General features: G+C 44.9%; 1 protein-coding gene across 1 annotated transcript; it reads left to right on the forward strand.

Moving 5' to 3' along the window:
• Nucleotides 1–59,194: 59,194 nt before the first annotated feature.
• Nucleotides 59,195–117,763, forward strand: ZDHHC17 (zDHHC palmitoyltransferase 17). The gene is made up of 17 exons (XM_077265338.1): nucleotides 59,195–59,360; nucleotides 70,284–70,390; nucleotides 71,159–71,281; nucleotides 73,354–73,431; nucleotides 82,922–83,066; nucleotides 83,965–84,029; nucleotides 85,065–85,227; nucleotides 86,887–87,012; nucleotides 94,893–95,035; nucleotides 103,773–103,873; nucleotides 106,522–106,646; nucleotides 107,990–108,052; nucleotides 108,264–108,357; nucleotides 109,067–109,150; nucleotides 112,517–112,674; nucleotides 114,236–114,330; nucleotides 117,074–117,763. Exons 1-17 carry the CDS (start codon nucleotides 59,298–59,300, stop codon nucleotides 117,210–117,212), a joined length of 1,872 nt encoding a protein of 623 aa, XP_077121453.1. The 5' UTR covers nucleotides 59,195–59,297; the 3' UTR covers nucleotides 117,213–117,763.
• Nucleotides 117,764–144,179: the final 26,416 nt, after the last annotated feature.

The raw sequence follows: 144,179 nt of genomic DNA on the forward strand, positions 1-144,179 counted from the left end.
TTTCTGTGCCACAAGTTCTGGTGGTCCTGAATGAGCGAGCTATATGAGTCAGGCAGGTAATGGCTCGGGTAAGTGACTTCCAACTTGAGAATCTGTCGAACCTGCAAGATCCAAGCTGGATAACAGAGGTCATTGTATGAAGTGTAGACACCTGAGGGCGGATTTCAGCATCTGAGTCCTCTCCTACTAGTTCAAAGGTGTCTGGAAAACATTCCTCAACGTACAATAGTTTTGGTCCTGAGAGTCACGTTGTGCTTCCTAGTCGACTTGCCTCAACTGCTCTAGTTGCATGATCTGCGGGATTCTGGTCCATGGGTATGTAATGCCACTGCTTTGGATGAACTGCTCTCCTGATTCGTAGCACTCTGTTATTGACATAAACGTAGAATCGCCTGGTTTCGTTGTGGATATATCCCAAGACTACTTTGCTGTCTGAGTAGAACTTGGCCTGTGTCAGGTCGATATCCATTTCGGATGTGATGAACTCTGCTAACTCAATGGCTAGGACTGCGGCACAAAGCTCTAACCTGGGTATAGTGTGCTCTGGTTGTGGTGCGAGTTTGGCCTTTCCCATAATGAAACCAATGTGGCACTGACATTTGGAGTCTACAGTTTTGAGGTAGGCAACAGCGGCAATTGCTTTGATGGAAGCATCTGCAAATACGTACAGTCTTTGGCTCTGTATCTCCGTAGATTGCACAGGGGCATATGGTCTTGGCACATTCAGGTTGGAGAGTGCCGCTAACGAGTTCTTCCACTCTTCCCACTGGATCATCTTTTCAGGTGGCAGAGGTGCATCCAAGTCAGATGTTTCCCTAGTTAAGTCTCTTAGTAGGGCCTTGCCTTGTATAGTAACAGGAGCTGCGAAACCCAAGGGATCGTACAGACTGTTGATGGTAGACAGGACGCCTCTACGTGTGAAAGGCCTTTCTTCCTGGTTGACCTGAAAGGTGAAAGTGTCTGACTGTAGATTCCAGAGAAGCCCAAGGCTGCGTTGCATTGGTGCGGGGTCTGACCCCAGGTCCAGGTCTCTGAGACCATTACCTAGGTCCTGAGAAGGGAATGCTTCCATGAGTTCTTGGCTGTTTGAGGCTATTTTATGAAGCCTAAGGTTCGAGCAGGCAAGCATGTCCTGGGCTCTCCTGAGAAGACTGATGGCAGTCTCATTTGAAGGCATGGCTTTTAGACAGTCGTCGACATAAAAGTCCTTTTCTATGAATTGTCTGACATCTGCTCCGTATTCTGCTTCTCCTTCCTGAGCTGACCTTTTGAGTCCATAAATGGCAACTGCAGGGGAAGGACTGTTGCCAAAGATGTGCACTCTCATGCGATACTCTGTGACTTCTTTATAGGGATCATTGTCTCTGTACCAGAAGAATCTTAGGAAGTTCCTGTCTCTCTCTCTCGCAAGGAAACAATGGAACATTTGCTGGATGTCAGCGATGAAGGCAATGGAATCCTTACGGAAGCGCATAAGTACTCCCAGCAGTTTGTTATTGAGGTCTGGTCCTGTCAGTAGAACGTCATTCAGGGAGACATCATTGAATTTGGCACTGGAATCGAACACGACTCTGATCTGGCCTGGTTTTTTAGGGTGGTATACTCTGAACATGGGTAGAAACCAGCATTCTTCAGAGTCTTTGAGAGTGGGAGCTAGTTCTGCGTGACAGTTTTCGAAAATCTTTGACATGAAGGAGAAAAGGTGATCTTTCATCTCTGGTTTCTTTTGCAGATTACGCTTGAGAGAGGAGAAACGTTGTAATGCCTGATTTCTGTTGTTCGGTAGACGTGGTCTGTGGGTTTTGAAGGGAAGAGGTGCGACCCAGCTGTTGGTCTCATCTTTAACGAGTCCCTTGTCCATTACCTCTAAGAACAACTTGTCCTCTACCGACATTGCCACTTGGTTGTCCTGCTTAGTTCTCTGGAAGACTGTGCACCCTAACTGATCCTCATAGCTTCCCGACACTATGCTGCTGTCGTGAGTAAAGTCTATTAAATGATTGGGCAGTTGGATGCTGTGTGGCAGTTCCCTGACATGGAACTCATTGTTACAAGGTTGAAACAGAGATGGTCGTCCTTTCTCCAATGTATTTGTCAGCATGCTTGTCACAGAAGATGGGGCGTGCATGCGTCCCAAGCATACGTTGCCAATTATGACCCCTCATAGGTCTAGCTTTTGGGCATAGGGAGCATTGTGGAGTCCATTGATATGACGTCTCACTTTATGAACCTGCAGGATATCTCTCCCCAACAGCAGAATTATCTGGGCCTGATGGTCGAGTTCTGGTATAAGGTGTGCTATTCGCTTTAAGTGAGCGTGATGGATTGCTACATCTGGCGTAGGGATTTCAGATCTGTTGTCTGGGATCTGGTTACATTCGATGATCGTAGGTAGCGGTAGGCAGAATTGTCCGTCTTATGACTCGATTTGGTAGTCAGTAGCTTTCCTGCCTGCCGTTGTCACAGTACCTGCACACGTCTTTAATGAGTAGGGAGTGCTTGGCCCTTTGATGTTGAATAGGTCAAAGAATGTTCATCTTGCCAAGGGTCGATTACTTTGATCATCCAAGATAGCATACAGTCTTAAGGTACCGTCACACTAAGCGACGCTGCAGCGATAGCGACAGCAATGCCGATCGCTGCAGCGTCGCTGTGTGGTCGCTGGAGAGCTGTCACACAGACCGCTCTCCAGCGACCAGCGATGCCGAGGTCCCCGGGTAACCAGGGTAAACATCGGGTTGCTAAGCGCAGGGCCGCGCTTAGTAACCCGATGTTTACCCTGGTTACCAGCGTAAAAGTTAAAAAAACAAACAGTACATGCTCACCTGCGCGTCCCCCAGCCTCTGCATCCTGACGCTGACTGAGCTCCAGCCCTAACAGCAGAGCGGTGACGTCACCGCTGTGCTTTCACTTTCAGTTTAGGGCCGGCGCTTTAGTGTCAGGAAGCAGAGGCTGGGGGACGCGCAGGTGAGTATGTACTGTTTGTTTTTTTAACTTTTACGCTGGTAACCAGGGTAAACATCGGGTTACTAAGCGCGGCCCTGCGCTTAGTAACCCGATGTTTACCCTGGTTACCAGTGTAAAATATCGCTGGTATCGTCGCTTTTGCTGTCAAACAGGGCGATACACGGCGACCTAGCGACCAAATAATGTGCAGACCTTCTAGCAGCGACCAGCAATTTCACAGCGGGATCCAGATCGCTGCTGCGTGTCAAATACAGCGATATCGCCATCCAGGTCGCTGCAACGTCACGGATTGCTGGCGATATCGCCTAGTGTGACGGTACCTTTACAGCCTGGTCTCTATGGCCTTTTGGGTATACTCTGACAAGGCATATTTTTGAACAGGACCTACTGTCTATTGTCCCTTTGCAGACCTCGGTACATTGTGAAGTGATCTCTGGCGTAGCTGTATCAGTGTTCCTTTCCTCCCCGCCATGCTCACTGTCACTCCATGGAGCTGGGCCAGGGTGTAGAGCAGTGTTATGGTCTGTGGTGCCACATTCTGTGCATTTTACACTGACCTTGCAATCCTTGGCGAGATGAGTTGTGGACGAGCAGCACTTGTAGCAGATACCGTTCTCTTTCAGGAAGCTTCTGCGGTCTGGCATAGATTTTCCTCTGAAGGCTCTGCATTTCAGGAGAGGATGAGGCTTTTGATGAAGTGGGCACTGCTTGTCAGGGTCCTGCACCTTTGTCTCTGATTGGGAGCAGCCAGCAGACCTGTAATTAGAACCTGGAGAAGAAACATAAGTCTTGTGTACTGCCACAGATGTTCTGCGTGGATTTGCAGGTGGTGACGGTGTGGCATATGGCATCGCAAAGTCAAAGCTGGGATCGTTTCTAATTCTCGCTTGTTGGTGTATAAAGTCTACAAAAAAGGAGAAGGGAGGAAATGGAACACTGTGTTTGTATTTGTACGTGGAACCATGTGTGAGCCACCTCTCCTGTAGATTGTAGGGCAACTTCTGGACTATAGGGTTAACACCTCTGGCTGTGTTGAGAAATGCAAGTCCCTGTAGGTCGTCCTCGTATTTGGCAACTTGGACTTCCTTTAGTAGGTCGCTTAGCTCTCTAAGTTTCTGGAGACCTTTGTTAGAAATTTTAGGGAAGTCATCGATTCTTTTGAACAAGGCCTTTTCTATTACTTCTGCTGAGCCGTAACACTCATCCAGCCTCTTCCAGATCTCTTTGAGGCCAGTCTCAGGGCGGTTTATATTAATGTCTCTGATCCTTACTGCGTGTTTGACTGACTCTTCTCCCAGGTATTTGACTAACAGGTCTATCTCTTCCCTGTGTTGTAGCCCCGAGTCTCTAATGACATTTTGGAAGGAAGCTTTCCAAGCTCTGTAACCTTCAGCTTGGTCAGTGAATTTCATGAGTCCCTTGGCAATCAGTTCACGTCATGTGAAGAACTTGGCAAATTCTGTTGTGAACCGGTTGTCAGTGGAGTACACTGGTGATGGATCGTCCTGATAGTGATGTGAGGTGCGTTCATACCTGTTAGTGTCCTCAGGGTGGCGCCAGCTGGTGTCGTATTGCTTCGGTCTGACGTACGGTGTGTCAGCAGGGTGATCCACATTGGTTACCTGGTGAGGGGCAAGGTAGTCATTAGCAGAGTTGTTTTGTCTCACGTTTTCGAGTTTGTTTCTGTCCTGGAGCTGAGCCTCGTGATGACTCTCGCTCACTTCGCTGGAGACGTCGTATTCTTGTTTTGGTACTGATTCAGGGTTATAGTTTGGATCAGGAAGTTCATTAACATACTGAGATGTGCGTTGTGGTGAGTCTTGTAGTGGAAACTCCAGACTCGACGTACTGCTTTGGCTATGCAGCTTGGGACTTTGCGCGGCTTCTAGCGATTCCGCTTCAGCGAGGGCTGCGGCAGCTTCCCTTTTTGCTGCTAGGCTTTCTAAGGCGGCATCCACGCGTGCCTTTTCTAACTGCATCCTTCTCTCTTGGTCGGCTCTCTCATGATCTATGCGTGCCTTTTCTAACTGCATCCTTCTCTCTTGGTCGGCTCTCTCTAAGCGTGACCTTCTCTCTTCGTCATCTAGGCGTGCCTTTTCTAATTTAAGTTGCATCTCTTGGTCAGCAAAGCTCGCTCGTATTTTGGCGGCTTCAGCATTTGCGCGGGCAATGGCGACCGCGCTGCTGATGGATGTTGTCTTTGAGGAGACGGAAGTAACAGATCTTGTTCTATGCGATTTGTGAGACATGGTGTCTTGGGAAAGTGCTTGGCTGTGCAGAGATTGCTGTAGCTGTATTTAGTCTCTCTGTAGCCGGTGACTTGAATCCCACTAGATGGATGGCTGCCGTTTCACTGTTCTCTCCTCACTAAATGAGGCAGGCTCATTGTAGCTATCCAGTCAGCTAAACCGCTATACCGGGTCCAATAAGGAGACTGTGGTTGAGTCTGTGCTTTATTAAACGTAGTGGTATATTGATGCGGTGAAACTGTGAACAATGATATACATGGAATCAGTACATGGTATAGAACAAATACATACTACACATGATAAACGTTATGCATTACATTTAGAAGGCTAGTAACTGAACTAGGAGAGCAACTGGTTAAGCTAGGCTAATATAGAGCAGAAATATCTACAGAGAGCATAAAGACATACCGGCAATGCAATCGCAAGGGGGATGAAGTGCAAGCATCTTTCCTGGAGAGCAAACTGGAAGTGAAAGGATAATGGAGGGAAATGTAGGCTGAGCTACCATAATGCATTGCAAGGGAGAATCAGACATAAAAAATACATAACAGAAAAATAGAACAGTCAACATATCTCTGACCGCTAGAGGGAGCCAAAGCACTACAAATAAAGGTATGAATATATCAAGTCCTGTATACTGGCTGAGAAACTGCAAATTATGCAAACAGATAATCGGAGGTAACAAATTAGATGCGTAATAGAGTGCAGGGTTGAGTATGTCACCACGGAACAGACAGTCCAACTGTTGAGGGGAATTAATTAAACAGGGGGTTAATAGAGATAAATCAAACAGTAAACAGTTAAGCGGAATCAAAAGGGTTAATGAGTGTTCTTGTAACTTATCAGTCCAGGAAGGTCCTGACTGGAGGGTCCTAATTCCAACGTGGGTACAGTCACTAGCAGCACTTGAGATCCTGAAGTCTCTCCTCTGTCTCCTGAGAACTGGAGACTCCGGGGTTAAGTCTTTTCTTCCAGTGAAGCTGAAAGCAGGAAGTAACTCAGCCACTTTGCTGCGAGTCTCTGTATATCAGGCTGGCAGGCTTTCTGCAGTAGCAATGCTACACACACACCGAGCAGTTTACTTGTCACACTCAGGGGTCCTGGCTTGTCACTGCGGTCACCAGGGCTACGCGCTCAGGTCACTGTCAGGGGATACGTCTTCTCTGATTAAGGAGGCTTCCAAGTCCACACTCCCACATCCAGCCTCCACTTCGGCTGGTATCTCAGCCTCAGTGCCCTCACGGGGAGCACTCTCTTTCGGGGAGCACGGCGCTGCAGCCTGCTCTCTGTCTGGTGCGCTCTGCTCTCCTGCTCTTTTCTGACCACCCCCCCTCTCTTCCTCTCTGCCCCAGCAGTCACATGGTCCCTTCTGTCCAGGGCAGAAAGTCTTCCCCCGACAACCCAGCTGTCTGACTAAGTGGTTCCAGGTAAGGAGCAGGGAAAGCATCCTCCTTACATTCCCCCTCTCTTGAAGCTCGCCATTCCACGGGCGAGGACTCTTCGTGCTTCTCTTTGTTCTTTTGAGGGGAGTCAGATACCTGCAATTCTCGCATCTCCTTCTGCCTTTCTTCTTGCACATACTGCCAAACTAAATGGTCTAGGAGTTGTTCATCAGTCAGGTTGAGATATGCTTTCTCTGCTTCGTCAACTGCTGTCCTCTTCTTCTTTTTCTTCTTTTTCCTGGCCTTGCCGACAGCAGGTGTTTGCGTAGGGACTTCTTGCTCGGGCTCTTCAGTCTGGGGGCTAAGTACAGGCAATTCTTCTCCATAGCTCCCCCTCTCTTTGACAGAAGCATTCTTGTCAAAACTAGAGTCAGATGAATTAAGATCATGCAGGCCTGGTTCATTTTCAGGAAAGTAAGCCGGTCAACGTTATCGGAGGATAGTCGCATGCGACGGTCTGTTAGTACACCACCTACAGCACTAAAGACGCGTTCCGATAATACACTAGCCGCAGGGCAAGCCAGCACCTCCAATGCATACTTTCTTAGCTCTGGCCATGTATCCAGCTTAGAGACCCAAAACTTGAAAGGGGAAGAGCCGTCTGGGAGTACAGCAAGAGGGCAAGACATGTAGTCTGTCACCATCTGATGGAACCATTGCCCCCTGCTGACTGGAGCCGTCTGTGATGGTGTAGACATTTGTGGCGGGCACACAAAACTGTGCCACAGTTGGGCCATACTGGTCTTGCCTTGGGCAGAGGCACTGCTTCTGCTCCCTCTTTGTGCAGAGCCTCCTCCACTGCCTGGACGCACTGAGCTGCTTTGTAAAGCACTAGCAGCACTTCTCTCAGTTGGACTGGAGAAGATGATGGAATTCACCAGTGTGTCTTGGTACTCCCGCATTTTACGCTCCCGGTTCAACGGTGTGATGAGGCTTTGTACGTTGTCCCGGTAGCGAGGATCGAACACCCAATAATCACACATGTTGAGAATGTGGGCGATGCAGCGGTCGTTTCTCAGGCACTGCAACATGTAATCAACCATGTGCTGCAGACTGCCAACTGGCCAAGAAACGCTGTCCCCTGCTTGAGGCGTGATCTCTGCCCGCTCGTCATCACCCCACCCTCGCTGTACACACTGAGTACTGGACAATTGTGTAACTCCCTCCTCTGGAATGATGTCTTCCTCCTCCATTGACTCCTCCTCATCCTCCTCACAAAGTGTCCCCTGCCTACGCGTTTGTGAGGAACCACGTGGCGCTGACTGTCCAGAAGATGATGGAAATGGTGAATCCTCATCCTCCACCTCTTCCACAACATCATCCCTTAGCGCTTGCAGTGATTTTTCAAGCAGGCAGATAAGGGGGACAGTCATGCTGACTAGTGCATCATCTGCACTCGCCATCCGCGTGGAATAATCGAAGGGACGCAAAACCTGGCAGACGTCCTTCATAGCGGCCCACTCTGTGGTAGTGAAGTCTGAACGGCGCGGAGTGCGACTTCTTTGCGCCTGATGCAGCTGGTACTCCATTACTGCTTGCTGCTGCTCACACAACCGCTCCAACATATGTAACGTGGAATTCCACCTGGTAGGTAGGTCACATATGATGCGATGTTCCGGAAGGCGGAATCGGCGCTGCAGAGCCGCAATGCGCGATTTTGCCGTGCTGGAACGCCGCAAGTGAGCACACTCTAGGCGGACCTTGTGCAGCAGTGCATCAAGATCCGGATAGTCCCTCAAAAGACTCTGCATGACCAAGTTGAGCACATGTGCCAGACATGGGATGTGAGTGAGGTTGCCGAGGCCCAGAGCTGCCACCAGATTTCCTGCCATTATCACACACTACCATGCCTGGCTGGAGATTCGCTGGCACAAACCACACATCGCTCTCCTGCTTGATGGCATTCCAGAGCTCCTGCGCTGTGTGGCTTCGATTCCCCAAAGAAATTAATTTCAAGACGGCCTGTTGACGTTTGGCCACGGCTGTGCTCATGTCGGTCATAACAGGTAAACGTTCACGGGTCCATGTGGAAGTGGACTGTGACGGTTCCTGCAGCGATGATTCTGAGGAACTTGTGTAAGAGGAGGAGTCAATGCGTACAGACTGGATTCCTGCAATCCTTGGAGTGGGCAGGACACGTCCTGCGCCACTCGCACGATCTGTACCCGGCTCAACAACATTAACCCAATGGGCAGTGAGGGAAAGGTATCGCCCCTGTCCATGGTGACTGGTCCACGTATCGGTGGTGAGGTGGACCTTGCTACTGACGGCGTTCAGTAGCGCGTGTTTTATGTGTCCCTCCACATGCTTGTGCAGGGCAGGGATGGCTTGCCTGCTGAAATAAAAGCGGCTGGGCACATTGTACTGTGGGACTGCCAATGACATCAAGTCACGGAAGCTGTCAGTCTCCACCAGCCTGAATGATAGCATTTCCAGTGACAGAAGTTTGGCAATGCCTGCAGTCAGAGCCTGTGCTCGTGGGTGGTTTGCCGAGAAAGGCCACCTTTTCTCCCATGCCTGTACTACCGATGGCTGTAGACTGGGCTGGGAGTGTGAGGATGACTGGGAACGTGGTGCTGCAGGTGGAATTACAGTGGGTCTCTGGACAACAGTGTCAGAGGTTCTTCCATGGCGATCCTGGGAGGAAGCAGAACCAGCTGTGTGTGAGCTGGAGGAAGAGGCAACACGAGCTGAAGAGGTGGTAGCTGCCGCTGTTGGTTGGCCTAGGTCTTCAGTGTTTTTGTAACTCCGCCGAGTGCCTGGTCCGCACATGTTTCCACATGTTGGAGGTATTGAGGTTGCTGACATTATTCCCTCTTTTGATTTTATGATGACACACCTTGCATTTGACATAGCAAATGTCATCTGCAACTGTGTCAAAAAATGACCAGGCACTGCAAGTCTTGGGAGCGCCCTTTTTGGCTTTTGGAAGAGACATGCTCCTAACGGGTGCCAAAGTGGAGGCTACAGGATCCGCAGTCTTCCCCCTCCCTCTCCCTCTTTGGCCCGTTCGGGGAATCTCTTCCTCAGAGCTGCTCCCACCACCTTCCTGTCCCTCACGCCACAATGGGTCAAGGACCTCATCATCTACACTACCCTCTGCCACCAACTGCTCCTCCTGGGTAGTCTCAGCAGCACAGCACGCACCAGAAAGTGGCACCTGAGTGTCATCAGCGGATGCGTTCTGCGGTGTGGTGACCGGAGGCACTGGCCCACCCGCCTCTTCAGACTCAGAGAGAAAAAGCTGTTGGGCATCACTGCACACTGCCTCTTCTTCCATTTCTCCAATGCTGCTTGGCTGGCCCCGTTTCCAAGCCAAGAGATTCAGAGAACAGAAGTAGAGACGGCTCCTGTCATGGGCTCTCTGTCTGCCTGGGCAATTTGGCAGGAGGCGAAGAGACAGATGGGTGCTCTCCAGTGCTCTGTGTCTTGAGAGGATGTGGCACTAATTGAAGTCGATGCGTTAGCTGCCATCCATCTGACAACGGCTTCAATTTGGTCTTCACACAGCAGCGGTGTACGGCGCTCTCCGACAAAGCTGCGCATGAAGGACTGTTCCCTGCTGAAACTGGGTGATGATGATTCACCGGTGCCCGCAGCAGGCACAGAATCCCCACGTCCTCTCCCTGCTCCGCGCCCTCGCCCACGTGCCTTACTCCCTGCCTTCTTCATCTTGGTTGACTGATAAAGATAAGCAGAAAAGTACTAACGGCTTAGTGTGCTTATTCCTGAACAGCTCCTAACAGGTATAAGAAACACTAATTTTCTAAAGTGTGGACTAGACTTTAATATGAGCTAATGTGGCCTACACAACTGTGAAGTGGTGTGTTTGGTGAACTTTATTTTTATTTATTTTTGGGGGGCTGAACTGACAACAGGGCGAGCTGCACTCACACGGAGACTGTGCAGACAGCCGTAAACGGCGCTGCAAGGCCCCAAAAACCTCCTCTACGTTATCCTATGTAGTGTTTTTCCACAATTTAGCTGGATACGGGTGGAAAGCCACTAATAGGAATTATTTGAAAAAATGTGCAGCGGGCTGCACTATTTGCAAAAAAGGGCAATGGAATGGATAGAACTGTATGAGTCAGTGAACCACCCTGAGCTGGATACAACCGGCTGTGGCTGCACACAGACTACAGGGCGAGCTGCACTCACACGGAGACCGTGCAGACAGCTGTAAACGGCGCTGCAAGGCCCCAAAAACCTCCTCTACGTTATCCTATGTAGTGTTTTTCCACAATTTAGCTGGATACGGGTGGAAAGCCACTAATAGGAATTATTTGAAAAAATGTGCAGCAGCCTGCACTATTTGCAAAAAAGGACAATGGAATGGATAGAACTGTATGAGTCAGTGAACCACCCTGAGCTGGATACAACCGGCTATGGCTGCACACAGACTACAGAGTGGGCTGCACTCACTCACACACACACACACACACACAGAGACCTTGCAGATCGCTGTGAAAACAGCGCTGCAAGGCAAAAGCAAGGTGAACACACAGCGGTTGCTAAATTAGCCTGGGAAAAGCACAAAGAAGCAAATCGCTATCTCAACTGGCCCTCAGTCAGAACACAGCGTCCTATGCCTAACTGAATTCACAGCAGAGTGAGCCCAAAATGGCGCCAGCGACTTAAACTGCAGCATGACATCATTTCAGCAGCCAATCACAGCCTTGCCAGTAGTTTCATGCCCACCATGCTGAACAGGATGTGCCCACACTTGTAATCAGTCCTCATTGGCTGAATTTGTGCTGTTTGAATTGAGAACTTCCGATTCCGATTATCCGATATGCGGCAAGTATCGGATCTCGGTATCGGAATTCCGATACCGCAAATATCGGCCGATACCCGATACTTGCGGTATCGGAATGCTCAACACTAGTCACCACAGAACAGAAAGACCAACTGTTGAGGGGAATTTATAAAAAGGAGTAAGATTCTCCTCGCAGGGAGTAAACAGGGGGTTAATAGAGATAAATCAAACAGTAAACAGTTAAGCGGAATCAAAAGGGTTAATGAGTGTTCTTGTAACTTATCAGTCCAGCGGTCCTGACTGGAGGGTCCTAATTCCAATGTGGGTACAGTCACTAGCAGCACTTGAGGTCCTGAAGTCTCTCCTCTGTCTCCTGAGAACTGGAGACTCTGGGGTTAAGTCTTTTCTTCCAGTGAAGCTGAAAGCAGGAAGTAACTCAGCCACTCTGCTCTATCTCTGTATATCAGGCTGGCAGGCTTTCTGCAGTAGCAATGCTGCACACACCCCGAGCAGTTTACTTGTCACACTCAGGGGTCCTGACTTGTCACTGCGGTCACCGGGGCTACGCGCTCAGGTCACTGTCAGGGGATACGTCTTCTCTGATTAAGAAGGCTTCCAAGTCCACACTCTCACATCCAGCCTCCACTACGGCAGGTATCTCGCACGCTGTCCCCTCTATCTGGCGTGCTCTGCTCTCTCGCTCTTTTCTGACCACACCCCCTCTCTTCCTCTCTGCCCCCAGCAGTCACATGGTCCCTTCTGTCCAGGGCAGAAAGTCTTCCCCCCGACAACCCAGCTGTCTGACTAAGTGGTTCCAGGTAAGGAGCAGGGAAAGCAACCTCCTTATAGGAGAAAGGTTTTTTTTTCATCATTAAGCTCCTGACTAATGAGGCTCTTGCATGAGCTACACCTTATGTGGAAAATAATTCTGACCTCCTGAATTACTTAGTTTCCTTCACCACAGCTATGGATCAAGTGGTTGATGACCCAAATCGTAGTGCCACCGCTGAAACCAAGTTGCATAACCTACATCAATTATGCATCCGAAGTGATAAGAGACTCACTGAACTAATAAAGGAAAGTCTGTGAGTACTTGGAAACAACCATAACTACTCTTTTACTCAATCAGCCTTAAAACACCAACAGGAAATGGAAAGTGTGCCTGAACCTATGCAAATTGATGTAATCCGTAAACATCTCTGTGCAGTAGAGAAGGAGAGGTGACATACAGAAAATGTATGCCTCTATTGTGGGGGCTCTGAACATTTTGCCTTTAACTGTCCTAATAAAAAGACTATAGCCTTCACAAATGCCAAAACTGCAAGTGATTTAGACCTTTTTGAATGGCCAGATCCGGTTATGCAGACGATCTCATCTGGAAAAGGGCAAAGCACAATTACCATGATCTCATTTTGTCGTTCCCATACTGGTCATAATTGGGAGCCAAAAAATACAATGCTCTGCGATGTTAGATTCTGGAGCAGTCGGAAATTTTATGGACTTACAATTTACACTTGATAATTACATTGCAAGTAGGACTAAATCCATGCCATTTGATATGGAAACTGTCAATGGATCACCTTTATCTTCTGGACCTGTTACTCACGAGACAATTGAACTTGAAATCTGTATTGAACTGAATCATCATGAAGCTGTTAGTTTCCATCTTATTTCCTCTCCACAATTTCCAGTTATTCTAGGAATTCTTTGGTTTTCAATCCATAACTCGTCTATCAACTGGGCATTGAGGACCTGTCAGTATTCCGGGTTTCCTAAGTCACCTTGTGAATGATTTTGCCCTTTGTTAAGATGGAGTTTGCTGTTTTTGTCTGCCCTACTTCCTGTTTGTTTGTTTAAAACCCAGATCAGGTGTCAGCCTCTTTGCTAGAGTATTCTGATTCTGTTCTCCTTCAGTTCAGCTGCTGGTTCTGAGTGTGTCTCTACCTCTGGCTCTGGACATTTCCTGCATATGTAAGCTACACTCTCTATGTTATCATTAGTCTGCTGACTTGGAACTTAACCATCGGTTCACTCCTTCTGGTAAGAACTGTGTTTTTGGAACTGTGTTTTTGGAACTTTGTTTCGGGACTGTGTGTTGCTATTTAATCCTTCATTTACTCCCCCTGGTGGGAGCTGTTGGAAACAACACCAGTATAATACTTTAAGGTGAACCTGTTTCTGAACTTACCCATGTTTATGCCATATCTGGGATCAACTTGTGAACTAGTTTCTGGACTTACCCGTGTTCAATCACACCTGGAATGAACTTGTGGACTTGTTCTGGACTTCCCTGTGTTTACTTCATACCTGGATTTGACTCTTTCTGTGCCGACAGTGTTTAGATTTGCACCACGTCACCTATCACACTCACCTTGCTGAGGGCTCTGCCTTAAGAACTCCGCCGATTTTTTGTATATATTTCAAGGACTCGTTTCATTTCAGGACACTGTGGGTTATCAGTATATTGTTTTGGGTGTTATTGCTGTTGTACAAATACACGATTTGCACTAAAGAAACCCGTCCCTGTCTGTTCATTGCCCCATGCTATCAGAATCCTTGAGTTCCTACAATAGTATTACAGGACCATTGCCTTTCCCTCTGAGTACTGTAAGAACAATTGCCATGCTAACTTTTCTGTTATCAAACAAATTCAAGTATCCGAGAGTTGCAATCAGAATTGTGATACTGCCAACCTCACTTAACTGCTGGTACTGAGGTTGTGCTTTAAGAAGAAAGCTGCTCAACTGCCTCCTCATTGTTTTTACGGCTGTCCCATTGAATTGCTTCCTGCAGCATCCATTCCATTTGGGTGAATTTACAATCTTTCTGAACCGGAATTGAAAGTACTAAAGGAATACTTAGATGAAAATGTAGAGAAAGGCTTAATTCACCCTTCTTCTTTGCTAGCTGGAGCACTCTTGTATTTTGAAGAAAAGAAGGACTCGACCCTACGGCAATGTATTGATTACAGGGAAATAAATAAGATTACAATTAAAAATCACTACCCAATTCCCTTATTTCCTGAGTGGAAGACACTGTATTCTGCCAATATTTTTACCAAACTTGATCTAAGAGGGGCTTATAATCTCATACGGATTTGCATGTGAGATGAGTAGAAAACCGCCCTTAGAACTACAGTAGATATGGACATTTTTAATAGCTGGTTATACCTTTTGGCCTAAGCAATGCCCCTGCCACCTTTCTGCACTTCATTAATGATGTTTTTTAAGATTTCTTGGATTGATTTGTACTTGTTTATCTCGATTACATACTTATATTTTTAGATACCTTGGAGGACAATTGCAGTCATGTCCAGTTGGTCTTGAAATGTCTACAGGAGAATCGGCTTCATATCAAAGTCGAAGAATGTGAATTTGAACAAACCAGGACTCAATTTCTCAGATATATCATCTCCCCAGAAGGTCTGAGCATGGATCCCAGTAAAATCAGAGCGGTAGTTGACTGGCTCACCCCAATAAATCTAAAAGGCGTCCATCGCTTTATAGATTTGCAAATTTCTACAGAAGATTCATTAAAAACTTTTAAAAAATCATTTTACCAATTACTTCACTCACAAAGAAATCCAAAGTGTTTTCCTGGTCTCCAGAGGCAAAAGTGGTTTTCGACAAACTAAAGACACTTTGAACTTCCGCACCATTACTAGTCCATCCAAATCCTGTTGTCGAAGTAGATGCCTCAGACTCTTCAGTGGGATTTGTTTTATTACGAGTTGGAGACAAAAAGCAGCTTCATCCATGTGCTGGATACTTCTGGGTATGGTGGCACTTGAAGCAATGACTCCAGCAGCAGTCCACTCCTTGTGAATCTCCCCAAAATTTTTGAATGGCCTTGTCTTAACAATCCTTTCAAGACTGCGGTTATCCCGGTTGCTTGTGCACCTTTTTCTACCACACTTTTTCCTTCCACTCAAATTTCCATTAATATGCTTGGATACAGCACCTTGTGAACAGCCAGCTTCTTTAGCAATGACCTTTTGTGGCTTACCCTCCTTGTGGAGAGTGTCAAAGGGAACTTTTTAAACGCTTAGGAAGAGTTTGCAGGTGAGTTTGTTAATTATTCTAATTTACTGAGATAATGGCTTTTGGGTTTTCATTGGCTGTAAGCCATAATCATCAACATTAACAGAAATAAACACTTGAAATAGATCTCTGTTTGTAATGACTCTAACGCTATATAATATATGAGTTTCCCTTTTTGTATTGAAGAACTGAAATAAATTCACTTTTTGATGATATTCTAATTTTGTGAGAAGCACCTGTACAAGGATGGGGGCATATACATGGAATGGAGGAGCATATACAAGGATGAGGGAACATACACAAGGATGTCGGAGCAAATACAGGAATGGAGGAGCAAATACATGAATGGGGGAGCATATACATGAATTGGGAGAGCATATATATAGATTGGGGGGACATATACATGGATATGGGGGCATATACAAAAATGGGGGAGCATATACAAGGATGGGGGAGCATATACATGCATTGGAAGAGCATATACATGGATTTGGGTAGGATATACATGGATTTGGGAGCATATACAGAGAGGGATTGGAGCATATACAGGGATGAGGGGCATATACAAAGATGGGGGTGCATATACAAAGATAGGGGAGCATATACAAGGATGAGGGAGCATATACAAGGATGGGGAGCATATATATAGATTAGGGGGAGCATATACAAGGATGGGTCATATAAAAGCTTGGGGAGCATATACAAGGATGGGGGAGCATATACTGTACATGGATTGGGTAGGATATATATATATAGATTGGGGAGCATATACAAGGATGAGGGGCATATACAAAGATGGGGGAGCATATACAAGGATGCGGGAGTATATATAAGGACGGGGAGCATATACATAGATTTGGGGGAGCATATACATAGATTTGGGGTAGCATATACAATGATGGAGGCATTTGCAAGCTTAGGGAGCATATACAAGAATGGGGAACATATACAAGGATGGGGGAGCATAGAGCATATATAAGGACGGGGGAGCATATACAAGGATGGAGGGGCATATATGTCACGGGGGTGTCAGGTGTGAGAGACAGTCATCCTGGATCCGGCTGTAGAAGGTCTTTGCATTTAGCTCAAGCACCTTCTTGATTTTTTGCATCTCTGTTATGGAGCGATATCCTTCTCCCTCTACGACCCAATAGTTACCTCCACCTTTTGCTGTTAATCACACACCTGGGCTGAAGGTTTAAACATTCAATTGCTACAGCATGGTGCAGGTGTTAGCTCGTTCTTGCCTCAGTCTTGTTGGAGGTTCTAGAAGTCGACTGGTGTCTGTTATGGATCTGCAACTCAGGACTAGGGTAGAAGAGGGAAAAGCTGACCCTGTACTAGTACTAGGCTGAAACCCTACGATGGAGTGGGCGACCTATTCCTTGTGAATAGACCCACCGACGTTTCCTAGGCTAAACTCAAACGAAGACCTACAGGTAGGGGGGAAGGGTGTCCCTGAACGATCTAGGGACTGGGAACAAAAACAGGTAACCTCCTAGTAGAGGCAGCCGCAGAAACGAATGGAAAACCAAACCAAAAACAAAACTGGCAGAACTAGAGATCCCAGAACTGCACAATATCAAACACAAAAAGATAACAAGGCACCAAGCCAGAACACTAGCGGATTAATACTGTTGACCAGCAAGGACTGGGAGGCAGGTGCTGGGTAATAAAGGGTGATGCAATCACCTGACCTAGGACAAACCCAGCACCTGAGGAAAAAGACCAGCAGCCTGAAAACCACAAGATGGCAGATGGTCAAAACAAAATAGATTCTAACAGTACCTCCCCTTTTACGAGGATCCTCCGGATCCTCTTGGCTGAGCCTTTTTCAGAAATCTCCTGTGAAAAGACTTAATCAGCCTTGAGGCTGAGACGTCCTCAGCTTTCACCCAGGAGTTATCCTCAGGACCGAAACCCTTCGAGGACACGAGATACTGCAACCTTCCTCTGTGACACCTGGAATCTAGAATGCGTGAAATCTCAAACTCGCCGTCCTCATCAATTGGAGGAACAATCGGCATCATCTCCTTATCTAGTGTGTCAACTCTCTTCAGTAAAGATACATGAAAAACTGAATTAATTCTCCAGGACGAGGGGATATCCAATCTCACCACTGGCGAGTTGATAACCTGAACCACTTTGAAGGGTCCTACAAACTTGGGCTCCAGTTTTTTTAGAAGGGATCTTCAAATGCAGATTCCTAGAGGACAACCAGACCATGTCCCCAACTGCAAACAACGCCTCCCTTCTTTTCTTGTCAAAATATTTCTTTGACCTCCTATTCGCCTCTTTCAAATTATGGTGTACACTGGTCCAAACCCTTTCCAAATTTCCTGAAAAACTCCCCTCCTCAGGCACCGCCGCCCCAATCTTAGAAAACGGACCAAAAGATGGATGTCTCCCTGTACAGCAAAAAAAAGGAGAACACACAGCCGAGGAAGACGTATGATTATTAAGAGCAAACTCAGCTAGTGGTAGACATTCCGACCACATCTCCTGATTGTCTGCTACAAAACATCTTAAAAATTGTTCGACTTCCTGGTTCTTCCTTTCAGTCTGTCCATTGGACTCTGGATGATAACCTGACGAAAATGACAAATGAACCTTTAATCTGTTGCAAAAAACACGCCAAAATCGAGCCACAAACTGTGGTCCCCTATCGGAAACAATGTCCGTGGGAAGACCAAGGAGCCTGACAATCTCTTTCACAAATACCTTAGCTAGAGTCTTGGTGCAGGGTAATTTATTGAATGGAACCAGATGACAGATCTTGCTAAACCGATCCACCACAACTCAGATGACAGAAAAACCCTCAGAGATCAGCAGATCGGTGATATAATCCATAGCAAGATGCATCCATGGTGAACTAGGAACCTCCAAAGGGCAAAGCAACCCTGCAGCCGGGGCATGTGAGGCCTTTGACCTAGCACAGACGGTACATTGACGCACCCACTTGATGATTTCTCTTTGCCACCCTGGCCACCAGAAACTTTGACCGATCGACTTTCTATTTTCCAAAATCCCTGGATGACCCGCCAAATGAGACTCATGACATTCAGCAAACAAAGCTCTCCTCAAGGCTCCAGGCACAAATAATTTACCATACGGAGTGTTTGTTAGTGCAGCATTCTGTGCTTCTAAGATGCTATTCTCCAACTCAGAAGGCAATGCTGCCACCACCACCCCTCTCTGCAAAATACTTTCCTCCTTCTCAGTATTAACAGCTGGAGAGAAACTACAAGACAAAGCATCCGCTTTGACATTCTTTGTCACAGGGATATAAGTTACAGAGAAATGGAAGCGGGCAAAAAACAGTGCCCACCTAGCTTGACGGGCATTCAAACGTTTCGCAGCATCCAAATATATCAGATTCTTATGATCAGTAAAAACCTGTATCGGATGTCTAGCCCCCTTCAAAAAATGTCGCCAATGCTCAAACGCGAGTTTAATAGCCAGCAATTCTCTGTTCCCAACATCATAGTTGAGCTCAGTCTCCGAAAATTTTTAGAAAAAAAAGCACAGGGATGCACCCCATCCTCTCCCTCCTGGGACAGAACTGCCCCCACCCCTACTGATGAGGCATCCACCTCTACCAGAAACGGCTTAGTCTCATCCGTCTGGATCAAAACAGGAGCAGAGCTAAACCTCTCCTTGAGATGCTCAAAAGCCTTAACAGCCTCAGTAGACCATTGGACAGTATTAGAACCCTTCTTGGTGAGGTCAGTTATAGGTATAGCGATAACAGAAAAAATTCTTTATGAATTTTCTATAATAGTTAGCAAACCCTAAAAATCTTTGAACCGACTTTAAACATTCAGGCCTAGGCCACTCCAAAACTGCCTGAACTTTCACAGGGTCCATCTCAAACCCATCACTGGAGACAAAGTACCCCAAAAAACTAATTTTCTGTACCACATACTCGCACTTCTCCAATTTAGCAAAGAGTGTGTTTTCGCTCAAAATCTGTAGAACTTCACGGACTCTCTGCCAATGCGACTCCAGATCAGGTGAGTAAATCAAAATATCATCCAAATAAACAATAACACTTCTACTGATCAACGGCCTCAGAATGTCATTAATGAAATTTTGAAAAAACGCAGGCGCATTTGTAAGGCCAAAAGGCATCACTAGACACTCAAAATGACCTTCCAGGGTATTAAAGGCTGTCTTCCATTCATCGCCCTCCTTCACCCGCAGCAAATTATATGCCCCACGAAGGTCGATTTTAGAGAACCACTTTGCTCCGGCTAGTTGGCTAAACAAATCCGGAATTAGCGGCAACGGGTAAGGATTGCGTACAGTGATCTTATTAATCTCCCTAAAATCCAAACACGGCCTAAGACCCACATCCTTTTTTTTGACAAAAAAACTAAATCATACAGCCTCAGGGAACTTAGAGGGTCTTATATGACCTGCAGCTAAACTAGTCTGTGGGTATTCCTTTAATGCCTCCCTCTTGGGAATCCTCAGAGTAAATAAACGACTCTTAAGGTACCTTCACACGTAACGATATCGCTAGCGATCCGTGACGTTGCAGCGTCCTGGCTAGCGATATCGTTTAGTTTGACACGCAGCAGCGATCAGGATCCTGCTGTGATGTCGCTGGTCGCTGAATAAAGTTCAGAACTTTATTTGGTCGTCCGATCGCCGTGTATCGTTGTGTTTGACAGCAAAAGCAACAATACCAGCGATATTTTACACTGGTAACCAGGGAAAACATCGGGTTACTAAGTGCAGGGCCGCGCTTAGTAACCCGATGTTTACCCTGGTTACCAGTGTAAAATGTAAAAAAAACAAACAGTACATACTTACATTTGCATCCCCCGCCGTCTGCTTCCCACACTGACTGAGCGCCGCAAAGTGAAAGTGAAAGCACAGCACAGCGGTGACGTCACCGCTGTGCCCTGCTACTGCCGGTGCTCAGTCAGTCAGTCAGTGCAGGAAGCGGACGCCGGGGGACGCGAATGTAAGTATGTACTGTTTTTTTTTTTTTACATTTTACGCTGGTAACCAGGGTAAACATCGGGTTACTAAGCGCGGCCCTGCGCTTAGCAACCCGATGGTTACCCGGGGACCTCGGCATCGTTGGTCGCTGGAGAGCGGTCTGTGTGACAGCTCTCCAGCGATCAAACAGCGACGCTACAGCGATCGGCATCGTTGTCGCTATCGCTGCAGCGTCGTTTCGTGTGAAGGTACCTTTAGGGAGTGTAGCACCTGGAACAAACTCAATAGCACAATCGTAATCTCTATGGGGTGGTAGAGCTTGCGACTCAACTTCCGAAAATACCCTCCAGAAATCCTGAATGGCTTCAGGTAGCTCCTTCTTCACAATAGCAGCAACATGAACATTACAACATTCACCATAACACCCCTGACCCCAGGACCTTATAGTACTAGACGACCAGTCCAGCAAAGGATTGTGCATTTTTAACCAGGGTAAACCCAGGATGACTGGGAAAGGCAAATTAGCAAGGACAAACAAGTCTAAACACTCCTGATGTTCCATATTCACGATAAGTGGAAACCCGGTGACCTTTTGACCGCTGCTGCCGTATGTGTCCCTATTACTGCACCTGATACCCCAATGCTGAGCCGCATGTGTCCCTATTACTGCACCTGATACCCCAATGCTGAGCCGCTGCTGCCGTATGTGTCCCTATTACTGCACCTGATACCCTAATACTGAGCTGCTGCTGCTGTATGTGTCCCTATTACTGCACCTGATACTCCAATACTGAGCTGCTGCTGCCGTATGTGTCCCTATTACTGCACCTGATACCCCAATGCTAAGCCGCATGTGTCCCTATTACTGCACCTGATACCGCAATACTGAGCCACTGCTACTGTATGTGTCCCTATTACTGGACCTGACACCCCAATATTAAGCCGCTGCTGCCGTATGTGTCCCTATTACTACACCTGATTCCCCAATACTGAGCTGCTGCTGCCATATGTGTCCCTATGACTGCACCTGATACCCCAATACTAAGCCGCGGCTGCCCTATGTGACCCTATTACTGCACCTGATACCCCAATACTGAGCCGCTGCTGCCGTATGTGACCCTATTACTGCACCTGATACCCCAATACTGAGCCGCTGCTGCCGTATGTGTCCCTGTTACTACACCTGATACCCCAATACTGAGCCACTACTGCCGTATGTGTCCTTATTACTGCCCCTGACACCCCAATACTGAGCCGCTGCTGCCATATGTGTCCCTATGACTGCACCTGATACCCCAATACTAAGCCGCGGCTGCCCTATGTGACCCTATTACTGCCCCTGATAACCCCAATACTGAGCCGCTGCAGCCATGTGACCCTATTACTGCACCTGATACCCCAATACTGAGCCGCTGCTGCCGTATGTGTCCCTATTACTGCCCCGATACCCTAATACTGAGCCACTGCTGCCGTATGTGTCCCTATTACTGCCACTGATACCCCAATAGAGCCGCTGCTGCCGTATGTGCCCCTTTTACTGCACCTGATACCCAATACTGAGCCGCTGCTGCCGTATGTGTCCCTATTACTGCACCTGCTGTGTGGTTCTCTGTGCCCTCTAAATTCTAAAGCAACTCTCTACAATATAGTAATGCCGGGTGCAAGTGCCCTAGAAAACAGTGCCCATATTTTTCCCCCTAGAAAGTAATATTGCCCTGTTTGCCCCTTTGATAGCCACAGTAACCTGAGTTCCCCTATAACAATAAGTGCCCACTTTACATTTAATAAAGTCCCGAGTCTCCCCCTGTACAGCCCCTATACACAGCATGATGCTCTCTTATACACAGTATAATGCCCCCTCACTGTATAGTACCACCCACACAGTATACTGACTCCTTAGTAGCCCCCAAACTGTTTGATGGCTCCAACAATGTATAATGACCCCCACACTGTAATCTCCATACTGTATGATGGCCCCCTAGATAGCCTCCATATAGAGTAGCATAATGCACCATATTGTCCACAATATAGTATAATGTACTCCCCATTGGCAGACTCTATAGCATACGGCAGCCCCCATAGGCAGTGTGATGCAGTGACCCCTGTTACAGCTAGGTGGCGCTGCATGTGCTCCTCAGGATATGCATGGAGGAATATCTGTAGTTGTAATGGTTGAACTAGCCACACACACCTCCCACCTATGGGAGTGGCTACAAGTATATAATGTGACCATGTGGGTCACATGGGAAAAAAGATGGATGGACCTGAGTGGTCTGTGTGCCAGTTCCTGGAGGGTCTCTGTGTTGGGAGGTCCTGGGAGTAGGACTAGATCCCTGAAGAGCACATGGGGGAGGCCTTGGACCTGGGGGCCTGTGTGTTGGACGGTCCCAGATGGGGATGGAAATCCTGAATAGCGCACAGAGAGGACGCATGTGCAGAGTTCGTGATGGCACTGAGTTTGGGGAAGCTACAGTCCGTCTGAGGATCTGGACTGTCAGGTGGCCTGGTGAGCAAGGCATTGCCCGGGACGGTGATCCCAGTTCGGCAGCTTCCCTGAGAGAGAGTACTGACAGAAGTCAGCGTATGGAGCAGGAGCTCCTGGAAGGTAACCCAGCGTATGGGGTGCTGTGCAGTCACCCATGGTAACTGGACGGAGTAAAGTCCAGCATGATTAGAGACCGCAACCGTAATGTCGTATGTTGGTGCCTGTTGTGCTCCATGGACATTAATGAACTGTATGGCGTGCGGTCACCCATGATAACTGGACACAGAGGTTCGGCGTGCTTAGTGACCGCGTTTCAAAGCCGTATACTATGATGTGAAGATTGATGTAAAGACTGTTTGCTTGTCGTTCATATTTATGTGGCTTATGACTCCATAATAAACCACATGGACTGTTAAAGTGAAAACCCGTGCCTGACTACGTTAATCCGCTGCCAAATGTGTCCCCCAATACACTCAGTAAGTGCAATCTTACAGCAGACACTATGATAAGGCAGCACCCCTATAGGCAGACCCTGTAATAAGGCAGTACCCCCATAGGCAGACTCTGTAGTATAAGGCAGCACCCCTATTGGCAGACCCTGTAATAAAGCAGCCCCCTTAGTCAGACCCTGTAATAAGGCAGCACCCCCATAGGCAGACCCTGTAATAAGGCAGCACCCCCATAGGCAGACCCTGTAATAAGGCAGCACCCTTATAGTCAGACCCTGTAATGAGGCAGCACCCCTATAGGCAGACCCTGTAATAAGGCAGCACCCCCATAGTCAGACCCTGTAATAAGGCAGCACCCCCATAGTCAGACCCTGTAATAAGGCAGCCCCCATAGTCAGACCCTGTAATGAGGCAGCACCCCTATAGGCAGACCCTGTAATAAGGCAACACCCCCATAGTTAGACCCTGTAATAAGGCAGCCCCCATAGTCAGACCCTGTAATAAGGCAGCACCCCTATAGGCAGACCCTGTAATGAGGCAGCACCCCCATAGTCAGACCCTGTAATAAGGCAGCCCCCTTAGTCAGACCCTGTAATAAGGCAGACCCCACTGTTAGACCCTGTATTAAGGCAGCACCCCTATAGTCAGACCCTGTAATAAGGCAGCCCCCACAGTCAGACCCTGTAATAAGGCAGCACCCCCAAAGGCAGACCCTGTAATAAGGCAGCAGCACCCATTAAAAAAATAAATACTCACCTTTCTTCCTGGTTCCTACACTGCTCCCTCTGATCTCCTGACAGCGGGCGCCGGGCAGTGACAGGGGGATGACACTGAGAGGGGGATGATCAGCTAAATGCCGGTACAGCTGATCTTCTGATGATGGCGGGGGGGCCCACTGCTGGCACCGGGCCCCCCCGCCTGCTCAGGGGCCCCATAGCAGCAGAGCAGGAAGATCGATTCTCCCTGCTCTGCCGCAGAAAGTAACTGTACAGTTACAGTAGCGTAGCTCCAGGTGGGCCCCCTTAGAGCACCGGGCCCAGGGCGCCCGCACCCTCTGCCCCCCCGGTAGCTATGCTACTGAGCAGAGGACACCACTAGACCTCGTCCAGGTAAGGAGAAACTTCTTTCTTTTTTGTAAAGCCGCATGGGTGTGCATTATACTGCTATGGGTATGCATTATAATGCTATGGGGGTGCATTATACTACTATGGGGTGCATTATATTACTATGCTGGTGCATTATACTACTATGTGGTGCATTATACTACTGTGAGGGTGCATTATACTACATTCGGGGTGCATTATACTCCTATCGGGGTGCATTATACTATATATGACTATGGGGTGCATTATACTACTATGGGGGTGCATTATACTGCTATATACGACTATGGTGTGTATTATACGGTTATATGACTATGGGGGAGCATTATACTAGTATATATAACTACGGGGGTGCATTATACTACTATGGATGACTATGGGGCAATATGGAGAGACATAGGGGCAGTATGGAGAGACATGGGGCAGTATGGAGAGACATGAGGCAGAATGGGAGGAAATGTGGGGCTCAGAATGGGAGGACACGTGGGGTCCAGAATGTGGGATATTATTACTGTAGGAGCTAATTAAAGGATATTATTTTTGAGGATACTGTTTTCAGTGTGGGAGAGGAGAGGTCCTGTTACTGTGCAGGGTGACACAGTCCCTTTTTTCTTCATCTGGCGTAGTGAAGAGGTTGGGGAAAAATTGAGAAATGTGTTCTAGATAAATGTGTTATTTTCTGCAGAGACGAGTTCTGGCTGGAAGAAGTGATGGCGGTGTGCACTGGATGAAGATGAAGGACTTCAGCTAGAGATGTCACCGGTGAGTCAGTGTGTTAACTGTACAAAAACACTATACATTGTATACCATATACAGAGGTCCTGTGCATAATGTCACTGGTGATCACTGTATTATCTGTGCAGTGACACTATATACAGAGCTCCTGTGTATTGTAACAACCCTGCTGGCATCTCTGCATGGCCTCCAATCCCCCACCTGCATTACACTCAAACTCACTTACTTCTCTGGGCCATGTTGTGACTTCTCTCTGCTGCCAGCTCCATGCTGTGTGCCTTATGTCTGCTGCTTGCTCTGTGCATGCTCTGACTGTGTGCATAGGGGGGCGGTGCCGGCAACTCCTGTTTCTTATTGAGACTGTGTGCACCTTGCTAAGGTGTACCCGGCCAAGTGCCATGAGGCTTCCTGTATTTAAGACATCCCCACCCATTGGTGGGGTCTGTGCAACTTACTCCCTCAGTCAGTTCTTAGCTGCTGAGGTGCCAGGCCCTGTCTCTGTGACTCTTGTGTCCGCCACCCAGGAGGTCATTGTACCCTGGTCTGTCATGTGTTTGCCACCCAGTGGGGCATAGTACCCTGGCCTGTGTCCTTGTATAGACACCCAGTGGGGCGTCGTACCCTGGCTTGTGTCTGTGTCTCTGTGCCTTGTCCCTGTCCAGACTCTGTCTTAGTCTAGTCCTGTTCCTGTGTTCGTTTAAATCCCTGTCTTGGTTTGCTTTCTCTGCTGTGTGTACTCTGTGTCTTGCTTTGCTCTGCTTTCTGCGACCTTGCTTTGCTCCTTGCTCTGCACTCTGTGCTTTTGCTCTCAGCTCTGCACTCTGTGGCTCTGCTCTCAGCTCTGCACTTGGTGTCTTGCTTTTTGCCGCTCTAGGCTCTGCACTCTGTGGTTCTTCTCTGCTCTGCGCTCTGCGGCTCCGCTCCTTGCGGTTCTACCTTGCTCCGCTCCTGCATCTCTGCTCTTGGCTCCGCCTCCTGCGTCTCTGCTCTTGGCTCCACCTCCTGCTCTTCTGCACTTGGCTCCACCTCCTGCTCGTGGCTCCGCCTCCCGCGTTCCCGCACTTGGCTCTGCCTCCTGTGGTTCTGCAGTTGGCTTCGCCTCCTGCTCTTGGCTCTGCCTCCTGCATTTCTGTGCTTGGCTCCTGCTCTTGGCTCCGCCACCTGCGTTTCTGTTCTTGCTCTAGCTCCTGTGCTTCCGCTTTGCATCCGCTCTTGCGGTCTTTCTCTACCTATTCATAAGTCCTCCTGTCTGAACAGGTTCTTACCTGTTTTACATACTTGCCTGCAGACCGGTCCCTACCAGTTCTTCCAGTGTACCAGCCTTGTCCGCCTGTACTACCAGAGAGCCAGCCGTACCTGCCTGCCTACCAGAGAGCCAGCCGTGCCTGCCTGCCAGTGTCTCTGTTGTACCCATCTGCCAGAGTGCCAGCCGTGCCCGCTTTCCTGTCTATGTTCCGTTTCCCCCGGTGGAATCAGCAGCCACAGCCAGACACCACCCTGGAGTGGTACCTTGTAGCTTCCTGCCGCACAAGCCTGACCTCACCTCACCATCAGAGGCTCCAGCGAATACCAAGGAAGCTACTTAGTTACTCCCCTTCCAGGGTAGTCTGGTCTGTGGCACAGTGGGGCCTCACCCCCCATGCCCGCGCCAACCAGTCTGAGCGTGACATGTATAATGTCACTGATGATCACTGTATTACCTGCACTCTGACAGTATATACAGAGCTCCTGTGTATAATGTCACTGGTGATCACTGTATTACCTGTACACTGACATTATATACAGAGCTCCTATATATAATGTCACTAGTGATCCCTGTATTACCTGTACACTGACACTATATACAGAACTCCTGTGTGTAATGTCACTGGTGATCACTGTATTATGTCTACATTGACTCTATATACTGAGCTCCTGTGTATAACATAATTGGTGATCACTGTATTATCTGTACACTGACTCTGTATACAAAGCTCTTGTGTATAATATCACTGGTGATCAAATACACTATATACAGAGCTCCTGTGTATGTCACCGGTGATCAGTGAATTACCTGTACACTGGCACTATACACTGTGTACTATATACAAAGCTCCTGTGTATGATGGCACTTATGGTAAAATTAGTATTGTGTTTTGTTTTGGTTTTTTTATTCATGATCAGTATTGCAGTATTCGGTGACTACGTGATTGTAATATGTGGTTTGGTCATGGTGTGGCAGTATTTGTCCCTTGTATGTGGTATTATTGGTCACTATGGAGTAGTAATATGTGGTCCGGCTGTGGTGTAGCCGTTTTTGTCCCTTTTATGTGGCATTATTGTTGATTTTAAAAAATGTATGTGACACATTCTCTTAAAGAAGCATAAATAAAATATACCTAAAAAGAGTACAGGATATTTTAACAATTGTTTAATAGGTTAGAGTAGAGTAGGGCCCTGTCAGAAGAGGCTACCTTTTTGTGGTAGCGGCCTAAAGAAAATCTTTTAGCCAAAACAAATGCTGCTGGCTGTGTATGTGATCTGGTGTTAGATGGGAACTGATAATTTGTCATTGGTGAGGACGTGGTGCAGATGTGGAATTTTTCTATGAGTGGGCGGTGTGTTGTGAATTCTGCTCTTGGGCTCCCTCCGGTGGTTATAGGTGGTAGCGCTACTGTCTCTGGATCGCAGCATTCATCAGGTGTGTCCACTTTTTGCAATTCTGACTGGGCTATTTAGTCTTGCTTGACCCTTTGGTCAGTGCCAGTTGTCCATTGTTCCTGGAGGATTCACATCCCTGCCTGGTCTCTCCTGCTTTGCTGTTCATTTCAACAAAGATAAGTTCTGGCCTAGATTTTTTGCAGTCCACATGCTGTGGGCCTTATTGTTCAGTTCTTTTCCATATTTTTGTCTTGTCCAGCTTGGTCTGTATAAGGATTTGTTTAGCCAAGCTGGTATCTCTGGAGATGCAGATATACCCTCCATATCTTTAGTTAGATGTGGAGATTTTGTATTTTCTGTGGTGGATATTTTCTAGTGTTTTAATACTGACCGCATAGTACTCTGTCCTATCCTTTCTATTTAGCTAGAAGTGGCCTCCTTTGCTAAATTCTGATTTCAGTCTGTGTATGTTTTTTCCCTCTCCTCTCACAGTCAATATTTGTGGGGGGCTGTCTATCCTTTGGAGATTTTCTCTGAGGCAAGATAGTTTTCCCTTTTCTATCTTTAGGGGTAATTAGTCCTCCGGCTGTGTCGAGATGTCTAGGGAGTGATAGGTACATTCCACGGCTACTTCTAGTTGCGGTGTTAAGTTCAGGGTCTGCGGTCAGTACAGGTACCACCTTCTCAGAGTACGTCTCATGCTGCTCCTAGGCCACCAGATCATAAGAGCGGTGGGACTGTGGAAGGTTTGAGGGTTGGAGGTGGAGCTTGGGAGGAGTCTCAAGGGGGCCCAAAAATATTGTCAATATGGGGCCCCAAAATTCCTGGTGGCAGCCCTACATTCACCCACCCCATCCCCCACATAAAACATCAGGGACAAAAAGCTGACACCATGGACATATGTGGAACATGAAACCAGTTACAGCTAGGGAAAGAAAAAGTAATTCAAACTAATTAAGATGGGAAGAGCTAACCATTCAAGTTCTTTTGAAGATAGGACTCCCTGCAGTGTCCAGATAATCACACAGGAAAAGTCTTCTCTGTGAACCAATTAACAAAAAGACATGTTTTTACCATGGGAGAAGAAGTATGCTCTCCCAGACACAGATTGTAGACACTCCAGCTCCGGGGTCCACATAGGAATATTGAAGTTTGTACAGATCCAATATTTACGACATATTCATTTTCAGCATCATTGAAAGGGACCAAGGTAATGTACTCACTCACATCGCTGTGGAGCTAATAGAATCCCTCCAATTGAATAACGTTCTGATAGATGATGCAAACCAAGTCATATTTGGTCTCTACGTAAAAGTAAAATAACAATAGAAAATATGACTCGATATCTAATGCCTGAGACCTTCAGGAGCGAAGATTTTGTTAATGTTCCGAATCCCATAAAATTCTAACAGACCTAAGACATGCCACAAACTGACGCACCTGAAGTCATCAAGGGAAGGTGTGTGGGCATAACTTAGCAGCTAATAAAAGCAGACACTAAACATGCTAGACCTTACGTTGTCCAGTTGCCATGGGTGACCGCATGCGGCACAGTTCATTAGTTCATGGAACACAATAAGCACCAACAGTCTGTGGAGGTACCTTACGGGAGCCACCTGCTGCTGACTCCTTGTCAGTCCTCTCTCCCTGGGAAAGCTGCCTTACAGGGATCACCAACTTGACTGACAGGCAGACACCAGTCGGTTCCAGACCCACTGAAGGACTTCCACAACACAGTAGCCGTCACCGGCTCTGCAGGTCCTTGGCCTCACCTTGTGCTCTTCAGGGACCTGGTCCACACACAGAACCTCCCAACACAGAGGCCATTCAGGATCACGGCCTCACCAGGTGCTCTTCAGGGATCCGGTCCACACTCTGAGCCTCCCAACACCCAAGTCACTCAGGATCACGGCCTCACCAGGTGCTCTTCAGGGATATGGTCCACACTCTAGACCTCCCAACACTCAGGCCTTTCCTCTCACAGGACCTTCCAGCACAGAACTATTCTGGTCCATACACAGGAACCATGTGACCCACACCCTGGTCACATTATCAAGCTATAACCACTCCCATAGATGGGTCGTGTGTGCGTGGCTAGTTCGACCCGCACAGCTCTCAAATTAGCCCTGCCAGCCTCCCTCTAAAACATAATTACTTGTGGAACTACAGGTCCCAGAACAACCTTACTTCAGGCTTACAGTGCAGAGTATCTTCCTCTCTGACACATACACCGGCCATTCACAATAATGCCGGACTTGTCTCACCACCATAGTTATGCCTGCGACTGCCATGCATTCCTATGACCTCAATATGCCTCCATGCGTATTCTGGAGAGACCATGCAGCGCCCCCTACCTGTAACAGGGGTCACTGCATCACACTCAGTACTCGGTCCCCAGCCACCACTATTTCTCCCAGTGTGCCATCCCCGCATTACACAAGCACGTGTTCCACAACATTAGCCGTGCCCTCAATAATGCAGTTACTGGGAAAGTCCACCTAACCATGGACACGTGGACAAGTGCTCGTGGGCAGGGATGGTACATCTCGCTGACGGCACACTGGGCTAACATTGTGGAAGCCGGGACCCAGTCGGACCTTGGATGGAACACGTCCTCCCGACGCCGAGGATTGCGGGCCCTAGGTCAATCAGGGTTGCCCCCACAGTCTACAGCTCCTGCACCTCACCCTCCTCCTCTTCAGCCTCCATCTCCGAAATTACATCAGTCACAAGCTGGAAGCACTACAGCACTGCCTCAGCCACGCAGCAACAGGTTGAAGCTAATATGCTTAGGTGACAAACCGCACAATGCTGAAGAGTTGTGGACAGCTCTGAAAGAGTAGGCAGATCTGTGGCTGACACCGCTGAACCTACAGCCAGGCATGGTCATGTGTGACAATGGCCGGAACCTGGTGGCGGCTCTGAGGTGAAGCGAGCTCACACACGTACCATGCCTGACCCATGTTCTTAACCTCATGGCTCAGCGGTTTCTCCAAACCTACCCAGAGCTGCCAGATCTGCTTGTCAAAGTATGCCGCCTGTGTGTCCATTTTAGAAAGTCAGCTACAGCTTCCGCCGCCCTTGCAGTTCTTCAGCAGCGTTTGCAGCTTCCGGCTCACCGACTCATGTGTGATGTCCACATCATCACATTCTTTCATTGTCATTTTTATCTTTCACTATTGTGCGGGCACTCTTGCACACAATGCCTATTTTTTGCCACTTTATAATATAGGCATTTTATATAATTTATATATGTGTCCCATGACCTATCCTTGTTGGCTATCCATGTTCAGAGTTTTTTCGGTTCCCTCTATTCCCGAATGGTCTGCCATTCTTTGTCAAGGACATGTATGCTGTTTACATCAAGTAGTCAAATGTGGATTTTGTACTCATCTAAGCTATTACGTCCGTTTTTTCTGTTTGTGCTAGTTTCTTCAAAGGGGTATTGGAGTGAGTCCAAATTTTGGGCAGCCCTGCCACTCACTGCATATGCAATAACAGTATAGCAGACCCACTGTTTAATAATGGGAACAACAAAGCATATCCGGCTGCTGGCTAAGAATAGTGAAGGCCGACTGCTGGCCCTTTAATAGTAAAGGCCGCATGATGGCCCTATAAAAATAGGCTTTGTGACTTTCAGAGTCCTTCCTTCATAAATGAAACAGGATGTGTCTGATGTGTCACACATCACATAGCCAGATAAGGTTGGAAAATGTTAAAATCACATTTCCCAGTGAATGCATTTGTCTTGGTTGAAAATGTAAGGAGGTGGCCGATCCCCCTCAGTTGTGCCCTCTCCTTCTTACTGTGTGGTTTCCTAATGCACTGTCACAGTCCCTATGTTCTATCCTTGCAATGTTATGTTATGGGATCAAACTGTCTGTTATGCCAATGTGGTGTGCTCCTTTAAACTATCCTAAGAACTAGGGCCAGTAATAGTTAACAAGGGGGCTGCGCCAGCAGCAGCAGGCAGTAAGGCCACAGGAAGCTGCTTTTTCCAGTTCTGCCTGCATCTTTGACAGTCAGGTGCAGATGTGTCAGACAGAAGGGGCACTGCCAGGCCCCCCAGATGGGAGAAGTCTGTTAGTCCGGAGCAACAAAGGCCACAAACTAAAGAAGACTACCACATAGGCTCTCTGGACTTTAGAGGGGCCTCAGCTGAAGCGGTCTGAGGTGCCCAGATTCCAGGGGATTTGACGACTGCGAACCTCGGTGGCTGCGGTCATTGTGGGTGCGACTGCAGCTTATGATAGGGAGAGAACAGGAAATCCAGTGTGTGGAATTGTCTCTGCTGTCCATTTCTCATCACCTTCTTTCAATAAAAGTTATGTTTTTCATTGTTGGAATACAGCCGCATTTCTGGGCTATTAATCACCTGGACTGCTGTGGCTTGAGGAGAGGTAATTTCCTTTGGGCGAACAGCCTAGTCCATCCCATATTGTATGTACAAGGGGCCGGGGTGTCTACAGACTATGTTTAGTGGTTGAGCTCGGTCCTGACTACCATACCAAAGCCCGTTAGGCTACGTTCACATTCGAGTCTTTGGACGCAGCGTCGTTGACGCATATCGACGCATGCGTCATGCGCCCCTATCTTTAACATTGGTGGCGCATGGACATGCGTTGGCATGCGTTTTGCGGCGTTTCACGACGCATGCGTCGTTTGACCGCACCTGGGGGGGCGCGGCCGACGCTACATGTTGCATTTTTGTAGCGTCGAAAATTTTTAAAAAAACACATGCGTCGCCCGTGCGTCGTAAATGCGTTTTAATCCCCATTGAAAACAATTGACAACGCAACGGACGCAAGTGCGTGCGTCGTACTGCGTTGTGCGACGCATGCGTCGTTTAATAAAATAACACAAAAAGTGTCTAGACGGTGTCTAGACAGTGAAAAAACATCCCACATATATAAATAAAATGTTTGCATTGTTTCACTTGGCTGCTGCATAGGACAGAGACAGACAAGCTCTCATCTGCATCATCTGCTTTCAAGAGATGTAAGTATAGAATGGATCTGCGCATTTTCTTTGTGTTTGATTTTTAAAAAATTTATAGCAAGTTGTGTATTTGTTTTATGCACTTTATATACTGTGGTTGTGTAATGGACATTGGTGTTTTTTTATTATGGTTCTGATGTATTTCTTGCGTTATATGATGGCGTTTCATTGTCTCCGGCCTTGTTGGTTTTATTGTATGGTGGTCTATCCAGTCTTGACTTTTATTTTCCATTTTTTGGGGGGTGTTTTTTTATTATGGTTCTGATGTATTTCTTGCGTTATATGATGGCGTTTCATTGTCTCCGGCCTTCTTGGTTTTATTGTAAAGTATGGTGGTCTATCCAGGAGTGACTTTTCTTTTCCTTTTTTTTTGGGGGGGGGGGTTTGCCTTTTCTTGTGCCTTTCAGAAACTAAACTAAATTATATTTTTTTAAAAGATCTGTGTTTTTTTGGATTAAGGTACCTTCACACTGAACGATATCGCTAGCGATCCGTGACGTTGCAGCGTCCTGGCTAGCGATATCGTTGAGTTTGACAGGCAGCAGCGATCAGGATCCTGCTGTGCCATCGTTGGTCGGAGCAGAAAGGCCAGAACTTTATTTAGTCGCTGGATCTCCCGTAGACATCGCTGAATCGGCGTGTGACGCTAATTCAGCGATGTCTTCACTGGTAACCAGGGTAAACATCGGGTTACTAAGCGCAGCGCCGCGCTTAGTAACCCGATGTTTACCCTGGTTACCAGCGTAAACATAAAAAAACCCCAAACACTACATACTTACATTCTGGTGTCTGTCCCCCGGCGCTGTGCTTCTCTGCACTGTGTCAGCGCCGGCCGGAAAGCAGGGCACAGCGGTGACGTTTCCGGCTGGCGCTTACACAGTGCAGAGAAGCACAGCGCCGGGGGACCCGACAGACACCGGAATGTAAGTATGTAGTGTTTGGTTTTTTTTACGTTTACGCTGGTAACCAGGGTAAACATCGGGTTACTAAGCGCGGCCCTGCGCTTAGTAACCCGATGTTTACCCTGGTTACCAGGGGACTTCGCATAGTTGGTCGCTGGAGAGCTGTCTGTGTGACAGCTCTCCAGTGTTCACACAGCGACACTGCAGCGATCGGGATCGTTGTCTAGATCGCTGCAGCGTCGCTAAATGTGACGGTACCTTTAGTACATAGGGTCTGTTGTTTATTTGTTTTCTTATCTTTTCTGGGACTGTTCTATTCAGCTTTTGCTGTACTCTGGCATTGTGTCGTCTCTGCCATTGTAGTAAATGTATGGCGGTGTTGTTTGCTCAGTGCTTGCTCAGTTGGCATTGTACTATGAGTGCACTGTTTGTTGTGTTCGTAATGTTTATGTATGGATTTCTTGTTATTTTCCTCTGTGTGACTGTGTATAATTGTGCATTCTGATAATGTAAATATATATATATTTTTTTTCCTTGCAGAATTTTTATCTTTACCATGGCCAGCGAGTCTAGCCACAACACACCGCAGGGGAGTCAGGTGAGTCCATGATCTACTGTTGCTTACTATTCGGTGTCATTTGTAGACGTGTCACTCAATTTTGTTAAAACTATTTTCCAGGCTTCTTCAAGTGAGGAGGAGGAAGTGCGCCAGCAGGAGCAGCGACCTCGGGGCGAAGCTGTGGTGGCAAGATGGCGAGTAAGTATTTTTTACAACACTTTTTTTTTTTTTTTTTATTCCAATTTTTTATTATTATTTGGGTGGGGGGGAGAGAGGGGGGGGGAGAGAGCTATGTTTATTTAGATTGCTAACATTAATGTTTTTCAATTATTATATTATAGGTTTCACAACGGGGCCAAGATGAGGACATAGACATAGATCTCATGATCGCCTCTATCCAGGAACGAGGCCCGTTGTGGGACAGCCGTGACCCCCGTCACGCGGACCAGGTTGTTCTGAGGCGTATGTGGAGGGAGGTTGCCAAAACGCTGTGGGATGGCTTTGACAGCGCTTCATCCGCGGACAAAGATAATTTTGGTAAGTATTGCTGAAATGCTACTCTGACATATCAGGCCAGGATACACCACCGTGTGTGATGCGATCAACTCCTGCAAGTTTGTTGCATCACACACTGTTGTGTTATCATATGAAAATGTTTCTCAAAAAATTTTTTGGGGTTTTTGTTTTTTCAGTCAAAAAATTGAGGACAAGATAGCGTTCCATGAAGGACCGTTTCAATCGTGGCCTGCGGCAGGAGGCGGAACAGGCTCATAGTGGTGCTGCTGCGGCCAGGACATCTACATACAGGCACACCAGACTTCTCCAGTTCCTGAGACCGGTCCTTGGCCACCGACAGTAAGTATTTAGTACCTATTCAAACACATCGGCTATTGCACAACATGCATGTTCACGTACAATATTGTACAGCCACGTAGTATATTGCCCAGCCATTTAGTGTATTGGCCAGTTGCATAGTACAACACATAGAAACATAGTATATTGAACAGCCACGTACAATATTTCATAGTGGCGTTGTATATTGCCCATCATGGTTTTTCAACGTTTTAAAAAAAAAAATGGAAACGGGAGACCTTACAGTCCACGGGAGGTTCCATTCCCAGGGTTAGTCTGATCGCAGGACCTGTGATGACGTCTCGGTCACATGACCGTGACGCCAGGGCAGGTCCGACGATATGGCGGCCGTCACAAACGGCAACCATGGTTGAGTGTAGCATGGTAATTTTTAAAATCAAAATGTTTATATTTTTTAATATTGATGAGGCATAGGCAGCTTAAAAAGCTTGTGACATCAAGGTTTCATGGCGGCAACGGGTACCGCCGGTAACTGTTTATCGTGACAGAGTGGAGTATGCGGGCGACAGCCATTCACTGCGGGGAGTAAGGAACGGCCATTTTATTATGAACTTTGCCCGTCGATGATTGGTCGCATCAGCCATGACAGGCAGCAGGCTAGAACAATCAGCGAATGAATAAACCGTTACTGCAGGACAGACAGACTGACAGACGGAACTGACCCTTTACAATTTTTTAAAATTGTTTTACTGTTGTGTAATGCAATGTTAACTTTTCATTACACAGGAGGTGGCGAATGTGAAATGTTATATTTTGTATACTAATGTTTTCCTTATGTTTTTACAGAACACACAGCAGCACCCTCGAGCCTGTTTGGCCATCTGGAGCGGTCCTTCGTGAATCGCCATCTGATCCGTCACAGCCATCCCACAGCGAGAGCAGGCTTGCACCACCATCTGGAGAACCGGCAGCCGGTCCATCAGGTGTTCCCCTGGCTGAGGCCACTGGCGCTCCTTCCTTCGGTTATTCCCAACAGCGTCAGCGGGCCTCGGACAGGCCGCTAATGCCCGAATTTTTGCATTTGGGCACGGTCTTCCAGAATTGTTTCAAGGCGCTGGGCGATAGAATGGACACTGCTCTGTCCAATATCGACCGGCGCCTTGAGACAATGGAATCCGAGCTCTCGAGGCCGGCAAAACATTTCTTTAGTGCCATTGCGAAGGGCATGGTGGAACATCTTACGCCGGAACTCCAGATTTCGGTGATGCAGGCCTGCAACAATGCCTACGTCACTGCTCTGCAGCAGGCTCGGGTCATGCAGTCAGCGACTACAATGCCCGTTGTACCATCGCTGGCTAGCATGACTCCGACTTCTGCTGCAAAGCAACTCCACAGAGGTCCGGGTGCTGAGGGCCGCCGCCGCCACCAACACCATAGAACCGAGCCGCCAAGTCCTGCTCCAGCCAGGCCTTCAAGGTCCCAAAGATGCTACGCAGAACAACACCCAGAGGGAGAGAGGAGAAAACGCCAAAAAACAAGAACAGCTACGGCGGCTCTGGCTGCTCCAATACCAACACCGAGCTCTCGGCCGGGGTCTAGCCGGAGCAGGAGTAGCCAGAGCCAGTCCACAGTGCCAAGGAGACTGGTCGTGCCTCCTCCCTCCCCTCCTGCGTTGGCAATCTCGCCACCGTCGGCCACAGGGTGGTCAGAGGTAGCCATACCTTCGAGTATTTTGCAGTATGGTTCCTCCTCCTCCACCCACTCCCAAACAGGTGGATATCAGTCTCCCTTAATCGCTGACGTTCCTACCCCTTAGAACCTTTCCCCATTTTTCTTTTTGTGTCCCCCTTATTAAAATTGTTATTTTGCGAACAAAATCTTAGTTTCTTGGTCTAAAATAAAATTTGCACCAACTCAAACCGTGCACTGTATACACAAATCTTTTGTTTTTAACACCACATATCTGCAATGTCTGACACTATTTTATCCATTTTGTTTTAATTTTTTGGGGGCTGTCTCTCATTGTACTATGAGGTGTTACAAACACAAATAGGATTAAAAAATATAATAATTTTCAAACCTACTGTAAGGTTATGGGTCAGGTGAGGTGGTAGCAATGGTCACGTGGACAAGTGTCACCACTATTTGACTCTGGACGTTTTCCAGCATCCTGAGTTCAATAGTGTTAACTCACTAGAGTTGAGCGAACATGATCGTCTCCCTCCTTGGCAAGCAAAACACTTGCAGACTAGTAGCATATAGGCCCCGGCTTCATGGAGTGCGGATTATGATCTGCAGCCGCATGTTCAGAGGCTGTGTGACAGGCAGAACACATGCACAACCAAGGCCTATTTGTTGGCCTCGCCATGCATGTGTAGTGCCTGTCACACAGCCGCGGCACATGCAGCGGCAGCGGCAGAAAACCTGCTTCAGCCATCGCGCTCCATGATGCCAGGTTCCATATGCAACTAGTCTGCAAGATTAATTGCTTGACAAGCTGGGAGCCGATCATGTTCGCTTTTAAAACTATGGAACACACGGCTATGTGAACAAGTCAGAGTCAATTTGGGAACTGGTGCTCACATTACTACATTTTGTGGTACACACATTTGGTTCTAGAACATTGGCTTTGTTTTAACTTTTTTTTATTGACAACAACATTGTAACATAGGGGAGCAGTTTTTTTTCACGGAAAGGCACAATAAAGTACTTTATTTCAAAACACAACACAGTAGAAAATCACGGTACATTACAACATTGAAAGAACATTACATTAGGCTGGTAAAATTTAATGGACTCAATAGTATTTAATTCTTTAAATGACAGTATTTAGATTTTTATTAGTCACAATAAATTTATTTAAAGTTAACAGCAGGATAAAGTACTGTATCAACACTACACCATTTGATCTTGCCATGACACACGGCCAACATCTGAAACAAAATAGGAAGCAAATCGATCCCTCATCTGCCCAATTTCCAAAGTTGTCCTCAGAGGATGATCTTGGTAATCGGGCAATGGGTTTGGTATGGGTTCATCTAGTTCCACGTTGACTCTCTCTTTAGCAATAATATAATCGTGGAGAACCACACAAGCCTTCACCACCTCATCAACTGTCTCAATTTTCAGATTTATAGCGGATCCTAAAATCCGCCATTTGGAGACCAGGATTCCAAAGGCGCACTCCACAGTTCTTCTGGCCCTGGACAGTCTATAGTTAAAAATACTTTTTGTGTGATCCAAGTCCCGACTGGAGTAAGGTTTCAGTAGGTTGGCACACATTTGAAATGCTTCATCCCCAACCACCACAAATGGCATTGCCGGGCCTTCGGTGTTGGGAAGAGGTCGCGGCTGGGGGAAATTAAAAATGTTCTGATATAATCTTCGGCCCATATCAGACTCCTTAAATGACCGTGAATCATTTGCACGGCAAAATGCTCCAATGTCCACGGCGACAAACCTGCAGTCCGCACCTGCAATTGCCATGAGCACGGTGGAAAAATATTTTTTATAATTAAAAAACAGAGATCCACTTCTTGCAGGCTTTGTAATCCTAATGTGCTTCCCTGTTGTGAATTCTGCTCTTGGGCTCCCTCCGGTGGTTGTAAGTGGTAGCGCTGCTGTCTCTGAATCGCAGCATTTATCAGGTGTGTTCACTTTCTGCAACTCTGACTGGGCTATTTAGTCTTGCTTCACCCTTTAGTCAGTGCCAGTTGTCCATTGTTCCTGGAGGATTCACATCTCTGCCTGGTTTCTCCTGCTTTGCAGTTCTTTTCAACAAAGATAAGTTCTGGCCTTGATTTTTTGCTGTCCACATTCTGTGGCCTTATTGTTCAGTTCTTTTCCATGTTTTTTGTCTTGTCCAGCTTGGTCTGTATAAGGATTTGTTTAGCCAAGCTGGTATCTCTGGAGATGCAGATATACCCTCCATATCTTTAGTTAGCTGTGGAGTTTTTGTATTTTCTGTGGTGGATATTTTCTAGTGTTTTAATACTGACCGCATAGTACTCTGTCCTATCCTTTCTATTTAGCTAGAAGTGGCCTCCTTTGCTAAATTCTGTTTTCAGTCTGTGTATGTTTTTTCCCTCTCCTCTCAGTCAATATTTGTGGGGGGCTGCCTATCCTTTGGGAATTTTCTCTGAGGCAAGATAGTTTTCCCTTTTCTATCTTTAGGGGTAATTAGTCCTCCGGCTGTGTCGAGATGTCCAGGGAGTGCTAGGTACATTCCACGGCTACTTCTAGTTGCGGTGTTAAGTTCAGGGTCTGCAGTCAGTACAGGTACCACCTTCTCCAGAGTACGTCTCATGCTGCTCTTAGGCCACCAGATCATAACAGTACAACTGGCCAACAATGAGTTAACCGCATCTCAGAAGAAGGGAAGGAAGGTGCTGAGCCATTTTTTTTTTCTGTAGTCTGTTGTGTTTTTTTTTTTTCTCTTCCCTCTTTACCTTTGGGTGGCTCAGGAGTTCGGCGCTGGTATGGATGTTCAGGGATTGGCATCTCGTGTGGATCAACTTGCTGCTAGAGTACAGGGTATTTCCGATTATATCGTTCAGACTCCGGTTTTAGAGCCTAGAATTCCAACTCCTGATTTGTTTTTTGGGGATAGGTCCAAATTTCTGAACTTTAAAAATAACTGTAAACTGTTTTTTGCTCTGAAACCCTGTTCCTCTGGTGATCCCATCCAGCAGGTTAAAATTGTTATCTCTCTGCTGCGTGGTGACCCCCAGGATTGGGCATTTGCCCTGGAACCTGGGAATCCAGCGTTGCTTAATGTAGACACCTTTTTTCAGGCGCTTGGGTTATTGTATGATGAACCTAATTCAGTGGATCATGCTGAGAAGACCTTGTTGGCCCTGTGTCAGGGTCAAGAAGCGGCAGAATCATATTGCCAAAAGTTTAGAAAATGGTCTGTACTGACTAAATGAAATGAGGATGCCTTGGCGGCAATCTTCAGAAAGGGTCTTTCTGAATCCGTTAAAGATGTTATGGTGGGGTTCCCCACGCCTGCTGGTCTGAGTGATTCTATGTCTCTGGCCATTCAGATTGATCGGCGCTTGCGAGAGCGCAGAGTTGTGCACACTATGGCATTGTCTTCCGAGCGGAGTCCTGAGCCTATGCAGTGTGATAGGATTGTGTCTAGAGCTGAACGACAAGGATTCAGACGTCAGAATAGGTTGTGTTTTTACTGCGGCGATTCTGCTCATGTTATTTCTGATTGCCCTAAGCGTACCAAGAGAATCGCTAGTTCTGTTACCATCAGTACTGTACAACCTAAATTTCTGTTATCTGTGACCCTGATCTGCTCATTATCGTCATTTTCTGTCATGGCATTTGTGGATTCAGGCGCCGCTCTAAACGTAATGGACTTAGAATTTGCCAGACGTTGTGGTTTCCCCTTGCAGCCTTTGCAGAGTCCTATTCCTTTGAGGGGCATTGATGCTACACCGTTGGCTAAAAATAAACCTCAGTTTTGGACACAGCTGACCATGTGCATGGCGCCAGCCCATCAGGAAGATTGTCGTTTTCTGGTGTTGCATAATTTGCATGATGCTATTGTGCTGGGTTTCCCATGGTTACAGGTGCATAATCCGGTATTAGATTGGAAATCTATGTCTGTGACTAGTTGGGGTTGTCAGGGGGTTCATGGTGACGTTCCTTTGATGTCAATTGCCTCCTCCTCCTCTTCTGAAATTCCAGAGTTTTTGTCAGATTTCCAGGATGTATTCAATGAGCCCAAGTCCAGTTCCCTTCCACCGCATAGGGACTGTGATTGTGCTATTGACTTGATTCCAGGCTGTAAGTTCCCTAAGGGCATACTTTTCAATCTGTCTGTGCCAGAACATACCGCCATGCGGAGTTATGTTAAGGAGTCCTTGGAGAAGGGGCATATTCGGCCATCTTCTTCACCATTGGGAGCAGGTTTTTTTTTGTTGCCAAAAAAGATGGCTCCTTGAGACCCTGTATTGATTATCGCCTCTTGAATAAGATCACGGTCAAATTCCAATACCCTTTGCCTTTGCTTTCTGATCTGTTTGCTAGGATTAAGGGGGCTAGTTGGTTTACCAAGATTTACCTTCGAGGGGCATATAATCTTGTTCGTATTAAGCAGGGTGACGAATGGAAAACTGCGTTTAATACGCCCGAAGGCCATTTTGAATACCTTGTGATGCCATTCGGACTCTCTAATGCTTCATCTGTGTTTCAGTCCTGCATGCATGATATATTTCGGAATTATCTTGATAACTTCATGATTGTGTATTTGGATGATATTTTGATTTTTTCAGATGATTGGGAGTCTCATGTGAAACAAGTCAGGATGGTATTTCAGATCCTTCGTGATAATGCCTTTTTTGTGAAGGGGTCTAAGTGCCTCTTTGGAGTACAGAAGATTTCTTTTTTGGGCTTCATTTTTTCTCCCTCATCTATAGAAATGGATCCGGTTAAGGTTCAGGCCATTCATGATTGGATCCAGCCCACATCCGTGAAGAGCCTTCAGAAATTTTTGGGCTTTGCTAATTTTTATCGCCGTTTCATTGCCAACTTCTCCAGTGTGGTTAAACCCCTGACCGATTTGACGAAGAAAGGCGCTGATGTGACGAATTGGTCCTCTGCGGCTCTTTCTGCCTTTCAGGAGCTTAAACGCCGATTTACTTCTGCCCCTGTGTTGCGTCAGCCGGATGTTTCTCTTTCTTTTCAGGTTGAGGTTGACGCTTCTGAGATTGGGGCAGGGGCTGTTTTCTCTCAGAGGAATTCTGATGGTTCCTTGATGAAACCGTGTGCCTTCTTTTCTCGAAAGTTTTCACCTGCGGAACGCAATTATGATGTCGGCAATCGTGAGTTGTTGGCTATGAAGTGGGCATTGAGGAGTGGCGACATTGGCTTGAGGGGGCCAAGCACCGTATTGTGGTCTTGACCGATCATAAGAATCTGATTTATCTCGAGTCTGCCAAACGGCTGAATCCTAGATAGGCCCGATGGTCCCTGTTTTTCTCCCGTTTTGATTTTGTGGTCTCGTATCTTCCGGGTTCTAAGAATGTTAAGGCCGATGCCCTCTCTAGGAGCTTTTTGCCTGATTCTCCAGGGGAACTTGAGCCGGTCGGTATTCTGAAGGAAGGGGTGATTCTTTCTGCCATCTCCCCTGATTTACGACGGGTTCTTCAGGAATTTCAGGCTGATAAACCTGACCGCTGTCCAGTGGGGAAATTGTTTGTTCCTGACAGATGGACTAGTAAAGTGATTTCGAAGGTTCATTGTTCTGTGTTGGCTGGCCATCCTGGGATTTTTGGTACCAGAGATTTGGTTGGTAGGTCCTTTTGGTGGCCTTCTTTGTCACGGGATGTGCGTTCTTTTGTGCAGTCCTGTGGGACTTGTGCGCGGGCCAAGCCTTGCTGTTCCCGCGCTAGTGGGGTGCTTTTGCCTTTGCCAGTCCCTGAGAGGCCTTGGACGCATATTTCTATGGATTTTATTTCGGATCTTCCGGTTTCCCAGAGGATGTCAGTTATCTGGGTGGCTTGTGACCGGTTTTCTAAGATGGTTCATTTGGTACCTTTGCCTAAGTTGCCTTCCTCTTCTGATTTGGTTTCGTTGTTTTTTCAGTATGTGGTTCGTTTGCATGGCATTCCGGAGAATATTGTGTCCGATAGAGGTTCCCAGTTTGTTTCTAGGTTTTGGCGGGCCTTTTGTGCTAGGCTGGGCATTGATTTGTCTTTTTCTTCCGCGTTTCATCCTCAGACAAATGGCCAAACCGAGCGAACTAATCACACTTTGGAAACTTATTTGAGATGCTTTGTGTCTGCTGATCAGGATGATTGGGTGGCTTTCTTGCCATTGGCCGAGTTTGCCCTTAATAATCGGACTAGTTCTGCTACCTTGGTTTCACCCTTCTTTTGTAACTCTGGTTTTCATCCTCATTTTTCTTCGGGGCAGGTTGAGCCTTCTGATTGTCCTGGGGTGGACTCTGTGGTTGACAGGTTGCAGCAAATTTGGGCTCATGTTGTTGACAATTTGGTGTTGTCTCAGGAGGGGGCTCAGCGTTTTGCTAACCGTCGTCGGTGTGTTGGTTCCCGGCTTCGGGTTGGGGATTTGGTCTGGTTGTCTTCCCGTCATGTCCCTATGAAGGTTTCTTCCCCTAAGTTTAAGCCTCGGTTTATTGGCCCTTATTGGATTTCTGAGATTATCAATCCAGTGTCTTTTTGTTTGGCCCTTCCAGCCTCTTTTTCCATCCATAATGTTTTTCATAGATCTTTGTTGCGGAAATATGTGGTGCCCGTTGTTCCTTCTGTTGATCCTCCTGCCCCGGTGTTGATTGATGGGGAGTTGGAGTATGTGGTTGAGAAGATTTTGGATTCTCGTTTTTCGAGGCGGAAGCTTCAGTATCTTGTCAAATGGAAGGGCTATGGCCAGGAGGATAATTCTTGGGTTGTTGCCTCCGATGTTCATGCTGGTGATTTGGTTCGTGCCTTTCATTTGGCTCGTACGGATCGGCCTGGGGGCTCTGGTGAGGGTTCGGTGACCCCTCCTCAAGGGGGGGGGTACTGTTGTGAACTCTGCTCTTGGGCTCCCTCCGGTGGTTGTAAGTGGTAGCGCTGCTGTCTCTGAATCGCAGCATTTATCAGGTGTGTTCACTTTCTGCAACTCTGACTGGGCTATTTAGTCTTGCTTCACCCTTTAGTCAGTGCCAGTTGTCCATTGTTCCTGGAGGATTCACATCTCTGCCTGGTTTCTCCTGCTTTGCAGTTCTTTTCAACAAAGATAAGTTCTGGCCTTGATTTTTTGCTGTCCACATTCTGTGGCCTTATTGTTCAGTTCTTTTCCATGTTTTTTGTCTTGTCCAGCTTGGTCTGTATAAGGATTTGTTTAGCCAAGCTGGTATCTCTGGAGATGCAGATATACCCTCCATATCTTTAGTTAGCTGTGGAGTTTTTGTATTTTCTGTGGTGGATATTTTCTAGTGTTTTAACCCCTTCCCGACCCATGACGCCTATGTGGCGTCATGGAATGATTGCGTCCCTGCAGATCGGGTGAAGGGGTTAACTCCTATTTTACCCGATCTGCAGGGAGAGGGGGAGTGGTACTTCAGCCCCCCCGTGGCTACGATCGCTCTGATTGGCTGTTGAAAGTGAAACTGCCAATCAGAGCGATTTGTAATATTTCACCTAAAAAACTGGTGAAATATTACAATCCAGCCATGGCCGATGCTGCAATACCATCGGCCATGGCTGGAAAACCTGAAGTGACCCCCCCCCACCCCACCGATCGCCCCCCCAGTGCTCCGTTATGGGGTCCGGTCCCCTCCGTCCTGTGATCCGCTCCCCCGTCCTCCTGCCCGCTCCCCCCCTGCTCCGATGTCACCCCCCGGTGCTCCGACGCCCCCCCCGTACCCCGATCTCCCCCCCCTTATACTTACCGAGGCTCCTGGTGTCGGTCCGTCTCCTCGCTGGGCGCCGCCATCTTCCAAAATGGCGGGCGCACGCTCAGTGCGCCCGCTGAATCTGCCGGCCGGCAGATTCATTACAAGTACATTTTGATCGCTGTGGTAGGTTCTATCACAGCGATCAAAATAAAAAAATAATAAATAAACCCCCCCCCCCCCTTTATCACCCCCATAGGTAGGGACAATAATAAAATAAAGAAAATATTTTTTTTTTTTTTTCCACTAGGGTTAGGGTTAGAACTAGGGTTAGAACTAGGGGTAGGGTTAGGGGTAGGGTTAGGGTTAGGGGTAGGGTTATGGCATGTGCACACAGAGCGGATCGGCAGCAGATCCGCAGCGGATCGGCCGCGGATCCGCAGCGGATCGGCCGCAGCGGATTGGCCGCGGATCCGCAGCGGATTGGCCGCGGATCCGCAGCGGATTGGCCGCGGATCCACAGCGGATTGGCCGCGGATCCGCAGCGGATTGGCCGCAGATCCGCAGCGGATTGGCCGCTGCGAATTCGAAGCAGTTTTCCATCAGGTTTACAGTACCATGTACACCTAAGGAAAACCAAATCCGCTGTGCCCATGGTGCGGAAAATTCCGTGCAGAAACGCTGCATTGTATTTTCCGCAGCATGTCAATTCTTTGTGCGGATTCCGCAGCGTTTTACACCTGTTCCTCAATAGGAATCCGCAGGTGAAATCCGCACAAAAAAACACTGGAAATCTGCTGTAAATCCGCAGGTAAAACGCAGTGCCTTTTACCTGCAGATTTTTCAAAAATCGTGCGGAAAAATCTCACACGAATCCGCAACGTGGGCACATAGCCTTAGGGTTAGGGTTGGAATTAGAGTTAGGGTTGGAATTAGGGCTAGGGTTTGAAATAGGGTTAAGATTAGGCTTGTGGTTAGGGTTACGGATAGGGTTAGGGGTGTGTTGGGGTTACAGTTGTGGTTAGGGTTGGGATTAGGGTTACGGTTGGGATTAGGGTTAGGATTAGGGTTGGAATTAGGGTTACGGGTGTGTTGCGGTTAGGGGTGTGTTGGGGTTAGGGTTGTGATTAGGGTTATGGCTACAGTTGGGATTAGGATTAGGGGTGTGTTGGGGTTAGTGTTGAAGTTAGAATTGAGGGGTTTCCACTGTTTAGGCACATCAGGGGTCTCCAAACGCAACATGGCGCCACCATTGATTCCAGCCAATCTTGCGTTCAAAAAGTCAAATGGTGCTCCCGCCCTTCCAAGCCCCGACGTGCGCCCAAACAGTGGTTTACCCCCACATTTGGGGTACCAGCGTACTCAGGACAAACTGGGCAACAACTGTTGGGGTCCAATTTCTCCTGTTACCCTTGCAAAAATAAAAAATTACTTGCTAAAACATAATTTTTGAGGAAAGAATAATTATTTTTTTATTTTCACGGCTCTGCGTTATAAACTTCTGTGAAGCACTTGGGGGTTGAAAGTGCTCACCACACATCTAGATAAGTTCCTTCGGGGGTCTAGTTTCCAAAATGGGGTCACTTGTGGGGTGTTTCTACTGTTTAGGCACATCAGGGGCTCTGCAAATGCAATGTGACGCCCGCAGACCATTCCATCAAAGTCTGCATTTCAAATGTCACTACTTCCCTTCCGAGCCCTGACGTGTGCCCAAACAGTGGTTTACCCCCACATATGGGGTATCAGCGTACTCACAACAAACTGGGCAACAAATATTGAGGTCCAAATTCTCCTGTTACCCTTGTGAAAATAAAAAATTGCTTGCTAAAACATCTTTTTTGAGGAAAGAAAAATGATTTTTTATTTTCACGGCTCTGCGTTGTAAACTTCTGTGAAGCACTTGGGGGTTGAACGTGCTCACCACACATCTAGATAAGTTCCTTGGGGGGTCTAGTTTCCAAAATGGGGTCAATTGTGGGGAGTTCCTACTGTTTAGGCACATCAGGGGCTCTGCAAACGCAACCTGACACCCGCAGAGCATTCCATCAAAGTCTGCATTTCAAAACGTCACTACTTCCCTTCCGAACCCCGACGTGTGCCAAAACAGTGGTTTACCCCCACATATGGGGTATCAGCGTACTCAGGAGAAACTGGACAACAACTTTTGGGGTCCAATTTCTCCTGTTACCCTTGGGAAAATAAAAAATTGTGGGCTAAAAAATCATTTTTGAGAAAAGAAAAATTATTTTTTATTTTCATGGCTCTGCGTTATAAACTTCTGTGAAGCACTTGGGGGTTCAAAGTGCTCACCACACATCTAGATTAGTTCCTTGGGAGGTCTAGTTTCCAAAATGGGGTCGCTTGTGCGGGAGCTCCAATGTTTAGGCACACAGGGGCTCTCCAAACGCGACATGGTGTCCGCTAATGATTGGAGCTAATTTTCCATTCAAAAAGCGAAATGGCGTGCCTTCCCTTCCGAGCCCTGCCGTGTGCCCAAACAGTGGTTTACCCCCACATATGGGGTATCATCGTACTCAGGACAAACTGGACAACAACATTTGGGGTCCAATTTCTCCTATTACCCTTGGGAAAATAAAAAATTCTGGGCTAAAAATCATTTTTGAGGAAAGAAAAATTATTTTTTTATTTTCACGGCTCTGCGTTATAACCCCCAGGTGCTTCACAGAAGTTTATAAGTGCTCACTATGCATCTAGATAAGTTCCTTGGGGGGTCTAGTTTCCAAAATGGGATCACTTGTAGGGGAGCTCCAATGTTTAGGCACACAGGGGCTCTCCAAAAGCGACATGGTGTCCGCTAACGATTGGAGCTAATTTTCCATTCAAAAAGTCAAATGGTACGCCTCCCCTTCCGAGCCTTGCCGTGCACCCAGACAGTGGTTTACCCCCACATATGAGGTATCAGCATACTCAGGAGAAATTGCCCAACAAATTTTAGGATCCATTTTATCCTGTTGCCCATGTGAAAATGAAAGAATTGAGGCTAAAAGAAATTTTGTGTGAAAAAAAAAAGTACTTTTTCATTTTTGCGGATCAATTTGTGAAGCACCTGGGGGTTTAAAGTGCTCACTATGCCTCTAGATGAGTTCCTTGGGGGGTCTAGTTTCCAAAATGGGGTCACTTGTGGAGGAGCTCCAATGTTTAGGCACACAGGGGCTTTCCAAACGCGACATGGTGTCCGCTAACGATGGAGATAATTTTTCATTCAAAAAGTCAAATGGCGCTCCTTCCCTTCCGAGCCTTACCATGTGCCCAAACAGTGGTTTACCCCCACATGTGAGGTATTGGTGTACTCAGGAGAAATTGCCCAACAAATTTTAGGATCCATTTTATCCTGTTGCCCATGTGAAAATGAAAAAATTGAGGCTAAAATAATTTTTTTGTGAAAAAAAAGTACTTTTTCATTTTTACGGATCAATTTGTGAAGCACCTGGGGGTTTAAAGTGCTCACTATGCTTCTAGATAAGTTCCTTGGGGGGTCTAGTTTCCAAAATGTGGTCACTTGTGGGGGAGCTCCAATGTTTAGGCACACGGGGGCTCTCCAAACGCGACATGGTGTCCGCTAAAGATTGGAGCCAATTTTTCATTCAAAAAGTCAAATGGCGCTCCTTCCCTTCCGAGCCCTGCCGTGCGCCCAAACAGTGGTTTACCCCCACATATGAGGTATCAGCGTACTCAGGACAAATTGGACAACAACGTCCGTGGTCCAGTTTCTCCTTTTACCCTTGGGAAAATAAAAAATTGTTGCTAAAAGATCATTTTTGTGACTAAAAAGTTAAATGTTCATTTTTTACTTCCATGTTGCTTCTGCTGCTGTGAAACACCTGAAGGGTTAATAAACTTCTTGAATGTGGTTTTGAGCACCTTGAGGGGTGCAATTTTTAGAATGGTGTCACTTTTGGGTATTTTCAGCCATATAGAACCCTCAAACTGACTTCAAATGTGAGGTGGTCCCTAAAAAAAATGGTTTTGTAAATTTTGTTGTAAAAATGAGAAATCACTGGTCAAATTTTAACCCTTATAACTTCCTAGCAAAAAAAAAAATTGTTTCCAAAATTGTGCTGATGTAAAGTAGACATGTGGGAAATGTTATTTATTAACTATTTTGTGTCACATAACTCTCTGGTTTAACAGAATAAAAATTCAAAATGTGAAAATTGCAAAATTTTCAAACTTTTTGCCAAATTTCAGTTTTTTTTCACAAATAAACTCAGAAATTATCGACCTAAATTTACCACTAACATGAAGCCCAATATGTCACGAAAAAACAATCTCAGAATCGCTAGGATCCGTTGAAGCGTTCCTGAGGTATTACCTCATAAAGGGACACTGGTCAGAATTGCAAAAAACGGCAAGGTCATGAAGGGGTTAATACTGACCGCATAGTACTCTGTTCTATCCTTTCTATTTAGCTAGAAGTGGCCTCCTTTGCTAAATTCTGTTTTCAGTCTGTGTATGTTTTTTCCCTCTCCTCTCACAGTCAATATTTGTGGGGGGCTGCCTATCCTTTGGGAATTTTCTCTGAGGCAAGATAGTTTTCCCTTTTCTATCTTTAGGGGTAATTAGTCCTCCGGCTGTGTCGAGATGTCCAGGGAGTGCTAGGTACATTCCACGGCTACTTCTAGTTGCGGTGTTAAGTTCAGGGTCTGCGGTCAGTACAGGTACCACCTTCTCCAGGGTACGTCTCATGCTGCTCTTAGGCCACCAGATCATAACACTTCCCATCCACAGCTCCAATACAGTTAGGGAAAGAACACAGTTGTTCAAATTTTTGGGCGTTGGCCTCCCATAATTCAGTTGTAGGGAGGGGTAAAAATTCTTCACGGAGATTGTCCCACAAAGCGCGGAATGTGTCGGCAATAATTCCCGAAAGTGTGGAGACTCCAATCCTGAATTGGAAATGCAGGGATCTCAAGGTCTCTCCGGTAGCCATGAAACTGCCAAACAGATAAATTTAACCCCTTCCCGACATCGGACGTACTATACCGTCCGATGTCGGGTCCCCTGCTTTGATGTGCGCTCCGGCGGTGAGCGCACATCAAAGTCGCGACATGTCAGCTGTTTTTTACAGCTGACATGTGCGCGCAATAGCGGCGGGTGAAATCGCGATCACCCGCCGCTATTAACTAGTTAAATGCTGCTGTCAAACGCAGACAGCGGCATTTAACTACCGCATCCGGCCGGGCGGCCAGATATGACGTCATCGCCGACCCCTGTCACATGATCGGGGTCGGCGATGTGTCACGAAGGTAACCATAGAGGTCCTTGAGACCTCTATGGTTACTGATCGCCGGTGGCTGTGAGCGCCCCCCTGTGGTCGGCGCTCACAGCACACCTGCATTTTAGCTACATAACAGCGATCTGATGATCGCTGTTATGTAGCAGAGCCGATCCGGCTGTGCCTGCTTCTAGCCTCCCTTGGAGGCTATTGAAGCATGGCAAAAGTGAAAAAAAAAAGTTTTTAAAAATGTGAAAAAAATAAAAAAAACATAAAAGTTTAAATCACCCCCCTTTCGCCCCAATCAAAATAAATTAATAAAAAAAAAATCAAATCTACACATATTTGGTATCGCCGCGTTCAGAATCGCCCGATCTATCAATAAAAAAAAGCATTAACCTGATCGCAAAACGGCGTAACGAGAAAAAAAATCAAAACGCCAGAATTACGTTTTTTTGGTCGCCGCGACATTGCATTAAAATGTAATAAAGGGCGATCAAAAGAACGTATCTGCACCAAAATGCTATCATTAAAAATGCCAGCTCGGCACGCAAAAAATAAGCCCTCACCTGACCCCAGATCACGAAAAATGGAGACGCTACGGGTATCAGAAAATGGCGCAATTTTATTTATTTATTTTTTGGCAAAGTTTGGAATTTTTTTTCACCACTTAGGTGAAAAATAACCTAGACATGTGAGGTGTCTATGAACTCGTACTGACCTGGAGAATCATAATGGCAGGTCAGTTTTAGCATTTAGTGAACCTAGCAAAATAGGCAAGCAAAAAACAAGTGTGGGATTGCACTTTTTTTGCAATTTCACCGCACTTGGAATTTTTTTCCCGTTTTCTAGTACACGCCATGGTAAAACCAATGGTGTCATTCAAAAGTACAACTCAAAATATAAGCCCTCACATGGCCAAATTGACGGAAAAATAAAAAAGTTATGGCTCTGGGAAGGAGGGTAGTGAAAAACGAAAACGGAAAAACGAAAAATCCCACGGTCATGAAGGGGTTAAAAATTAAATTAAGTACATTGAAATATAAAAATAGAATAAAACCAAAAAAAAAAAAAAAAAAGGAAACATTGCTGAACATATGACAGGCCTTTACATTGCAAGATAACGTACCGTAGAGTCACCAGCAGCCGTTCCTCAGCAGAAATTGATCTCCGGAGCTGTGTGTCCTGCCTGCTAATGGATCCTTCCACAAGACAGATATCGGAAGCCGTCTCGAGACATCCTGGTAAATTCAAAATATTTTTCCAGGTTGTCATTTAGCTCGCCAAACAAGCAATGGTAGGCTCCACGGCTCTCCCGGACTTCCACTATAGGGTGTAACCAAAAGCGCCGATGAAGACTCTTTCTCCGTTTCTCTCTTTTCCTTTGCTCGTAATAGGCAATAGCATAAGCATTAGACAAGGCAAACTCCAACTCCATATTCATGTAGATACTCTCCATGGAACGCTCTATCATGATGCTGTAAACACAAGCAAAATGGGAGGAATTCATCTCTACAAGGGTCTATATACACAAATTCCATTGCACCCACCCTCCTCTATCCATTGGTGGTCCTTATCTCTTGTCTAGACACAAAAACGGTAATTAGTTCTTACCGGTAAATGTATTTCCAGGAATCCACCTGACAGCACCATTGGAGGACGTCCTTCTTACCCTCAGTGGGACAGGAACCACAAGCAGTTAAAAGGACCCTCCCCACTCCACCCACCAGTGATTTTCTAAGTACCACATCTGGATGGATGCAAAAAAGAGTTTATTTACAATTACACACCAATGTTACATCACATTAGTCAGTAGTATAAGCTTGCAGTGGGAGGGAACTAGTAGTGCTGTCAGGTGGATTCCTGGAAATACAATTACCGGTAAGAACTAATTACCGTTTTCCAGTCCACCACCTGACAGCACCATTGGAGAATACCAAAGGATGTTTAACTAGGGTGGGACTACTGCATGTAAGACTTTTCTACCAAAGGCTAATTGGTCTGATACGACATCTAATTTATAGTGTCTAGCAAAGGTAGAAAGACTAGTCCAAGTCGCCGCCCTACAGATTTGCTCAGCTGAGGCACCCCCCTTTTCTGCCCATGATGTAGAAATAGCTCGTGTTGAGTGGGCCCTAAGAGTATCCGGGGGATCTTTCCCTTGGTCTGTATATGCTAGGCTAATCATGTTTTTAATCCACCTAGCAATAGTTGATTTTGCTGCTTTACAACCCCTATTTGGACCACCGTATTGTATAAATAAGTTAGTGTCCTGTCTCCAGCTTTCTGTCGCCCCTAGGTATTTTAGAACAGTCTCCCTAACGTCAAGGTTATGGTAGACCCCCTCTTTTGCGTTTTTAGGGTGTTGGCAGAAAGAAGGAAGGATTATCTCCTGATTTATATTGGTAGAGGATACTTCCTTGGGGAGGAAAGCTGGGTTAGGTTTGAAGACTACTCTGTCGTCAAAGATTTGAAGATATGGATTCTGGATAGAAAGAGCCTGCATCTCCCCCAGCCTTTTAGCCAATGTGATGGCAATTAGGAAGGCAGTCTTAAAGGAGAGATTGGCTATGTCCATATCTTCCGACAGTAAGTAAGGGGTTTTACACAAAGTGTTAAGGACCAGGTTTAGGTCCCAAGGAGGAGTTGATTTCCTCACAAGTGGCCTCATTCTCTGCATGGCCCTGGAAAATCTCGCTATCCAGGGATGGGAGGCTAGTGATGTATCAAAAAAGACACTAAGTGCTGCAATCTGTACTTTTAGAGTACTAGGCCGAAGGCCCTTGTCAAATCCGAGTTGCAGGAAATCGAGGATTCTTGGGATATCTGGTTTTGAAGTATCCACAGGACCTTCTCCCAGAAAGGAACAATACCGCTTCCAGATCTTGTTATAAATCGCCGAAGTCACCGGCTTTCTGCTTGCCTGGAGTGTGGTAATGACATCTTCTGACAGGCCTCTGGATCTTAGGGTTTGCCGTTCAGGATCCAAGCAGATAGGTGAAGAGTCTGGATTCTTGTGGAACACCGCACCTTGAAGTAGAAGGTCCTGCCTGTTCGGTAGTAAGACTGGTTCCTCTGTTGACATCTTGGATAGTAGAGAAAACCAGCTTCTTTTCGGCCAAAAAGGAACCACCAGGATTACGGCTGCTCTCTCGTCTCGTATCTTCCCGAGTGTCTTTGGTATCAGAGGAAGAGGCGGAAATGCGTACAGGAGACCTTCTCCCCAATATTGAGACAAGGCGTCTACTGCAGTAGCTCCGTCTAGAGGACTGAGCGAAAAGAATGCTCTGGCCTTTGTGTTTGACCTGGTGGCAAAGAGGTCCACCTGAGGTGTCCCCCATTTCTGGCATAGACTGCTGAATACTTCTGGGTTCAGTTCCCATTCTCCGGGATGTACCGACTTTCGGCTCAAGAAATCTGCTACCTGATTCTTGGCGCCTTCCAGGTGAACTGCCGAGATGGATCTGACAGATCTTTCTGCCCACCTGAAAATCTGGTCTGCTAAGTGTTGCAGTGGTGGATGTTTCGGACCTCCCTGGTCTCTCAGAAATGCCACTGCTGTGACATTGTCGGACAGTATTCTCACGTGTCTGTCTCGGACCAATGACTGGGCCTGACACAACACATTCCAGATCGCATACAGTTCCCTGAAATTTGACGATCTTGCGGCAATCTGAGGAGTGCATTCTCCCTGGTAGTATGTTCTTCCTATATGACCGCCCCATCCGTATTGACTGGCGTCTGTGGTAACCGTAACACAGGGATCGAGTATCCATGGAACTCCCTCTCTCAGGTTTCCCGGTGTGGTCCACCAGGTTAGGGATCTCTTTACAGACTGAGACACAACCATCTTCCTGTCTAGGGAACTCTGTTTCTTGTTCCAGGATCCTAGGACTTCTCTTTGCAACTCCCGCGAGTGGAATTGGCTCCATTTCACACAGGGTATGCATGCTGTCATGAAGCCGAGTATCCTCATTGCCTCTCTTATGGAGGGGGTACTTCTTCTGAACTGATGAATGTGCCTGATCAAGGCCTCTTGCATGTCTTCTGGTAAAAAAGATGTTCTTAGATTGGAATCCAACATCACCCCCAAAAATTTTATTCTGGAATTTGGGACCAGGCAGGACTTCTTCCAGTTCACAATCCACCCCAGCTCCTGTAGGATGGAAAGAGTGAAAGTGCAGTCTATTTTGAGGAGTTTCTGTGATTTCGCCATTATCAGGAAGTCGTCCAGATATGGGACTATGGTCACATTCTGGTTTCTTAGATAGGCCACAACGTCCGACATCAACTTGGTAAAAATTCTGGGCGCTGAAGCAAGCCCGAAGGGGAGACATCTGAACTGGAAGTGATGTACTATCCCCTTGTTCATTATGGCAAATCTCAGGAATTTTTGGTAGGAGACGTGTATCGGGACATGATAGTAGGCGTTGCTTAGGTCTAGGGTACACATTACCATGTCCTTGTCTATCAGAGGCGTCGTGGACTTTATAGATTCCATCCGGAATCTTTTGTACCGGACCCATTTGTTTAGTGGTTTTAAATTTATAATCGTCCGGGAGTCCCCGGATGGTTTCTTTATTGAAAACAAATGGGAATAATGGCCTTTGCCTCTTTCTGAGATGGGAACTGACACAATCGCCTCTAAATCCAACAGCTCCTGGATGTTTGTCCACATGGAGGAGTCGGAGAGCGGGCAGGGTCGGGTTACTACAAATCTTTCTGGGGGACTGCTGGAGAACTCTAATTTGTATTATTGCGCGATCACCTGTAGAATCCAAGGATTCTGGGACACCTTCTGCCAACCCCCTAGAAATTTTTGTAACCGACCTCCCACATTGATGTCATTTATTTGACTTTGGTGTACCTGCACTTGGGAAGATGGAGTTTCTACCCTTTCCACCCTTGGGATAAGACCACCTCCCAGTCTTCCCTTTCCCCCTGTAGTCTGTCCTCTGACTGGGTCGGGACCTACGAAAGGGCTGATACTTTTTGGTATTCTCCTCAGGGATTCCCTTCTTTTTATCTGAGGCTTTTTCTAGGATATCGTCTAGAATAGGCCCAAATACTTTATTCCCTGAGAATGGGATTCCACACAATTTGTTTTTTGACTGGAGATCCCCCGACCAGGTTTTTAGCCATATGGCTCTTCTGGCCGCGTTAGACAAAGATTCGCTTCTAGCCGCGAAACGTACAGATTCGGCAGAAGCGTCCGCCATAAAGCCTGTTGCGAGTTTGAGCAACGGCAGGGATTTAAGGATAACCTCTCTGGAAGTTTTGGCTTTGAGATGATCCTCTAAATCGTCAATCCATAAATGCATTGACAGGGCTACGGATGTTGCCGCTATATTGACCCGTATTATTGCTGTGGAGGACTCCCAAGTTCTCCTTAGCAAACCGTCCGCTTTACGATCCATAGGATCTTTTAATGCGGAAGAGTCCTCAAATGGGATTGAGGTCTTCTTCGCCACTTTTGCTAGTGGAACATCGATCTTGGGAACTTCATCCCACACTTTAATGTCCTCTGGATTGTAGGGTAGACGAAGTCTAAAATCCCTGGGAATCACCAGTTTCTTCTCCGCTTCCTGCCACTCTTCCAGGATCATGGAACGGATGTGGTTGTTGACGGGGAAGACTTTAGTCACCTGGGCATGTAATCCGCCAAACATCTCGTCCTGGATCGAGGTCTCCTCTGGCGTATCCTGTAGCTGCATGGTGTTACGCACAGCATAAAGAAGTTCATCTGTGTCTGCTGCCGAGAAGAGATATCTCTTCCCTCTGCCCAAAGATCCGTCTCTTTCTTCCTGGTCAGAATCCTCCGAAACTTCACCCTCGGAAGAGGGGCTAGACTCCCTTGGCCTCTTCCGTGAAGTCTGCGGTTCTGACTGAGTTGCCTGGGAAAGATTCAAGCTTGAGATAGAAGCCTGAACCTCTTGTCGAATCATGGTCCTCATACTGGATAGTAGCGTTGTCGGTTCATCACCCACAATTTTGGATGTGCACGATTTGCACAATGGTTTCCGCCAATTTTCCGGAAACTTAGTGGCACATATCGGGCATTTATTTTTCCCCGATTTTTTTCCTTTCGGCTGTGGGGATGGGAGGCTCAGCCTAGGATAAATAGAGATGTGTGTGGGGTACGTAAGTAGGGAAGCAGGGGGAGGGGTGAGCTTTGTGGTATGGCTTTTACATAGCCCACTCACGTGCCCCTGAAGCTGGTCAGTCCCCTCAGGTCTGGCAGTCTCCTCCATAGTGCAGAAAACAATCTGAACCTATAGCCGAGTGCTCCTTTGTCAGGATGGCAGGCGGCATACAGACCCCCCTAGTGAGTTTATATAGGTTTTACCTCGTTGATCCTGCCCTCCTTACCGCCGCTGCGGTGACCGCGCTGTGCCCCTCACCAAGGCCGGCGCTGCTGCCGGCGCCATCCTCCACGCTGGCCGCGACCGGAAGTGACGCGGCCGTCACGACCGGAAGGGACGCGGTCGCTGGACCCGGAAGCGGCCGCCTGGAAGCGGCCGCCAGAGAAGCTGCGGCCGCATGCTGGAGCCGGCCGCTGCTGGAAGCGGCCGCCGCACTCACCCCCCGGCAGACAGGCACCCGGACCGAGAGCCCCCACGAGGAGGAAGCGGACCCGACCCCAGGAGCAGCACTGGGGAGGCTGAGGGACCCCCCATAGCAGGTATCAGCCGCAGATATCTTGCGGCGGGGAAGGGAAAGGCTGGGCCCCCCGATCCCCACCATCTGCACAGCACCGTCGGAGGACATGCTTGCCGTTCCTATCCGCAGTGGGACAGGAAAAACACTGGTGGGTGGAGTGGGGAGGGTCCTTTTAACTGCTTGTGGTTCCTGTCCCACTGAGGGTAAGGACGTCCTCCAATGGTGCTGTCAGGTGGTGGACTGGAAATTTGGCTTTTGTTTCCCAGCAATTGGGTAAAGAATGTCACAACGCATGTGTCCAAAAACGCAGCGTTTTTGAAAAACGCAATAAAAACGCACACATAACGCTGCGTTTTTTGACGCATGCGTTGAACGCATGCGTCAAAAAAATGTTGCGTTTGGCGTGCGTTTTCATTGCGTCATGCGTTGCGTCGACGACGCTGCGTCCAAAGACGCGAATGTGAACGTAGCCTTACAAAAGTAATGCTAAAGTTCAAAAACCTCTACGTGTGAACATAGCCCAAGGTGTGGAGGAGCATTTTTGTTTTAGGCTATTTTGCCTTATATACAAGTCATTACCCTGGAAAGGATGTTCCTTAACATATTTCCCAGGAAAATCTATTTTGGTTTTGTTTGTTTTATTGTGAGTCTGTAAAAGTGGTGTAAGGCTACTTTCACACTAGCGTCGTGCACTGCACGTCGCAATGCGTCGTCGTGGAGAAAAAACGCATCCTGCAAAGTTGTCTGCAGGATGCGTTTTTTCCCCATAGACTAACATTACCGACGCATTGCGACACGTCGCAACCGTCGTGCAACGGTTGCGTCGTGTTTTGGCGCACCGCCGCCACAAAAAAAGTTACATGTAACGTTTTTGTGTGCGTTGGGACCGCCATTTTCGACCGTGCATGCGCGGCAAACTTAAGACTGCTTCCGCTGGCAACGTCGGGCATTTTCTTCACAGTATGTGTCAGTACGTCGGGCCGACGCTAGTGTGAAAGTAGCCTAAGACTGACAACATTGTTCACAGCAGTGACCTGGGAGTCAGAAATGCTTCCAGGTGTCTTCCCCATGCTGTTCCTATGTCATTTGAGCACTGTACCCATCGATTTCCACAATTTCTAGTCCCTCTGCAGACCGCCGGAAAAATACTCGAGTTTCCCATAGACTTACATTGGGCTCGTTGCTTGGGTCGAGCACCCGAGTATTCCAATTTGCTCGACCGAAGCAAAGAGAACCCGAGCATTTTAGTGCTCCTGTCAGTTTGCGTAAAGCAGGGTCAGCGGCTCCTGTGGCAAATCTGGGTACAGCAAGAGTAATGGCTCCTGTGATCAGGCTGTGTATCTCAGGGTTAGAGGCTTCTGCCCTCAGCCTGAGTACAGCAGGGTTAGGGGCTTCTGCAGTCAGCCTAAGTACAAAAGTGTAAGGGTTCCTGCAGTCAGCCTAAGTACAAAAGTGTTAGGGGTTGCTGCAGTCAGCCAGGGTACAGCAGGGATAGGGGCCCCTGCGGTCAGTCCGGGTACAGCAGGGATAGGGCCCCTGCGGTCAGTCCGGGTACGGCAGGGATAGGGGCCCCTGCGGTCAGTCCGGGTACGGCAGGGATAGGGGCCCCTGCGGTCAGTCCGGGTACGGCAGGGATAGGGGCCCCTGCGGTCAGTCCGGGTACGGCAGGGCTAGGGGCCCCTGCGGTCAGTCCGGGTACGGCAGGGATAGGGGCCCCTGCGGTCAGTCCGGGTACGGCAGGGATAGGGGCCCCTGCGGTCAGTCCGGGTACGGCAGGGATAGGGGCCCCTGCGGTCAGTCCGGGTACGGCAGGGCTAGGGGCCCCTGCGGTCAGTCCGGGTACGGCAGGGCTAGGGGCCCCTGCGGTCAGTCCGGGTACGGCAGGGATAGGGGCCCCTGCGGTCAGTCCGGGTACGGCAGGGATAGGGGCCCCTGCGGTCAGTCCGGGTACGGCAGGGCTAGGGGCCCCTGCGGTCAGTCCGGGTACGGCAGGGATAGGGGCCCCTGCGGTCAGTCCGGGTACGGCAGGGCTAGGGGCCCCTGCGGTCAGTCCGGGTACGGCAGGGATAGGGGCCCCTGCGGTCAGTCCGGGTACGGCAGGGCTAGGGGCCCCTGCGGTCAGTCCGGGTACGGCAGGGATAGGGGCCCCTGCGGTCAGTCCGGGTACGGCAGGGCTAGGGGCCCCTGCGGTCAGTCCGGGTACGGCAGGGATAGGGGCCCCTGCGGTCAGTCCGGGTACGGCAGGGCTAGGGGCCCCTGCGGTCAGTCCGGGTACGGCAGGGCTAGGGGCCCCTGCGGTCAGTCCGGGTACGGCAGGGATAGGGGCCCCTGCGGTCAGTCCGGGTACGGCAGGGCTAGGGGCCCCTGCGGTCAGTCCGGGTACGGCAGGGATAGGGGCCCCTGCGGTCAGTCCGGGTACGGCAGGGATAGGGGCCCCTGCGGTCAGTCCGGGTACGGCAGGGCTAGGGGCCCCTGCGGTCAGTCCGGGTACGGCAGGGATAGGGGCCCCTGCGGTCAGTCCGGGTACGGCAGGGCTAGGGGCCCCTGCGGTCAGTCCGGGTACGGCAGGGCTAGGGGCCCCTGCGGTCAGTCCGGGTACGGCAGGGATAGGGGCCCCTGCGGTCAGTCCGGGTACGGCAGGGCTAGGGGCCCCTGCGGTCAGTCCGGGTACGGCAGGGATAGGGGCCCCTGCGGTCAGTCCGGGTACGGCAGGGATAGGGGCCCCTGCGGTCAGTCCGGGTACGGCAGGGCTAGGGGCCCCTGCGGTCAGTCCGGGTACGGCAGGGATAGGGGCCCCTGCGGTCAGTCCGGGTACAGCAGGCTAGGAGCCGGTGACAGCCTTCCTGCACGGCAGCAGTGCGTGTGGTGCTGAACTCCGTCCTTTGTATTGTGTGTCAGGACAACAGCCTCTCCCTCCCGGCTGCTCATTACCCAGCATGCAGCGGGGGATTTAACACCAAGATGGCGGACACTATGGAGGAATATGAGAAAGACGCTGGCTGCGTCCCGATCCTGCACCCAGAGGTGAGTGCGTCCTGTGACTGCGGTGTGGGCGGCCGGTGCTGGGGGTACGGGGCGAGCTGTGGGCGCTGGCACGGGGGACAGGCTGGGGAGGGTGCCGCTGTACCGAGGATGCTCGGGAGAAGATCGCGGCCTGTGCTCCTTAGGACCCGGTGACGGGCTGGCCGGGCTGTGCTGGCTGTGTACCCGGCCTGGCGCAGGCTTATCGCCATGGCCAACGGCTGCTTAGAGGAGAGGCCCACCCTCACAGGAGCGCTGGTGGCCGGCGTGGCTTGTGGGACAATGTGCGCCACCCTGCCCCATCCCCAGGGAATGCCTCCTCAGCATTGTCCTCTCCGGGCTTAGGGAGCCATTTATAAATACCCCGCGCAGCCAATCAGAGGCCAGCTCTCATCAGTCACATGGAAAATGAAAGCTGCCATCTGATTGGTAACTAGGGCTGCCACACACGTACAGCGCAGACTCCTGGGCCCGTGTTGACGGCCTTCCAGCTCCAGTCACTGTTTACATCCAGCCAGTGGTGGTAACAGCTGATGTTTGGGGGTGCTGGGTGTCAGACCCCCCCAGTCTCAGGTTGATCACCTGTCAGTATCCAGTAGTGGACAACCCCTTTAAGAGCCAGGTGGTAGTCTGCTCTTTAGCACCATGAGACGCCTGCTGTGATCTGCATATTGGCCTTGGTGGTACCCCTGGGTGCCCGAGGAGGCAGGGTGGGCAGAGCGCCGTGCTGCCCCTGGGATGTATGAGACGAGGAGGCGTGTAATAACGGGGTGTGTTGTTACTGCTGTCGGCGGGGGCAGCTCCTGGTACGGGCTCGAGGGGCGGCCATCACTGGCTCATCTGGAGCCATCGTATTGTGTATGACATAATGGCTTAAAGGGGGTGTCATTGATTAAAAAAAAAAAAAATCTTAAATGCAGGGTATATGCTAAAATCGAACTTTTATTAAACGATGACCCAAAATTAGTATTAAACAGAAAACTATACCAAAACTAATTTATACAAAATCTTTATTACAAAACTAGGATAAATAAACCGACACACCTTATTAAAAAACCCTTCTATATGAGACTGGGTTTACAAACTGGCCTGTATGTTCAAAAGCAAAGAAGGTGGAACACCTACCTCACATATGGTACCTACACGTCCCTAGGGTACCCCCTACCTATCTGCGGAGGTTGGCACCCTCTTGGACGCAATGTGGCGCCCCCGCTCCTCGACGGCTGACCCTAGGTGCCCTGTGGGTCCCTAATAAATAAATTTGTTCATGGACACCACATACTCGCCCACACCTGGGGCCCAACCTAATATAAACAAAACAGATGCCAGATGATATTACACCAAAAGTGCCACAATGACAAAAAACAATTTGCTGCCTCAAAAGGCTAAGTTTGATAACATGTGGCACACATGACCGTCTATTCTAAACCTCCTTCACTGGCTATTATACCCTTATGCGCCCCTGCCCAGATTACCCTGCCTAACAGCGGAGGTTGGCACCCTCTTGAACGCAAAGTGGCGCCCCCCCTCCTTGCTTTTGAACATACAGGCCAGTTTGTAAACCCAGTCTCATATAGAAGGGTTTTTTAATAAGGTGTGTCGGTTTATTTATCCTAGTTTTGTAATAAAGATTTTGTATAAATTAGTTTTGGTATAGTTTTCTATATGCTAAAATCGCCATCGCTCTGGTGGTCCCGCTATGGTTTCAGACGTGCCCAGACATAGGAGAGTACTCACTACTATGTGCTTCCATTCCACCTAGCACCACATTGAGGAGGAAAGGGGGCTCAGACCCTCGCCCTTGTGATCAGTGGACGCTTATCACATGTCCTCCACAGATAGATCTTCAGGACTCCTAGGGGCCGATAATGGTGGGAAGCCATTTCAGTAAGTGCCCTCACAGAGGGGCATCTGATACTGCACTCCCATTGGTCGGCTCTGATCTCGCCATCTTCCGCCTTGCATGCTCCCATGAGTTGTCCTGGGCCACAGTCTACAGTACGCTGTTTTCTTACAGTCATCCATGCAGCATTCTCGGCTTCCTCAATGACGGACTGGGGCGCTATTTCTCTGCCACTGAATGGCCAAAAGGGATATTGATCTCCGAACATCCTAAAAGGGGGTTTTCAAAAATCCTCGCTAAGGATTAACAATGTCACTCGCCCTCTGCTGCTCCATCATGCCTTTCTCCCACTGCCCATTCTAACAGGTTGCAGCGGTGACATTGTGAACCCTGTAGCCAATCACCATGATGGGAAGTGCAATGTTGCTAAGCTCTGTGATTGGCTGCAGTGGTCACACATTCTGTAGTCATGACGTCACTGCTGCAGCATGTCAACAAAGACCTGGGGCTTGGTGCACAAGCATTGCTGGAGCAGTTTTGGGTGAGAAGAGCTCAGGTTGCTATTTTTAACCCATGGCAAGCCTGTGTACATAACATTAACTCATGGAAAAGCCATTTAATTTAGTTCTCAATAGTTAAAATGTTGGGCATGTAACATCTTTGTACTAGGCACATTCTGTACCCACGGTGTAGTAGACTTACTATGGGGGCTGTCTTTTTCATGTGTAAAATAGTGCACAGAAAAAACAATCTGTTTTCACTGATCCATTGTGAAGATTTAATAGAAAAATGATTTATGCCTTTGATTTATTTTTACTGCAATACATTGTGTCATCCAGATGTCAAAAAACTGACCCAGATTATATGAGAACTTGAAAATGGATGTGCAGGGCACAATATGAAAACTCATCCATTGTTTTCTGGATAAAATCCAGAGAACATAGGAATATGGTGGTAGGAAGGATTAAAGGGACCTTTACCTGTGGCGATAATTGCCTGAATGATGGTGTACGGTCATTGCCCACTGTTATCATGTCTAGCGATAATTGCTCTTTCATCTAATCTCATATGCTGACCTAAAGCCATCACTTGTCATTAGCACGGCCCCTGGTGCCTACAGGCATCTGCCAGTCACTTGAGATGGAAACCGTATGAGACGGGGGTGGGGGGGAACGAAAGACAGCACAAATGATCATTCGGACCGAAACCCACACGAATACTGCCACACCTACAGTGGGGAATATAAGTATTTGATACACTGCTGATATTGCAAATTTTCTCACAAAGAATGGAGAGGTCTGTAATTTTTGTCATACGTACACTACAACTGTGAGAGAATCTAAAAATATAAATCACAAGATCACATTGTATGATTTTTACATAATTAATTTGCATTTTATTGCATGAAATAAGTAATGCAATAGAAAAACAGAACTTAACATTTGGTACAGAAACCTTTATTTGCAAATACAGAGGTCAGACATTTTGCTCACTCTCCATACAGATCTTCTCCAGATCTTTCAGGTTTTGGGGCTGTCGCTGGGCAACATTGAGTTTCAGCTCCCTCCAATGGTTTTCTATTGGGTTCAGGTCTGGAGACTGGCTAGGCCACTAAAGGACTTTGAAATGTTTCTTATGTAGCCAGTCCTTAGTTGCCCTGGCTGTGTGTTTTAGGTCATTGTCATTCTGGAAGACCCGGCCACGACCCATCTTTAGTGCTCATACTGACGGAAGAAGGTTGTTGACCAAAATCTCACGATACATGACCCCATCTATGCTCCATTCAATACGGTGCAGTCATTCTGTCCACTATGCAAAAAAGCACCACCAATGTCTGATGTTTCCACCACCATGCTTCACGGTTATGATGGTGTTCTTGGGGTTCTAATAATCCTTCTTCTTCCTACAAACACAGCAAGTGGAGTTGATATCAACACGTTCTATTTTGGTCTCATCTGACCACATGACCTTCTCCCATGCCTCCTCTGGATCATCCAGATGGTCATTGGTGAACTTCAAACGGGCCTGGACATGTGGTGGCATGAGCAGGGGGATCTTGTGTGCACTGCAGAATTTTATTCCATGACAGCATAGCGTATTGATACTGTAGGCCCAGCTCTCTTCTCGTCATTGACTAAGTCCTCCCATGTAGTTCTGGTTTGATTCCTGACCTTTCGCAGAATCATCCTTAACCCACAAGGTGAGACCTTACATGGAGCCCCAGACCTAGGATGCTTGACGGTTATCTTGTGTTTCTCCCATTTTCTAATAATTGTGCCAACAGTTGTTGCCTTCTCACCAAGCTGCTTGCCTTTTATCCTGTAGCCCATCCCAGCCTTGTGCTGGTCTATAATTTTGTCCCTGATGTCCTTAGACAGCTGTTTGGTTTTGGCCATGGTGGAGAGGTTAGAGTGTGATTGAGTGTGTGGACAGGTGTCTTTTATACAAGTAACAAGTTCAAACCGTTGCAATTAATACAGGTAATGAGTGCAGAGTAAGAGGGATTCCTAAAGGAAAACTAACAGGTCTGTGAGAAACAGAAATCTTGCTGTTTGGTAGGTGATCAAATACTTATTTCAAGCAATAAAATGCAATTTAATTATTTAAAAATCATACACTGTGATTTTCTGTTTTTTATTTTTAGATTCTGTCTCTTGGGGCCCGCTCCCATTTGCGATTTAGATTGGACGAATGCAATCTGATTAAACATCGCATTGCATTTGTACAAATTTAATCCTTTGGTTCTGTTCTCAATTGTGTTCTTTTTTACTGCTCGATTGGATCTTGATTGTACAGGAAAAAAATTGCAGCACGTGATGATCGCATGCTGAATTTGGATCGCACGCACCCATACAAGTCTGTGTGTGTGAAACATGGCAGTGCGATTCCTGCCGGCAGCAGTGGAGATGGAGACATTCCCACCTTTGTCTCCTGTGCTGTGATTCTCTCGTGCGAGAAGATCGGAGCACTGACACTCGCTCGCAGCAGAGCAGGAGCCGGGGTCATTAGCATCTGCACCGCATGTGATTCGCAAGTGGGACCCTGGCCTCACAGCTGAAGTGGACCTACCATACAAATTACACACCTCTCCATTCTTTGTAGGTGCGAAAACTTAACAAATCGTCAGTGTATCAAATACTTATATTCCCCACTGTAAATACAAGTAAACCAGTGCCAGTAGACGATCTTCTGCAACAAAGTACATTACATTGCTAGTGAATGGGGTAATAAAACGCCTGAACAGATTCTAGTCCTGTCCGATGCTGAAGTGTCGTACACTTTCACTGCAGATTTATGCATTGCTATACATTGCAGATTTTAATGAGGATTTAGTCCTGAGTAAGTTACTGGCTGTGTGATCTCACCTTTATGCCCGTGTGTTGGCCGTAGTGGGTAAACTGCCTATGAATTGCACACGACCTGATCAGCATTTAATAGCCTGTTTAGTCCAGCTAAACCACACTTCAGTGTGCACAGAACGATTGTTAATATGATCGTTCTGTGCATTTAGAATGTCACTGTTCTCGGCATCACATGTCCTGTTTACACTTCAGAATGTGCTGCAGAGAGCCATGATTTTTTTTTTTTTTTTTTTTTTTAGTCTGCTGCAGCCTTTCAGTACACTGTCAAAGTGGATGTCCCTTCTGATGGAGCAGAGAAGGTTGCTGCTGATCAGTGGCACTGAGTGGCTGCAGTGGTCATGCAACAACAATTTCACGACATTGCTGCAATTCTGCTCCGGGCAGTGAGACTGTGCTTTTTTAAATTTTATCTGGGGCAGTTTAGCAGTAGATGTCCTGTAGTGGACAACCCCCTTTAAATACAGCAGCTGGTCATACATTTGGGATTCCCGATAGCCATTTTCTCTAACCTTTTGTTCAGGAATGGCTTGTGAAAGTTGCTAGTGTCAGGACGGCGAGGTTCTGCTCCGTCCTGGTCAGGTCAGGGTTAAGTTTATCCGCCTCTCTTTGGTTCTTGGGCGACTATTTAATTCTGGTAGGTCCTGGGTCCAGTGTCGGTGATACTTCTGTTTCCTCGGCTAGAGTTTGCTGACCCATGTTACTCGTCTGTAATCCCTGTTCCTGTGTGTGTGTGTGTGTGTGTGTGTGTGTGTGTGTGTTTCGCTGTGTATGACCCGGTTTGTCCCTTGACTATTGTGTGTCTTCCTGCTCGGTACTGCTTTGTCCTTCCTGGTATTCTGACCCCTTGGCTCGTCCCTGTTTACTCGTCTGTCTTTTCCCTTGGTTACCTTGTACTTGTCTGGCTTCTGACCCTTGGCTTTGCTTTGACTTCGTTATTCGTTTTGCGCATTTTTCTCCACACCCCGGTTGGCTCTACGTCCGCCCGCGGGGTATCTCTGCCCCCTTTGGTCACGTGACCAGCCTAACTAAGGTCCTGTCCGCTCTACACACCTTGGTCTTCTTGCTCCGTGTGTATCGGCTCACATTCCCGGCTGGCGCCCCTGGCCTAAACCCCGGTGACACTATCCCCGTGTCACTACAGCTAACTTGGATATCACAGAAATAATTCTTTTTCTATAGGGTCAACAGATTCTACAGCACTTTACAAATCAGAGGTGACATTACCGACACATTCTGACTTTACAGAGTTAACTATCAATTACTAAGAGGAGAGAGGGCGCTGCTCGCCTGAGCTTACAATCTAAAAGGAAAGTTAAAATTGGCAAATCGGTAAGTGATCTCTGCCTAGGACCGCTCTCACACGTCTGAGTCGGCGATGTCTGAGTCGGCCATGGGTCTCCTGACACATCAGCCCCACAGGCATATATGGAAGAAGGCTGCTAGGTTTGGGGCAGGAGGGCGTCACATTCTGTGCTGGGACCATGCATGTCGGAGGGATGAAACCGGCCTCATTCTGTAGCTGGCTCTGATGGGATGCAGATCTGTCATTTGGCATGGACAACGTCCGCCCTCGGCAGCAACCGGAAACCATGTATAATAATGTCCATGCAGTAACTTCATTATCTTGTGCGGCGTTTACTTGTATTAAATGCCTCTTTCACATACATTGCCTGCTGACAACCATTGCCTTAGGCTATTTTCACACATCAGTTTTTTGCTGTCAGGCACAATCCAGCGAAAAGGGATCCTGCAAAATTTACCGCCTGATCCGTTTTTTTTTCTCATAGACTTGTATAAGCGCCGGATTGCGATGGATGGCCTCACATTTCAACCATTTTTTTGCCGGATCCGTCTAAAATTTGTTTTCCGGCGGCCGGAGAAAACGTACAGAGGAATGTTTTATTGTGTCTGGAAAAAAAACGTCCTGAGATGGATCCGGCGAAAAAGGTATGAAACGTGAGGTGAAATGACCGAATCCGCTTTTTTTACACAAATCATGCATTTTCCATTTCTTCCCTCTTACCGGAGCAGAAAGTCCAAACTTTATTCCCAGGTTAAAAAAACAAAAAAAACCAAACTGATCCATTGCATCAGTTTTTCACAAATTGCGCCGGATCTGTTTTTTTCAAAGTTAGCCGGATTATGCCTGACGGCAAAAAACTGATGTGTGAAAGTAGCCTTACCAATTCCCTGCCGCTCCGCCAACCTCCGCTCTCATTGCTGGCGCAGAATAGGACCGAGACAGAGAAGCCGTGGTCATGGGGTTAACTAGCGTCATAGCCGTCATCTTTAGTGTGCTTACCCTGCAGATCCATGGACAGTAAGGGGTCTTACAGTAAAAATCAGCGGGATTAAGATTTTCTATGTAAATATACACCAGGTTATGGGGTTCTAGAGATTTTGCCAGTAAGTGGCAACCCCTATGTGGTCACCTAAAGTCAGTTGTTAGTTTAGCCTGTATAAATTCTGTAGAAGACTGTGGATTTAGCTGCCTAAAATACCATATATTTAGGTAATATAAACTAGCAAAACAAGAGGAAGATCCAGCTCAACGATGCAGTGAAAAATCCATAACTTTATTCCACTACCAAAATAGCGTGTAAGGATAAAACATCAGCACGTTTAAAAACCAAGATCAACGCGTTTCTGGTGGCTAAGCACCCTTAATCATGATACCTGGTACATGTCAGGTCTCTTGCTTATATACTGATATCCGGTCGACACACCGGTGTTATAATTAGTTAAGTTGGTTGATTCAACAAAGTATGTACACATAAGCATGAGAACAAGACAAAAAAAGTTCTAAAATCAAGACAAATACTCCAACTAAATAGGAAAATGCAAAATACAAAAATGACAAAAGTGACAAAAAAGAAGCAAAATAAAATAGAACCATATCAAATAAATAGATAAATAAATATTTGACTGCATGCAAAATTCAAATAATTTGCATAAATAAGACTACAGGGAATTCTAATATGACAATCATAGTTAGGCAGCCCCGACAGGACAAAAAATATTGAAAATTAAATTATAAACTATAATATACCCCTGCAGCAATGTGTCAACATTAATTTCTGATGGGAGTTAATTTTGGTTGAAAAAAGAGAACTATTTAAAGTGGAACACGAGCTTTTGTAAATGTCGGCAAGTGCTTTCCTTGTTCATGGGTGTAGTATACATGTGAGACTCCTAATCAGCGAAGCTACAAGCTTCTTTGGTCATCTTTAAATAAATATATATATGACTGCATGCAGAATTTAAGTAATTTGGATAAATACAACTACAAAGAGTTCTAATATAACAATAATAATAAGAGAGCCCCAAAAGGACCAAAAATGTTGAGAATTTAAATTGTGAGCTGTAATATACCCCTGCAGCAATATGCCGACATTGTTATCTGATGGAAATTGAATTTGGTTGAATAAAGAGAGAACTATCTAAAATAGGACACAAACTTTTTTAAAAGCTGCCTAAAATACCATATATTTAGGTAATATAAACTAGCGACCACAGCCATTCATAGGGTCACGTCTGGGTCTGCACAATGAATAGCATGGCCCTACAATACGGCTCTTAATGAGAAAAAAATTAATTGGTTGTCGCTGATATCCATCAAATCTAACTGACCCAGATTCATAGGGATATCTGAGGTTAATACGGTTAATTGTAAGCTTAATACTTGCTTTATGTATTTTCTTCCCCAATTAAATCAGATTTTGTGTGCAAACCTTTCATCTGTTTCCCTGGTTCATAAATTACAATTTTCCTCCATAGATGCATAGGTGGAGAAAAGACATAGGTCCATAAAGTTCAACTTTCGTAAAGGGGGGGGGGGGGGGGGGTATAAGGGACTTTATACAGAAAATAAAAATGTACCTAAGCATTAACAGGATGGTACAGTAATTGCAACTTACCTGCCTGTTGTGCTGGGCGCCGTTCGTCCCCAGCACGTAGCGGTCAGTCTCTGCTGACGTGACGGGGCAGGACTTCTGATGCCATTCTGACTGACAGCTGTTTCCCCCGTTAGGCAGCGGAGATCCGGATGTCAATCAAAATGATGGTGGAGGTCCTGCTCCATTGACAAAGAGGACTGGAAGAATCAGGAACTCCAGTCAGGGACTGGAATAAGATTCCTGATGTAAAGAATGCCATAGTTTTTCATGAATAAGACATTGTGCCATTCCTTATAAGCTTCACTCATTTTGGCAGAGCTAGGAGAAACTGCCTTGAAAACTCCAAAAGTAGTAACATTTTGTCTAAATTGCCTTGATGAATGGGGGCAGCATGTTTCATATCTGAGGGCATATTTGGGATTGCATTAAGCGGTTGCTTTCGACATCTAGAACATCAGTCCTAGGAATATTTCACTTTATCATAGGGGTTTCCTCTTCTGCATACCAAAGCTTTACGGTAATCTCTTATACCAGACCTTTGATTCATAGTAAGGGAGTGACATATTTTTATCCAATTCATAAAACTACAACTCAAGTATACAGAAGGGAAATAATGTTTTTGTGTATTTTATTTTTTAGTTTGTGTTTGTGAACTTCAACAGCAAAAAAAAAAACCTGCTTAAAGGGAAATTGTTGCCAAGTTAATGCTTCCTAATCTGAGGGCAGCGGAAAATAGGAATAGAGACCTTGATTACAGCTCTGGGTTACTTGCTATAGTTTGGTAAAATTAATGTTTTGTCTACTGCGGCTCTGCTAGTTTTCTCAATTGTGAGATCTGGGTAGTCCCGCCCATATTATTGATTGACAGTTTTCTGCCTACACAGTGCATAAACAAGCTTTGTCCCAAAGGTAGATACATAGACCTCCGTAACAATCAGAAAACACTACCCAAGATGCCAAATCTCAGGGCAAAGAAGGCACATATGCTATACCTATATTTAAAATACTCATTCTTTATTGTAAATCTATATAAAGTTAAAGATAAGCAGAGATTTCCCAGATGTAGCAAACCAATAACATGCAAGCTTTTACATATGAGTATACATTAGATGACAAGTCAGATGGACAAATATGAGTTTTACAAAAGAAGACGATCCCTAAAGATGAGAAAGGTACAGAACTATGTGTACATTTAAATGAAAGGGCAAGAGCCCCTGTGACAGTTCCGCTATCTCTAGTTGATTGTTATCCATGAATCAGATTAAGGTGAGTAACCAGATCTGTGTGAGGGGCCTTGTCTCTCTAAAGTGCCATTTGATTGTACTTCCAGCCATGAAATGAGGAATCTGCATGCACCAGGGCTACCACCCTGACAACGCCTTTTCGCTATTTCCAAGGGGGCCCTTGGGGCTACATTTGGGAAATATCCCTGCTTATTTTTAACTTTATTGTAAATCTACATATAAAGTAATATTTTAAATATATGTATAGTATATGTGCCTTCTTTGTCCTAAGATTTGGTAACTTGGGTAGTATTTCTACACAGTGCATAGGCAGAAAACAGCCTATCAGTGGTGTTCGGGGATAGCCAGAGCTCATGAATATTGAACACTACATGGCAGAACTTAACATTTGAAAGTAGAAGCAGAGATGCAGCAGATAAATTACCGTAACTGAAACTACCGCAAGAAGCCCAGTAAATCACAGAGCTGGAATTCGGGTCTCTGCCCTGAATATTGCTGTCTGGTGGAACACCATAAACTTGATGACAGATTTCCATTTTATAGTTTTCGAATACTCTAAAATTAGTAACTATCTCTTCCAGGAAATCAAGACTCAGGGCCACTACAATCATGGTTACAGCACTGAATCCATGGGACGTAAAAGCCACATGGATGACTATAGTACGTGGGATATCGTCAAAGCCACACAGTAAGTAAGAGAGAAAGCTTGCTCACTTTTCAAGGTTTTCATTGGTTTCAAGTCCAATCTTGGGCACAGCTTCCAGTGATCTCATGGGTTTTTACTGGATCCCTCACTTATCCTAGTCTATTTAATTGGCTTCTAGTGGGTCTATAAGCCTACTCACTGGAACTTAGCAGTGAAGTCAGCATGGTGAAATTCTACATGGTCTGTTTAGCTCTCTATCTGCTTCTCCGCATTCGGCTACAGAGTTAAAGGGACTGTCAGCACAGAATGACTGCTCTAACTACAAGCGTTCGGCGCTTCATGGTGCGGCCAAACATTTCTATACACCTCCCCACCTGCTTGTTTTCCCTCTATCTCCACCCTTTTCTTTGATTGACAGCTCTGGCTTCATAGGTCCAGAGAGGGGTGGAGATGGGTGAAAAACAAGCAGGCAGGAAGGTGTATATAAATGATTGACCCCCTCCGTGAAGCACTGAGAGCCTGTACTTGGTTCGACCAGTCATTCTCTTGAGTAGGAGTACAGCTGCATACCTGTGAATGGGGCTGCATTCACTGTTTCTGCAGCTAACAGCTGATCTGTGGGGGTGTCAGGGGTCCTAAGGATAAGTCATCAATATTGGAAGCCTGGAAAACCCCTTTACATGCAATTAAGACCAAAAGGCACAAAACATTACATGATCCTGTACATGGTGCATTTCAATGCTTTCCGATACTATTAGTATTTGTCTGATTTTATTATTTTTTTCTTTCTTTCTTCTGTCTTCTCCTCAGATATGGAATATATGAGCGTTGCAGAGAGCTGGTGGACGCGGGCTATGATGTGCGACAACCTGACAAAGAGAATGTTACTCTGCTTCATTGGGCTGCCATCAACAATAGGATAGATCTGGTGAAGTGAGTAGAGCTTCGTAAACACAGAATCCTTGTCACATGGATTCTCGGCAAGGAAAGTTGTCATGTCATAAATACAGGGGAAGCCTACTATCAACAGGCTTCAGAATCACCAGAATATATTCTTCCAGTCTGTGTACCGGGTGTATACTGGTTCTGCAGAATGCACCATCAATGCATGTGATCATATAGAAGAAGACAATAAACATGGCAGAGCGCAGCATGATAAGCACCAGGTGGTTGGATTGGGATGTTGCAATGGAAGCTGGGGGATTAGCCTCTCACACGGAAGGGATGTGCACCCCTACACAACTCCGGTAGCGGACTTCTCTGTGCACTCCTGCTCTGTTGCTCCGGGACCACTCCTGTGCTTCCTGGTCTGGTCACGTGGGCCCAGGGTCCAGTCACGTGATGCCACTTCACAGGATGTGACGTCACTTCAGGTCCTGTTGCCTGGAGATGACCTCTATGGCCCCAAGCTGCTCCAGCCACAATCCCTCAAGGGAATGTAAACTTTTTGTTTTTACAAAAATTGTGCTCAATTTAAGGAGCACTATGGCTATAGAGCACACTGAAATAGCTTAGTGGTAAATAAACCTTTTATTGAACCACTACGCGTTTCAGCAGCGGACTGCTGCCTTCCTCAGGTGGATTCCATTAAATTGCTCCTTTAAATTGACCTCATTTAAAAAAAACAAACAACAAAAAAAAACATAGAATAAGGATAAGCAATGAGGTGTATGTTATATTCAATTTTATCTACTTCCATTTAAATCTGTATACGGTAACTGTGTGTTTTTACGTAATTGTTAGCTGGTTTCTAGGATAGCTCAACTCTGATGAACTGCTCTGCAAGGGAGCTTGTAATTAGTTGGCAGTGCAGAACAAAGATGTCTCTGTTGCCTGCCGCTGAGATCTCAGTGATGTGAAATTTCACATGCTGCTCTGTCGATGCATATGGTAGAGGATTATCTTCTGCTATATGCATCAACAGCGAAGCATTTGCAGTTTGTCAGTGCTCATCCGTTAGCCACAGGCAACAAACAGAGCTCAGCTTTGTGCTGCCTAGATCATTGTGAGAGATTGCAGAAGAGTTGTTGAACACTGCTAGAAATTAACTAAATGTAAAAACACACAGCTATACTTAGCAATATAGCAGGAGATAAAATTAGCCATTAGAATTATATAGGAACATAGTGTATTCAGAGGGTAAAATACACAGAACTATGCTGGTAAGAAGGTAGCGGAGAGAGACTTCACTGCACATGATCAACCAGGGGCATTGTTACTACAGCAGGATGATTCCAATGGCAACTAGAGGATAAATAGAGCCTAGAGGGACATCTTATGGAAAGTGATGTGTACAACAGGGCTGAGTTATATTGGCACAACTGAATAAATGTTTATTTTATTCATTTTACTCACTTATGTAGCATCATTATAGAGATCACCATCGCTGCCCCCATTGGGGCTCACAATCTAAATTCCCTATCGGTATGTCTTTGGAGTGTTGGAGGAAACCGGAATATCTGCAGGAAACCCATTTACTCATGGGGAGACCATACAAATTTCTTGGTGGGCTTTTAACCCAGGACCCAAGTGCCGGAAGGCTACTATGTGAACCACCGAGCCATCATACATTACCGTAATACAAGACCATAATGTGATTTTTGGAGAATAGCCCTTTAACATTTAAAATGCTTCCTTTTTCTTCATTCCTGATTGATTTTATACTGTATACTGTTTTGGGATGAGTTTGGATATGCAATCCATTTTTTTTTATTATTGAGCACATAAAAACATCAATTTTCACAGTCAAAGCTTGTAGTAAGTGTACCTAAACGTCTTAATGAGGCTGATATATCAGGAAAACCCATCCTCAAAAAGCCCATGATCACATGTTATCATTGCTGAAAAGCTGCACTTTTCTCCTGGCGTGAGCCTGTATTACACTGCCCATGTGAAACTAGTTACTCAAGTCTGTCTTCTCCAGCAAATGGAACCATATACCAATATTGGACATAAGGAAGTGGCTTGTCTTGTATGGATAATCCATCATGTTTCTTTATTTGCAGGTTCTACATATCTAAAGGTGCTATTGTGGACCAACTTGGAGGTGATCTAAACTCCACTCCCCTTCATTGGGCAACCAGGTAAGGTTCCAGTGAAGGCTAGAGCTACATCATGGCTCTGCCTATGCAACAATAAGATGCTAAATTCCAAGTAGTGATGGTGAATGTGGCTGTGTGACGACAGAGAAGTAAGAAATAAGTCAGCAGAAACTGAAATTTGCTGGCTTGCAGCACAACCAGTCTTACTGTCAATAGTTATCATCTTTTTTTTGGCATCCCCCCCCCTTTTTGGCATGCAACAATAAAAAAAAAAAAACAACAACAAAAAAAACAAACAAAAAACAAAACTGGTCTCTAGGGGTTTGTTTTCTTGCCAAGATAGGCATATGATGTCTGCAGCCGATCACTGTGCCACCAACTTGTCACCATTGAGAGCAGTGATTGAGAGCAGCAGTCACCTTTTTGTATGACCTGGGCAGGATGGAGAGGCAAGAGCTGCCCATCCTGCCCTATGGTCACACGAGTGCTGCCACCAATCACGGGCCTTGGCAGTGACCGTTGTTTGTCTGCAGATGCTACATGCCCCATCCCGCTGGATGAGAAGAGAAGGGGTGGAAACTGTCTTTGAGGTACCATAACACTTCTCACTGAAATGATTATGTAGACAGTTGCTATACTTGGAGCTGGTGTTCCTGTTTGTAATGAACGCTCCATTCTCCAGTGTCTCTCTTACTCTGTGACTTTATGGTGACTCCCTGAGTGTTACTGTTACATCTGGAGCAGCCGGTAGGCACCGTCTGCCTTGTGAGCCACTGTTTGTGGAAGCATGCCAATGGCTCTGCAGGAAGCCACCCTCCAGATGACTACATTGTTTCTCCATACTGATGTCACAGACCTTCTCTGCAGGGTCTATCCGTACAGAAGCACAAGGAGGCTCCAGACAGTGGGGGCTTTAGTGTTACGCCTTATTGGTGTAGTGAGGTTACCTGTGTATTATATTCTGTACAGCAATGCACCTCTTGGGATGTAGGGTTAATGGCTGTCCTGTCTATTTTATGTTCCTGTTATACAAAAAAATGGCAGCCACTGCAAAACCGAAAGGGCCTAAAGGAAACCTAATTGTCCGTGTTGTCCACCATTAAGTTTCTATTTATACAGGACCTGTCACCAAGTCAAGTGTCCGGTAATTGCTCTCATTTTATTCCCACTGCTCCTGGTGTGTTTTTTTTTTTAAACTTTTAATTCTGCCATACAGTTCCATTCCAGTTTAATTCTCTAGGGCCGTGTTTTTAGGCTGCTCTGCATTATTACGTAGTAAGCTATTCTCGCTTGGTAAAGGCCATCACTAAGGCTATGTGCACACGTCTGTAATTGCCGCAAAAATTTCCACTGCAATTCCGCAACTGTGCCGCGGGCAAAACACATGAATAATTGGCATGCGTTTTCCCGCTAAACACTAGCGTTTTACAAGCGTAATTAGCTTGCAGAATTCCTAGTGATCTGTAGCATCGCTTGGAAAACTGATTGACAGGTTGGTCACACTTGTCAAACATAGTGTTTGACAAGTGTGACCAACTTTTTACTATTGATGCTGCCTATGCAGCATCAATAGTAAAAAGATCTAATGTTAAAAATAATAATAAAAAAATTATGAATCGTGATGTTCTCACCTTCCGGTGTCCCTCGCAGCGTTCCCGCTCCTCACGATGTTCCTGTTCCCAGTAATGCCTAGCGGCAATGACCCCGGATGACGTAGCGGTCTCGCGAGACCCACGTCATTGCCGCAAAGCATCACTGGGAACAGGAGCATCGCGAGGAGCAGGGGGACGCTGGAAGGTGAGAAAATCACGATTTATTATTTTAATTCTCTTTTTTTTTTTTTTTTTTTTTTTTTTTAACAATTATGTTTCCCAGGGCCTGGAGGAGAGTCTCCTCTCCTCCACCCTGGGTACCAACCGCACATGATCCGCTTACTTCCTGCATAGTGGGCATAGCCACATGCGGAAAGTAAGTGGATCAATGCATTTCTATGTGTGCGGAATCCCCGCGATTCCGCACAAAGAATGAACATGCTGCGTTTTTTTCCGGAATGCGATTCTGCCGCGGAAAAAAAGGCAACATGGGCACAAAAATTGCGGATTGCATTCTAATAGGATGCTTAATGTATGCGTTTTTTTCGCAGTTTTATTGCGTTTTTATAGCGAAAAAAACGCAAAAAATACTGAACGTGTGCACACAGCCTAAATAATAAGGCCCGGATTTCTGAAACCGTATGGCAGATAAAAAAACAAAAACAGAATGCCCAGTGGGGCAGCGGGAATAAAGTAAGATCAAAAAGTGCCCTCTCTTGACCTGGCAACGGGTCTTCTTCAACTGTTATATGGCAATATCTACATTCGGGTGGAATGCAGCTTTATAAAAAAGATGTGCATATCAAGGAGAGTGGTACTTCTCTCTTCCTTAAAGGGTTCTTAGCATTTAAAGTGTTCATTTATCCAAAGGATCAGCAATCACTTGTGGATTGCCTGAGGTCTGCCCCCTAGGATACACATTGTACCCGAGACCGGCACTCTGAAGTTTTGTTGGAATGGAGTGGCGACTGCACGTGATCCATTCATTCTGACACAGAAAAAAGCTGAGCACCACTGCAAGGAGTGTATAAACTGAAATAGTGCTAGTTTTAAAGGGAATCTGTCACTAGGTTTTTGCTTCCTTATCTGAGAACTGCATGATGAAGGAAAAGAGACCCCCGAATCCAATGCTGTGTCACTTAGTTTACTGGGTGCAGCAGTTCGGACACAATCGGATATTTAGATTTAGCAATGAAGCAGAGCTAAGAAGGCTAACACCGCCCACATGTACAATGACTATAGACCCTGAGCTGCTTATGACAGGAGAGGACTGAGTCGGACCAGGAGGCACTCTGCTGTGTCTAAGCAATGATGAGCTGCTGGTGCTAAAACAATCACTGCAAATAAACAGCACTGGAGCTTTATAAGAGAAGCAGCTCGGAAATCTGTGTTTTAACCACTACAGCATGCTATCTTCAAATTACATAGTAAAAATGTGCTGACAGATTCCCTTCAAGGAACTTTAGGATAGTTTTATAAGAAGCCCTGCTACAGGAAAGTCTATGGATGCAATAACCCCCAAGTTGGAGAAAGCGGCACAAGATCCCTCACTGCATGAAAACTAGATTCCTTTGTAAATCGAATGTCACGGCACTGTTGCCTCATATCTTGGGGCAAGGGGCTTCTTTGTTCCTAAAGCTAGGGGCGCCCTAGCTATCTCTGCTCACCGGATTACTTCTAATGGTGAAGATCCCGGGATCACGTACATTGCTGAGCTCCTACATCAGCTTTTATCTGTCCCTCCTCTATGCACAAACCAGACTAACAAGTGACCGACGTACAGGGATAAGTGAAAATAACAATAATGTGCACTGTAGTGCACCGGTAGCCAGTGATGAGGCAGTGACCCACAAAGTTCAAACATAAAAGTCTCTTTAGTGTGTTGTCTTCACACAGAAAAGGTTCCAAGCCACACAAATGCATATAACTTCAGTGTTCAATTCACACCAGTTCATAACAGCATCCTTTATATTGCAGTCACTACACACGCTAGTTCTCCTCTGACTAGTTCCGTGGGTGTCCTGCACCGCTGTATCACAGTCTCTACTCACAGCCGTACACAAACCTTGACATCCTCCTGTCTGCATGTGACACTCCAGTCCTTCCTTCGGGCACAGGACAGTCTATCTCCAGTTCACCTCCGGGCACAAGACCTGTCCACATCCGTGACCATTCATTGTGGACAGCAGCACTACTGTGTATGCTGTGGTCTGCCAGGCCTCACTCTGTCCCTGACACACCTGAGACTCCTCAGACTCACCTCTAAAGCCTTTAACAATTGTAATTACAGCTACACCTGTGACTACAACACCCCCTCATGGCCTCACCACGCCTCTGTGCGCATCCTGGGGAGAACTAACAGCGCCCCCTAGCTAACAGGGGTCACTGCCTCACAGCACTCAAAAACAGAGTGGAACACCTGGAAGTTAAGGAAGGAAAAAACAAATGGAAGATGAAGATATGCTCATAGACAAATCACAAAGCAACAGTCTTTAGAACAACTCTCAATATGCCTCCTCAAACATCCAACACCTTCTACTGCAGAACCAAGCAGTATGAAACTAACACTGGCAATCCCTGATTGTCAGAGGCGAGTATATATAGCAGAGGGTAATGGTCAACAGTGAACAGCTGAGACCATCAAAGCAGGAAAGCTACAGAAGCTCTCAACTGAACAGATTAACCCATGCACAGCTAGCAGAAACCTGTACTGTTTATTATGGTGAAGTGCTTCTAATCGGTGCAGGAGTATGTGAAATCAGACACCACGGTCTTCTGGCCCCTCTCTGTTGTGAAGACTGTCAACAACGAGTCTTCTTTTTTTCACAATAACATGACCCTAATGTGTATATTTGGATAGTTCATTGGCCTGAGTCAGATCTCATTCCTCCTTTCATTACACAGGTCTACAAAAAAATATTTTTTGTAGTCATCCCAGATGACTTTTGTACTTTTCTGAATCCTCTTTTTGTCCTGATTTAACAAATGTATATAATTTTTCTGTAGCACGTATAGTTTCCATGGAGCACCATTATTATTATAAGGTATAGGAAATATACTGGCGACATTAAGAAAACAGTAAACTATAGATCAGAAAAAAATGCTTCACCTTACAAAACAGTCTTTATTGAACCATAATAATTTCACTTGCAAAATATGAGCAGAAATTAAAAGTCCTTGACATTAGACTGCCGTTGATACGATTTTTCAGGGTTGTCGCTATATAACCTCTAACAGTAATCTGCCATCATTGAGTCATTCCAAAAACCCTGGTAGCGGTGTTCCATTACTTTAAAGGGAACCTGTCACCCCCAAAATCGAAGGTGAGCTAAGCCCACCGGCATCAGGGGCTTATCTACAGTATTCTGGAATGCTGTAGATAAGCCCCCGATGTATCCTGAAACATGAGAAAGAGGTTAGATTATACTCACCCAGAGGCGGTCCCGGGACAATGGGCATTGCGGTTCGGTCCGGGGCCTCCCATTTTCTTACGATGACATCCTCTTCTTGTCTTCACACTGCGATCCGGCGTACTTTGTCTGCCCTGTTGAGGGCAGAGCAAAGTACTGCAGTGCGCAGGCGCCGGGAAAGGTCAGAGTCCCAGCACCTGCGCACTGCAGTACTTTGCTCTGTCCTCAACAGGGCAGACAAAGTACGCCTGTGACGGAGCCGTAGCATGAAGACAAGAAGAGGACAACATTGTAAGAAGATGGGAGGCCCCGGACCGCGACGCCCATCAGATTGGACCGCCCGCCCAGGTGAGTATAATCTAACCTCTTTTTCTCATCTTTCAGGTTACATCAGGGGCTTATCTACAGCATTCCAGAATGCTGTAGATAAGCCCCTGATGCCGGTGGACTTAGCTCACCTTCCATTTTGGGGGTGACAGGTTCCCTTTAATGTCCTGGTGAAACCGCTCGCCTTGTTCATCTCGTACATCCAAGATTTTGAGGGAAGAAATCTAAATGTGAATGTAAAAAGTGCATAATCAGAGACATGTGACATCTAAGACTCTGGTATGCATTTAGCAGTTCCTCAACACCTTCAACATATTCTGTAGATTTTTGTTTTCCTAAGAAGTTTTCACAGATCCACTTGAAGCTTTTCCAAGATCTCAATTCCTTATCATTTAGAGTTCCTTCAAACACAACATCTCTCATAAGCTCTCTGATCTGACAACCAACAAATACCCCTTCCTTCAGTTTTACTGGTGAAATGCTGAAGAATTTCTTTGAAATGTACTGAAACCCTTGTGGATTTGTCTTTGCCATGGCTTTCACAAAGTTTTTAATCATTCCCAACTTTCTATGTAGTGGAGGAAGAAAGATTTTTGTTGGAGCAACTAAAGGATTATGCTGAACACTGTCTCTACCTGGAGCATAGATGTTTCTCTGTCCCCAATCAGGATGAACATAATGCTCTACTGTATTTCTACTGTCCCATAAACACAAAAAGCAACAATATTTTGTGAAACCTCCTTGCATTCCCATTAGCAGACCAATCACTTTAAAATCTCCACAGATATTCCAGTGATGATGTTTATATTGTATAGCATCCAAAACAACTGACAGATTTTCATAACTTTCCTTTAGATGGTAGGAGTGAGCAATAGGGATTGATGGGTTCATATTTCCATTGTGAAGAAACACTGCTTTCAAACTTCTCTGGGATGAGTCAATAAAGCGAGAATCTGCAACAAAACACTCTTGATTCAGTTCTTCAAAGAGGCCATTCACATTGTTACAGTACATCATTGGTCCATCAACTGTGAAAAATTGTGTTAAGTGTTACTTCTATTTCGGTAATAACACACTTTGACATCATCATGAAGATTCTTCAACCTAGATTCAAGAAGTTTCAGCTTTATCTTTTGACAATGAAAGGTCTCTGATGAGATCATTTTAATTCATGTTGAGGAAAGCGTTCTGGCTGCTCGGTTGCTCCATCAGGTACATATTCATCTTGACTTGAGGTCTCCATGTCTTCGCCAGTAGCTCCAGCTCCATAGTCTTCATATTCTACTTTATATTCATCCAATACAGACAATGGTGATACAGGAACTGGCAAGGTACCATCATGTGGAACTGGCCTAATCGCAGATTCAAGTTCAGGGTAATTAATCTTATGTTTGTTCTTTGTAGAAAAGCCCTTCAGTTTGCAAAACAAAAGTAGCAGTCTTCGCTATGATTTTTGGGTTCTCTCCATATCATGGGAACAGGAAATTGCGTAGTCACTTTCCTTATATTCAACCAGTCACAAAGACCATTTGAACAACTTGAGGATATCACATGAGGGGCCCGGCTTTTATCTTGATCACCAAGTGGACACTTAAAGTCTTTTTAATATCATGAGTGATTGAACGTACTTGGCCTTTTGGTGTAAAGAACCACACACATAGCAGAATCTGTTCAGATGATTGATACACTGTCGGGGCATTTTTCTCCTTTAAATCAGATCAAACAGTAGAGTAAGTTCAGTTCAATGGTGGTGACTAGGGTTGAGCGAAACGGATCGGACAAATTCAAAAGTCGCCGACTTTTGGCAAAGTCGGGTTTCATGAAACCCGACCCGATCCCAGTGTGGGATCGGCCATGCGGTACGCGATCTTCGCGCCAAAGTCGCGTTTCGTATGACACGTTTAGCGCCATTTTTTCAGCCAATGAAGGAGCGCGGGCAGAGTGATGACATAGGTCTTAGGGGCGTGCCTATCGCCATCTTATCGCTTGTGTGCTGTAGCGATCTGCAATGTGTAATACCAGCTTTTCTGTGCAGGGACGGAGGAGAGAGAGAGATATTTCCCATTGACTTGCATTGTGTTTCGTGTTCCGGTCGATCCCCGACCTTTCGTGTGAATCGGCCGATTTCACTCAACTTTTGAGATAGTCGGGTTTCGCGAAACCCGACTCGACCCTAAAAAAGTAAAAGTCGCTCAACCCTAGTGGTGACAAGCTTAAAAAAAAAAAAAAAAAAAAAAAAAAAAGGCGACCGACTATATGTAGATATTTCCCCAGAGATAATAGAGGCAGCTTGTATTTAGAACTGATTTTACTGGAGGTAATCTGGTAGATAACTATATACAGTTGCGAGGTAAACCGGTCAGCCTATTCCTTACAGATGAACATTTGCAGACAGGCAGTTTCTCAGTGTGATATTGACTGCTTTCAGGTTGTCTCTCTCTCCCTCTCCCTCTCCCTCTCCCTCTCCCTCTCCCTCTCCCTCTCCCTCTCCCTCTCCCTCTCCCTCTCCCTCTCCCTCTCCCTCTCCCTCTCCCTCTCCCTCTCCCTCTCCCTCTCCCTCTCCCTCTCCCCCTCCCCCTCCCCCTCCCCCTCCCCCTCCCCCTCCCCCTCTCCCCAGTGGCAGAGTTATTTTCTTCCCTCTTAGGCAACTTGCCCTCCCAGAAATGCAGTGAAAATTCTCTCACAATGGAGTTTGTCCGCTGCCTTCTCTTCTATCTCCCTGTGGCAGGGTTTAGATCCCTGTAGAGACCTGTCTCCTGTCAGTCTCACATACCATTCCTTGCTGCCATCGCCATCCTTCTATCTCAGAAACTTTGTGATAGAACAAAAATAAGCATATTTTTTTCAGCACATCAAACTCCATAAAACAGACATATATTACCTTTGCTGATGTTTTTTTTTTTGTTTTGACCAGTAGTGATAAGCGAGTATACTTGTTGCTCGGGTGATCTCCGTGTATTTGTAACTGCTCAGATTTAGTTTTCCTTGCCTCAGCTGCATGATTAACAGCTGATAGACAGCTTGAATACATGTGAGGATTCCCTAGCAACCAGGCAACCCCCACATGTACTCAGGCTGGCTAGCAGCCGTAAATCATGCAGCTGAGGCAAGGAAAACGAAATCTCCGTGCAGTTACAAATACTCTGAGGACACCCGAGCAACAAGTATACATACTCATCACTATTGACCAGTGTTATCAATGTTAGACCTCATCTATAAAATGAAGGGAGAACTTTTCTAAATGAAAGCAACCTTTGCCAAAATAGTTTGATTGTAGGCAATGGATATCACTGTGGCTATTTCTACTTTACATCTTCTCTGCCCAATTGAATTGAATTTAAAGGGGTTGTCCAAAGAACAAAATACATTGTAGGGATTCACGCTATCATGTAGACACTAGAGTTAACACATGCACCTGATTGTTGTCAAAAACAGAGTGAGGTTTATTAAACTCCATAGCTTTGCACAACTGTTTAAATGAAAACGGCCTTTTTGCAGCAGTAAAGTCAAAACTAAAATCAGTAATTTTTCAATGAAGGCAAAGCAATAATGGGGTCTCACATAGACAGCAATTTGGGTCCTTCTTTAGACTCGGTGTGCTCACATTCACTGGTACCTCACACTCCTCAGCTCCGCTACCTTACAGACATATGGCTTGGTTGTAGTCATAGCTAGCCAGGTGCTCCTTATCAGAACCTCTAGCTCTAGGATTCACCCAGAACCTGGCTTTCCTACAGCATTTTAATTAATACATATTGGGATAATAAGTTCCACAAATCAGTGTGTTAAAAAAAAAAAAAAAGTTCCTGTGCTGAATAATCTTATAAATGTGCCCCTGCTGTGTCCTGTGGAATGGCCATATCTCACCCTGTAGGGGCTTGGTCTGATCATATCATATCTCCTGTGCAGGAGAGGAAGAAGAGAGTATACAGACATCACAACAGAAGCCATTGCCCTTGAGGAATTTTCTAAGGAAATCTGTTTAAAGGAAGGCAGCAAAATGTTTTTTGTCTTGTAAAAAGAAACCTCTATGATCCCCTGCTGTCCTGTCTGTATACTCTTTTGCTTGATCCCCTGCCCAGGAGCTATGGTGTGATCAGACCATGTTCCTGCACAGTTATACACAGCCATTACACAGTAGGAAGAATTGAAGTCTCTGCATTTATTTTTCCTTCTGTTTTTCTATATCCTGTTTTTTTTCAGGCAGGGACATCTCTCCATGGTTGTCCAGTTGACGAAATATGGCGCTGACCCCTCACTTATAGATGGAGAAGGCTGCAGCTGTATTCACCTAGCTGCCCAGTTTGGGCATACCTCAATTGTGGCATATCTTATAGCAAAAGGACAGGTAGAGTTTATTTATCTAGGTCTTGAATTACCGTACATATTGTTTTTGCAAATATAATTAGAGCCATAGTAACAAATGCATATGATGAATTCCTAACGCCATATATGTTTTGCAAGTAGCTGATATAATAAATGTGTAATAATATTGTATTTGTGATTATGGTAAATCTATTTTTTATGGTTTATTTACAAATCTAGATTAAATTTGAATACTTTGAACAAAATACCTATGTGAATATGGTCTGCAAATGGCTATACATTCTAACCCAATATCCCATCCGCTGTACTGTGAGGGGATACTGGTGTTAATTCCTCTAGAATAAATTAGTTCATTATTGCGGTTTCTTCATCTCCTCCTCCCCCCCCAATGTCAACAATGATGTTACGTCTCTTGGCCAGCAGATGGCGAACGCATCCTTTTAGAGAAGGCATAAAAGGCCTCTCCATGTTTATTATTGCAATGACTGTACTGTGAACTAGAAATTCATTGTCTTAGGGGGAAAAAGGGGGCTATTTCAATTTGGTCTTGCAATTACAAAAGTGTAATCTAATGTAAAGGAACACTAAATTTGAGATGCTCTAAAAGGTTTATTTTAAAGCTAATCAAGAAAATGAGTTTTGAAGGTTAGATCACAATCTGAAGAATTTAAAGGGTCCAGGCAATGTTCTACTTTCTATATGATGTCTGAATTGTTGGGTTATTGGCTGGACTCGATGGACTGGAGTCTGCTCCCAGATTCAGTACAGTAGCACCGCTTTCCCTATGCACAGTAGTACGGGGATACCGTCAGTGGTGTGAGGCCATCTCCTGAATCCATCAGATATGTTGTAGTTGATTGGAAATGCCAGATTCGGAATTGTTTACGCCCCTCTAACTTGTAATCACCTTTTTGCTCCAGGATGTAGATATGATGGATCAGAATGGCATGACTCCATTAATGTGGGCAGCTTATAGGACACACAGGTAACTTCTCTTATTTCTGTTCCTTTAAAATATTAGAGGTAAGCCATTCACATGTCACAGCTGATTCTTTCTGTGAGGTAAAACGGGCAAAAGTTTTGCCTCACTAAAAGAATTCTCAGTGATCCCCCCTCTTTCTTTTTTGTAGTAGAAGCAAAATGTTGGCTCTAATCTGGAGATTCCTAATTGTCGCATAAAAGACTCGCCTTTAAAATACATTTTTAGGAACTGAAACTTCTCTCTGGTCATTTAGGCCCGACGCATAATTGATTATGAGTTTTGTGCCACAAATGTCCATCCACTCGGTGTCTCCCTCTGTTTGGAGTTGGCCCTCTATGACGTCTAAGAATGCTGACCAAAGAGCAGTCACAGACTGCAGTGGCCATTTTGTAAGTCTGTAGAACTAGAACAGCAGAACAAGTAGCCAAACCCTTCATAATGAGGGCACCAGGTTCTTTGACCATACATTCGAATTGTATAGTCATATTTTAATTTGGACTGAAGGACCACTTTAAATGATGAGCTACCATACCAGACAGTTTGACAAGAATGATACTGGGAAGAAAAAATACATTCACTGGTAGGTAGTGGTTTTAAAATAATAAAATTAGCAGTTCCAGCTTCTCTGCCGCTTCCCGTCAGTCTTTGTGCCTTAGCAGTGACTTCCCTTCTACAAAACATTGACCAGTTCTTCCAGTTGCTAGGCTACTGGTTTTTGACAGGGTCGATGGCCCAAAACCTCTAAGGCCAGTGATTGGCTGCAGCGGTTATGTGTAGACTTATGAGAAGTCACTGCTGAAGCAGAATGGCTGGTGGAGAAGCGGCAGGAGCATTACAGGTTAGTACTGCGTATTTGTTATCTTAAAATATTCTCTACCCTGCCATGACCAGTTTTGTCTTCTAAGACAGAGGATGTGCACATTAGAAAGTCTGGAAGCAAAGCTTCCACCTTGTCTCATTTACATATCAAAATGTGGTGTTTTGTGTTTTTTTTTTACAAACTGCTGTCACGCTTAATTTTTTTTTCTGCCTCTATAGTGTGGACCCCACGAGATTGCTCCTTACGTTTAATGTGTCCATTAATCTTGGAGACAAGTACCATAAGAACACTGCACTACACTGGGCGGTTTTGGCGGGAAATACAACAGTTATTAGTTTGCTCCTTGAAACTGGTGGCAATGTTGATGCGCAGAATATCAAGGTAAAATTACTTGTTTGTTAAGTGGAAAATGTAATAATTCATCTCTATGGCCTTTTAAATTTTCCAATACAGAAAAAGGTCTAAGGGGTCTTGGAAGAGACTGTATGTAGACAATACAGTACATAAATTTGTTTTGAACATAAGTTTATAACTTTTTTTTTTTTTTGTTAACTAGTACAGAGATTGAGTTGTAATGTAGCTGTCACTGGGGACATTATTGCATTGGAAGAAATGCTGGTGATATTATTGTAAGGGGGGAAACAGAGTATTGTTTATTGTGGGGGGGATACTGGTGATGTATAGGTGAATAAATACTAATGATATTATTGTGGAAGGAAATATTGGTTATATTGTAGGGGCGGAAGAAATGCTGGTGAGATTGTTGTAGGGGGCGGAAGAAATGCTGGTGAGATTGTTGTAGGGGGCGGAAGAAATGCTGGTGAGATTGTTGTAGGGGGTGGAAGAAATGCTGCTGAGATTATTGTAGGGGGGAATAAGAAATGCTGGTGAGATTATTGTAAGGGGGAAGAAATACTGGTGAGATTATTGTAGGGGGAATGCTGGTGAGATTATTTGAAAATATGGCATGACATATTTTATTACCTTTGTTAGGCTAGTTTCACATTTGCGTTTTAAAACGCAGCATTTTTAACGCAAACGCATGTGGTGAAAAAACACGGCTTTTCATTTCTCCTGCCTAAACCTGACATGATATGAGACATGGTTTACACACAGTAAACCATGTCATATCCCCCTTTTTTTGCATATTCCACACTACTAATGTTAGTAGTGTGTATGTGCAAAATTTCGGCGCTGTAGCTATTAAATTTAAGGGTTAAATCGCGGAATAGCAAGGTGACATTAACCCTTCATTACCCCATATCCCACCACTACATGTGAGTGGGAAGAGAGTGGCCAAGTGCCAGAATAGGCGCATCTTCCAGATGTGCCTTTTCTCGGGTGGCTGGGGGCAGATGTTTGTAGTCAGGGGGGGCCAATAACCATGGACCCTCTCTAGGCTATTAATATCTGCCCTCAGTCACTGGCTTTACCACTCTGGCGGAGAAAATTGCGCAGGAGCCCACGCCAATTTTTTCCGCGATTTAACCCTTAAATTTAATAGCTACAGCGCCGAAATTTTGCACATACACACTAACATTAGTAGTGTGGAATATGCAAAAAAAAGGGATATGAGATGGTTTACTGTATGTAACCATGTCTCATATCCTGTCGGGTTTAGGCAGGAGAAATGAAAAGCCAGCAATTGGATTACCGGCTTTAGGGTTAGGGTTAGGGTTTGGATCCCTTTACCACCTTGATGGTGGGGGGTGGCTTATCAGTGTGTATTCTTGTTTTTTTTTTCTATTGAAACGCTTGCGTTTACATAGACAGCAATACGTTTTTTTGCCGCAAAAAAAGCCTCTAGAAATTACTACATGTTGCATTTCTGCAACAAAACGCAATCATAGAAACGACGCCTGCATCGTCAAACGCGGCAAAACGCATACCAAAAAAACACATGCGTTTTTAATGTTAAATATAGGAAAAGAAACGCATGCGTTTTTTTGCGCTAAAATGCAGCGGCAAAAAACGCAAATGTGAAACCAGCCTTAATATATGTAAAATAATGTTTTGTTTACATTACATGCATTACAACAGGGAGAATCGCCGCTTGATTTAGCAAAACAGAGAAAAAATGTCTGGATGATTAACCATTTGCAAGAAGCAAGACAAGCCAAAGGCTATGATAATCCCTCCTTCCTGAGAAAGCTAAAGGCAGACAAGGTAAGTTCCTGACAAATTCCTTGGCCTTTTCTTTCTTGTTTAGAGTTCGCAATTGCAGAAGATTTGGATTTGTGAAACATTTTTACTTGAGATGGAATTACCTATTTATATCTAAACATATTACCGTAGTTTAAGTTATATAAAGTCTCACATGTAGGTGTAGTCGGCACTCAACGGTGTCGGATTTATTTTCCGCTCCTCCAGAGGTGATGTACCACCCTGCCCTTCTTCACACGTTGTAGTGAGTGGTTACACGCATGGTGGCAATCTGCTGCAGAAGTTCATATGTGCCACATATGTCTAATATGTCTGCAGGCACAGAACTAAAGTGGCAAAAAGATCTCCTCCATCCAGATGCCTGTAAATAGTTGTGGAATGGAGTTGACCAATCTTGTGATTCGGTGCAGGCGGTGGTTTGATGTGTTACAGCTGACGTCTCACCTCTTTAGTAGAAAAAAGTCCCCCTTTCTTTAACCCCTTACAGACAAGTGACGTATAGTTAAGTCATTTACCCGCTCCCTGACTCTGATGTGGGGTCTGGAACTGAGATTATGATTGTGATATTCAGCCGCACATGAAGTGGAGCTCCACCTGCGCCTGTTAAATGCTGCTGTTAATCTGACAGCAGCATTTACAGTATGCCGGCAGGGGGTTCACCAATCCATGCGCCCATCGGCATGCCCGTGAATCAATCATCTGGCACCAGTGTGTTGCCATGTTGGCCAGGGTCTGTCATGACAGTACTCCTGTGAACGGCAGCCCTCTGACTGGTATAAAAATTGAAGAATCCGGCATTATATTCTGAGAGTTTTATTGAATAATTAGAATAGTGTATAACACCTCTGGCTGGTGTTATTAGAAGACTGATTTTTGCTGTCAAAATGCAGTACTATGGTATTGCTGTACACAGCACAAGCGATTGGATCATCGCAGGTTAAAGTCTCCAGAAGGGACTAACAAATACAGTGAAAAAAAAAAACCAAAAAAAAAAAACAACCCTGTTTTTAAAAATATCTTTAAAGAAATAAAAATAAATTCAAATCACCCCTGTTGCCGCATTACAAATACAGAAAAAAATATACAGATGTGGTATTATTGCGTTCATAAGTCTGATCTGTAAAAGTATAAAATTAACCTGATTGATAAACAGCGTAATGAGAAAAGTAATCTAAATTCTGGAATTACGGTTTATCATCTGCCGCAACAAAACATCGTATCTACCGTAAAAATATACCCTCACACTGCCCCATTGACAACATTGAAAACTTTATGGGTCCAGTTTTGTTGCGGCAGCTGATAAACCGGAACTTAGATTGTTTTTCTCATTACGCTGTTTATCAAACAGTTTAATTAATTTTATATTTTGAAAGACCTAGATATTTCCGTGACTTCCACCTCATAATAAAAATGCCCCAATAAATACCTGGTGTTCTCCTTTTAATTCTTTCTGACATGGTTTTTCCAATTCTTAGTCCTCTTTTCATGTGTGCTTAAGGGGAACCTGTCACCCTCCCCCCCCCAACTAAAAGAGGAACCTTGTGCAGCACTAATGCCGCATTCTGTGAAGGTGGCTCTTTTTTTGGGGGTCCCTTCCAATGCTGCAATATCACTTTTTATAATTTGCCCGCCATGCCTTTAGTCTGTCCGGGGGGCACATCATTTCCCCCCAGACACAAACGCCTCCCAGCCATCACTTAGCCCCTCTGTGCGCCAGGCGCCACCGCCTCTGCCTTCATTAATGTCCCCGTTGCCTGCGCTTTTTTTTTTTTTTCGGACATGCGCAGTTTGCGCTGCCCTTCGACTCACATTACATGATGGGAACTTACAGCGCAGGTGCCGGGGATGTAAATGAAGGCAGAGGAGGCGGTGCCCAGAGGGGCTGAGTGATGGCTGGGAGGCGTTTGTGTCTGGGGGGGAAAAGACAGACTACAGGTATGAGGGGCAAATTATAAAAATTGATATTGCAGCGTTGGAAGGGTCCCTAAAAAAGAGCCACCTTCACAGAATGCAGCATTAGTGCTGCACAAGGTGGCTCTTTTCGTTAAAAACGCCTGGGGGTGGTGACAGGTTCCCTTTAAAGGCTGCCATCTTCTCTGCACAGAGACCTGGTCTATCTAAGGCTACTTTCACACATCAGGTTTTCGCTATCTGGCTAAATTTCAAAAAACCGGATCCGGCGAATGTTGCTGCCGGATCATTTTTTACCCCATAAACTTGTATTAGTGCCGGATTGCGACAGATGATGACATTGCGTTTCGTCCGGTTTTCGCCGGATCCGGCAAATCTGCTGTTTCCAGTTTCTGGAAAAAACGTCCATAGCAACGTTTTTTGTCTCCGGCGAAAAAGCTGGAAGCGCCGGATCTGGCGCTTTCGGCTGTTTGCTAGAATGGGAGCCAGAAGGCGCCGGATCCTGAAAATGATGGATTCTGGCACCGGATTCCGTTTTTTTAAACTGAGCATGCTCCAAATTTTTTTTAATCCAATAATCTAGATAAGCTAGCCGGATCCGTCGAAAAAAAAAACGGATCCATCGCATCAGTTTGCAGTGACGCATGCGGCGCAAAACGCGGAGCGCTGTCATTCAAAACACGTCCACTCATTTTGGTGTTTAGTCCCAAAATGGAGGATGGAAGAAGAAAAGGGTTGGACAAGGAAATGACATCATTTTTTTTTTTTTTTCCCCCCCACTGCAGTAAACTTTATTTCTGTCAAACACAGACAATCTGCAGACAAAACTGCATCAAAAAACGCACTAAAAAACGCACTAAAAAACGCACCAAAAAACGCACCAAAAACGCACCAAAACGCACCAAAAAACGCACCTGCGTTTTCTGCAGAGACCTGCAGTTTCAGTCAGGAAAAAAAAAGGATGGAAATCCTGAACGTGTGAACATAGCCTTTCACAGTCTGCGCCGGGTCCGGTTTTTCCAACATTCGCCGGGTTGTGCCTGATGCAAAAAACCTGATGTGTGAAAGTAGCCTAAATGTAGGAGACAGTGTGTCTCAGATCAAACGATTTCCACTGTTAGGCTATGTGCACACGTTGCAGATTATTTGCGGTTTTTTAGCGTTTTTGTGCTATAAAAACGCTATAAAACCGCAAATCTGCATACATGAAGCATCCTATCATTTTTAATGAAATCCGCAATTTCTGTGCGCATCATGTGCGTTTTTCCGTATGAAAAACGCATTGCGGAAAAATAATGAACATGCTCATTAATTTTGCGGTTTTTTTTCGCGGTTTTCCCACTGTCTAATGCATTGGGAAATGTCCGGGAAAAACCGCGTCAAAAACGCGCAAAAAAAAGCGCTAAAAAACGCATGCGGTTTTCATGCGGAAATCCGGCAGAAATGTCCGGATTTTCACAGGAATTTTCTGCATCAATTCCTGAACGTGTGTAGGGGGCCTTAGGGTATGTGTCCATATTCAGGATTGCATCAGGATTTTATGCAGGTAAAATCTGCACCTGAGGTCACTGGCAGGTCACCTGCGTTGTTCTTGCGTTGTTTCAGCACTCCGCATCTCCGTTTCTGCCGCCTGCTTGTTTTACCGCATAGTGGAGACGGGATTTCATGAAATCCCCTGCACTATGCTGGAACATCTGGACGCTGCGTGTTTGACGCTGAGGCTCTGCGCAGGGTCAAACACGCAGCGTTTCCTGACCGTGGACACATACCCATAGTAGTCGGACACTCCCCCTACATTTACATGGATGAGGCCTGAGCGGGGAAAGTGTCAGACTTCCCAAGCACACTCTGTAGAAGAAGCTCCATAAGGAGGGGTCTGTGAATTTGAGGAAGCCTGTGAAAAGGGTAACTTTACTATGCGTTTTTGTGATTTCATTTTATTTTTTGTTAGGAAGAAGGTTGTTTTAAGGGCATTTGTTTTCGTTGGAAACTGGTATATCCTTTGCTAGTGGGATGTTTTAGAGCAGGAGATGATCAGATTGCTATACACTTTTTGAAGTCTTTCAGTAAAACATTGCTGAAATCTCTAGTGTTTACATGCAAATTTATTCATATAGGATTTGCAATTCAGTGGGCAGTCCTAGACCATGATTCACAGTCTTCCCTGTATAACCCTGCGTGCAGAGATGGCTTTCAGTAACTGATTAGGACCGCCCACTGGACTCTTATACTTTTATTCACACACCTGAGATTTCAATGGATAATATACAAGTAAGGCTGCCGTCACACTAGCAGTATTTGGTCAGTATTTTACATCAGTATTTGTAAGCCAAAACCAGGAGTGGGTGATAAATGCAGAAGTGGTGATATGTTTCTATTATACTTTTCCTCTAATTGTTCCACTCCTGGTTTTGGCTTACAAATACTGATGTAAAATACTGACCATATAATGATAGTGTGACGCCGGCCTTATAGTGTATCTTTTCCAACAAACCTACACGTGTGGTCAAAATTGTTGGTACCCCTCGTTTAATGACAGAAAAACCCACAACGGTCACAGAAATAACTTGAATCTCACAAAAGTAATAATAAAAGATCTATGAAAATGAACAAATGAAAGTCAGACACTGCTTTTCAGCCATGCTTCCACAGAATAAAAAAAAAAATAAAACGCCTGAAATAGGCCTGGACAGAAATGATGGTACCCTTAGCTTAATATTTTGTTGCACAACCTTTTTGAGGCAATCACTGCAATCAAACAATTCTTGTAGCTATCAATGAGACTTCTGCTCCTCTTGACAGGTATTTTGTCCCACTCCTCAAGAGCAAACTGCTCCAGTTGTCTCGTGTTTGAAGGTTGCCTTTTCCAGACGGCATGTTTCTGCTCTTTCCAAAGATGCTCAATAGGATTTAGGTCAGGGCTCATAGAAGGCCATTTCAGAATAGTCCAATGTTTTCCTCTTAGCCATTCTTGGGTGTTTTTAGCTGTGTGTTTTGGGTCATTATCCTGTTGCAAGACCCATGAAATGCGACTGAGACCAAGCTTTCTGACACTGGGCAGCACGTTTCTATCTAGAATCCCTTGATAGTCTTGAGATTTCATTGTACCCTGCACAGATTCTAGACACACTGTGCCAGATGTAGCAAAGCAGCCCCAGAACATAACACAGCTTCCTTCATGTTTCACAGTAGGGACAGTGTTCTTTTCTTGATATGCTTCATTTTTCCATCTGTGAACATAGAGCTGATGTGCCTTGCCAAAAAGTTCCATTTTTGTCTCATCTGTCCATAGGACATTCTCCCAGAAGCTTTGTAGCTTGTCAACATGGAGTTTAGCAAATTCCAGTCTGGCTTTTAATGATTTTTTTTTTCAATAATGGTGTCCTCCTTGTTAGTCTCTAATGAATTCCCCTTCGGCTCATACAACGACGGATGGTGCGATCTGACACTGATGTTCCTTGAGCTTGAAGTTCACCTTTAATCTATTTAGAACTTTTTCTCAGCTCTTTTGTTACCATTCGTATTATCCATCTTTTTGATTTGTCATAAATTTTCCTCCTGCTGCCACGTCCAGGGAAGTTTCCTAAAGTCCCATGGATCTTAAATTTCTGAATAATATGTGCAACTGTAGTCACAGGAACATCAAGCTGCTTGGAGATGGTCTTATAACTTTTACCTTTAACATGTTTGTCTTTAATTTTCTTTCTAATCTCCTGAGAGAACTCTTTCCTTTGCTTCTTCTGGTCCATGTTGAGTGTGATACACACCATGTCACCAAACAGCACAGTGAGGATCTGTAGCCCTATATACAGGCCCACTCACTGATTCCAAGATTGTAGACACCTGTGATGCTAGTTAGTGGACACGCCGTGATTTAACATGTCCCTTTTGTCACATTTTTTTCAGGAGTACCATCATTTCTGTCCAGGCTGATTTCATGAGTTGTTTTTTTTTTAAATTCTGTGGAAGCATGGTTGAAAAGCAGTGTCTGACTTTCATTTGTTCATTGTCATAGATCTTTTATTATTACTTTTGTCAGATTCAAGTTATTTCTGTGACCATTGTGGGTTTTTCTGTCCTTAAACGAAGGGTACTAACAATTTTGACCGTGTGTGTGTGTATATATCATTCTGCTCAGCTTTTCCTGCTCTATACCAGGCTGTCCACAGATCAGACTGCAAGTGCAACGTGACCTGGCTTCCTTTGAGGGCTGTAATTGTGTTCTTCAACAAAAACTAATTGACACAGTGCTCAGCTCCTTCCCCTTCATTTTAAAGAGAATTTGTCATGTCAAAAATCGCTATTAACATGCAGATATAGGATTAATCTGCAGGTTAATAGTGTACGTACTAAACCTGGCTACTGGTAGAAACGTAAAGGGGAACCGGTCACCCCCAAACCCCCCCTTCCCCCCGGCAGTTTTAACTAAAAGCCACCTTGTGCAGCACTAATGCTGCATTCTGTGAAGGTGGCTCTTCTTTTTGTGGTCCCTTCCAACGCTGCAATATTACTTTTTTTTTATAATTTGCGCGCCATACCTTTAGTCTGTCCGGGGGGCACATCTTTTTCACCGGACACAACCGCCTCCCAGCCATCACTCAGCCCCTCCGGGCGCCGGGTGCCGCCTCCTCTACCTTCAGTAACGTACCCGGCGCCTGCGCTGTGCTTTCCTTTTTCCGGCATGTGCCATTTGCCCTAAAAAGCAAAGCACAGCGCAGGTGCCGGGTACGTTACTGAAGGCAGAGGTGCCGGCGCATGGAGCGGCTGAGTGATGGCTGGGAGGCGGTTGTGTCCGGAGGAAAAGATGTGCCCCCCCCGGACAGACTAAAGGTATGGCACGCAAGTTATAAGAAGTAGTAATATTGCAGCGTTGGAAGGGACCACAAAAAGAAGAGCCACCTTGACAGAATGCAGCATTAGTGCTGCACAAGGTGGCTCTTTCAGTTAAAACCGCCAGGGGGGTGACAGGTTCCCTTTAACTTAATTCCTCCGACTTCAGCCACAGTTCAGTACATGGTGAGCGGTGGCTGTAACCACACTCCAGCACTGACTGACAGCTGGCTCAGTAGTGCGTCACTGCAAAGCTGGATGTCAGTGTCGGAGTGTGATCAGTCACTGCTCACTATGTGAGGGGCACACCTCTCTGACTGAAAGCCTGAGGCTGCCGGGAAGAGTAAAGTTAATTTCCTCCTGGTAGCCGGGATTTCAGTACGGTGGCTGAATGGCTTTAGAACACTATTAACCCATATCTGCTGGTTTATAGCATTTTTTTTTTTTACATGACTGGATCCCTTTTAATGATATTTGTATTGTCTCGACACTGTATCCCCACAGATGAATATTTCCACATATTACTATGGCATGTCACAGGTTTGCTAAAATGATAGGCACCCATTCAAAGGGATTTTCTAGGCTTTTACTACATTTTTTTTTTTTTTTGGCCTAGTAGGGAATATTCTTAAATACAACAAGCATTACTTCTACCAATTGAATTTGCCACTACTCCAGCACTTTCAGTGATGTTCCCCTGTTCATCACTGATTTGGCGTCTGCAGCCAATTACTGGTCTTAGTGGTAACATTTGCATGTACAGCACATGACCACTAAGACCAGTGATTGGCTGCAGCAGTCACTTTACTGATAAACTTCAGAAGTCCTTAATGCAGGCCTGGCTGGGATCACTGAGGGGTAAGCATTGCTTATTTATTTTAGAACATTTCCTTCTCTTGTCTCTCATTAATGACGCCTTTCGCGGAAATATGTGTTGGGATTTATTTGTTTTAGCCATTTGCGCACATTCTAGTTTTGTTTGGAGTCAGCGATACGCCTAGCTGGATCCCGGATTATTACAAGGTTATCTATAATTTATTATCTTAGCTTCCAACCATCACATCACAAACAAGTATATTTTAGTTTCTAGATATGTTGAATAAATTATTGACCGGTTTGATCTGCTGTTTTATTTTTTGCAGGAATTTCGTCAAAAAGTGATGCTAGGCACGCCATTCCTGGTGATTTGGTTGGTTGGATTTATTGCTGATCTTGATATTGATTCCTGGTTAATTAAAGGACTCATGTACGGTGGAGTTTGGGCAATGGTACAGTTTCTATCAAAGTAAGTAGGCGTGTTTTACGGTGAAATCTGAGATTGGTCATATTTACAATGGGTTAGGTATGTGAAAATGAGCCCCCTTTTTTGGCAGATGGAGTCTGGCCAGTTGCCTATGCGCAAAGACCCTGATACATCAAAACCTTGCTGAAGGGGTATGCTTAAGTCAGAGGCACCTGATTTAGTAAGAGACTCCAAACTCCATGTACGGCACAGCTACTGAATTACACTATGTTCCAAATTATTATGCAAATGACATTTTTCTCTGATTTTCCTAAATGGTCGGTGCAAATGACAGTCAGTCTAATAAAAGTCATCACCCGTTAGCGTATACATTGAATTTTATTGAAGAAACCTCCCAATGATAACAGTATAATCTCTAAAATGAATAAAAACTCAAAATGCACTGTTCCAAATTATTAGGCACAGTAGAATTTCTAAACATTTGATATGTTTTAAAGAACTGAAAATGCTCATTTGTGGAAATTGTGGCATTAGGAGGTCACATTCACTGAGCAAAAAAGCTATTTAACTCCAAAACATCCCAACAGGCCAAGTTACATGTTAACATAGGACCCCTTCTTTGATGTCACCTTCATAATTCTTGCATCCATTGAACTTGTGAGTTTTTGTAGAGTTTCTGCTTGTATTTGTTTGCATGAAGTCAGAATAGCCTCCCAGAGCTGCTGTTTTGATGTGAACTGCCTCCCACCCTCATAGATCTTTTGCTTGATGATAATCCAAAGGTTCTCTATAGGGTTGAGGTCAGGGGAAGATGGTGGCCACACCATGAATTTATCTCCTTTTATGCCCATAGCAGCCAATGACTCAGATGTATTCTTTGCAGCATGACAGCATGAGATAGTGTATTGTCATGCATGAAGATGCTTCTGCTCCTGAAGGCACGGTTCTGCTTTTTATACCATGGAAGAAAGTTGTCAGTCAGAAACTCTATACAATTTGCAGAGGTCATTTTCACACCTTCAGGAACCTTAAAGGGCCCTACCAGCTGTTCTGGACCAAAACATGACTCCTCAACCTCCTTGCTGATGTCGCAGCCTTGTTGGGACATGGTGGCTATCCACCAACCATCCACTACTCCATCCATCTGGACCATCCGGGGTTGCTTGACACTCATCAGTAAACAAGACTGCTTGAAAAATAGTCTTCATGTATGTCTGGGCCCACTGCAACCATTTCTGCTTGTGATCACTGTTTAGGGGTGGCCGAATAGTAGGTTTATGCACCAAAGCAAGCCTTTGAAGGATCCTACACCTTGAGGTTTGAGGGACTCCAGAGGCACCAGCAACTTCAAATAACTTTTTGCTGCTTTGTAATGGTATTTTGGCAGCTGCTCTCTTAATTCAATGAATTTGTCTGGCAGAAACCTTCCTCAATATGCCTTTATCTGCATGAACTCTGTTTCAGTCATAAATCTCTTCATAGTATGATGATCACTCCTAAGTTTTCGTGAAATATCTAATGTTTTCAAACCTTGTCCAAGGCATTGCACTATTTAACACTTTTCAGCAGCAGAGAGATCCTTTTTATTTCCCATATTGCTTGAAACCAGTTGCCTGCTTAATAATGTGGAACATAATATTTAAGTAGTTTTCCTTTAATTAGAATCACCTGGAAAACTAAATATCACATGTGTTTAAGATTGATTTCAGTGATCCATTGAGCCCTGAGACACAATACCATTCATGAGTTTATTTGAAAAACAAAACGATTAAATCTTTATGACACTTAAATCCAATTTGCATAATAATTTGGAACACAGTGTAGACAAGACGGCGTTTCGCACAAACATTCTGGCTTAAATAGTTTGACGCAGACCCTAAATGTTATATAATCTTACAAGAAAATTGTCTGCAGGACAAGTGGCCAGTTTCTGGTTTGCTATTCCCCTGATAATTTTTTTTTAAAATTTTTGTTTGCTTTTTGTATCTGACATAGGAGTCCAGAGATATGAGGCTTTATATTTAGTACTGATTGTTATGATCTTTTACTGAGGGGTTGTTGTTCCGAGTAATTACGCAGAGCAGCCTGAAGACTCTCCCCCTGAGGATCCTGTGAACAGTGCCTCACAGTAAAAACAACAAAATTAGCTGCTAGCATATAGGTCCACCTCTCCAGAACCATATGGTGGATTTAACCAAAGAAAAAAAAGCGAAATAATCAGGAGATCCGTGTGAATACAATAAAAGCCAAAACTGGCCATTATTCAACCTCTCTCAACCAAATTCACATTGTTTTTAAAGTCAATGGCCCGAGTCATAGAGACCGGCAATGTTCACACCTACCTTGATGACAGGACGTGCTGGAGTCAGATGCTCCCGATTCATTAAAAGGCACACGTCTCTTAATGAATCAGGCTCCTCTGACAAGTGTCATGTGCCTCTCCCCTAATCTTACTCCAGTCAAAGACTGGAGTAAGATTTGTGGCCTCAAAATGCCGCGGCTTGTCAGGAACTAGAAACGCACAACTTCGCTTATGGCCCTGTTACCATTTGATCAATTTTGCCTCTAATATGTATATACTAGACGGTGGCCCGATTCGAACGCATCGGGTATTCTAGAATATGTATGTATGTATGTATATAGCAGCCACATAGTATATAGCACAGGCCACGTAGTATATAGGAGGCATGTAGTATATAGCAGACAAATAGTACGTGGCCTGTGCTATATACTATGTGGCTGCTATATACATACATACATATTCTAGAATACCTGATGCGTTAATACAGGCCACGCAGTATATAACACAGGCCACGCAGTATATAACACAGGCCACGCAGTATATAACACAGGCCACGCAGTATATAACACAGGCCACGCAGTATATAACACAGGCCACGCAGTATATAACACAAGCTACGCAGTATATAACACAAGCTACGCAGTATATAACACAAGCTACGCAGTATATCGCACAGCCCCCGCAGTATATCGCACAGCCCCTGCAGTATATCGCACAGCCCCCGCAGTATATCGCACAGCCCCCGCAGTATATCGCACAGCCCCCGCAGTATATCGCACAGCCCTCGCAGTATATCACACTGCCCATGTAGTATATAGCACAGCCCACGCAGTATTTAGCAGTGTGGGCACCATATCCCTGTTAAAAAAATAAATAAATAATTAAAATAAAAAATAGTTATATACTCACCCACTGGGATCCACCGAAGCTCTGGCAATGCGCGCGCGGCTGCCGCCATCTTCCGTTCCCAGAGATGCATTGCGAAATTACCCAGAAGACCGCTAAGTCTTCTGGGTAATTTCGCAATGCATCTCTGGGAACGGAAGATGGCGGCAGCCGCGTGCGGCTCGGCGGACTATGGAGGGTGAGAATAGCAGGTTTTTTGGGTTTTTTTAATTATTTTTAACATTACGTTTTTTTACTATTGATGCTGCATAGGCAGCATCAATAGTAAAAAGTTGGGAACACACAGGGTTAATAGCAGCGGTAACGGAGTGCGTTACCTGTGGCATAACGCGGTCTGCTACCACTGCCATTAACCCTGTGTGAGCGCTGACTGGAGGGGAGTATGGACCGAGCACTGACTGCGGGGAGTAAGGAGCGGCCATTTTGGCGCCGGACTGTGCCCGTCGCTGATTGGTTGTGGCCGTTTTGCCACGACCAATCAGCGACTTGGATTTCCATGACAGACCGAGGCCGCGACCAATGAATATCCGTGACAGACAGACAGACAGAAGGAAGTTCCCGTTAGACAATTATATAGTAGATGGTGCATTGGCAGCGTATAAATCATGTGTGCCATACTACTCTGACCATTAGTAAAATATAAGTTTTGCTTATATATACAATTATGCATCACTATGTTCCCAAAGCATACATTATTTTTGTACTTGAATACTCTGTATACAGGGAAATGGCCGAAAAGGATTCAGCCGTTTATGCCCCAAGGTTCTGTATTTTCCTAGCTGTTTCTGCTCTCCACTTTAATGGGCTAAATATGTCCTAACTATAGAAAAAGCCATGGAGCGCACATCCAAAACATATACAATGATCCATCGCAGCTAAGCAAAAATGGCCAAAACTGAACATGAGGTTCTTAGAAGAACTCTGATCAGACAGTATGAAACCCACTGCCACGTCACAGTGAACCTTAGAGGGACCCTGACCATGCGCTGACCTCCGCTAGAGTGATGCCGCAGCAGCAGGGAGACTGACCCAGACAACCCACAGCACCCGTGCTACAAGGCAGAGTTCCCATGATTCTAGGTTCCACCACCACTCATGTTCAGGTTATGTCAATTTTAGCTTTTCTGCAAAAGATCATTGTATAAGTTTTGGCTGTGCAGACCCACTGTTTCCACAGCTAGTTTATATTGCATGGTCTGTCCCTTTTTTTTTTTTTTTAATACTTGGACCAGCACCTCATTTGGCCCAGTTGTTTTTAAATTAGCGGGAGACTGCAAGAGGGGTGCAACCGATTTTTGCTCTCTGCTTTTAATCTGAGACCATGTGGAAGTTGAGTTTTTGAACTTGGTGTTGGTGCTGTGAGGCGGCCATTGTTGCATTGGTGCTGTGCCTGTGGAGTGATGTAACCCGGAGCTGTGGGCGCATGCCTTGCGCTATGGGTAGTGAGAAACCTAGCTCCCCCTGCTGCTGGTGTGGTGTAGCCTCGGCGGTGGTTTGCACATAGTTCTTTGCCTTTAAAGTTAGGGACCCACTATGGTTCGCCATGACGTGGCAGTGTGCTCCATACTGTCTGATCAGAATGTTAAAATGTAGACCCTCATATTCAGTTTTGTACATTTTTGCCTAGCTGCTATAAATCCTTTTATAAGTTTTTGTATGTGCTCTCCATTTGTCTTTCTACAGTAATGGCATGGGCTAAATGTATTTGTAAAGCAGAGCTTTCTCAAGGACATCCCTTATTTAGCACTTATCATAGCTAAACCTAGGTCTTTAAAGAAGCTCTCCTCCCATCAAAATGTATATCGTCTTAATATATTACAGTCATCATATTATACAGCACGGTGTTCTTACAATTGCTCATTTTGCCTTTCTACCTAGATAATGCTTTTGTTTTCCATTAGGTCTATGACCTCATGTGATTAAAAACTGACTAGCTGAATCCTTCTAAGCTCTGTATAGATACAGGACATCTTTTTCCTGTATGAGTCAAGAGTCGCTGCAAAAGTCCCTGACGGGGAGGGAGCAGCTGGGTCTGGATTTGGAGGGGAATATTAAATGTAGAAACAGATACTTCCTGTTTCCACATACTAGGTAGAGAAAAGAGAAGAATTAACTGGGTAGAAAGGCAAATTGAGCAATTGTAAGTACGCAGTGCTATGTAATATGATTACTGCAATATATTAAGAGGATGAAAACTTTGATGAGCGCTTCAAGTAAACCTAGCAGTGCACGGGTATAGGGAAAATGGCGTGCTCACTGCTATGCTGACGTTGTAGTACATTCAATAAAACGCCGCCAGATTCAGCGCGTGCGCGTACAGTGATCTCCACGCCTTTTTTGTTGAAGACACGGTGTATGTGAATTTGCAGACCGAAATGAACCAATAAAATTGCTCACCACCTGGGTGCACAACGGGCTCAATAGCTAGTATTTTATAAAGATATAAAGCAAAAAACAAGTCCTCATACAGCTGTGTAGAAAACTACAAAAGTCATGGCTCTTGGAAGAATGGGAGGAAAAAAATTGTCCAACACTTATTATTTCCATGTATGCCTAATTTTGCTTAGCCCTTTCACTGGACAATCTTCACACAAATTTAAGAAAAACAAAAAAGGTAAGTATATCCATATTTTTATTTTTATTCTTTTTTTTTTTTTACAGAAATATGGATCCCAGGGCCTGAAGGAGAGTCTCCTCTCCTCCAGACCCGGGTACCATCTACACATGGGGCTCACTTTACGCACAGTGGGCATAGCCACATATGTAAAGTGAGCGTTTCAATGCAATCCTATGGCTGCAGAATCTCTGTGATTCTTTAGAAATAATGAAGATGCTGCGGATTTTACCGCTATGTGATTCCGCAGCGGGAAAATCTGCAGCATGGGCACAGCAGCTGCGGAATCCCATAGGATTGTATGGGTATGCGGTTTTTAAGCGTTTTTATGTGTTTCCGCTGTGGCAAAAAGCGTGGCAGAAATGCATAAAAAACGCAACGTGGGCACACTGCCTAAGGCTGCAGTCAAACTAGCGTATAGCATCAGATGCGATATGCTAAAGACCCCCGGCTCCAAGTCAGCGCTCTCTCTCCGATCCTCTCGCATGAGACGATTACAGAACAACTGCAGTGGAGACGGGGAAAGTAATTTCTCCATCTGCTCCGTTGCCTGTCTCGGTGTATACGGACTGCTCAGGGATGCCATCCGAGTGCAGTCTGATGCTTTGCACGCCCCCATAGACTTGTATGGGTGTGTGTGACCCGAGCATCGGAGCCACCCATAGCATGAATCCGCATGAGAAAATAATTGCAGATGTGCCCTGCCCCATAGCATCACACTGGGCCGAGTGCTGTCCTACAAGGCATCACATCGCACTCAGCCGTGTTATGTGAGCGAGACCTAAAGGAGACCTCCACCTCATGACAAACTATCATTCTCAAATTATGGCTCCAAAACGGGGTGAGATTTGTCCAGGCCGGTCAGAAATGTGTGTAATTAATATCAATGTGGCAAACTGCCAGTAAGCCAAGATGGCAAAAAAATGTTTAGCCTGGTACATTGTGTTCTCATAAGTGTTTAGTGAAGGTTCACTTGCTGTAATCATAACTTCATATCTGCTGTGTGTCCAAAGATGAAGACATTGCTGGAATGTGTACGTGTATGCAGATTACGCAACGTGGTCAATGTCTGCCTACATTCCTGTATTACCCATAGGTGGAGCTGGTATTAGGTCATCGTATATATATGGCAACATGTAGCTTTTTTGATTTGAGGGAAGACCTACAAATTTAAAGGGCTACTTAAATTTTTTACAGATTTGCTGCAAAAAAAGGAAAAATAATAAAAAAAATACTTTTTTAGCATTGTGTTTTCCTAGGTAAACACTGCTGTTCTGGTGTGCCTTTTTTAAAGGGAACCTGTCACCCCCAAAATGGAAGGTGAGCTAAGCCCACCAGCATCAGGGGCTTATCTACAGCATTCTGTAATGCTGGAGATAAGCCTCCGATGTATCTTAAAAGATGAGAAAAAGAGGTTAGATTATACTCACCCAGGGGCGGTCCCGGTCCGGTTCTGGTCTGGTGGGTGTCACTGTCCGGTCCGGGGCCTCCTATCTTCATCAGATTACGTCCTCTTCTGGTCTTCACGCTGCGGCTCCGGCGCAGGCATACTTTATCTGCCCTGTTGAGGGTAGAGCAAAGTACTGCAGGCTCCGGGAAAGGTCAGAGAGGCCCAGCACCTGAGCACTGCAGTATTTGCTCTGCCCTCAACATGGCAGACAGAGTACGCCGGAGCCGCAGCGTGAAGACAAGAGGAGGACGTCATCTGATGAAGATAGGAGGCGCCGGAGCGGACCGCGACGCCCATCGGACCAGAACAGGATCGCAGCGGGACCGCCCCTGGGTGAGTATAATCTAACCTGTTTTTCTCATCTTTCATGATACATCGGGGCTTATCTGCAGCATTCCAGAATGCTGTAGATAAGCCCCTGATGCCAGTGGGCTTAGCTCACCTTCCATTTTGGGGGTGACAGGTTCCCTTTAAGCTTAGAGTGGCTTATATTGGAAAATATTCCAAACGTGTGCTACCTGAACTCTCAGAAATGGTGGAAACTTCTGTGTGTATAGTATGAAATCTTGCCTTCGCTTGGATGCCTAAGGCTACGTTCACATTTGCGTTGTGCGCCGCTGCGTCGGCGACGCAACGCACAACGCAAACAAAAACGCAACAAAACGCACGCTAAAACGCTGCGTTTTGCAACGCATGCGTCCTTTTTCGCCGAAAGTTGGACGCCAAAAAAATGCAACTTGCTGCGTTCTCTGCGCCCAACACTTGCGGCCAAAAAAACGCATGCGTCGCAAAACGCAGCACAACGCATGTCCATGCGCCCCCATGTTAAATATAGGGGCGCATGCGACGACGCTGCGGCGCCGAACGCTAGTGTGAACGTAGACTTAGGCCACATGCACACCTTCAGTATTTGGTCAGTATTTTACCTCAGTACGTGTAAGCCCAAACCAGGAGTGGGTGATAAATACAGAAGTGGTGATGTGTTTCTATTATGCTTCTGATTGTTCCACTCCTGGTTTTGGCTTACAAAATACTGACCAAATACTGACCAAATACTGACCAAATACTGAATGTGTGACCATGGCCTTATAGTGCACCTCCGCTCTGTTCACATCATGTTTCTGAGCCATGCTTGCTCAGAAAGCTGCAGCACATCAATCATTTCCATTGGGTCCATTTTCACTGGACATATACCAAAAAAGTGACCTTTTAGCATCTGCGGGGGTGGCATGTGTTTTTTTTTTTTCTTCTGTATAAAAGCAATGTAGGCTATGTAAAGAGATGCATCATGTATACCGGTATGTAATATGTGTGTGTATGATCACATGTACTCCCAAATTTAACATCTATAATTTTGCCTTCCTTTCTAATCTGATGACCGTAGTTGCACAGATTTTTTTGCTTGTCGTAGATTGTTGGGAAAGGGCTTTTTTTCCCCTGAATTATTGTGTACATGATCGAATATAGATTTACTTTTATTAATATTATTATTTTTTCTTTTTTGCAGGTCTTTCTTTGATCACTCAATGCATAGCGCTCTACCACTTGGGATATATCTGGCAACCAAGTTTTGGATGTATGTCACCTGGTTCTTCTGGTTTTGGAATGATATCCTTTCTCATAGTCCAGTAGCAGTGGCTTGTTTGGCAGACTGAATGCCTCTAAACGTCTACTTTTCTGCCCCTCTTTTGTTGAGCTTCATTGTATAGCAAATAGTGCTACATGCCGGATCTAATGACCAGTGATGAGCGAATATACTCATTACTCGAGATTTCTCGAGCACGCTTGGGGGTCCTCCGAGTATTTGTTAGTGCTCAGAGATTTAGTTTTCATCGCCGCAGCTGAATGATTTACGGCTGTTAGCCAGGCTGAGTACATGTGGGGGTTGCCTGGTTGCTAGGGAATCCCCACATGTAATCAAGCTGGCTAACAGATGTAAATCATTCAGCTGCGGCGAAGAAAACTAAATCTCCAAGCATTAAAAAATACTCGGAGGACACCCGAGCGTGCTCGAGAAATCTCGAGTAACAAGTATATCGACTCATCACTACTGACATTTATGTAGACTAGACAAAGTTTAGTGCAATAGAATAGTATGCTTATCCATATTACTCATAAATTGTCATTAATTTGGTGGTTGGAGCAATTTTTTTGTCTTTTATACCCATCATTCATAATACATTTTTTCCATAGTGCAGATGTTTTCCAGATAAAGTCAGGCAGGATCGATCTCGCACGGCCCCTGTGTCTGCGATGATGACATGTTGTTCCTGCAGCCATCTCCAATCCCTCCTGTTTCCTCCGCTGTGTGTTCCTCTGATTTCATGTCATCTGCTGACTCATGGCATTCAGCGGTTAAAGTCTACTTGCTTTCCTTCATTTCTCTTACATCTGGCTGAAGACCATGAAGGCAGCACATAGTTAAATGATGACGTCTGTCTAGACATGTGTTGTGGGTGAATCATAGGTGACTTGTTTGCCTGGACCTCCTCTGCATTCATTTCCTTTAGCTACATATGGGTAGCTTTAATTCTGCTTCCGTTCTTAGGAGCTTAGTGAGAGGTAACCATGGTCTAACTGCTCATTGAGGAAAAGAATGGAACGTTGGACGTCATGGTTTTTACGCCATGCTGCTCCATGTATAGGGTGTTAATTGCCAAACTGTTAAATCGGATATTAACGGGGTAGTCTCACTATTTTTTTGGAAGAGCTGCAAATGTTTTAGACTAAAAAAAAACGTGTCAGATGTACTTCCCTGATAAATTTAAGGTGGTCTTTTATGTCGCCTTACAGCATTCACTGTCCCTTTTCTTTTTCTTCCCTTTTTTTGTTATTTATTCCTGATGGGACGCCTACCATATTTTATAACTGAACAGGTTACTAACAAGCTGTAAAGAATTTGCCCCCACATGGGATTTATTTTTCAAGTGGCTCTGGTTCTTTGCTCACACTTTTAGTGTGGAACCAGTTTCCCAACTATTTATTGATCTATTTATTTTTTTTATTCTGAATTATTTATTCTAAAGAAAAAAGAAAACTTGAGTTTTAACCCCATAAGGACATTGTCATGGCACAGTAGCAAGATGGTTTTATTTGGGTTGAAATTTTTTTTAAATACTTTTTTTTTTTTTTTTCCATCCCCCTTTTTTTAGTTATACTAGAGACCTAAACATGCAATCATATGATCGCTTATATAATATACTGCAGTGGCATTAATAATAATAATTTAGTTTCTATTTCTGCAGCACTTTACATGAATTGCCAGTACTCACTGTAAGGCAAGTATTGTGCCCCCTTTAGAAAGTATGAATAACTTTTAAAGGGGATATGTGTCACCTGCCACAATAAATAAATGTATTACTCCCTTAATCCGAGTCACTGAGTCCTCTCCTTCCCTGCACATAGAGCAGGGCCAGCACAGGCAGCACACTGCAGTGGCGCCATCGTACTTGGACGCTGACCTCTTGTAGAACGGTGGCAGTGTCAGGCCAGGGAGCCTATGGATCCAAATGTGTCCGTATCATGTTGATGTTAATACAGAGCTCATAGAGGCAATCACTTGAGGATCCAGGGTACCCAGCCTGATGTCCGGGGTATGTGCACTGTCCAGATCTTTGGTGCTAGAGATGCTACTTTTGTGTTTTCTTTTTTTTTTTTTTTAAATGTTGTGCCCCTTAGAGGCGGTTGCCTTGGGCACAAAATTCTAACCCCACACTATGCCACTGATTGCAATGTATTATCTGTCCGTGTTAAATCCGAAGGCAGCCTTTTAGGCACACACACACATTGCTGACCTGGGGCCGTCATATGGATGCTTCTACCTGCACTGTATTTTTCTAGCACTTGATACATACTATGTAAATGCATGGCCTCAACGAGTTAAGTAAAATATTACAAAATTTGCATTTTCCAAAGTCAAACCAACATAATGCTAGAATCTTGGCAGTGTAGTTGTTTGGCATGTAACAATTCATAGGGGTAGCTTGTTCTGCAGAAATGTATGGAATTTACGCTTTCATCCCATGATTGTCGTCTGACCACGAGTCTTGAATTTTCTCATCGCTGTTTTGTCTGCTTTTCAGATCTCATGATTGATTCGCTGCTATTCAGAAAGTGTAGTCTGTTCATCTCACCCCTGACCCACACCAGGGCTTCAGTGTATGCGGTTTCTAGATTATCGGTCTCTCCATCCGTAAAAACAAATGAATGTTTTAGTTGTGCCTGTCACTTTGGTGCTTTTCCTTAATTTGAAGCACATCTGAACTTTCTCTTCATCCATCTTCCATTTTTGGCGAACAGTGTTGCACTGTTTTACAATTTTGGGAAATCCTGGAAATCTGATCCAGGCATTATCAAGGCCACGGAGGAACAAAAGAAAAAGGTAAATTGAAATGTAGCTTGGTCTTGCATGAATGAGCCCCTGACTGCAAATATGGAACTATTCCAAGTTCTTTTAAACCCTTCTCCACATCTGGTTGTCATTTACAGCTGCCAAGTGAAAGCTGTTCTTACTTGTTTGATGACTGAGTGGTTGCAGTATGGGACTGCAAATTTTACTACATATGATATCAAGCAGACCGAACTGTCCAGTACCTAAAAATAACAAAAAAACGCACTTTTATTCATGCAGGGAGATTATCATAAAAAATCCTACCCACATAAACTCCCTCTCTGGCATTTTAAGGCTTTAGTGCTTGCAGTCATTGCATTTTTTTGACTAATTGATCCCATGAAATGCGTAAGCAGCTGATTACCTGTACAATGTTGGATCAATCTTTTGCAGAAATGTACATTACATCATTGCCAGTGCTGGCTTGAGAGGATAATTATATAAGACCACAGTTAGAAATAAAAAACATATCTTCTCAAGAAATTGGTTGTGTTTCTTGATGACTGCTAAATGCCTCAGATTCATCTTGTTAAAGGCGCTGTCTGGCCTTTGGCTACACTATGAGGATTTACTGGCACCAGGAGTGGGCAGACGTGACAAAAAGTATGCAGTTTGCATACTTCCGGCCACATTCCTACTAGACTTCTCCAGCTTTGCTCAGTTCACTTGTTTATCAAGGGCAGACACGTCTAGTCGGCACATGACCGTATGTATGCAAATGACATGCGTGCAGTCGCTTACCCACCGCTCCCGGCACTGGAGAATACACATAGCATGCAGTGCACAGGATGTGAGGATTCACAAGGATTCAGTGACTGCAGACTTGTAGCCTAAGGCTGGTGAACCCCTTTTAGCACTAGGGTTATTGGGCATATTATGGCTTTATACAATATAAGACCTTTATCAAGCAGTAATAAGACACCCATAGACTTCTATGGTGGTTTATAGTACATATGTCTGTACATCTGATTTCATGAAGGGGTTATCCAGTGTCAAAATGAATCCAACAGGAAAAAAATAATGGCAGACTCCTGGATGCTGTATTGTATAGCTTTAATAAACCCTTAATACAGCATTATGAGGAGGACTATGTGGCGGCACACTGTGCCTATGGCTCCATGCACCTGAAGCCTCTCACCACAAATAGGCTATTGTAGTAAACATTTCTCCTACTAAGTGAGGTTCTTTCATACAAGAGCAGAGTCCTTCTTCCATTATTAAAAGTAAGATGGAACTTTTACTGAATAATTTTAGGTATTTTTGTTGATTTAAGGTGTTTTATTTTGTAGTGAAATGGTGCTTGCATTAAATGTTTGGTATTTTCTCATTATTAGACAATTGTTGAGCTTGCTGAAACCGGCAGCCTGGATCTGAGCATATTCTGCAGTACCTGTTTGGTGAGTATGTGAGAAAAGAAAGTCTCAGCCTCGCTAGAAAAAAGCATTAGAGAATGGAAACGAGTCACATTTAGGGGAAGTACACAATAATGGGATAAGTGCCATCCCTATAAGAAGTCTTGTTTACAGCCTCCTGTAGTTAGAAAAATCGGAAGATTTCCATTTATTGAAAAGCTTCTAAAAGTGATGCTTTCTGTCATCCTATTCACAGATCAGAAAACCAGTCAGGTCTAAACACTGCGGGATCTGCAATCGTTGCATAGCAAAGTTTGACCACCACTGTCCTTGGGTTGGCAACTGTGTAGGTATGTTGTAGAATACAGTACACTTATATATTACTGGATGGTGGCCCGATTCTAACGCATCGGGTGTTCTAGAATATGTATGGAGTTTATTTACGAAGATTTAAGAATAATGCAATGAATACACAGGATTTTCCGGGTAAAATATATACATTATCATTAAATTTTATTGCTCATAGAACTTAATACAACTGAATGAAATTATTAAACAGATCATCAAAATATGTAAACCATTACATGAATATCTAACTGTGTTTAAATAAATCATCGGACGAAAGAAGTACATCGACACTATAATATATTTGTGCGTGGCACTGTGACTGACAGAACTTGTTCAGTAAATGTGACTGAACTACGTGTCACTGACAGAACTTGTTCAGTAAACGTGACTGAACTATGTGTCACTGACAGAACTTATTCAGTAAGCATGACTGAACTACATGGCACTGTGACTGACAGAACTGTGCCTGTTGCTGATTGGTCACTGGCAGCTGGTGCAACCAATCAGCGACGTGGGATTTCCGTTACAGACCGAATTAGACAATTATATAGTAGATGTTGTAGACATTGGTTGTTCGGCTGAAAAAATGTTCTTTATTTCAGAAAACCATTCTCGCTGTGTATTGACTAGTTTAATGCAATCAAAACTTTTGAAAAGTAACCGCTGTGTCCATAGGATAGTGATCTAACATCTTGGTGTGAACCTGTTTAGGTGCAGGAAACCATCGCTATTTCATGGGGTACCTCTTCTTCTTACTGTGCATGATCTGTTGGATGATTTATGGCTGCATTTCCTGTAAGTATACATTTCTGTTTTTAATTAAATTATTTGGGCTAACAAAGTGGTTGACACCTTTTATCATTTTAGTTGATTATGGTTTGAGACTGATGATGATTTTTTTTATTTTTAACAATACAGTGCCTACAAGTAGTATTCAACCCCCTGCAGATTTAGCAGGTTTACACATTTGGAATTAACTTGGCATTGTGACATTTGGACTGTAGATCAGCCTGGAAGTGTGAAATGCACTGCAGCAAAAAAGAATGTTATTTCTTTGTTTATTTTTTTTTTTAAATTGTGAAAAGTCTTTTCAGAGGGTCATTTATTATTCAACCCTTCAACCCACCAGAATTCTGTTTGGTTCCCCTAAAGTATTAAGAAGTAGTTCAGGCACAAAGAACAATGAGCTTCACATGTTTGGATTAATTATCTCTTTTTCCAGCCTTTTCTGACTAATTAAGACCCTCCCCAAACTTGTGAACAGCACTCAAACATGGTCAACATGGGAAAGACAAAGGAGCATTCCAAGGCCATCAGAGACAAGATCGTGGAGGGTCACAAGGCTGGCAAGGGGTACAAAACCCTTTCCAAGGAGTTGGGCCTACCTGTCTCCACTGTTGGGAGCATCATCCGGAAGTGGAAGGCTTATGGAACTACTGTTAGCCTTCCACGGCCTGGACAGCCTTTGAAAGTTTCCTCCCGTGCCGAGGCCAGGCTTGTCCGAAGAGTCAAGGCTAACCCAAGGACAACAAGGAAGGAGCTCCGGGAAGATCTCATGGCAGTGGGGACATTGGTTTCAGTCAATACCATAAGTAACGTACTCCACCGCAATGGTCTCCGTTCCAGACGAGCCCGTAAGGTACCTTTACTTTCAAAGCGTCATGTCAAGGCTCGTCTACAGTTTGCTCATGATCACTTGGAGGACTCTGAGACTGACTGGTTCAAGGTTCTCTGGTCTGATGAGACCAAGATCGAGATCTTTGGTGCCAACCACACACGTGACGTTTGGAGACTGGATGGCACTGCATACGACCCCAAGAATACCATCCCTACAGTCAAGCATGGTGGTGGCAGCATCATGCTGTGGGGCTGTTTCTCAGCCAAGGGGCCTGGCCATCTTTTCTGCATCCATGGGAAGATGGATAGCACGGCCTACCTGGAGATTTTGGCCAAGAACCTCCGCTCCTCCATCAAGGATCTTAAGATGGGTCGTCATTTCATCTTCCAACAAGACAATGACCCAAAGCACACAGCCAAGAAAACCAAGGCCTGGTTCAAGAGGCAAAAAATCAAGGTGTTGCAGTGGCCTAGTCAGTCTCCTAACCTTAACCCAATTGAAAACTTGTGGAAGGAGCTCAAGATTAAAGTCCACATGAGACACCCAAAGAACCTAGATAACTTGGAGAAGATCTGCATGGAGGAGTGGGCCAAGATAACTCCAGAGACCTGTGCCGGCCTGATCAGGTCTTATAAAAGACGATTATTAGCTGTAATTGCAAACAAAGGTTATTCCACAAAATATTAAACCTAGGGGTTGAATAATAATTGACCCACACTTTTATGTTTAAAATTTATAAAAATTTAACTGAGCAACAAAACTTTTTGGTTTGTAAGATTTATGCATCTGTTAATAAATCCTGCTCTTGTTTGAAGTTTGAAGGCTCTAACTTATTTGCATCTTATTAAACCTGCTAAATCTGCAGGGGGTTGAATATTACTTTTAGGCACTGTATAATTCAAATATTTTTTTACTGCAGTTTACCATTTACACTCATTCAGACCACAGTATATTTTCTAATATGCACAAAAAAAAGCCCTCAGTGTGCCCGATCAGATTTTTAGCTGTTTGTTCCATGTATCAGTTTTTGCCTGCTACCAGACATGCATGACAATCGGACAACACTAAGATCTCATCAGAGTGCAGTTTGCGTTTTTAACACACACAGACTTGCATTGGAGAATTGGCTATGAGAATAAAAGCAAAAAGGAATGTGTTTTTTTTTTCTCTTTGCAAACTGCTTGGTTTGCGAAAACTCAGGTATGTGAACAGCCACATAATTGTGTGTTCTATCCGTGGTTTTCACTGATGGAACACACAGTACTGTGCATACGTTTTAAGCAGATGTGGAAACCATGCTACAAAGCACGAGTGCTTTAAAAAAATAGAAGTGTTAATAGTTTATTTTTTATCAGTTAGCAAAATGAATAGCCAAAAAAAATTCTAAATCAGATCAATATTTGGTGCGACTACTCTTTGCTTTTATAGCAACATAAGAGTCCTTTCTTCTAGGTACACTTCCTGGGAGGTTGTTCCAAACATCTTGGAGAACCAACCACAGATCTTGTGGATATAAGTTTCTGCAGTTCCTTCTGTCTCTTCATGTAATCCCACACAGACTTGATGATGTTGAGATCAGGACTCTGTTGAGGTGATATCATCACTTCCAGGACTTCTTGTTATTCTTTATTCTTAATTACATTGACTGTATGTTTGGAGTCATAAATTCGATTCCAATCCGATGCCTCCCTGATGGTATTTCACTTTGCGTATTGTTAATTGAGAAAAATAAAGTAACACTTTTTTTTTTTCTTAAACATTATTACTTTGCAGCATTTTTTCCTCACTTTCTTTTTGCACAATACTGAGTGGACATCTAAATGAGGCATTATTGTGAAATATGTGTAGACTTGAATTTTTGGGCCAGGGTTAGAGGTTAGCAGACAAAGATGCAAGTAATTACCGACCTAAGCTGGATATTTGGGTATGGCAATACCTAGTATCTCTCAACCAGGACCAAGATTTCTCAGTGACTTCTAGGAGTACCAGATGGAATGCAGTAGTACTGCCATTTTCTGCTTAAATTACACCCCCACTGCTCCCTGAGCACTATGTATGTAAACCATTGAGAAAGAAGTGGTACATTTTGTTTTTCTCTATTGTCAGTTATGTCGTAACTGACCACTAGTTATCAGATCTGCTGCTGCGGCCCCACAGTTCCTACTGCTGCCAATATATTCATACAAAGTCACATTAAAATAAAGGCCCTGACTACCGTAGCAACGTGAAACACAGTAAGACATTAAGAAGAGATCTCCTTCATTTGCCAAAATAAAGGGTCATTGAAAACTGCCCCACTCGATTCTATAGCTCTGAACATCTGTGTTTTGGAATGCAAAGAACATGTGTACTCCTTCCTCCCTCCCCCAAATCAAAATTGAAAAGGCAAGGCACTTGGGTGACACACAACAGATTGGTGGAAATCCATTGTATAACCACTGATATCTTAAGAAATATTCTAATGATGTGCTAAAAGATACATAAAACTGGAGCTTGCACGTTTGTTCCAGCAAAGTGCCATATTGACGATTTTGCTTTTCTAGATTGGGGAATACACTGTGACACTACATACAGTAAAGATGGATTCTGGACATATGTAACCCAGATTGCCACCTGTTCACCCTGGATGTTCTGGATGTTCCTCAACAGTGTGTTTCACTTAATGTGGGTCGCTGTGTTATTGATGTGTCAGATGTACCAGGTAAGGATATTCACATTAGTTATTGGTCCTGATTTTGCAGAGCAAACGCAGTATAATGATGATTCAATAGAACGTATAAGCTGCTACCATCTACCTCTGTCACCACTTATTCCCAGATATAATCTTTGCGTTCTAAATTTGCTTTCCTCAAGACATCCCTCAGCAGACCATTTACAGACCTCGTTGATAATACAGGAAGAAAAAATCAAGAAAAATAGATTGCCATGTATAGCAAACTTTGGAATCAAAAGTTTTAAGGGTACAGGCACATGGGTCAGGCTGTGGATTTCCTGTTACAATCCCAGCTTTGATTTATGAAATCTCATCCACAAGCTGCTGAGAGAACTTTCAGTGTAAATTGAGTGGCGCTAAAGATTTGACATTCATTGCATATCAATCTGTACTGTGCGTTTTACCCTGAAGTTTCATAGTAAATCTGCGTTTTTATCTGCCAGCTTCCCCTTTTTGGTACAGATTTTGTGGAGCAGTAGAAATAGCCAATGTGGATGTTCCCTAATGCTTTTTATGTTTCCTGGTCAGATATGTGAGATGACTGCTTAAAGGGGTGTCCAGTCCTGGTGTTCGTCTGCATGCACTCCTTGTCTGCAGACTGTAGCGCGTAGTGAGTTCGCTGTCAGGATTCTCCAGAGCAAGCGCCGGGAGCAGACAGGCACATTGCTGCAAGAATGCTCAGTACCAATATACAGAGCGAGGCTAGATACGTCTGTGTCCGAACATATGCAAATCGCATACTTGGGGTAACATAACTGCCCATTCCCAACACCAGAGAACCTTGACAGCACGCACTGTGCGGGCTGTGAGGATTCACAAGTCTGCAGCCACATAGTGACTGCAGAGTTAAGCCTCAAGCCTGGTCAACCCCTTTAACTCTGAGAAATGTGTTGGATGTGGAAGCAGTTTGTTCTTTCTAGTTTGCAATTTCCATTTATTTTTGTAGAGTAAAGTAGTGTTCTAGCCAGTCAAAATGGGACCAATTTATATTATTTTAATATTTTTAGATTAACAAGTCATTTCCTATGTTATTACATCTATCCTTTGGATACAGATGAATACTGACACCTGCTTTTAATTATAATCTGTTAATAATGTGTGTCCATGATCCTTTCTCTATGGACATAATGCAATCTTTACATAAGATTTGCTGAATTAGGTAACTACATATAAATATTTTGTTTTATTAAATATAGAATGTAATAGTTTAATTCAATGAACTGTTGTAAAATGCATTATATAAAAAGTCTAGTTCTAAAACAAGAAATGAATGTGTTGTACTCTGATCCTATAGCTGTGCATTCTGACCTAATAATACTCCTCCCGCTCACCTTCTTGTTTCTTACTTCTTCTTTCTCCTGTAAACATTGACCAAACCTACTCACTTCTCCCTTTTATTTTCTCAGCCTCTGTTTCCTCCTGTTTGTAGTTGCAAATAAATCTGAAGTTCAACTAACCAACGATTGAGTGCCTATTAGATTATACATTCAAAATAGTATTTTCTGCAGTGTATAATAACAAGACATTAATGTGTAACTGCTGTTCACAGATATCATGTTTGGGAATTACTACAAATGAGCGAATGAATGCAAGAAGGTACAAACACTTCAAAGTCACGACCACTTCAATTGAAAGCCCTTTCAAGTAAGCAGCGGTTTCCTCCTTTCTTCCAGGTTGTCCTACATTCAGGCAGCTCTGAAAGTCCAGAATATGAGAAATATTTCTATTGTGGGTGTTTCAAACCATCAGATTTATAGGATCTTGTATATACTGGGATCTCGTGCTATTTGCTAACAAAATACAAGAACTCCTGAAAGATGCCAAAAAAGAATTTTGGGAACGGAATTCACCTAAAGTCATTTTTATACAGGTTGCGTTTAAAAAGCAAAAAGATCTGAATAAAATGGCGAAAATATTCATTCGATAAATAAGGAAGTGAAGACTGAACTGTAGAGAAGAGATTGTTGTCAACATATAACAGACAGTAGGATCCAAGAAGAATTGTTCCTCCTTGCGGAGAGTGACATGATAAGCATGTCGAGGGGAGGAGACTTAAAGCTGCAATGCTCCTCTGGGAAATATGCAAATTGTCTCTTCAGAGAGGAAGAGGACTAGAACTCTAGCGCCACCTATTGGAAGTAGGTGGCACTAGAGTTCTAGTCCTCTTCCTCTCTGAAGAGACAACAGACAGTAGGGAAACTCTTACGAACTCTCATTTGAAGATAATCTAAACAAGCTGCCGATCACCCGACGTACGGGGAAAATGTTAATTCAATCATTGTTCTCAGCAGCACATTGCATATCATCCTATGAATACAGGAATCGTGCTGCCAAGAAAAATGGAAGCCTGTACAGATCATTTAGTGCGTATCTTAAAGAAGCACTCCCATCATAGATTTTTTTACTCCTGTGTATTGCTATCATATTATATAGCACTCTGTACATAAACTTACTCATTTTGCCTTTCTACCCAGCTAATTATTTTTTTCCCTGCTCTATGTAGAAACAGGAAGTCTCTTGTCCCTGCTTGAATCATTCCCCACTTCAACTTTAGACCCAGCTGCTCTCTCCTCACCCCCGCCAGGGACTTTTGCAGCGACTTATAACTCCTACAGGGAAAATAGATTTCCTGTTTCTACATAGAGCGAGCTTAGAAGGATTACACTAGCAGAGATATCTGACTCAAATACACAGAGGGCAAAAATGTATAGCTGTATAGCTTGGACAAAGTCGCAGGCCAACCTTGATATTTATTAAAAAAATTGTCTGCAATTGAGGCAGTTTTTTCCTGTCAAGAAGCAGAAGTTCTAAATCCCCCTGCCCCCACATAAAACCTTAATATTTGGTGGGGTCACACCTCACAACTTAGCAGCCCTTACAAGTTTTTCTCCTACTAATGCCCCTAGATTGCCCTTTCATTTCCCCCATAAAGTATGATGCCAACAAAAGTGTCCCCAAACACCGTGTGATCCCCACACAGCCCTGCACTTAGTAAATTGGGCCCCACAGAGTCCACCATAAAGAATAATTAATGGGCCTCACAAAGCCCTTCATACAGAATAACAAGCCCCTCGTAAAAACAAAAAAAACTTGCCTCTCCTTATTCCCCCTCTGCTCTGGTTTTGGCTGCGAGTGCGCTGAAGCTCTTCACTGCTCAGCACTGAGTGTGTGAAATAGCTGAAACATCCAATGTAGAGGGAGAATGATGGGGGAGGGAGCGGACGGCTTTCCATCGATATAGTTGAAAGTGCGATGCTGGGTGGTGGGGCGATGACAGTGTCAGGGGTCCGATTTGGCCTTCAGACCAAAGTTTGACATGTATGAGCTGCTGTCCTCTTTTTAATCATGTGATGTCAAAGACCTAATAAAACAGAGAAGAATTAACTGGGTAGATGGGGAAAAAGGAGCAATTTTGAGTACACCGAGCTATGTAAGGCTACGTTCACATTTGCGGCCAGCGCCGCAGCGTCGGGCGCCGCAGCGGCGCCGCATGCGTCATGCGCCCCTATATTTAACATGGGGGCGCATGGACATGCGGCGCACTTGCGTTTTGCGCCGCATGCGTCGCTGCGGCGCCCGCGTCGGGGCGCAGAGGACGCAGCAAGTTGAATTTTTGCTGCGTCCAAATTCAATGAAAAAAACGATGCATGCGGCGCAAAACGCAGCGTTGTGCATGCGTTTTGCTGCGTTTTTGTTTGCGTTGTGCGCTGCGGCGCCGACGCTGCGGCGCACAACGCAAATGTGAACGTAGCCTTATATGGTGATTGCAATATATTAAGAGGATAAAAATTTTGATTTGAGTGTTTCTTTAATGAGCAATCTACCTGTGTAAGCAGGCTATTAAACAACTCATATTTATTGAGCAGTGGTTGTTTAGAGCAGGTTAGGTTGATCGGACCTTAAGGCAGAGAATTATAATTTTCCAATATATAAAGTAAAAAAAAAATACAATAGAGTACAAAGATTCCCAGAAGCCTGGCCCAGGGTCCACAACTGTACTCATCTTGGCGTCACTGGGGTCTAGTGCTCAGACATGCATGCCAGCATACTGGGTGACAAGTACCGGCTGAGGGAGGTTGTAGGACCCTAGTCCAGATGCTACGCTGCGCGACTATGGACACCAGACCAGGGTCTTGTTCATCTCTGCTCAACACTAGTAAGAATATAATTTTAGACTCAAAGTCTAACCAAATAAATGGGAAATCCAAGGAAGATCTAGATCTGTAATGCTTAGATAGTTGTGAGTAGTATGTTAGATTTTACAATTTTTAACCCTTGGACCGTTGTCTTATTTTACTTGCTTCCTGTCTTGGTGAATGAGTGATTTGTTGCAGTGCATATCATTGTGCCTCTGATTAAAGTTTTTTTTTTCCCCATCACATTACAGCCATGGATGTATCCGAAATATCATAGACTTCTTTGAATTCCGATGCTGTGGTCTGTTCCGCCCTGTAACAGTGGACTGGACAAGGCAATACACAATAGAGTATGAACAAACATCAGGCTCAGGTTATCAGCTGGTGTAGTCTCCGCAGAAGATCCAATAAGAGTGGTACCTGAAGATGATGTCTCTTGCGAAAACTTGCCCCTTGAACTATAGCATGCTGTTTGTAGGGCTATTGATAAATCTTACAGTACCTTCTCTGTCAGCATTTTATCAACCACAGTGACCATGGACAGGACCGTCTGCCCGCACTGATGTAGAGAAAGAAGATATTGGGGTGTGGGGGGGGGGGGGATTTTAACAGATCCATGCGTTGGAAATATTTTGAAGAGCCGTGAATCTGCAATCTGTATTTCTGTTCTGTGTATTTTTTTAACGATTATTTATTTTGCACCATTCACAACCAAGCATGGCATCTCTCTTGCGACAAGCTTCAGTCTTGGTCTGCTTGCACAGAATCTATTCATTGCCCCCTTTCTTTCTGAATACACCCAGTGGAGTGAGACTTTCTAGTACACCATCAAGATTTCCTAATGTGGCCTGGCTTGATCTACAATACTGTGGCATTTAATTCCTGTAATGTGATCCTCTAGTTGTGCTCTATCATAGTGTAATTGAAAATGTGAATCTTGATGCTGGCCTGAAGAATCCTACTTTTTTTTTTTTTTTTTTTTTTTGGGGGGGGGGGGGGAGGGGCCATTAAGCTTTTGCGATTAACTTGATGAAGATGTTACATACACACAAATATTGATGATGAATGTATGTTTCCTACATTGTCTGACTTTCCGCTGCCCTTTCAATCTGGAGATCTGATGCAAAGTTTCCCTTTCTGAAGTCCAGCAGTTGCATGCAAGTAGTCTTCTATAGCAATCTATGGAAACTTTAGTAAATCGCCAAATTGCAATATTAAGAACTTGTTCAGAGCGGACTGGGTCCCATATTCCCGCCCTGGACAAAGCTCTTTTCACACTGACTAGATGGCACTGGATACGGATGTGGAGCCAAAGAAAATATGGTAGTTGGTTTTTCTTTTTTGTTCCCATTTTCTGTGCAATTTAGAGTATTCTCTTGTGTGTTAGTCTCTGGGGGTTAGAAATGGTTAACAGCACATATATATTACTGGATGCAATGTCATATTGTCACTTTATAGAAGTTCAGCTCCATACGTATCCACTGGTTAGCGGCAGGATTCTTACCGTTCTTAGCGAAGTCACCTGTAACATAGACGATAAAACAATACTGTGATGACAAGTGTACCTGTGAGCTTCAGGAGCCCCCAAACGGTTAGGAAACCTCTCTGTATAGTGGTGGTCTCTCATTCCGATGTAAGCCTGCTACGCTACTGCTTTGTAACTTTATATTTGTTCCTTTTTTTTTTTTGTAAATTAATTCCGGTCAGATATTATAAGGGACTATATGGAAAATGTTGATCTACATGAATTTGTTGTAAGCCATTAATATTTCAAGTCATTCCGCATTTTTTTTTTTTTTTTGGGGGGGGGAGGGGGCGGTTTAAATAGTAGAACAGTGAAAAAGCATGTTATATAGTTGAAATTTATATGCAGTTTAGGTTAAAAATTATCAAAAAAAAAAATATTCACCAATTAGAATTGCTCCTCCCTTTTGAAGTCAGTGGTAGAAGGGCTGTAAATATGCAAGGAATAGGGTGAAAGACACAGCTCGGCGCTGGTCATTTGCAGTGTGTGTATGGGAATTTATTTATTTGCGAAAAAAATATATTTACACAATGTAGACGGCCTTGTTCTTTTGATCTTGTCAGATCTGAAGTCTAAACACATTTCTGTTCTCATTAAGGGCTCCTTCACACGTCTGTAATTGGTCAGTATTTTGCATCAGTATTTGTATGCCAAAACTAGGAATTGACCTTACACTAAGAAATTTAAAGGCAATGTGCACACTTGTAGTATTTGGTGAGCTTTTTACCTCCGTATTTGTAAGCCAAAACCAGCAGTGGGTGATAAATACAGAAGAGGTGACGTGTTTCTATTATACTTTTTCTTCTGATCCGTTACTTGTTTTGGCTTACAAATAGGAAGGTAAAAAAATCACCAAAATATTCGCACGTGCACATGGTCTTGTGGCTCTTTCAGATGTAATTGATCATCTGTCCAACCTCAGACCACAATGCCCAGACTGGCCACGTGTCTCCCGACCCAGAGTGTGGCTGCTTTATTCCTATAAGTGGCCAGTCTGAGCACTGTAATCCGAGATTGGACAGATTGATCAATGACGTCTGGAAGAGCCCGAATTGAAGGATTGACACCTGTTCTGCGTTTTTGGAGGCTAGCCTAGTTTTGGCAAAGATATACTAATCAAAAATACTGAGGTGTGAATAAATCCTAGCAGATATTATCTAGAATCTACATCTGTTAATTACCGTATTTGGGGACAAAAAAACTGCTCACAAAGCCCCATAAAGCTCTAGCCTATGTACAGGTTTTAGTATTGTGAACACAACAATACTGGGGGAGATTGATGAAGAACGCTCCAAAATTCTGGTTCATATTAAAAAATTGCGCTTTAGTAAATATTTGTAGTGTGCGAGTCCAGACGAGTTTGGAACGTGCATATTGGCCTAAATGAAGCTGACCGATACGTGATGTAATAAGACAAAAGTATCGAACATGTTTTCCAAAATATTAGTAAATGTGTCCCATTGTGTTTAAATGAAATGCGCCTCTATTTTTCTCATCACAAAAAACAATTTACAGGAGGTACAGAAAATGCAGTGTGCGGTAGGTATTTATGTTTTTCTATAGAAAGATGGATATAGACTAAAACTACACTTATTTTTATGTAGGCAGAGGTATATTTGCAGAGATTAATTATCTTCCCCTGTGCCTGATTTGGGTATTGATTCACAGTCACCAATTAGGGGGGGGGGGGCGGAATCCATTCTGTACGCCTTTTTTTTCTTTTTGGAAGATACAATCTCTATTGCTTGGGAATACTGAGCTGACTGACTTCTCTCTGTGGCTTCTTGGCAATTAGAGCTCAATTTCTACTTCTAGTTTGTGATCGAATTTCATCGACTTCTGCATACGTTTTTTTTTATTGTTTTGTTAATGTAAGGAAAACATTATCTCTTACATGCATTCTTTAAAAAACAAAACACAGACGGCGAACTTGATGGCAAAAGTAAGACCTGCGGCACACCCAGTTTAGATCACTCAATCTATGATCAAACCTCTATTAAAGTTCAGTTTATCGTTGAAAATGTAATTGACCTTTACAAATGCAAATGTTTCTTATGGATTTTAGAATAGAAGATAAAGTTATTAAGTTATGGGGTACATTTTTTTTCTGCGTTTTATTAACACTAGCTAGCCCATACCACTAGCCTGCAAGGCTGATATACAGTGATAAATATATTACATTGCATTAAAAAACAGACCTAAAGGGTTCTTCCTTTTTCTTATTAATTTTAATTAAATTTAAAAAAAGCCACCACATTTATATATTGGCCGAGCCTGGCATTACAGCTCCAGTCCATTTAATTGAACGGGTCTCACACTCAGTACTACACACCACATGTGGATGAGAGTGACACTTTCTTGGGAGAAAACAAAAAGTATAATAAAGGTAGGATTGGTTTTCGTTCATGCCCTCCTTAACTGTAGGATATACTCCATTAGAACTATGCACAAACATCAAGTTTGTAAGTGTAAATAGATAATTTATAACATAAATCACTTTCTTGATATCTCCTAGGATATATATTATTTATGCTGCTGTCTTTTTTTTTTTTTTTTTTTTAAGTCTTTCCAAAAAGTGTCAGAGAATAAAGAAATAAAGAAGGTTCTTCATGTTCCCTATAAATGTAAATAAATACTCTGGGGAATTAATGAACTGAGTTTTGCCCATGATCCCGACAATCCACTACTCTTAAGCAGGGCTGTGGAGTCGGAAAGCCAAACCTCCGACTCCGTAATTTCCATGACACCGACTCCACAGCTCCTGTACCAGTCCTCTATTATTTCATTTGTGTCATGCACCACTCTTTCCCATGTTACCTGAACATCTGAAATCCTTTTGATTTAATTTTTCAGTTTGAGTTTTTCCACAAATATTTCTTAAAAATGAATTTCACAAAAACCTGTATTCATATACATGAAGCCTCCTTGTCCTACTGTCTTAGAACATTGCGCAGTGGCTAACTAAATGTCCGTTTTTGAGAGAGGAATACGTATTTTATTTTCAGACACAATTCTGTGTCTAGTATTCGTTACGTTATGTCATATAATGAAAGGGGTATCCAGCTTGGTTGTCTGGAAGTAAATAATTGTACTGCTGACTATTGAATTCAGTATTGTAATAAGATTAGTCTGGGGTTACACGGTGCCACCAGTGCTCAGTGACTCCACCGAAAACATCTCTGCAGCTTGTTTGCAACTTGCTGTTGCACAACTATTTTTGAGCTGCACCTAAAAAAAGTGGCCAGATTGCAGATAAGTCATGTTAGGATTGCGTCAGTCACAAATGTGTTGGATCTTCTTTGTCGCAAATCGCAATTTGACGCCATAGCTAATCAGTAGTTGTGATATCGCAATGCTGGGATTTCAGTGTTGCGTAACATGGCCGTGTAGCCCTAGCTTGATGGGATAGAGATTCTTGATTGATTTTGGTGGCGTATTGTGGAGACGTGCAGTTAATGTTGGTCTGAAGACCCTGATCCATCAGCTTCTATTAGCTCTGTTCCACTTTTCTCAGAGGCAGTGAGGTCCACCATCTATAGTCAGTGGCAGACCATGTGGCCTCAGAAAAAAAGGCAAGTGGAGGTGAAGGGCCATGGCGTTTTCCTAATGTTGCTTCTTCCCAATAATGGTTACAGTATTGTAGCCCTCTCAAATTCACCAACCGGACATTGCTAGTGTATCTGTTATTAATATCGGAAGTCAGGAGAGGGGTCTTTAAGGATGTATTCACATACATCAGATTTGTTGAAAACTCTTCTGCAACTCTCATTCCTCTGAATGGATGGACCTCCATCATGTACATACTGCACACGACACTATCTACATGTATCAATTTTTTATTTTTTTTTATGAAAGATATCGATTTCGTGTGAACATGTCTCAACGGTATAGTCACATGTGACGGTTGAGGTGGGGTTTCACAGGTTCAACACGTTTACCTGTATGTAAAAAAAAAAAGTAAAATAAAGTGAATCATTATACACTACGTGCTAATATACCCTATAGAACACCCTATTTTAATTATTCTGGTGGTCCGTTTATATGTTGACTAAAAGGTCTTCAAATGTAATCAAATCTATTAATTTCTAAAAGAAATCATGTCTCTGAATGTATTGTAAAGTAATATGTTGTCTAATTGGGCATAATGAAGACAAATGTCCACTGTGGGTACACTGCTCCTATAGAACTAACTCTACTGGTGCCTCTAATGTCACCTCCTGTTTTCTGGTGGAACTTGCTGTAGTTTTCCTGAACCTTTGGTACTCTGGAAGGGAAGAGATTATGATACTTGTTAGCCATTGCTTGGTGACTGTGTGAGCTGAGACTAGGACAACTTTCATGAACACATAGCCTGATCTTGAGATGACTATGTTGGCCATTGTTGGAAACGTTGAACATCTTGAAGTGTTGGTCCATAACCTCAACATCGTCTGAGGCTTTTCTTGATCAAGTTTGTCTGCACTATTGTTTTGTTTTCCTCTTTCTATTGTAAGTCTTTCTTTTGCGCACAAGTCTTTTGTTAATACCCAATATTGTAAGAAGTTATGCAGTAGACTGTGTAGCTCTATGCACTGATAATCTACCATTACGCTGATTGGCTGCCTGGATTGATGCAGTAATTAGTACAAAAAAGCATGTTTGGTTAAAGGGCAAGGGTATCCGTGGAAACTCATATCTAGAGATGAGGTTTTATATAGTCAAACCTAACTCTGTTGGGGAACTGTGTCCTTGTTTATGCCTCTAAATTGCTTTTTGTTTCCTCTACATGTTTTTCCATTTGCGAGCCAACTACAAAAATACTGCAATACATTTTTTTAAAGCTAATGAACTGTATGTATATTTCATTTTGTATTTATTTAACTGTGCCAAGTATTATTTTACTACTGTCTGTCTTGTTGTACTACATTGTGAGCAACAAATTGTACATTTCATAATTTAGCTCTCCTTACATAAGTTCATTTCATCAATTTTTTTTGTAAGTTATTAATCAAATAAATATTGAAAGTTCGGTTTAGTGTTCTCTTCTTGTGGATAACTGGAAAATTAGGTTTTTTTTTTAAATCTTGTTTGACTCTAATATGTGCCCACATTCAGGAAAGTGTGCAGAATATTCCTGAGCAAATCCGGACTACTTTCGCAGGAAATCTGCACGCGGATTTTTCACGCTTTTCTAGCTTTTTTTGTGTGGATTTTTTTAGTTTTTTTTCTGGAGCTTCCCAATGCAACAATATAGCGGGAAATCCGCAAAAAAATCTGCAAAATTAATGAACATGCTGCGTTTTTTTTCTGCGATGCGTTTTTATTGCGGAAAAAAACGCCACATGTGTGCAAATATTGCGGAATAGATTAAAAATGATAGGATGCTTAATGTGAGCATTTTTTAAGCATTTTTGCAGCGGAAAACCCACGAAAAAACTTGAAAAATCTGCAACATATGCATATAGCCTAACTCACTTTTCCTTATACAATTTTGAACATTGAATGACTTTTGTACTTGTATCAGCTGCATTATGAAGATTTAAAGCGGTTCAGAAGGGAAGTGTTTTATTAAGAAATATAATACATGAACAAGATGGTACAATATGAAATTATCTGGGTGGGATATCCAAAACATTTATCTGGGAGAGCAAACTTCTAGTATGTATAGTCGGAAAATCAACCACAAATTAATTTTTAAAGTGGTTGTCCGGTCTTAAACAACAAGTCTGCAGTCACTCTTCCGACTTGACTGTTTTCGGGCTCACTCAATATACAGGTGCTTCTCATAAAATTAGAATATTATCAAAAAGTTAATTTGTCAGTTCAATACAAAAAGTGAATCTCATATAGAGTCATTACAAACAGAGTGATCTATTTCAAGTGTTTATTTCTGTTAATGTTGATGATTATGGCTTACAGCCAATGAAAACCCAAAAGTCATTATCTCAGTAAATTAGAATAATTAACAATAAACACATGAAATTGTTTCCTAAGCGTTTTAAAAAGGTTATTTAGTCCAGGGGTGTCAAACTGCATTCCTCGAGGGCCTCAAACCATGCGTGTTTTCAAGATTTCCTTCTCATTGCACAAGGTGCTGGAATCATTCTTGTGCAGGTGATTAAATGATCACCTGTGCAATACAAGGAAATCCTGAAAACATGACCTGTTTGCAGCCCTTGAGGAATGCAGTTTGACACCCCTGATTTAGTCTGTTTCAGTAGGCTCCACAATCATGGGGAAGACTGCTGACTTGACAGATGTCCAGAAGGCAGTCATTGACACACCCCACAAGGAGGGTAAACCATAAAAGGTCATTGCTAAAGAAGCTGGCTGTTCAGAGTGCTGTATCCAAGCATATTAGTGGAAAGTTGAGTGGAAGGAAAAAGTGTGGTCGAAACCGGGGATAACTGCAGCCTTGAAAGGATTGTTAAGAAAAGGCCATTCAAAAGTTTGGAAGAGACTCACAAGGAGTGGGCTGCTGCTGGAGTCATTGCTTCAAGAGCCACCACACACAGACGTATCCAGGACATGGGCTACAAGTGTTGCATTCCTTGTCTCAAGCCACTCATGACCAATAGACAACGCAAGTCTTACCTGGGCCAAGAAGAAAAAAAACTGGACTGTTGCTCAGTGGTCGAAGGTGTTTTCAGATTAAAATAAATTTTGCATTTCATTTGGAAATCAAGGTCCCAGAGTCTGGAGGAAGAGTGGAGAGGCCACAATCCAAGCTGCTTGAGGTCTAGTGTGAAGTTCCACAATTAGTGATGGTTTGGGGAGCCATGTCATCTACTGGTGTAGGTCCACTGTGTTTTATCAAGACCAAAGTCAGCGCAGCCGTCTGCCAGCAATTTCTAGAGCACTTCATGCTTCCCTCTGCTGACAAGCTTTTTGGAGATGGAAGTTTAATTCTCTAGCAGGACTTGGCACCTGTCCACACTGCCAAAAGTACCAGTACCTGGTTTAAAAACAACAGTACCACTGTGCTTGATTGGCCAGCGGCTGTTAGAGGCACATGTCAGCTGTTCAAAACAGCTGACGTGATGAAAAAAGATGTGGGCTCAGCGCTAGAGCATACATCAAAGGGAGGAAGTTTGACTTTGGCGTACTATTACGCCCGATGTCGGAAAGGGGTTAAGCTAAATGCATCAAATAATTATTTAAAAAGAAAAACAAAACACGAAACCCCAAATCACTGTCTTGCATGGTAGTGCACGATAACGTGTTTTAGACAGATTTTGTGTCTTGTCTGACAATGAAACAAAAAATGTGGTGCACATTTTTCCACAAAGTAAGCCAACTGAACAGGGATGTAAACAGACTGGACAGTCTTAATATTATAGCAATTAGCAATACCTGCTGCATTTTAAGACTGTCTAGTCTAAATGAATACTGTCTATGAATTAGACAGTATTGATAAATCTGCCCCATTTGTTAGTGTTCACAGTTTTTATGCGCTACAGCACTCGAGTGCCCGTTCTGTAACCTTACTTGGTAGCAGAGCTACTGTTTTACTAAACATCTTCACTTTTTAATAATACCACTCACAGTTGATATTGGATTTTTTAAAGGCAAGAAATTTCATGAATGGACTTATTACACAAAATTTTGTGAACGCTTTAGAATGAGCCATTCCGTCACACGTTTGAAGGTAGACAGCATGGCTAGGTGCTTCATATTATACACTTGTGATACAGTGACTGAAAATATTGAATTCAATGATTGAAATGTGTGACCCAATGCTTTTGTACATATGTCTACACCCCCCCCCCCCTGTGGCCACTCATGAACTTAAGGCCCCCACCCATACAGATTAGGACAGCCACTTTCCCCCCCCACTCCTCCATACTCAGGAGCTCTCACTTTGGCAAGTCACTCCAGGGTTCTTTTTTTAGAACTTCTCTGGCAGCAGCTTGTATCCCAAAATTGCAAATGGGTCGCCCCTTTAAAACCAGCTATGCCCATTCCCCCCTCCCTTCCAAAAGTTCATCTGTCAGAAAGCCTCCATAACGAATAATGGTTATGGAGGCCTTTAGATGCTTACAATCAATAAAAAATAAAGATACATCTTAATGTGGCAGCGGTGTACATAGTCTCTAGTGCTCATAACTACAAGCTGCCCTGCTTTCTATGACAAAACCAAATTGTGGAGCCTCTTTTTGGAGAACCTAATGTTGAGCTGTTCCTTTATTTTTTCTATAAATGTAGGAATACATTGACATCTGGGTGTTACTGTTAATCTTGTCAAAAAGCCATCCTCAACTGGTAAAGGTACCGTCACACTCAGCGACGCTGCGGCGATCTAGACAACGAGCCGACCTAAACTAGATCGCTGGAGCGTCGCTGTTTAGGTCGCTGTAGAGACGTCAAACACAGCAACTCCAGAACGATGCTGGAGCGATCCAGTGACGTAACGGCGACTCACTTCTCGTTCTCGCTGGTTGTTAGCTCCATGTCAAACAGCCGGAGTGTACCGACTGGCTAGAAGGAGACGCTGCGACGCCCCCTATGCTCGTTGCTGGCGTCGTTGCTTTTGATGTCAAACATGACGATACACGCCGACCTGGCGACGAAATAAAGTTCTGGACTTCTAGCTCTGACCAGCGATGGCACAGCGGGATCCAGATCGCTGCTGCGTGTCAAACACAACGAGATCGCTATCCAGGACGCTGCAACGTCACGGATTGTTGTCGTTCTCTTTGCAAAGTTGCTGAGTGTGACGGTACCTTTACACATTGGTTAATTTATTCATACAGTTCTATCAGGAATGGAACAAAACATAGCTCTAAAATGCCCCACAGGAATGGAACAGTGGTTATGTATCATATAGGGCAGTGCTAGAAAAGCAGAGCACATTCCCCTCACTTCCCATCCCAGCATGCTGGCGCTGAACTGAAGCTCTTCTCCATTATGCCTGTATGCAGTTTGACCGACAGGAGTTGAGGAACAGAGACAAGCGCCTAGCTCCAGTCCCTGTAATCCATCTCAAGGTTGCATATTAGAAACGGATTACACTTATCAGACAGTAGATGGCAAGTTAGACATGGAAAGACATCAAGAGTCCTCAACTCTGGAGTGACTATTGGGGATAAATTAATTAATTTGGGGTTAAGTATTTATTTATTTATTTTAAATATTGTAAGTCATTGTAGTGAGCCAAATGTGCAGATACACTTTAGAAAGCTGCCGAAAACTCGATTGGCTAATTGCCATCTCTTCTGGTATCCCCATGCACATGAGCACTAAAGCTTATTGGTCTCTATGGAAAAAGAAGGATAAACTGCTGCATTAGACTTCTGGCTGTTGCTTTTCTACTTGGAGAAAAAAAAAGATTAGACATTTTAATTCAGTAGCCTGCTCTCCTGAATTATCAACCAACAGGGGAGAGAAAGGAGACCCTGGTCCATCATTTGGACATTTAATCCTGTTGAAACCAGGAGGTTCAACCAACTTTAATGTCTATGGGGCCTTAATGGGGTTGTCCATATTGGACAGGTTTCCATCTATCTATAATATAGGTGATAAGTTGTTGACCATTTAGGCTCTGTGCACACGATGTGGATTTTGCTGCGGATCTGCGGCAGTTTCCCATGAGTTTACAGTACAATGTAAACCTATGGGAAACCGAAAACGCTGTGCCCATGCTGCGGAAAAAAACGCACGGAAACGCAGCGGTTTACATTCCGCAGCATGTCAATTCTTTGTGTGGAATCCGCAGCAGTTTTACACCTGCTCCATAATAGAAAACCACAGGTGGAGTCCGGACAAAAACCGCGGTAAATACGCGATAAATCTGCAGGGAAAACGCAGTGTTTTTGCCCTTCGGATTTATCAAATGCGCTGCGGAAAAATCCACAGTGGACCATTCTACGTGTGCACATACCCTAAAGGTCGTATTGCTCAGACCCCCACCAATCCCAAGAATGGAGTTCTGAAGTGTCCTGGAAAATGAAGTGGTAGCCTTGTTATATTCGGCTATCTCTGGCAGTCTCAGACAATTAATGGGTAGGTTACACACGTGTACAGCTATTGCTTAATTTTTTAACATTGTTTTAACTAGATATCCACATATTCAAGCCCTTTCTGCTTCCTGCCGACTTGAACTAAAAATATTGTTAATAAACACCACTTCTAACATCACATCCTGGGCAGACTTAAATTCCTTAGGCTCTCCGATATTTATTGTAACCCCAATGCCCTCATTAACCCCTTTCTGACCTCGGACGGGATAGTACGTCCGAGGTCAGAAGCCCCGCTTTGATGCGGGCTCCGGCGGTGAGCCCGCATCAAAGCCGGGACATGTCAGCTGTTTCGCGATCTGCCCGCGCCTATTAACTAGTTAAGTGCCGCTGTCAAATTACCACTTCCGTCCGGAAATGATCGCATCGCCGACCCCCGTCACATGATTGGACGTCGGCGATGCTTCAGAATAGTAACCATAGAGGTCCTTGAGACCTCTGTGGTTACTGATCCCCGGTAGCTGTGAGCGCCACCCTGTGGTCGGCGCTCACAGCACACCTGTAATTCTGCTACATAGCAGCGAACATCAGATCGCTGTTATGTAGCAGAGGCGATCGTGTTGTGCCAGCTTCTAGCCTCCTATGGAGGACAGTGCCACAGTTTCCAGGTATCATGTAGCATAGTCCACCACTGTGAGTATGTACTTTTTGCCAGAGCTGCTAGGGATTGCAAGTGGCCCTTTGATATCCACAGCCACTCACTGGAAAGGCTCATCGATCACAGGCAGTGGTATCAATGGAGCTTTCTGTATATTCCCAGACTTTCCAACTCTCTGACAAACTACACATGATCGACAGTAATTGGCAATATCTGTTCCCATCTTGGGCCAATAGAAGTTGTGTCAGGCGAGCTTTAGTCTTTTGTATTCCAAGGTGTCCGGCTAAAGGAATTTCATGGGCAATTCTTAGTAATTGTTCCCTAAATGGATAAGGGAGGATCAGTTGCCTTTCGTAGTCCCAAGATTCTGTAGTATCCGTTGAGATAGTCTCTTTATAGTCTACCCTGGTCCCAGTATACTCTCTCTTTGCCAGAAGCAGCAGGGGGTTGGTCTGAACTCTTCCAGACTGACATCTGTCCGCAGGGCCTCCTGGAAGCTCTGACTGTCAGCCTGCAGGCCCTGGCCTAGTGTGAGTGCCAGGCCCTGGTCTGAAGCTGAGTCTTCAGTGTCTGTTATCAGGGACCTTGTTGGGTCTGCCATGTGATTAGGCTCCAGGGCCACAGTATGGGCCTCCTGTTCTGGCAGTTCTGTCTGAGACTCAGCCTCTAATCTCTGGGCCGGAGTCTGAGCCGCAGCCTGGCTCCGGGTCACAGCTGCCACATATTTACAGTCCTGTGCATTGGGACATTTTCCCTCCTCGCACGGGATCTCAGGTGGGTCACTTGCTTCCACCTTCTCTGTAGCATTTACTTGCAGGGGAGAAACACAGTGGGACACCATCCTCCCCAGGTCGTGCCTAGCAACACATTGGTGGGAATAGCCTATGATACTCCCACTTCTCTCAGTCCTTTCCCTGCTCCCCAGCCCAGGTACACGGGCCATGGGCACGGCAGGGCTGACCCCTCCAATCCCGGTTATAGACATAGTCTTTCCTGGTATGATATCGGCAGGGGTTATCATGGCTGGACGCACCAGGATCACCTCTGCCCCAGTGTCCCCGAGACCAATGGTGACTTTATTGCCAACAGTGACAGATTGACAGTTCTCATTAGCCCTTGCATCAGAGCTGGCCACAAAGAGGACAGACAGTGGGGACAGACGGCTTTGTGGTTGTAGCGGGCGTTTCTCCCTTTCAGGGCAGACAGCGCTAACATGTCCCACTTTGTTGTAGGAGAAGCACCGGCGTGCATCGCCTAGAGAATGTCTATTCCCCGGGATCCCATAGAAGGTGGGCTTGGACAGTACTGGTGATCGGCCGGCAGAGGGAGAAGGATCCCAGTTTGGCTTACCTCCCCTCCAGCTGAATCCCGATGGCTTCCGCACCTCAGGCATCCTGTTAGCCACATAGCAGTCCTCAATCTTTGCAGCCTGATCCGCAGTTTGTGGTTCCTGATTACACACAAATTGAATTGTTGTACATCCGCGGGGCACATGGGAAGAAATTGATCCTTGACCATAAGATCCGTTAAGTCCTCAAAACTGTTAACAGAAAGTCCCCTGATCCATTGGTGGAATATAGTCCTCAAGGTGCTCACATCCGCATAACGGTCAGTTGATCCACGTTGTAGGCTCCGGAACTTTCGCCAATACACTTCTGGTGTTAGGTTGTATTTCCTGATCAGGGCCCCTTCATGGCCTCATAGTTCCCATATAGCTCTGGTGGGAGGCCAGCAAAAACTTCCAGGGCTTTGCCTCTCAACCTGGGGGTTAGATACTGCACCCACTGCTCACGGGGTAGATGGTATTGCCTGCAAGTTTTTTCAAACCCCTCAAGGAAAGTATCCAAGTCCGTATCCTTCTCCATCACAGGGAAGTTTTCCAGACTTGGTCTCCTTTGATTTATGTCCTGGGAGGGGGTTAGCTGAGGACTGATACCCCTCTATTTGAGCCATCTGAAGCTGGAAAGCTTTGTCCTCCCGGCGTTCTACAGCCTCTCTCTCAACCTGTCAGTACTGTAGAATAAGCTGCATGCGCAGATTGGGATCACTTGTTCCCAGCCGTTGTAAGTCCATTTGTAAAGTACAGTCTATAGGCTCCTCAGCACTGACCTTTCCATCAGGTATCTCCGATGCAAGAGCTGGCATTGCTGGGTCTCTCTGAGGTGAACTCTCTCCTTGCCCAGATGTTCCAGCACTTTGCTCTATGTCGTGCTCGACCAAGGCGCGTATTAGCAGCTCCCTGGATCTGTCGGTCGTCTCTATTTCTCTCTGCTCACAGAGGCCGGTCAGAGCCTCTTTGCTCTGCTTCTTGTACTGGGCTGCCATATCTGTGAACAGCCTTTGCCAAATAAAAGATAGAAAAGAAAAACGGGGAAGGGAAACTGTTTGCAAGTATGTCTAAGTAAGCACTGAGTTGAACCTTGTAGAACTGGTGCACTCCTCGCAAGGATACCAATTCTTTAGTATAGGGAATAATTGCTTAAACCATGCACTAATGCTCTAATAGAAATAATTCTATCCCACCGCTCTGCCACCAGTTGTCACGGATCCCCACTCTGTGGTGTCACTAATTCGTCACGTATCCGGTCTCAGCACGTGACTTGGGGTTGTGCCTGCAAGGGTAAATCTATCTCCCCTCTCTCAGTCCAGCATTCAACCTCTGTCCAGCGCTATAATGGAAGCATAAATCATACACCCGCACATGTGGCCACCATTCATTGAACACACGGGCGTTGAGTCCCGGAAATAGTACTAATACTGTCTACCACTCATACGGATCACACGCCTTAGGCTATGGATTTGTTAGAGCATTCAAGGTTCAACTTATTAAAGTTTATACTTTAATACATAAAGGTTCAGTGCTTACAGTAAGAAAAAGGTATAAAAATATGATCATAAAAGGACATACAACTTATGCAAATCAGTATAACAAACAGGAGAAAACTTACAGAAATCATCTACCGTAACTTGGTAGTCTGTTTTCTGTTCCCTGGGGGGAGGGAATATGGCGTTGGTGGAACACATCAGCTTCTCAGGCTGCCCTCACATGTGAACACGATTCTAGGTATACAGGTCTAATTTATAGCTTTGGTCTGGAGGTCAGATTTCTAGACCAGCCCCTCAGGTTAATATCATAATTGCTTGTTTTTGATTGGACCACGGCCACGCTAACAATGAATATATTATATTCTCTTGACATCCTTTGTGTAAATGTTCTCACAGAGATACTATCAGGCCATAATTGACATCTCTCTGCCATGAGCTAGGAGGTGTCAAGTGTTAAGGCCCCGTCTCACTTAGCGACGCTAAAGCGATCCCGACAACGATACGACCTGTCAGGGATCGTTGCTGCGTCGCTATGTGGTCGCTGGTGAGATGTCAAACAGTGAGATCTTCCCAACGATCGCTACTGCGATCTCACTGTTTGACATCTCACCAGCGACCTGTAGAACGATGTCACATGGGAGCTATTATGACGATTCAGTGTCTGAGTCGTCAACGAGGTCGTTGGTAAGGTGTCAAACACAGCGATGTGTGCTACCCAGCGGGACCTCAACAATCAAAAAACGGTCCAGGCCATTCCGACACGACCAGCGATCTCGCAGCAGGGGCCTGATTGCTGGTACGTGTCACACAAAGCGAGATCGCTACTGAGGTCGCTGTTGCATCACAAAACTTGTGACTCAGCAGCGATCTCGCTAGCGATCTCGGTATGTGAGACGGGGCCTTTAGCCTTTCTTCTTGGTCCTAGCTAGACCCCCTGGTGAGATTTGGAGACAGAAGTCTGCTTGTCTCAGGAAAATACATATTAACACCTGGGTGAGACATGCAGCCTTAAGGACAGATGTGGCTATATATATATATATATATATATATATATATATATATATATGCATACACATACACACAGTGCAGACCAAAAGTTTGGACACACCTCATTTAAAGATTTTTCTGTATTTTCATGACTATGAAAATTGTACATTCACACTGCAGGCATCAAAACTATGAATTAACACATGTGGAATTATATACTTAACAAAAAGTGTGAATCAACTGAAATTATGTCTTATATTCTAGGTTCTTCAAAGTAGCCACCTTTTGCTTTGATGACTGCTTTGCACACTCTTGGCATTCTCTTGATGAGCTTCAAGAGATACTCACCGGGAATGGTTTTCAATTCACAGGTGTGCCCTGTCAGGTTCAATAAGTGGAATTTCTTGCCTTATAAATGGGGTTGGGACCATCAGTTGTGTTGTGCAGAAATCTGGTGGATACACAGCTGATAGTCCTACTGAATAGAGTGTTAGAATTTGTATTATGGCAAGAAAAAAGCAGCTAAGTAAAGAAAAACGAGTGGCCATCATTACTTTAAGAAATGAAGGTCAGTAAGTCCAAAAAATTGGGAAAACTTTGAAAGTGTCCCCAAGTGCAGTGGCAAAAACCAACAAGCACTACAAAGAAACTGGCTCACATGAGGACCGCCCCAGAAAAGGAAGACCAAGAATCACCTCTGCTTCTGAGGATAAGTTTATCCGAGTCACCAGCCTCAGAAATCGCAGGTTAACAGCAGCTCAGATTAGAGACCAGGTCAATGCCACACAGAGTTCTAGCAGCAGACACATCTCTACAACTGTTAAGAGGAGACTTTGTGCAGCAGGCCTTCATGGTAAAATAGCTGCTAGGAAACCACTGCTAAGGACAAGTAACAAGCAGAAGAGACTTGTTCGGGCTAAAGAGCACAAGGAATGGACATTAGACCAGTGGAAATCTGTGCTTTGGTCTGATGAGTCCAAATTTGAAATCTTTGGTTCCAACCACCGTGTCTTTGTGTGACGCAGAAAAGGTGAACGGATGGACTCTACATGCCTGGTTATCACCGTGAAGCTGGTGACACTGTTGGGGATTTATTCAAAATTGAAGGCATACTGAACCATCATGGCTACCACAGCATCTTGCAGCGGCATGCTATTCCACCCGGTTTGCGTTTAGTTGGACCATCATTTATTTTTCAACAGGACAATGGCCCCAAACACACCTCCAGGCTGTGTAAGGGCTATTTGACCAGGAAGGAGAGTGATGGGGTGCTAGGCCAGATGACCTGGCCTCCACAGTCACCAGACCTGAACCCAATCGAGATGGTTTGGGATGAGCTGGACCGCAGAGTGAAGGCAAAAGGGGCCAACAAGTGCTAACAATCTCTGGGAACTCCTTCAAGGTTGTTGGAAGACCATTCCCGGTAGCTACCTCTTGAAGCTCATCAAGAGTATGCCATTTAAGTGTGCAAAGCAGTCATCAAAACAAATGGTGGCTACTTTGAAGAACCATGAAAATACAGAAAAATCTTTAAATGAGAAGGTGGGTCCAAACACTTGGTCTGTACTGTATATGTATGTATGTATACATACATACACATTTCACCACATAGATCATCTGTAATGACTATACATAGTTAATAAATTAACTTTTTGATGATATTCTAATATTGTGAGAAGCACCTGCATGTCTTCAGAGGGATAAAAAAAGGTTTTCCACCCTTCACATCATCTCAAGATGCAGAAGAATCATCTGAATCCATTTAACCAAATCATCATCTGAACTGGAGCAAATGTTTTTCTTAAAACACAAATCAGACTTGACTCCACTAGCCGCTTGAAATCTTTAAACATGGAAAGATTTAGCAGCAAGTGTCAAATGCATTCTGATAGCACAATTTAGAATATGGTGAGGCTAGTTTAGTCTTACAAACAGCATATTCTTTAATTTTCATTTTTCCAGTGGCCTTCCTAGGTCTATCCTGCAATCTCATATAAACAGACAAGGCGGATAAGATCCTTCATAAAAAGGACATATGACGATCTCGGACCACTCACTCCATCTTCGAGACAGAAGGGGTTGAGGGATCCAGATTAGCTTCTCCGCCATGCTTTCAGTCCTGGAACGCACCTAAAAAGCCTGGCTCTACTTTATATTCTTAGCGATCACTGGGTTGATTGCTATCTGTACCACCTCCTCTCCATTAGTGGTGGCGTGAGCGATCTGCAAAGGTGACCTCAAGTATCGCCATGTTCAGTCTGCTTCCTGACGCTCAGCATCCGGTGATACTTCTGGTCTTTGCGGCCCCCTTATCACATTAGCGTGCCACATCCTGTGACCTCACCTGGCAAGTTATTCCTGTTTGATAAATTCCTCGGCTTCCTCCATTTCATGAAAAAACAACAGAGCAACTGCTCTCTACCAGCAGTGACCACAGCCACAAATATGGAGGAAACTGGTATTAGATCTACAGGTACAGTTATATGAAAAAGTTTGGGCACCCCTATTAATCTTAAGCTTAATGTTTTATAAGAATTGTTTTTTTTGCAACAGCTATTTCAGTTTCATATATCTAATAACTGTTGGACACAGTAATGTTTCTGCCTTGAAATGAGGTTTATTGTACTAACAGAAAATGTGCAATCTGCATTCAAGTATGGGCACCTCACCAGAAAAGTGACACTAATATTTAGTAGATCCTCCTTTTGCAAAAAGAACATCCTCTAGTCGCTTCCTGTAGCTTTTAATGAGTTCCTGGATCCTGGATGAAGGTATGTTTGACCATTCCTCTTTACAAAACAATTCCAGTTCAGTTAAGTTTGATGGTCGCCGAGCATGGACAGCCCTCTTCAAATGATCCCACAGATGTTCAATGATATTCAGGTCTGGGGACTGGGATGGCCATTCCAGAACAGTGTAATTGTTCCTCTGCATGAGTAGATTTGGAGCGGTGTTTTGGATCATTGTCTTGCTGAAAGATCAATCCCCTGCGTAACTTCAACTTTGTCACTGATTCATGAACATTATTGTCAAGAATCTGCTGATACTGAGAGGAATCCATGTGTCCCTCAACTTTAACAAGATTCCCGGTGCCGGCATTGGCCACACAGCCCCAAAGCATGATGGAACCTCCACCAAATTTTACTGTGGGTAGCAAGTGTTTTTCTTGGAATGCTGTGTTTTTTTGCCGCCATGCATAACACCTTTTTGTATGACCAAACAACTCAATCTTGGTTTCATCAGTCCACAGGACCTTCTTCCAAAAAGAAATTGGCTTCTCCAAATGTGCTTTTGCATACCTCAGCCGACTCTGTTTGTGGCGTGCTTGCAGAAACGGCTTCTTTCGCATCACTCTCCCATACAGCTTCTCCTTGTGCAAACTGCGTTGTATAGTTGACCGATGCACAGTGACACCATCTGCAGCAAGTTGATGCTGCAGCTCTCTGGAGGTGGTCTGAGGATTGTCCTTGACTGATCTCACCATTCTTCTTCTCTGCCTTTCTGATGTTTTTCTTGGCCTGCCATTTCTGGCCTTAACAAGAACTGTACCTGTGTTCTTCCATTTCCTTACTATGTTCCTCACAGTGGAAATTGACAGGTTGAATCTTTGAGACAGCTTTTTGTATCCTTCCCCTAAACAACTATGTTGAATAATCTTTGTTTTCAGATCATTTGATAGTTGTTTTGAGGAGCCCATGATGCCACTCTTCAGAGGAGATTCAAACAGGAGAACAACTTGCAAGTGGCCACTTTAAGTAGCTTTTCTCATGATTGCATACACCTGGCTATGAAGTTCAAAGCTCAATGAGGTTACAAAAACAAAAAAAGTGCTTTAGTAAGTCAGTAAAAAGTAGGTAGGAGTATTTAAAACAAGAAAATGATAAGGGTGCCCATACTTATGCACCTGTCAAATTTTGTTTAAATGCAGATTGCACATTTTCTGTTCGTACAATAAACCTCATTTCAAGGCAGAAACATTACTGTGTCCAACAGTTATTAGATATATGAAACTGAAATAGCTGTTGCATAAAAAAACAATTTTTATGAAACATTAAGCTTAAGATTAATACGGGTGCCCAAACTTTTTCATATAACTGTAATTGTGTTTCCAGAAGTCCGTCCTGACAGCACCATGGACGTCATCCGTCTCATCCTTACAGGGACGGGAAAGAGACAAGAGGATAAAAGGCCCCCCAACTAACCTCCCTCAGTGCTTTTCCCAAGTACCACACCAGGATTGATGTAACTCAATTTTCTTAAATTCCCATACAATGTGAAGACACAATAGCAACATCAACTTTAACAGAGAGGGAAATAACTATGCTGTCAGAATGGACTCCTGGAAACAATTACCGGTAGGTCTAATACCAGTTTCCCAGGACATCATTCCTAACAGCACCATGGAGAATACCCAAAGTACCTCCTTCAGGTGGGACTACTGCCTGAAGAACTTTTCTTCCAAAAGCAGTCTGATGATTTAAGGTACCGTCACACTCAGCGACGCTGCGGCGATATAGACAACGAGCCGACCTAAACTAGATCGCTGGAGCGTCGCTGTTTAGGTCGCTGTAGTGACGTCAAACACAGCAACTCCAGAATGATGCAGGAGCGATCCAGTGACGTAACGGCGACTCACTTCTCGTTCTCGCTGGTTGTTAGCTCCATGTCAAACAGCCGGAGTGTACCGACTGGCTAGAAGGAGACGCTGCGACGCCCCCTATGCTCGTTGCTGGCGTCGTTGCTTTTGATGTCAAACATGACGATACACGCCGACCTGGCGACGAAATAAAGTTCTGGACTTCTAGCTCCGACCAGCGATGGCACAGCGGGATCCAGATCGCTGCTGCGTGTCAAACACAACGAGATCGCTATCCAGGACGCTGCAACGTCACGGATTGTTGTCGTTCTCTTTGCAAAGTTGCTGAGTGTGACGGTACCTTTAACAACATGTCAAACTTATAATGCTTACAAAACATCTTCACTCTGGGTCACATTGCGGCCCTACAGATCTGCACGACTGATGCCACTGCCCTCTCAGCCCAGGAGGTGGAGACTACTCTAGTCGAATGACCCTTCAACTTTTCTGGAGGGGAAATCCCTTCTGAACTGTACGCTAGGGATATTGCTGAAATAATCCACCTTGCTATAGTGGGCTTGGAAGTTTTCTTCTCCCTAATTTTGCCCCCGTACTGAACAAACAGAATAGATTACTGCCTCCAACTGCGAATGGCTTCTAAGTACATGATGAACACCTGTCTAACATCCAGAGCATGGAACAGAGATTTGTTCAGATTTACTGGATGTTCACAAAAGGAGGGTAGCACTATCTCCTGGTTTAAGTTCTGGACAGACACTACCTTTGGCAGAAAAGTCAGGTCTAATTTAAGGACTATACAGTCGTCCAGAATCTGGAGATTATGGTTCCTGGATACACAGGGCCTGAATCTCCCCTACTCTTTTCTTTTAGCGGAGGTAATGGCCACAAAGAATGCTGGTTTGAAAGGGAGTCTGGATATACTTCTATGTGTTCTATGGGCACGTAAGGAGTCTTACAAGGGGCGTTAAGGACAAAGTTTAAATCCCAAGGGGTCATGAATCGCCTTATAGTAGGTCTTAATCTCCGCACCGCTTTGACATCTAACCCATGGGTGTCTAGATTTATTAATGATCGAGGAAGACACTCATGGCCAAGATCTGGACTTTAAGTGTGCTTGGTCTAAGACCTTTGTTTAACTCTGCCTGAAGGAAATCCAAAATCTTTGGGATATTCAGCTGGCCCAAGTCTATATTGGAACTGCCACATTCCAAACAGAACCTCTTCCAAATTTTTTTTATAAATTGCCAAGGTCACTGGCTTCCAACTCGCCTGGATCATAGTTATGACTTGGTCAGATAGGCCCCGGGCCCTTAAGATGTTCCTTTCAGGATCCAAGCTGACAGATGGAGTCTTTCCAGGTCATGGTGGAATACTGGAGCCTGATGTATTAAGTCTTCTCTCCAGGGAAGCAGCATAGGTTATTCCAGGGCCATGGACTATACAAGAGGGAACCAACTTCTTCTTGGCCAGAATGGAGCGATTACAAGAACCTTTGCCCAATCCTCCTGAATCTTCCTGAGCAGTCTTGGAGCGAGTGCTACTGGGGGGAAAAGGTGTAGGACAGCTTCCAGTTCCACCTCTGGCTTAACGTGTTGATCCTTTCTGGATTTTCTGTGGGGTTCAGGGAGTAAAATCTGAGGACCTTTGCATTTTTCCTTGTTGTAAACAATTCTATCCAGGGAGTACCCCAAAGTTGGCATAAATGCTGGAATACCTCACTCTTCAACTCCCATTCTGTAGGTCAGATCTTCAGTCTGCCCCAATTATCTGTCATATCGTTCTGGGATCCTTCCAGATGAACCGCTGAGACTGATAGGGCTGTTCTTTCCACCCAGGCAAAGATGATTGAGAACAGATCTTGGAGTGCTGGATGTTTCGGGCCACCCTAGGTGGCGCAGGAAGGACACTTGTCACGTTGTCTGACATGCTCTTCACATGCTGTCCTTTTCACACTGAGCAATTTCATTTTAGGGCTTCCCACGCGGCAAAAAACTCCCTGTAGTTTGATGACTGGGACTGAACCTTCCTTGCTGGAGTTTGTGGTAAGTACTACACAAGGAGAGGTAATCCATGGGATGTCCTGTCGAAGATACTTGGGTACCATCCACCAGGGCAGCAACTTCCTTACCGCAATGGACAAGCAGATTCTTCTGTCAAGCGTAACTTGGCGTCTGTCCCAGGAGGATAGGATAGCCCTCTAAACTCTTGGAGTGGAGTTAGGCCCACCGGATGCAGGGAATGCAGGATGTTACTAGACCTAGGATCTTCATTGCTGTCCTGATTGAACCGTGACTCCCCAGGAACAGCCGGACCCTGTCCTTCAAGGTTTTCTGTTTTTCCTCCAGTAAGGAGGATGTTCTTAGCCTGAAATCCAGCAGGACCCCCAAGAAAATCTTCCTGGTTCCCAGCACCAAGTCTGATTTCTTCAGATTCAGGATCCAACCCAGATGCTCCAAAGTTGCCGTCTTCTCTTTGTGCGCCTGAAGTCTTTATCCAAATGGCCCTGTGGGCCGCATTAGGTAAAAGGCTGTTCCTGTCCGCAAACCTGACCGACTCGGCTGAGGCATCTGCCATAAACTCTGTGGCAGACTTCATTAAGAGAAGGGACGCCAAGAGGTCTTCCCTAGGCGTATTGTTATTTAAATGTTCCTCTAATTGCCCAATCCACAAAAACATGGATCTAGCAACTGAGGTGGCAGCTATATTGGCCTTCAATTATTGCAACTGATGCTTCCCAGGCCCTCTTAAGAAGGTTATCCGCCTTCCTATACATTGTGTCTCTCAAGCTTGAGGAGTCCTCACAGGGTATGGAAGTCTTTTTGGCCACATGAATGTCAATCTTGAGGGAACTTCTTCCCACAGCTTAATATCCTCATGTTCAAAGGGCAACCACATCCTGAAGTCCCGGGGTATTATCAGACGTTTCTCTGTGCCTTCTCATTCATTCAGGATCATAGCCTGGATATAACTGTTCACTGGAAACACACGTTTTTGTAATCTGAGACCTCCAAACATCTCATCTTGGATAGACTGTGATCTTGGGGCTTCTTCCACCTGCATTGTGCTTCTGAGTGCCTGGATAAGCTCGTCAGTGTCCTCCAAGGTAAAAAGATATCTCTTGCTCTCATCCAGACTCTTCAACAACCTCTCCTTCCTCTTCCTGAACCAATCCTAAGAACTGAGCTTCCTCCAGCTCAGCTCCATTTCCAAACATGGTCTCTTAGCTCGAGGGCCTGTGGTAGTCTGGATTGGGGTGAGGTTAGAGATGGAGGCCTGGACGTCTTCTCATATCATGGACGGCTGCTCGTATCTAACAATCATAGTGGCGTAGCCTTCTCAAAGCAGTTTCCTATAAGCCTCCGGTAATTTCATATTACAGACAAGGCACCTCTTGGATTTCATAGTGTCCTTGCCCAACCTCCTAGGGGTAATAAGTGCCATGGTGGGGGGTTCCCTTATCCTGATTCAGTATAGAAGATAGGGGAAGCATAATCTGTAGTGATAAGCGAATATACTCATTACTTGAGATTTCCCGAGCACGCTCGGGTGTCCTCAGAGTATTTTTTAGTGCTCGGAGATTTAGTTTTCGTCACCTCAGCTGAATGATTTACATCTCTTAGCCAGCATAAGTACATGTGGGGATTCCCTAGCAACCAGGCAACCCCAACATGTACTTATGCTGGCTAAGATGTAAATCATTCAGCTGCAGCGATGAAAACTACGTGCTCGGGAAGTCTCGAGTATCGAGTATATTCGCTCATCGCTAACAATCAGGATCCTGCAGTACCAGTGACACTGCAGACAACACTCGCCATGCAGTCTATGCTAGCCGCATACAATGTGAGCCCCATAGACAAAAGGTAATCCTTATATTAACTTGTCTTAAATCTTACGCACGCTGAATCCGGAAGTCAGATGCTTGTGTGTCCATGACGTCACCGGATGTGCGCCTGTCCCTCATTCCGCGCGTCCAACGGAGGAGGCTGCACATCGACGGCCAGCATCGGAGCTTAGAGCCCCCCTATTAGATGGGAAGCTGCTCTACCCAGAAGCTTGTCCGCTTGACTAGTCTCTAGCAGAGGAACCCCCCTCCCTTTGGGGTGTGTCGACCATAGCCTTCTTGACAGAAGCTCAGCTCTGCTCTCTCGAGCATCTATCCATACAGGGACAGGAAAACCACTGAGGGAGGTGGGTGGGATGGGCCTTTTAACCTCTCATGTGTTTTCTGTCCCTGTAAGCAGGGCCGTATTTGCCACTAGGCACTTGAGGGCACGTGCCTAGGGCGGGGACAATGAAGGGGGCGGCACCCGAGCAAGGTGTTTTTTTTTTTTTTTTGTTTTTTTTTTTATAAGTCCTGGGTCACCTCCCGACCGAACGCCCTCCCCCCCCCCCCCTGGCCTCCCACCCACCCTCCTTGAAGAGGGGAATATGAGCCATGCATACAGCAGTGGGGGGGGGGGGGGAATATGAGCCATGCATACGGGAGGGGGAATAAGAGCCATGCATACGGGAGGGGGAATATGAGCCATGCATACAGGGGGGGAATATGAGCCATGCATACAGGGGGGGGGGGGGAGAATATGAGCCATGCATACAGTGGGGGAATATGAGCCATGCATACGGGGGGGAATATGAGCCATGCATATGGGGGGAATATGAGCAATGCATACAGGGTGGGGGATATGAGCCATGCATACAGGGGGCAATATGAGCCATGCATACAGGGGGGGGGGGGGGGAATATGAGCCATGCATATGGGGGGCGGGAATATGAGCCATGCATACGGGGGGGGGGGGAGAATATGAGCCATGCATACAGGGGGGGGGGGAATATGAGCCATGCATACGGGGGGGGGGGGGGAATATGAGCCATGCATATGGGGGGAATATGAGCAATGCATACAGGGTGGGGGATATGAGCCATGCATACAGGGGGCAATATGAGCCATGCATACGGGGGGGGGGAATATGAGCCATGCATATGGGGGGCGGGAATATGAGCCATGCATACAGGGGGGGGGGGGGGAATATGAGCCATGCATACGGGGGGGGGGCAGATATGGGCCATGCATATGGGATGGGAGGGAGATGAGCCATGCATACAGGAGGGGGGGTCATTATACAGTATTGAGCATCATGTAGGATCATTATACAGTATGGAGAACTGTGTGTGGCCATTATACAGTATTGAGCATCATGTGTGGCCATTATACAGTATGGAGCATTGTGTGGCCATTATAAAGTATGGAGCACTGTGTGGCCATTATACATTATGGAGCATCATGGTCATTATACAGTATTGAGCATCATGTGGGATCATTATATAGTATGGAGAACTGTGTGTGGCCGTTATACAGTATGGAGCACTATGTGTGGCCATTATACAGTATGGAGCACTGTGTGGCCATTATAAAGTATGGAGCATCATGTGCGGCCATTATACATTATGGAGCATCATGGCCATTATACAGTATTGAGCATCATGTGTTGCCATTATACAGTATGGAGAACTGTGTGTGGCCATTATACAGTATGGAGCATCATGTGTGGCCATTATACAGTATGGAGCACTGTGTGGCCATATTTTTTTTGTTTATAATTATTGTATATAAAACAGTGTGATCAGCAGTGCTAAATGGCTGTGGTTGGGATGTGGATATGGGTGTGACTAGTTGTGAAATGGGTGTGGTCAGAGGTGTGGCCTAAAATTTGCCGCGGCGCGCGTAGCTTTATACCTCCTTCCCTTCTTCAAAAGTTGGGAGGTATGGTACCGCATTTGCCAGATCATGGCAAGTGCCACAAATCCCATAGGGAATGAATGAGGCCGAACGCAGTGTTGCCGTAAGTGATCCGTTATGCGGCACACGCAGAAAAACTGCCCGATCTGCTGCAAAAGGCGACTTTCACATCAGCGATTCTTGCCAAAGTCACTGCCGATAGTGTCATACTCACCAAAGGGGGAGGCAGCACTAAAAGTGCCAGGGCAGCAGAAACGCTAAATACGGCCCTGCCTGTAAGGATGAAAAGGATGACCTCCATGGTGCTGTCAGGAGGGATGTCCTGGGAAAAACCTATTTCCCCCCATTCCAAACCCAGGCCCTACAGGGCTCACATCCTGGGACAGGAAACCACTGACAGAAGGTGAGAGGGTCTGCCTTTTCATACCTACAGATTTGCTGTCCCAGAAGGCAAATCCTTTCGTGGTGTGGTAAAATGTTATTTCTCATGAACACACCCACACACACCAGCTTGTTCTGAAACATCATCATTAAATGTGCCCATTTAGTTTTTTTTAAATTTTTAACTTTGCTAGCATAATACACACAAAACCAAATCTTACTCTTCCTATACAGCTACCGCTCAGGTTTAAGCTGCTTCACCCTATTATTTAAATAGCACCATTAATTCCATGGTGCTGTACATGACAAAGGGATTACATACAGATTTATAGATATCGTTTACCATAAACAAATTTACAATGACAGACTAGTACAGAAGGGAGAGGATCCTGTCCTTGCAGACTTACATTCTACGACGGCCCTTGACAGCTCTGCTGTCCAACAATAATAAACCACGTTGAGGGGTTGTAGCTAACTTTAAAATTTTTCATTTTGCGTAAAAAAAACAAAAAAAAAAACACAACACTAGCTAAACTCCAATGGCAAATTAATCAAATTTGATTAATTGTTCATGGCCTATGTCCTTTAGAAAGTATTAATCGGATATCAGAATATGAATTTATTTAGTGTGTTATTAAAATGTGTAAAAAATGTTTTTCCTTATGTAGCTCAGTTCTGAAATTCAGTAACGGTTGAAAAACACTGGACCTT

This window comes from Ranitomeya variabilis, chromosome 5 (assembly GCF_051348905.1).
Source record: "Ranitomeya variabilis isolate aRanVar5 chromosome 5, aRanVar5.hap1, whole genome shotgun sequence".
NCBI lineage: Eukaryota > Metazoa > Chordata > Amphibia > Anura > Dendrobatidae > Ranitomeya > Ranitomeya variabilis.

Excerpts from the sequence above, each read along its gene's own strand:
- ZDHHC17 (XM_077265338.1), top strand. The coding sequence starts at position 59,298 with ATGGCGGACACTATGGAGGAATATGAGAAAGACGCTGGCTGCGTCCCG. Across the intron at positions 70,391-71,158 it reads GATATCGTCAAAGCCACACA|ATATGGAATATATGAGCGTT; the intron begins GTAAGTAAGAGA and ends TCTTCTCCTCAG. Across the intron at positions 106,647-107,989 it reads CGGAGGAACAAAAGAAAAAG|ACAATTGTTGAGCTTGCTGA; the intron begins GTAAATTGAAAT and ends TCTCATTATTAG.